This window comes from Notechis scutatus, chromosome 6 (assembly GCF_049901735.1).
Source record: "Notechis scutatus isolate UNSWTSFEM ecotype Mainland chromosome 6, rNotScu1.2, whole genome shotgun sequence".
Lineage (NCBI taxonomy): Eukaryota > Metazoa > Chordata > Lepidosauria > Squamata > Elapidae > Notechis > Notechis scutatus.
This window is the reverse complement of record NC_142014.1, coordinates 31,968,267-32,086,608: the sequence shown is the minus strand read 5'-3', so window position 1 is coordinate 32,086,608 and position 118,342 is coordinate 31,968,267. Positions and strand designations below refer to the sequence as shown.

Below are 118,342 nucleotides of genomic sequence, written 5' to 3'. Positions count from 1 at the left end.
TCAAAACTCCTAAAATCAGCAGGATTTGGGAAATTTCCACTTGTAGAAAGTGTCCTTGTATTGTCTCTGTGCCATACTGGAAATTATAAACTCTCTGAATGTTTCATTTAAACCTGCGATTTATTTCTAATAGTTGTCCATGCCAACGTTTGCCATTAAAGATTAAAATCACCATTAAATGCTAACACTTGTACGACATAAATTAAATGAACAAAATGAATGACATAAATGAACAAAATAAAGACAAAACTGTTGGATGGATGGATGGTAAAGGACAGCCCATTATTTCAGAAAACTGCCCTTTAGATGGATCAATAGATTTTATTGTCCAGAAAGTGAGTTTGGTCCTTTATTTTGTTCATTTAATTTATATTGTACAAGTGTTACCGATGAATGCACCGTCTGGTTGCAGAAATCCTTTTTAATGCTCACTTCTTATAACGTTACAGCTTCATATGCTTTCTTTTTAAAAAAATGATTAGACTATGCCTTTTTGCAAACTTTTTCTTGGTTTTGCTCTTGAATTTTCCTCTGCAAAGTGATGGACATAATCCTCTATTTTCTTCTTCTTCTTCTTCTTCTGTCGTTACAAATATCTCTTTCAGATTTGCCCTTTTGTTCAGGCACCTTGTATTTTGCAAGAAAATAGGGTCACCATAACTGTATCTTTGTTTTGTCGGAAAAGATTACTTTGTGGCCAAACTGTGGAATCACATCCAATAAACAACGGATAGGCAAAAAAATAATAAAACCAAGGACATGAACAGCCCTGCTAAAATCAAAACCTTCTCTAGCTTTCTAAACTTGAAAAAAAAAAACTGGTATTAATCGTGGGAGAGTTTTCACTCATTAAACACAGAGCTTTCTGAGATCATGTTTGGTTAGAAAAAAGTTGGGAGGACTTTGTCCTCAGGGGTAGGTCATTACACTCTCAATTGTTGTCCAAGAGAGCAGACTGTCCTCTGTAGACCTTTAGCTAGTTACCTTTAGCCTGCCTGGAGTCGAAATCTATTTTCTGCAGAGCTGAAATTACTGATTAACCCTGACTGACCAATCGCCAAACTCTCTTATTGAGTATAGGTCAGGTGTCGGCAACCTGTGGCTCTAGAGCCGCATGAGGCTCTTTGGGGCCCTCTGCTGTGGCTCCCTGTTGGGTGATCCTACCACTGGCTGGCCCCGGCCCTTGCCCTCCCCTCCCAGTCACTCCTCACCTGGCCTGAGAAACACAAAAACAGAAATGAGAGGGAGGGAGAGGGAGAGAGACCCATTTCCCCCAGAAAACACTGAGAGTCACAAAACCTGGGTAGGCGTGGTGCAGTGGTGGTATTCAGCCGGTTTGCACTGATTCAGGCAAACCGGTAGCAAGGATTTGGCATGGATCACTGAACCGGTAGTACTGCGTACCCCTCCCAGGCTCTGTTTTTGTCCTTCCTGGGCCCCAGGGAAGCCTTCTGGGAGCAAAAACGGCTCCCCCAGGAGGCTTGCCTGAGGCCCAGAAGGCCCAAAAAATGGGGGGAGGGGGGACTGCAAAAAAACCCCACGCCCACCCAGTCGCATGGCCACTCCCACCTAGCCATGCCCACGGAACCAGTAGTAAAAAAATTTGAATCCCACCACCGGCGTGGTAGGGTGGGTGGGTCATGTGACTGAGTGGGAGTGACGTTGAGTTGGTCACGCCCAGCCAGGTTTTGTGGCTCCCGGTGTTTTCTTTTTTGGCGGGAAAACGGGTCCCCAATGGCTCTTTTGAGTGTTTAAGGTTGCAGACTCCTGGAATAGGCCATCCTTAACTTACGACCTTAATTGAAGCAACCTTTCCGTGGCTGAGTGAGACATTTGTTCACTGGAGTTTTCTCCCGTTTCACAACCTCCTTTCTTGCCTCTGTTGTTAAGGGAATCACTGCAGTTGTTGATTACACGGTTTTGTTCAGTGAATCTGGCTCCCCCATTGACTTCGCTCGTCAGAAAGGCGCAAAAGGGGATTCGCGTGACCCTGGGCTATTGCAACCATCATAAATATGAGTCGGTTTCCAAGAACCTGAGTTTTTGCTCACGGGACAATGGAGGTGCTGCAATGTGTGAAAAACAGTCGTCAGTTTTTTCAGTGCCGTTGTAACTTGGAACGGTCGCTAAAGGACCCATTGTAAGTCAAGGACTAAGCTGTAGTAGGCTCTCCCTGATTGCTGAAAGGAGTTGGCACAGTTTCCTGCTGATTTGGAAGGAAAACATATCATACATAATGATAAGACATCACACATAATCTCTGTCTAAATCAGTGGTTGCCAACAAGTGGGCCAGGGACCACTGGTGGTCTGCGAGAAAATGTTGATGGTCCGCAGAGAAATGTCCCCCCCCAAAGCAATTAATGCAGGCTGCGCAGGAGCACAAGCTGCGCCACCCATATGACCCGCGGGAACATAAGGCTTGCGTTGCTTGCCTTGCGAACAACACGAGGTAGTCGAGAGGGGGGAATGGGTGGAGGGGGGAACTTGCCCCACATGCCTGGCCTGGCTACCGGGCTGCTTCTTTCCACTTCTTTCTTCTCCTGCTTTTGGTTGCACACAAGGAAAGCAGCAAAAGTCTTTCTTTCTCTCCCCCAAACTCTGCCAGAAATGAGTCTTTGGGACCCTGCAAGTCCTCCTGCTCCACAATCCTGCACCGGCAAAGACTCATTTCTGGCGGAGTTTGGGGGAAGAGAAAGAAAGACTTCTGCGGCTTCTGCTGCTTTCCTTGCATGAAGGCAAAAGTCTCTCTCTCTCCCCCTGAGAACGGAGCTGGAGACGGTATCCTGTGATCCCAAATAAAGAACGATCAATCGGTAGGAAAACAGGGTGGAGGATTTTCCTACAGAATTTTGTTGGGATTTTCCCAGGGTCCCTGGTCCGCGGGATTTAAAATTATGAGTTCAGTGGTCCCTGAGGTCCAAAAGGTTGGCAACCCCTGGACTAGATGACCTCCAAGGTCCCTTCCAGCTCTATTCCGATTCAGTGATTCAATGGATCGAAAGGGGTTGAAATTCATGAAGTCGCCAAATGGCAATCCCAACTTCTAATTTTGCATGTGAATTATGCATGTTGCCCTCTTGTTGCTCTGCTTTCTTTGAGCAACATATTTGCTCGTAATCAGTCGAGTTCTTTTTAGGATCACGACCGGATCAGGCCAAACTGTCTGACAATTCCCCCAAGCCCCCCCCCCCCGTCCATCCAACCGACATTCCTCACTTGAGTTCAGACCACGCTTTGTTCATCTTTGTTAATATTTGCTGAAGACCTGGTTTGTCAACTTGAACATGGAAAGGATGAATGGGGCAGACATTATGCGAATGGCAAATATTGACTTTGGTTTGTAGGAAAGTGAACTTTGTCCCGCGAAGGAGAAAGGAACATTCCCTGAAAATGGAAAAAGAAGCATCTCCGGAAGATCTAACATCTGCCCAAGAGACCATCATCAAAGAAGAGGTAATGTGGGGTTTAATGTGGGGTCATTTTACTGCCAGGGACCAATGTGAGGTTCAAGAAACACCAAAGTTGTTTTTAATTTCTTTGGAGAGTTTTGTTTTGCTTTTTTGAAAATGTGCTACAGGTAGTTCTTGACTTACAAGTCCAATTGAGCCCAACATTTCTGTGAAATATTTGTTAAGGGGGGTTTGGCTCATTTTACCACCTTTTTTGGCCAGTTGTTAAGTGAATCACTGCAGATATTAAGTTAGTCACCCTTAAGTGAATCTGGCTTCCCCTTGGAACTTTGCTGGTCAGAAGGTTGCAAAATGGGTCATTGCAACCGTCATAAATAGGAACAAGTTACCAAGCCTCTGAATTTAGATCATGGTTGTTAAGTGTGTGAAAAACAGTCCTAGGTTTTCTAGGGCCGTTGTAAGTTCGAACAGTCACTAAACGAACCATTGTAAGTTGAGGGCTACCTCTATTTTCCACTGTGAACGTAGCCCTTTCAGATGCTGCAGCAAAAATGTATCTCTACATTCAGTGGCCTTTAAATCCTACTTTTTGTTAGAAATATGAGTTTGGACCTTAGAAAATGACTTTGCAATGGACTGTCTAGAGGTTACGAGGTGGGTATACAGCCTAATGAACATCCAGTGGCCTTCCTAGAACATGTCTAAACATTGATGAAACCATCATTCTGCCCATGTTAAGAGAGTAACTCTCACTGAAAAAAATATGAGCTACTGCTTTGTAAGCAAGCTTGGAGATGCTTTTCAAGTCAGTGGCCTTGGTTTGCATTGAAGACGTTATAGCTGAGGTCTCCAAACTTTAAGATTTGTGGACTTCAACTCCCAGAATTCCCCAGCCAGCCATAGGAGTCGAAGTCCACAAGTCTTAAAAGCTGTCAAATTTGGAGACCCCTGATTTAATTGATGCTTTTTTTCTTTTCAGACCATCACTCAAAGAAAATGGGTGAAGCTGGACCAAACCACTTACGTTGATCCAACTGGTCAAACAAGGTAGCCATCCTGTCTTTTATTCAGTCTATGAACTAAGAACCACGGTCAGTCCTCGGCTATGACCACAATGGAGTCCAAACCTTCCATTGTTAAGTGAGACATGTGTTAAGTGAGTTTTGCCCCGTTTTACGCCCTTTTGTGCCACAGTCATTGAGGGAATCACTGCAGTTGTTAAGTTAGTGGCATGCTCATTAAGCAAATCGATAAAGGAAAGGAATTTTTTTTAAAAAACCTAGGTAAATAAATGGATGGATGGATGGATATAGATAGATAAAATAGATATATTAAATAGATAGATGAAATAGATAATAGATTAAATAGATAGATGAAATATATAGATAAAATAGATATAGATAGATTAAATAGATAGATTAGATAGATATAGATTAAATAGATAGATAAAATAGATATAGATTAAATAGATGAAATAGATAAAATATATAGATGAAATAGATAGAGATAGATTAAATAGATAGATTAGATAGACAGACAGACAGACACATACATACATAAATTAGAAAACTAGATAAAGTAAATGAAACTTTTCAAAGAAAAAAAAAAGCACAATCAATTTGGTCAAAATGATGTTATCCATTAACAACTTTTGAAAGTAATAATATCCTGGGTTCTGATTTTTATCTTCTTTTTGTAATTTTTAACAGAATATGGGAATCGGTAAAACGTACTACCAGGAAAGAAGGGGGTTCTGCCGATGGTAAGCCAACTTTCCTTACTATGCGGGTTAAACCACCCCCAAAAAAATTATTGCTGAATGAGCAAATTGGACAAGGTGACAAGGTAAAAAAGAACAAATCTGTCTTAGCGCTGATGATGTCACCTAGTTGGGTAGTGAGATGTCTGCAAGAAAACAACCAAGCTCAGAGAGCACCAAGGACCCCACAGTCCACCTCCTCCTCCAGGCCCACTCCCTTTTGACACTGATGGTGTTACCTAGTTAGGTAATGAGACGTCTGCAAGAAAACAACCAAGTTCAGAGAGCCACCCAGAACACAAATCAGTGCAAATGGGGAAATCGGCTCTGTGGACATTCCTGTTCAGTGCATGTTCCTGGCTAAACGTTGGGTTTGTGATAGACTCCGCTCTCAAATTCCTCTGGGAAGGTTCTGCAAAGTCTCCTCTGGCATTCGAGGAGGTGGAAATGGCTACTTGGGGGTACAGAAACTTGAAACCCCAGTGCTTCAAAGTTCAAACCAAGGTAGCAATGCAGAGCAATCTTGGAGGGTAATTCTGAGACTATGGGAGGTTGTGGTTCAGGTATACACTCATTTTAGAAGCTCCTTGGGCTCTTCACACACACACACACACACACACACACACACACACACACCTGGCGGCACCCACGCCCCAAGAGGTTGGGAAAAATGGGAGAGCCTCCTAAGTTATCTCGAAGTTCCTTCAACAAGGGATGCAATAAAATGCATTTTAATAAAATGTGGGTTTGTCTTGTAGACAAAAGCATATTAATTTTTGCCCTTGATTCACTGGGGTTGGGGGGACCTCCAGAAAGCTTTTTTTTTTTTTCCTGTGAAGTAGGTTAGATCTAAAGAGAGCAAGCGGTCACTCCCAAACCAAGACCTTTGCCAGCCAAGAGCAATAAGGCCACTGTTGCAATGCACGAGATGCTCCAGGTCGTCTCTGGATTCCCTGGGTATCGAGGTGTATTGAATATATCCAGCTGTTGGCGCGTCTGCAATCATGTGCCCCCCCCGCTTCTTTTCTTGGGCTGGTAGGTGTGGCTGTTATTCCGGTGCTGCAGCGAACTCTCCACTACGACTGCATGGTCTTGGTGAAGCAATTCAGGCCTCCCATTGGAGCCTTTTGCCTGGAATTCCCTGCAGGTAAGGATGAGCTCTTCCGGCTTCATAACTGGGATGAAAAATCCTTCCCTTCCCTTTCTCCTTTCTCCTTCCCTTCCTATTCCCCTTCCCATTCTCCTTTCCTTTCTCCTTCCCATTTTCCTTTCCTTTTTCCTTCCCTTCCCATTCTCCTTCTCTTTCCTTTCTCCTTTCCTTTCCTTTCTCCTTCCCTTCCCTCTTTCTCCTTTCCTTTCTCCTTCCCTCTTTCCTTTCCATTCTCTTTCCCTTCCCTTCCCATTCTCCTTTCCTTTTCTTTCTCCTTTCCTTCCCTTTCTGCTTTTCTTTCTCTTTTCCTTCCTTCTTCTTTCTCCTTCCTTTCCCATTCTCCTTTCCTTTCTCCTTTCTCTTTTCCTTCCCGTCCCTTTCTCCTTCACTTCCCCCTTTCTCCTTTCTCTTTTCTCCTTCCCTTCCCTTTCTGGTTTCTTTTCTGTTTTCCTTTCCTTCCCATTCTCCTTCCTTTCTCCTTCTCTTCCTATTTTCCTTTCCTTTCTCCTTCCCTTCCTTCTTTTTCTTTTCTCCTTTCCTTTCTCCTTCCCTTCCCTTTCTCCTTTCCTTTTCTGCCCTTCCCTCACCTCAACTCACCCATCTCTCTCTCTCTTTCTCTTTCTGGTTCTCTTGTTCTTTCTCCTGTCCCTTTCGTTCTTTTTGAGAGAACAGGCTGTAACTCGAGTTGTCTGTTTGCATCACAGGTCTAATTGATATCAATGAGACTCCCGAGGTGGCTGCCTTACGTGAACTGGAAGAAGAAACGGGTTATAAAGGGGACATCCTTGAATGTTCTCCAGGTAGTTGTTGAGTTTTGCCTTCGCTGTTGAAAAAGAAGAGGAAGAAAGGAGGATGGATGCGGTCCTTGGTACTCTCTGAGATTATTTGGGGGCGGGGGGTAGGGCTTATATTACAAGCATCCTGAAAAATCATGCTAGGGCTCATTTTCCAGTTGGGTCTTATTTTCAGGGAAACACTGTAGTAGCAGAACCGTTGTACGATAACTCAGAGTCCCCAACACTTGTACACCCTCCCAAGCAATACTATGCCACTATGAGTTTTGGGGTTTGGTTTTGTTTTTTTAATCAGGCAACCTGGTCTACCCAATCAGGGGATGGAGCATGCTGCTTCCACTTTCACTTTCCAGCCCCAATCCAGGGGCCTTTGAAACAAACTATTTTTGTGTTGAATTTGTGTTTTAATGACAAATAAAGGGAGGCTAATCTGGATCTATTTCAAGCCATTTAGCTCTCGTCAGCTAGCCACGCCCTTTCTGGGATTTGAACCCAGGCTCCTTGCATATACCATGTTTCCCCAAAAATAAGACCCAGTCTTATAAAAAAATTTTGCCAGCAAAAAAAGACAGCAGGTCTTATTTTGGGGGGAAGTCCTCCACTGACTAACCTCACTTGCGCGCATCGCCCCCGGCCTCCTTTTCGCTGTCCGAGGCCTTCAGGAACTTCTTCTACAGCCGGCAAGACTTTCCTGAAGGCCTCTGCAGCTGATAAGAGAGCTCAGGATCAATCCAGAGCTTTGTTATCAGCTCCAGAGGCCTTGAGGAAAGCCTGGCCAGCTGGGCGGGCCAGGCAGGTGTCGAGGTGTGTGAGGCCTGGCTACACCTGTCCACAGGTAAGTAGTAGGGCAGCTTCACATACACCCTATCCCCACCCTAGCTTAATTTTTACTCATCCACTCTAGAGTGGGCAGGATCTTAATTTGGGGGTAAGGTTTATATTGGGCGCACATGTAAAAATCAAGCTAGAACTTACTTTCAGGGTAGATACTATTTTCAGGAAAACAGGATATTAAATAGATGTATTAACCTCTAAGCCATGGGCTCTCCTGGCTTTGTTGTCTGTACCAGGGGAAAGATTAAGTGGTTTGTTTGTTTTTTAATTTTATTTTTTGCCACTGAGAGGTCCAGCAGGATTAGAAGCAGATCTCCTGGAAAGAGTCTATCCATTGAGTCACTTAAAGGTCTCCACCCACTTAACAACACTTAATTAGTCCAATTAAATCTGGGTGATTATGTTGCTAAATCGGGAAAGTGGTATTGTTGACAGGAGAAAGTTGGTGATAACATGCTAGACAGGTTGAAAAGGTAGACAAAACAGTTTTTGGAAGCAGAGTAGAGTTGGAAGGGACCTTGGAGGTCTTCTAGTCCAACCGCCTTCTCAAACAGGAGACCCTGTACCATTTCAGACAGGTGGCTGTCCAGTCTCTTCTTAAAAGCCTCCAGTGATGGAGAAGGAAGGAAGGAGAGAAGGAAGGAAGGAAAAAGAAAGAAGGAAGGAAGGAAAAAGAAGGAAGGAAGGAAGGAAGGAAGGAAGGAAGGAAGGAAGGAAGGAAGGAAGGAAGGAAGGAAGGAAGGAAGGAAGGAAGGAAGGAAGGAAGGGGCTGTTCAGTTTCTTCTTAAGAACCTCCAGTGATGGAGAAGGAAGGAAGGAAGAAAGGAAGGAGGAAGAAAGGAAGTCAGTCAGTCAGTCAGGCAGACAGGCATAACAAAATAACAGAGTTGGAAGGGACCTTAGAGGTCTTCTAGTCCAATACCCTTCTCAAGCAGGAGACCCTGTACCATTTCAGACAGGTGGCTTTCCAGTCTCTTCTTAAAAGCCTCCAGTGATGGAGAAGGAAGGAAGGAAGGAAAAGAAAGGAAAGAAGGAAGGTAGGAAGGAAGGAAGGAAAGCATAACAAATAACAGAGTTGGAAGGGACCTTAGAGGTCTTCTAGTCCAGCCCTTTGCTCGAGCAGGAGACCCTATACCATTTCAGACAAGGGGCTGTCCAGTCTCTTCTTAAAAATCTCCAGTGAACTTCTGGTGGCAGGCTGTTCCACTGGTTAATTGTCCTCCGTCAGGAAGTTCCAGGTTGCTTCTCTCCTTGATTAATTTCGATCACGGAGTTGCTGCAAAGGTTCTAACTGTGAAAAGAGGTCCCAAGTCTCTTTTTCCCCCAGTCCCATTGTGATTTTGAACGGTCACTAAATGAACGGTTGTAAGTCGAGGACTACCTATAGGCCGATCAAATAAGGAAATGGCTGTGCATACCTTCTCAAGATCCCGGGAAGGACATTGTGCAAAAAATTGTGCAAAAAAATGTGTAAATTTTTGTCATCCAGGAGGGTGTTCAGAGTATTGCAGCGTAAATTCAGCGCCAGAAAAGTAAACACAGATGGCTGAGGCTTCCGTTAACTTCTTTATAAACATGTAAAGTCAATTTTACAATACCAGTTGTAGATTTTCTCCAACGTGGAGCAAACTCAACCAGAAGTAGACATGTTACAGGTTCAGAGCAGAACTCTGGTTTTCTGCAAGCAAGTTAGTTTCTCTTTCACTTTAGAGCTGAGCACAGAACAGAAATAAACCACGCCTCTTTTAAGTTTCAGCCCTCAACTCAGCTCTCATTGGCTGACCTTGTTACTAAGTTCATGAATATACTCCATTAGAGGGCAGGTCCTTGCTTTTATTTTCTGTGTAACTGAGCGTTCGGTGTTTTTCCCATAGCTTTGTGCTTAGATCCTGGCCTGACAAACTGTGCGTCACACATTGCGACCGTCACTATCAACGGAGACCTCCCTGTTAATCTGAAGCCGAAACAAAAACCCGGTGAGTCTTTTGTTAACTTTCCTTTCCTTTTGGATTCTCCCAAATGAAAGGTTCCTTTGGAGAGAGAGGTTTCGGAAGCGGAGTAGAGCTGGAAGGGACCTTGGAGGTCTTCTAGTCCAACCCCCTGCTCAAGCAGGAGGCCCTATACCATTTGGGACAAGGGTCTGCCGTTGTGCAAATATACACAGAGTTTCAGATCCACTCGAGAACTTATTTTTTTTTGTGACATTTGTGTTCTATTTTCTCCCCTACAGAGGAAGGAGGTACGTTACCTGGTTTATGTTCCTTTTTGGCTGGGAACTGAGATGAATCTTCTCAACTTCCTTCAGAGTTCCAGTGTCTGGTTTGAAATTTGCTCGTCTTTTGCATTCATTGATATCTTTCACCATAAGAAATTGTGTATTTTTTGAGGTTGTCCTGTGCATTGGTCTTTCATTAGTAAGTGGATAATGCATGACATGAACAGGTAGTCGTTGACTTACGACGTTCATTTAGTGACTGTCTGAAGTCACAACAGCACTGAAAAAAGCAAGTTATGGCCCTTTTTCACACTTAGGACTGTTGCAGCATCCTCCCAGGGTCATGTGATCAAAATTCAGAGGCTTGGCAGCTGACTCATATTTATGATGGGCGCAGTGTCCCGGGTTCACGTGGTCCCCTTTTGCGACCTTCTGACAAGCAAAGTGCATGGGGAAGCCATTCGCTTAACAACCGTGTGATTCACTTAACAACTGCAGGGATTCACTTAAAAACGGGGACAAAAAAGGTCGCACAACAGGGCAAAGCTAACCGCTGCCTTGCTTAGCAACAGAAATGTTGGACTCAATTGTAGTCATAAGTTAAGGACTACCTGTATACAGGGATCAGGGGAATAGAATAAAATTGTTTCCGACTTAGAAACCTGGTTCTTTCTGGTTTGGGGGCGGGATCCAGATTCCTGCAGATCTCTTTGCCTTGGTAATGAAAGCTTTGCAGGAAAACCACCCAGCTCAGAGCGCAGGAAGGACGTCCCCCGTTCCACCCCAAGCTATAGATATTCTCATTTATTCATAAAGGGCGACCGGAAGTGAGGGCATTTGGCGTCCTTCTCGAGGCTAAAATGGGTGAAAGTGACATTTTATAATAATAAATAAGAATGAAAACTGATGGATGATGGTGCCAACTCTGTAACATCCGTGGTTTGTTTGTTTTTCCCTCTTTTCAGAGTTTGTGGAAGTTGTTACGCTGCCAAAGAACGATTTAATGCAGAGAATTGAAGGTAAGGAAGTATGGAAAGTTTGAGATGGAGAACTGGAGCTTCCTTGCGAGGGTCAGCCTGGAGAGATGTCTGAAATGCTATGGGGTCTCCTGCTGGAACAGTGGGTTGGACTAGACGACCTCCAAGATCCCTTCCAACTTTGTTATTGTCACGCTGTTATGCTGTTTTCTTCCTTCCTTCATTTCCCTTCCCTTCAATCTTTCCTTCCCTTCCTCATTTTCTGTTTCCTTCCTTCCCTCCCCTTTAATCCCTCCTTCCCTCATTTTCCATTTCCTTTCCTTCCCCTTCCCTTCAATCTTTCCTTCCCTCCCTCATTTCATGTATTCATAACTATGTATATACTTATACCTATTATCTTGTAAGCGATTGACAAATCAAATAAATAAATAAACAAAAATTTCCATTTCCTTCCTTCCTTCCCTCATTTCCCACTTCCTTCTTTCCTTCCCTCCCTCATTTTTCACTTCCTTCTTTCCTTCTCTCCCTCATTTTCCATTTCCTTCCTTCTTCTTCCCCTTGCCTTTATTCCTTCCCTCCCTCATTTTCCATTTCCTTCCTTCTTTCCTTCCCCTTGCCTTTAATCCTTCCTTCTCTCCCTCATTTTCCATTTCCTTCCTTCTTTCCTTGCCTTTAATCCTTTCTTCCCTCCCTTACGTTCCATTTCCTTCCTTCCATCCATCCTTACTCTCTTTCTCATTCTCCTTCCTGGTGGCACAGTGCTACAATGCAGTATTGCAGGCTAATTCAGCAGCTCGATCCTGACTGGCTCATGGTCAACTCGGCTGTCCGAGGTGGGTAAAATGAGGACCCCAGATTGTTGGGGAGCAACAGGCTGACTCTGTAAACTGCTCAGAGAGGGCTGGAAAAGCACCATGAAGCAATAGATAAGTCTAAGTGCTTTTGCTAGATTTGAGCAATAATTTGGATAGTAACTCGATGGAAAAGGCAATTTATCGGGGTTGGCTCCATTCTGCCCAATTTCTTTTCTAGCCCTAAAGCATGATTATAACATCATTTTTATTACTGCAATAATGCTTAAATTAAAGAGTGGGTTGCACAGATGGACTCCCCCCAAGAGCCTCCTTTTCAGCGGTGGTTACATTATCCAGTCAAGTCATTTCTAGATTAAACTCACGGTTTTGCCAGGATTATAGGGCCCACCTCTCCCTAAACGGGAACGAAACCAAATCTGAAGCACCGCCGTTTTGGTTTGAATGAAACTCTCTTTGTCCAACTTTTGGCAAATGGCTTTCAGACCAGTTTTCTAACTGCTTCTGGTACAGGTGGCTCTTCACTTACAACCCTTCCTTTAGGGACCGTTCCATTTTACAACGGCACTGAGTGAAACTATTGTAAAGTCAGGGACCACCTGTTATTATGGGAAACTGCCCTCCGTGGCCTTCGGAATGGAAGGCAGCTCTTGGATGTCTTTTGTCTCATGCGGGGGCTGGCAACACTCAAAAGAGCCATTTGGAGACGTCTCCCACAGAAAACACCAGGAGCCACAAAACCTGCTGGCAGTTACTCCCATTTAAATCATGAGTCTCTAGCCGAAATTCCAAAACTTAAAGAAGATTTATTAGGAGTAAACATGACGGTGCTGCCTGGGTGTAAGCCGACTCTGATACATGTCATTCCTGACTATTTCCTGAGCAGCCACAAAACTATGTAGTTGAATTAAACATTCTATTTTCTTCTGAAACTTTTCTTGGATTTACCCATGGTTGGCCTACTGGGAGTCAAAAAGCTCAATAAAACGCATGCTGGCGGGTGTCACACAGACTGGCAGTTGTGACGGAGCCGCAGCAGAGGGATGAAAGAGTCTAGTGTGTGTCCTTGTGTTTTTTTCTGTAGAGCTGGTGGCCGAGGAGCACCTGATCGTGGATGCCAAGCTGTACGCTTACGCACTGGCCCTGAGGCACGCTTCGGACCAGCCCTTCCAGGTGCCCTTCATGAAGTTCTAGAACTCCCTGTCCTAGAACTCCCAAGACCGAGAATTTGCCTTCGAATAATGCAGCTGAGCTGTTTCCTGCGCACACACACACACAAAATATTTTTAATTCAAGTTCACTGGAATCGTCGGTGGAACAATAAAAGAGTTGTATTGCTGTTTTCCAGTCTATATAGTTCTTGAACTGCTGGGTTGTTGCATTGAGTAGTTGGCAGCCAGTGGCTCACTGGCTAAGACGCTGAGCTTGTCGATCAGTTCGGGGGTTCGAATCCCTAGCACCGCATAATGGAGTGAGCTCCCATTACTTGTCCCAGCTTCTGCCAACCTAGCAGTTCAAAAGCATGTCAAAAATGCAAGTAGAAAAATAGGGACCACTTTGGTGGGAAGGGAACAGCGTTCCGTGCGCCTTTGGTGTTTAGTCCTGCCGGCCACATGACCACGAAGACAGCTTCGGACAATGCTGGCTCTTCGGCTTTGTAACAGAGATGAACACCACACCCTAGAGCCAGAAACAACTAGCACGGATGTGCGAGGGGAACCTGTACTTTTACCTAGTTAGCAGCCAAGACTGTGGGTTGGGTCTTGACTTGCCTTGGGCTTGGCCAACTCTTTTATCATCAAAAGGGAAGCTCTTGGGACTTCATCCGTGCTTGTCTCGGGAAGAGTTCCCATCTTCCTTGCCTTGCTTGTAAATGGTTGGTGGACCAACAGGCAGAACTTCTAGAGCTCGAGAGCCACCGGTCACCTGAGGCTGCCCGTAATCTTCTCCCTGCCCCTAGCAAGGAATTCTGGGAGTTGTAGTCCAACAAGTCTTCTAAGTTGCCAATTTGGAGAAACCCTGGTGTGGTGGGTGATGGGTTGGTTGGTCTCTAAGGCTGAGGAGACCGTGGTTCTTCTTCAGCTGTGGAAGATCTCTGGAGGCCTTGGAGAGTCCCTTTCCCAGCCCAGCCTACACCACAGGATTGCTGTGAGGAGGAAAACTGGGAGGACGGGCCCTGTGGACAGGTAATCTTCTACTTACAACCACAATGGAGCCCAACATTTCTGTTGCTAAGCGAGAAAGTTGATTTCAATCTCGTTTTATGACCTTTTTTGCCAGTTAAGTGAATCACTGCAGTTAATTACACGGTTGTTAAGCAAATCTGGTGCCCCCATTGATTTTGTCAGGTCGCAAAAGGAGAACATGTGAGCCCCTCTGGGACATTGTAACCATTGTAAATATGAGTCAGTTGTCAAGCCTCCACATTCTGATCCCGTTGACTGCAGATGTTAAGACAGCACGTAAAAACCAATTGTGAGTCACTTTCTTTTTCCAGTGCCATTGTAACTTTGGTCACTTAAAATGAGCCGTTAAGTCAAGGACTCTGTGTACACACCCCTTTTTTACTTCAAGGAGTTACAGAGAAGCCGTCTTATGAAGAAGAAGAAAAAACAGCAAGGATGAGCTTTTAATTAAATAACTTTTAATGTCTGATGTTTTTACACCGGCTACGATGCTGCTAAGAAGCACGACAAAGGCTCGGTGTCCGGTCAACACAAGCCCCTCAAAGACCAACAACTTTTCTCAGCTGTGGGTTGGTTTTTGTTTTAATTGACTTTGGAACAAAGAGACACCAGGGTGACGTTTCAAGCAACTTAGGGTCTCTCTTCCCTCCTTGACCCCCAGTCAGAAAGGCCCAGGCTCACAACGTCGACACAATCTCCCACCCTCGGCGTCAATTTCAGAATCAGGTTGGGTGGGTTGAGATGTCTGCTCCAAAGAGGGGCTTCAATTGCAAGGGAGGGGTGGGTGGGTTGTATTTTTCCTTTGTGTGTGTGTGTGTGTGTGTGTGTGTGTGTGTATAAAAGCAATTTGTGATAAAATATAGATTTCAAGGAAGGAAAAGGAATCTTTTTTTTTTTTTTTTTGAAACAAGCTCTAAGCCGTTTGGAACAAGCCGGAACTCTTTGCAATGGGCAACAAGACAGGTATAGATTGATTTGCACGCCCACTGAGTGTGCACATGTGCAATGCAATGGCCACCCACCATTCTTCCCTCGGGTTGTTTTCCAACATTACAGGCCACGAGAGAGAAAGGGAGAGAGGGAGGAGAGAGAGAGAGAGAGGGAGAGAGAGAGAGAGAGAGAGAGAAATATGTTTGGATTATTATTAGTATATATCTTTAAACCAAGACAATGTAAACGTTGATTCTTTTAAGGCAGCCAGCTCTGAAGCTGTGCACAAGCCCATTGATGAACAAATGGGGTGACTCATTTTGAAAAGAAGGGGGAACAAAAATAAATAAATTAAAATGGCATTATTGAATTCAGATGAGGTCAAAGGACGTTTCCCTCCTTTTGTCACAAGCCAGGAGAATGCTGGCCTGTTTAGAAAAACAAAGCCCCCACGCCTCCAACTTCGGCCTGTTCTTTGACAAAGATCTCAAAATATTGATAAATGATTGTGACTGCCAGCAGAATCCCAGTGCCGGAGCCGATGGCGCCCAGGAAATCAGCCAGGACCGAGAGCGCCCCGATACACAAGCCTCCGAAGGCAGCTGCTGTCGGGATGTACCTAAATGGAAAAGAGGAACGAAATGCCTTTTAATTCAAATCTGCTCCCTTTTCAGTCGTTGTGCCTGCAGTTCCTGACGTTTCGTTCGGCAGGGAGAGTGAAATCTAGGTTAGTCAAGCAAGTTGCATTGTCGCCACATGTGCCTGAAAGTTCCACATTTCCTAAAGTTGTTTTATTTATCTTTTTATAACCGCCTTTAAGGCTTGCCCTTGACTTACGACCACAATTGAGCCCCAAATTTCTGTGGCTAAGCGAGGAGGAGGGGCAGGGGAAGGATGGTGGGTTCCTTAGGGCCTCCCCCCGAGGTTACTGGTTTTCTTGCAGACATTTAATTATCAAACTAGGTAACATCATCAGTGCTAGAAGGGAGAGGAGGAGGAGGTGGAGGAAAAAGACTATGGGGTCCTTGATGCTCTCTGTGCTTGGTTGTTTTCTTGCAGACATTTAATTACTCAACTAGATAACATCATCAGTGCTAGAAGGGAGTGGGGTTTGCGAGGAGGAGGAGGAGGAGGAGGAGGAGGAGGAGGAGGAGGAGGAGGAGGAGGAGGAGGAGAAGAAGAAGAAGTCGTCGTCGTCTATGGGGTCCTTGGTATTCTCTCAGCTGGTTTGCTTTCTTGCAGACGTTTTATCACTAGCACTGATGTTGTTGCCTAGTTGGGTAATAAAACATCTGCAAGAAAACCACCTAGCTCAGAGGGCGGACCAAGGACCCCTCCTCTAGATGACCTATTTGGGGGTCTCCTTACCGGTTTAATTCGTGAACCATGGATGTGTCTCGGTGCCCTCTCATTACCATCTGCTGCTCTTTCAGCTGCTTGGCGACCTGCAGAAATACCCAGGTGTCAGAAGGGAGGATGCCAGGTGTGGCTTCCTCGAGGGAGAACCCGGGGAGCAGGTGCCGTGGAGTGGGGGTGGGGCGTAGGAGGAGGGAGAGAGAGAGAGAAATCCACCTACGTCTTTGGCAGAAGATCCAGACACTTCGATCCATGTCTTGGAGAAAAAGGCACAAGAGCCCAGCATAAATATAATGTACACGATCACGTGGACCGGATCCTCAAAGATGGCCCCCATGGATTCCGGGGGGGAGAGGTAATAGCAGAGACCCCCCACCGGATAGGAGCGTGCTGGGCCGCCTCCGCTAACGTCCTGGGAAGGAAGGAAGGAGAGTGTGGAAAACATCACAAACACACACTGTCATGCCTCTGTCGGAGTCTGAATCCAAGGAAGACGACGAACAGCTGACAGGAAGCGGGAGTGTGGCTCAGTTGGCTATGGAGGAAACTGGGGAAGGGTAAAGTCCGGCTGGACATTCAGAGGAAGACCCAGGCCCACCCCCTCTTCATCCTAGGACACGCAGGGAGAAACAGAGAAGAGAGCAATGTGGGTTGTGTGACTTATGGGGGAGGAAAGGGCCCTGAGTCCCTTCATTAGCTGCAGCTGGGAATACAGTGTTTAAAAAGGGAAGCTGCGTGCAGCAGGCTGCTGGTATTGTTGTGGCTTATCTGTCTTCCTGGCATCTTCCCAACCATGTGAGTTTCGCCTGTTTTCAAGTCTGAAATTCTTGCTCCTGCCCTGCCAAACTAATTACCTCAGTTTGCCTTGATTGGATTTTAAGTTACAGTTTGTGTTTACCATGTTTCGGACTTGATTCTCTGCAGCCAAAGGCTGTTCCTGGGAGAATTTTTTCTCCAGCCAGAAGGTAACCTGGGCATTGGGGGCAAAGTTGGAGATAATAAAAGGACTCTTATTGCTTATCTGACTTGTGTTGCCTTTGTGCCACTCCCTGAGTCATCACACACACACACACCCCTCTGCAGACCGCAAAGAGCATACAGTCCTTGACTTACGACCGCAATGGAGCCCTATGTTGACGTGTTGAGTTTTTGCCCCGTTTTGCAAGCCTTTTTGCCACCTGTGTTACCGGAATTGTGCAGTCATTAAGCCAATCTGTCTTCCCCCACCGTTGAGTTTGCTGGTCAGAAAGATCGCAAAAGGGGATCTGGGACCGTCGAGTCTGTTGTCCTAGGACGGAATTTGAGTACGACGACCATGAGGATACTTCAATGATCGTAGGTGTGAAAAACAGTCATGGAAGCCTCCTCTTTCAGTGTCATCATAACTTTGAACGGTCACTAAACGAACAGCTGTAAGTCGACTTACAATAGTTACAATAGTTCATTTAGTGGCTGTTCAAAGTTACAACAGCACTGAAAAAAGTGACTTATGACCGTTTTTCACACTTGCAGCATCCATGTGGTCACATGATCAAAAATCAAATGCTTGGCAACTGACTCATATTTATGATGATTGCTGTGTCGGGGGTCACACGATCCCCTTCAACCAACTCAAAGGGAGGCATCCTGATTTGTTTAACGACCATGAGAGTCACTGGATGACTGCAGTGATTCCCTTAACAACAATGGCAAGAAAAGCCACACAAAACTTACTGAACTGATGTCTCGCTAAGTGACAGAAGTGGGCGGGGAGCTTGATTGTGGTCGTTAGGCTGAGGGCTGAAGTCTGCCTTATAGGAAGAGCTGGCTACTCACCGCCCACTGGCCGAGTAAATTGACCAGGAAGTTGCCACTGAAGCGCACAGACAGCATCTGGGAAATGACATAGAGGTTGGACACTAAGGCGGACTGGAGGATAATGGGGATGTTGGAGGTATAAAAGAGCTTGATGGGGTAGCTGCTGTATTGACCCCGGTAACGTGCAGACTTGATCGGGAGATCAACTCGGAATCCCTGCGGGGAAGAAAGGGAGGAAAAAAGGATCACAACTGGCAAGCGGGATCTCTCCGTTTCGAAGCTGCAGAAATGGAGAAGGTCTTCAGGATTTTAGACCAGTGGATTTCTCCTCCTGGAGGACGGAGCCCGGAAGATCCCGCAATGAAGCTGCAAACTTTATATCAAATCCTTCCTCATGTTAAGGATTAGAAGCAGCCAGGATTAAAAATAAATAAATCTGAAATCTGGAGTGTTTTGTCTCTTTCCCCAGCCAGCTACCCCGTTTTCCCAAAAATGCAACCTATTCTGAAAGTAAGTCCTAGCTTGATTTTTACATGTGTGCCCAATATAAGCCCTACCCCCAAAATAAGTCCTAATTAAGATCCCGCCCACTCCAGAGTGGACAGGTAAAAATTAAGCTAGAGTGGGGATAGAGGGGGTGGAGCTGCCCTACTACTTAGCTTTGGACAGTTGTAGACAGGCCTCGCACACCCCAACACCTGCCTGGCCGGCCCATTTCTTCTGAAGCCAGCAAGGCTTTCCTGAAGGCCTCTGGAGCTGAGAACAAAGCTCTGGATCGATCCAGAGCTCTGTTATTGGCCTCAGAGGCCTTGAGGAAAGCCTTGCCAGCCACAGAAGTTCCTGAAGGCCTCGAACAGCAAAAAGGAGGCCAGGGGCGATGCGCGCAAGTGAGATTAGTCAGTGGATGGCATTCCCCCAAAATAAGACCTGGTGCCTTTTTTGGTGGGAAAAAATATATAAGACAGGGTCTTATTTTGGGGTAAACATGGTAAAATTCTATCTCCGTGATTCAGACAATGGCACCAGACAAAATTCTGTAGAGATTTCAGCTTCTTTTGACCTAGCCTCCCCACAGGTGTGCTTACCTGAAAGTATATGACTACGGCAAACACAAAGACGGTCGCGATGAGGTTCATGAGATTTGGCAAGTTCTGGCGGTAAAAGGCTTCCCGCAGAGCGCGGACTTTGTCAGTGCGCGTGGCCAAGAGGTGGAACAAGGCAATGACGGCGCCCTCGAATTCCGTACCTGGAGGGAATCCAACAAAAAATCCGTCCCAAATCAGGTCGCAGGCATGGTGACCAACTCTGGCGTACGAGCAACGCAAAAAAACAGCCAAAGGGAACTCATGCAGCATTCAAGAAAGAAATGGAACAACAACAAAAGGGGGAATTACAGGCCATCCTCGACTTACAACAGCTGGCTTAGTCACCGCCCGAAGTTACGACGGCTCCAGAAAAAGGGATTTAGGACCGTTTTTCACACTGATGATGGCCAGGTGATTGATATTCAGATGCTCGGCAACTGACTCGTAGTTATGATGGTCGCAGCGTCCCGCGATCCCTTTGGGCGATCTTTCGAATCGGCAAAATCATTGCAGAGGCCGGATTCGCTGAACCACCTTAACAGCTGCAGTGATTCACTTAACAGCGGTGCCCAGGTAGGTTCTAAAAACGGGGCTAAAGCTCACTTTAACCAAGGCCTCGCTCAGCGGCAATTTCGAGCTCCGTTGTGGTCGTAAGTCGAGGACTACCTGCCACGGGGTGTTGTAATTATTCAGTGAAACGGACGTGGTTAAATTTAAAACGAATTGTGCTAAAGTCTTAAAGGAACTCTTTTATTTGAGATTCACTAAGCAAAATTTCATGCAAACCCCAAGGCTCTTTTCCTAGTGAAGAAACGAGGCTCAACATGCATGCAAATTCTTCCAAATGACGAGAGAGCACTTAGAAGCCGAAGTGGGGTATCAAGGCAGGTGTTCCTTTGGGGATGCCCATTGTTGTGGCCCACCAGCAGCTAGTGGAGCTGGCGGCAGACTCGGACAGTGAAGAGGTTGGGTAGGGACATGGACCGGTCCCGGAGTCTGGGAAAGGCTCTGAAGAAGGCTCTATGTCAGAGGCAAAGATGGGGCCAGGGACGTCTGACAGTTATCAGCTGCCTTTGGAGTCGGAGATCAGTGGGGAAGAAGAACAGCTGGAGCCTGTTCCCAGGGTGCGCATGCGCAGAGCTGCCAGGAGAAGGGAACAGCTGAGGAACAAGGGTCGACTCTGGAGTAAAGGCCCAGGTGGACGATGAATGGTCCCTCCCTTAGGGAATAAAGAGGAGCAAAAGGGGAGTGGGGTTTGCAGGAGACAATTAGTTCGTTTAATTAGTATGAAGATTTGTTTATGACTCCTTGCCAAGTATTGTCTGCTACAGAGTGGCGTTTGGAAGCTATCAGCCTGGTAGCTCTCCAAGCCTGATAAAGGTCTGTGGTTGTAAATTCACCCTTGAAAGCCTATTTGCCAGGACTTTGTTGGATGTGAAGGATAGGAATTCACATTAGCCTAATAAAAAGGGGGTTTTATCGGGACAAGGAGTCTGCTTTGTGATTTCAGGAAGCCTAGGTGAGAACACCCACTTCCTCAGCATCATGAAAAGGCACCCCCTACTCTAACACCCCTCCCCCTACTCTAACGCCCCTGACGTATTACTTGTGCAATGGTCTTTGGTAATATCAGAGAGAGAGAGAGAGAGAGAGAGAGAGAGAGGAGGAAGAAATGCACGCAGGCCAGTGGGCAGATAAGGGACAGCTTGGCCCTCTGAAGGAACCGGGGTGTGGAAAGCACCACTGAAGGGATCTTCTCCTTGTTCCCTGGGAAGGAAAAGTGAAGGGGAAGGAGAAATGGGCTTTCAGATTACAAGGATCTCAGATCACAAAGAGAGTAGAGAAGAGCAACCAAGATGATTAAGAGGGTAAAAAACATACGATGAACGGTTACAGGAACTGGGTATGTCTAGTTTGATGAAAAGAAGGACTGGGGTGACATGACAGCAGTGAATTTGGCGGGGGGGTATTGACCTTAGCTTCTCAGGGAACCCTTATGTTCTGCTGGAAGTGTAGGGTTCTCTAGAACTCAGTTTATAGAGTCCCCTAGAACATAGCTTGTAGGGTCATGTAGAACAGATTGTAGGTTCTCTAAACAGTTTGTAGAGTCTCCTAGAACAGTTTGTAGGGTCATCTAGAACAGTTTGTGGAGTTGTCTAGAACACAGTTTGTAGGGTCATCTAGAACACAGTTTGTAGGGTTCTGTATGTGCAGTTTGTAGAGTCCTTTAGGACATAGTTTGTAGGGTCCTCTAGAATGTAAGTTTGTAGGATTCTCTAAATGCAGTTTTTAGGGTCTCCTCGAATGCAGTGTGTAGGGTCCTCTAGAATGCAGTTCGGAACACTCCCCCCCGATCTAGAGCCACCTCTCGTGTCCGGTTCTAGGCTGCTCCCCGTGAGAGGCCGACAAAGCATGCAACCGATCAAGCCGAGAGGAGAAAGTACTGTACCTCTGCCCGTGTTTATGGTGGTGGGGCTAAAGGCCTTCCAAACTATGGTCTCACAGATGTTGGTGGCAATGAAGAGGGAAATGCCGGATCCCAGGCCGTAGCCCTTCTGCAGAAGCTCATCAAGCAGCAGGACTATCAAGCCAGCAACAAACAACTGTGGAGGGGGAGGGGGGGAATTCCAAAAAGGTCCATAACTCTGTGCCCCCCCGAAAAAACCCCTCACTCTTTGCCCCAGAAGTAAAACACCTTCCTTCTCCCTCCAGGCTGCCACAGCCATGGCCTTTGCTTGCCCTGTCAACTTTGGGGCGGTTGGCTACTGAAGCCCTGAATTAGGCGAAGGACTGAGAACAGCCAAATCTTTGACTTGCACTGAACGCAGGTAGTCCTCGACTTACGACAGTTTCACTTAGTGACTGGTTGAAGTTTAAAAATGGCCCTGAAAAAAGGGGACTTAGGACCGTTTTTCACGCTTACGCTTTCTGTAGCATTCCGTGGTCACATGATCAAAATTCAGATGCCTAGGATCATTGCTACGACCGTTTCCCCAGAACTGGAGCTCAAACAAACACCAGGCACATGTTGGGCGAAGGATGCAACTTTGAGTTTTAGATCTGACAAAGGTGAAATAGTTACAGAAGGGAATATATTTGCAATTCAGGGTTGAATTGTGGGGTCCTTGGTGCTCTCTGAGCTGGGTTTCTTGCAGACATTTCAGGACCCAACTAGGTAACCTCATCAGTGCTATAAGGGAGGAGGGGGAGGAAGAAGAAGAGGAGGGGGGAAGAGGGCTCCTTGGTGCTCTCTGAGCTGGGTAGTTTTCTTGCAGACATTTCATGACCCAACAAGTTAACATCATCAGCATAGAGAGGAGGAGGAGGAGGGAGGAGGACTGTGTGGTCCTTAGTGTTCTCTGAGCTGGGTGCTTTTCTTTCAGACTTTTCATGACCCAACCAGGGAATGTCATCAGTGCTAGAAGAAAGGAGGAGAGGAGGAGGAAGAGTTTGAAGTCCTTGGTGCTCTCTGAGCTTGGTTGTTTTCTTGCGGACGTTTCAGGACCCAACTAGGTAACCTCATCAGTGCTAGAAGGGAGGGCTGTATGGAGGAGGAGGATGGCTGTGTCCCCAAGGCCACGTGATCCCCTTTTACGACCTTCTGACAAGCAATGGGGAAGCCAGATTCGCTTAACAACCGGGTTACTCACAAGAAAGGTCTAAAATGGGGCAAAGCACACTTGGCACATGTCTCAACAGAAATTGGGTGGCTCAATTGTGGCGCTAAGCCGAGGACTGCCTGCAATTCATGTGGCCAAGTTCAATTCGACCCATGAGGAGCCTCTCTCTTGGCTTATGGCCATAGGGCCCTCCTGTCGCTTTCATAATTGTATTTATTTTTCAATTTCCCGGCCTTTCCTGTATTTTCCATTCAAAGGTTCATCTGATTTGCTTGGCTTCTGAGACCAGAGCAGCAGGCCAGGTACCCAGCAGTCTAAACACTTGGAAACTTTGATTATGGAAACCAAGTTTTGTTAATTCCAGAAGTTCCTTGGGGAAATAGTTTTTCCTGGGGTTGAGAAAATAATTTTCCTCTAGGTTGGCAAAACAACTTCTTAACTACCTCTCCTTTCTTTTGTTCTTTTGTTTTTGGTGGAGATCTAATCCTTTGCTCTTCAGTAGCCCATTATAACTTGTAAAATGTAAAAAAGAACAATTTTACACTACTCTTAAGGATTCCTGTATCACAAAATTCTGGCGTATATTTCTAGGTTTTAACCCAAAGGTTAGGCTACTTTGAATTTATTTTTCTTTTTAATGCCACTGGTCTCTTGGCTGATTGATACCTTACAAAGGACGGATAGAATTAATTTATTTGGGTCTGGGGGAAGCAAACCCAATTCAATTAATTCAAAATATCGACGCTTTCCTTCTGCTATACTGAAGTTTACAAACTGGCTACTGTGTTTAAGGATTTCGGAGAAGACTCAGGCAAGATACCCAACTGTGGATTTCGTGCCACCTGTGTGATTGATGGACCTACCTGGATGATAATCAGAAGGCAGATCCCGGCCCCCATCTCAGAGGCATCCCCGTACATCCCCGTCATGACGTACACAATGGCCTGGCCAATCGTGATAATCATTCCGAACACTGGAAGAGGAAAACAAGAGAGTTTATGATCCTGGAGAAGAGAGTAAGAGTAGCGCAGGATGGGAGTGTTGGGGTCCTTGGTGCTCTCTAATGAGTTTGGTGGTTTTCTTGCAGACGTTTCATAACCTGACTGGTGTCAACTCACAAAATATTTCTCGGGTTGTGTTACGAGTTGCCAACAGAAAGGGAGGGGGGAGCAGTGTGGCAGCTTGGAAATTGAAACTTCATTCCATAAATGTTTTCAAAGATAGTAACTAGGTGACTGAAGTTTCTGCCGTGCAAAATTCTAACTGGAGAGCATGACTGATAATACTTAAGCTACAGATGTGTCCCATTGGAGAATATGAAGTATAATACATCCAGCGGGATGGGGGAAAACCAGGGTCAAGGGTGACAATGAATGATGTGCCTCAGAGTCGGCTACACCCAGGCAGCGCTGGCATGTTAACTCCCAATAAATCCTTTTTAAGTTTTGAAAGTTTGGCTCGAGGCTCAGGATTTAAATGGGGGGAACTGCCGGAATCCTGACAACTGGGTAGCATCATCAGTGCTAGAAGGGAGTGGGGTTTGTGGAGAGGAGGAGGAAGGAGGGAAAGGTCCTTAGTGATCTCTGAGCTTGAGTGTTTTGTGCAGATGTTTCATGGCCCAACTAGGTAACATCGTCACTGCTAGAAAGGAGTGGTGTGATAAACAGAGAGGAAACCCTTCTAGCACTGGAGATATTATCTAGTTGGGCCATGAAACATCTGCAAGAAAACCACCAAAATCAGAGAGCACCAAGGACCCCACAGTCATTCTTCTGCTCCTGCTCCTCTTCCGCTCTGCAAATCCCACTCCCTCCTAACACTGAAGATGTTACGTAGCTGGGGCATGAAACATCTGCAAGAAAATCCACCAAGATCAGGGAGCACCAAGCACCCCACAATGGCTCCCCCTTGCTACAACCACACAGGCTTAAGTAGTTCATTTGATGCATTTGCTAAGGGGAAGGTGGTTCCATCCAGGGCCCGGAATGAATGCTCACACTTCTGAGCGCCGTTGAAGAGAGCTCGGTCTTTTGGCGTGTCCCCCACTTCAATGATTTTGGCTCCAGCCAGGAGCTGCATAATGAGTCCGGAGGTCACGATGGGAGAGATGCCCAACTCCATTAAAGTGCCTATAGAAGAAGGGATGGAAGGGAGAGAAACAAGGAAATGGATCTTTAATACATCGTGTTTTGCACGGGGGGAAAAAAAATCTGAATTATGTCCTTAAACATCCCATCGAGGGGCCAATTCGCGGTGTCCCTTTCCAATGAGGCTATCCCTATATCCATGGTGACGTTAAGAGGGGTGGACTTCAACTCCCAGAATGCCCCCAGCCTGGGGAATTCTGGGAGTTGAAGCCCACTCCTCTTAATGTTGCCAAAGTTGAGATACACTGCTCTAGATTTTGATTCTCCTTGCTCCTATGAGAGTTCATGGTTTCAGGTAGTCGACTGACTATAGTCCATTTAGTGGCCGTTCAAAGTTACGACGGCACTGGGGGAAAAAAGGAGGGGACTTGGGGCTGTTTTTCACGTTTACCGACGGTTTGAGCATCCCTGGGATTAAAATATCAGACGCTTGGCAACTGGTTCGTACTTACGACCGTTGCGGTGTCCCAAGGTTGCGCGATCCCCATTTTTGAGACCTTCTGCCAAGCAAAATCCCTGGGGAAGCTGGACTCACTTAACAGCCGAGTTACCGATTTAAAAACCGTAGCGATTCGTGGTGAGGAAAGTCGCAAGACGGGGCGAAACCCCCTTAAACGGATTTCCCCAGCTGGCAACATAAATGTGTAAGGCGAGGACCGCCTACGTTGCACTCCCACGACTTAAAATCTAAAGACGAATGAGGGTTTACTCCCCCCGCCAAAATCTAAGCCATCAAATTTGGTAAGCAAAGGAGACGGTGGCAGATCAGAAAGGGAGCGTAGAATAAACAGAATCGGAAGGGACCTTGGAGGTCATCTAGTCCAACCCCCTGCTCAGGCAGGAAACCCTATACCATTTCAGACAAGTGGCTGTCCAGTTGCTTCTTAAAAACCTCCAGTGATAAGGAAGGAAGGAAGGAAGGAAGGAAGGAAGGAAGGAAGGAAGGAAGGAAGGAAGGAAGGAAGGAAGGAAGGAGGGAGGGAGGAAGGAAAGGAAGGAAAGAAGGAAGGGAAGGAAGGAGGGAGGGAGGGAGGGAGGAAAGAAGGAAAGGGAGGGATGGATGAAGAAAAAAGAGATAGATGAAGAAAAGAAGGAAGAAAAAAGAGATGGATGGAGGGATGGATGCAGGAAGGAAGGAAGGAAAACAGCATAATAGAATTGGAAGGGACCTTGGAGGTCTTCTAGTCCAACCCTTTGCTCAGGCAGGAGTCCCTACACCATTTCAGACAAGTGGTTGTCCCTAACCTCCAGTGATGGGGAAGGAAGGAAGGAAGGAAGGAAGGAAGGAAGGAAGGAAGGAAGGAAGGAAGGAAGGAAGGAAGGAAGGAAGGAAGGAAGGAAGGAAGGAAGGAAGGAAGGAAGGAAGGAAGGAAGACAGCATAACAGAATAACAGAGTCAGAAGGGACCAGAGGACTTCTAGTCCAACAATTTCAGACAAGTGGCTGTCCAGTCTCTTTTTAAAAACCTCCAGTGATGAAGCCCCCGCAACTTCTGGTGGCAAGCTGTTCCACAAATTAATTGTCCTGTCTCCTTAATTCCAGGTTGCTTCTCTCCTTGATGAATTTCCACCCATAGTTGCTTCTTGTCCTGCCCTCTGGTGCTTTGGAGAATAGCCTCTTCTTTGGGGCAGCCCCTGAGATATTGGAACACTGCTATCCTGTCCCCTCCCCAGTCCTTCTTTTCATCAAACTAGACGTAGACTAGACAGTAGAATGAAGCCCACCAACCCCTGTTTGATGCGAGGATGACTCTCATCCAGTAGAAGGGATCGGCGGAGTCCGAGGACATGATTCCAAATAATGGTATCTACAAGAGTCGGAACAATATTAAGCATGAATGAAAATAGAAGACAGAGGTGATTTTTGAGAATGGCGCATACAAACACGGAGTCGTTCTGGGCAAAAAAAAGTCCACACCATTTTTTGATGGGAGATTCTTCAAGGATGCACACCGTCAGTGCAGGTATTCCTCGACTTACACCCGAGAGGAGCCCAGAATTTGAGTCGTACGTCATTGTGGTTGTACACTGCAGCACCACGTGGGTGGACTCAATTTTACGACAGCTTTCACAGCAGTTGCTATGCAAACCACAAGGTGGTTAAGCAAATCTCATGAACGTTAAACAGATACATTCTTCTGCATGGGCAGGTTTTTTTTTTTGCTGGAAATTGTAATTTTGAACTGTCCTAAAGCAAACTGGTTGTAAGTTGAGGATTACCTGTATAAAGTTAAAATTAAAAAAGAAACAAACCACTTAATCTTTCCCCTGGTATAGACAACAAAATGAGGAGACCCCGTAGCTTAGAGGTTAATACATCTATTTAATATCCTGTTTCTCCAAAAATATGACCTACCCTGAAAGTAAGTCCTAGCTTAGATTTTTCCACGTGCACCCAATATAAGCCCTACACCCCAAAATAAGCCCTAATTAAGATCCCACTCACTCCAGAGTGGATGGGTAAAAATTAAGGTAGGCTGGGGATGGGGGGGTGGAGCTGCCCTACTACTTCACTTTGGACAGGTGTAGCCAGGCCTCACACACCCCGACACCTGCCCGGCTTTCCTCAAGACCGCTGGAGCTGATAACAAAGCTCTGGATCGATCCTGAGCTCTCTTATCAGCTGCAGAGGCCTTCAGGAAAGCCTTGCTGGCTGCAGAAGAAGAAGTTCCTGAAGGCCTCTGACAGAGAAAAGGAGGCCAGGGGTGACGCACATAAGTGAGATGTGTCAGTGGAGGACATCCCCCCAAAATAAGACCTGGTGCCTTTTTTGGTGGCAAATACGAAATATAAGACAGGTCCAAATGATTTCTCCTAATCCTCAATTCCCCTACTCCCGTGATGGCGAACCTATGGCACGCACAGCCATTTGTGCCAGCACACGAGCTGCAAGCAAACTTACCTCACTGTGCATGCGCGCGCTTCACACCTGATTTTTGGCTGGTTTGAGGCCTTTTTCAGCCTCCCAAAGACTTGAGGAAAACTTCTGCAGGTTTTGCAGGCCAAAAACTAGCCCTGTTTCGTCACTTGTTTTTCTGAAAATACCGGAAGTGACGAAATGGGCCTAGTTTTCGGCCTTCAAAGCCTGCAGAAGCCCTCCTCAAGCCTCTGGGAGGCCAGTGCAGGTAAGGGGGTGGGTGGGGATTGCTCGCGCATGCATAGGGGGCACGGGGAGCGCGCACTGCCTTCTGGGTGCTGGCACGAGAGTGCGAGTGTGCAACCACACATGAAGAATCAGTGGCCCAAATCTCCTGGACACATTTATGCCCTTTCTGGTTCTTTATCAGCAACCACACTTCTATGAATGTTGGTATATACGGATAGTATATACCAGCTTACAACAGTTTGTTTAGTTCATTCAAAGTTACAACGGCGCCGGAATAAATGACATGACCATTTTTCACACTTACGATCTTTGAGGCATCCCCATGATCACATGATCAAAATTCGGACTCTTGGCAACTGACTCACATTTATGACGGTTGCGGTGTGCCCGGTGGGGGGGAGGGGGGGAGTCAAGTGATCCCATTTTGGTACCTTCTGACCAGCAAAGTCAGATTCGCTTCACGACTGGGTGACTAACTTACCAATGGCAGGGATTCACTTAGCAACCAGGGTGAGAAAGGCAAAACTCACTTAACCACAAAAATATGGCGCTCAATTGTGGTCGTTAAGTCAAGGACTGCCTTTATGAATGTCAAAGGACTTCTGCAGCAGAACGTACAACCTCCAGCCCTATCGATTATCTTGGAACATCAGGCAGACTATACGTTAGTCTGATAGAAGGTGAGCATTTAAAGGATCTTGGCCTATCATTGAGGTCAATTCTTACCTGGCAGCATACTAAAAAAATGAAGAGGGTGATAGCTGTCCATAAAACTTTCTCTCTGAACTGAATCTGTAAAATAAAACCAAGTTAACCAATATAAATTGTTTAGGATAGCAAGATGAAAAAACAAAAGAACCACATCTCCATGTCCATGGAGATTCTCAGTCATTCATGCCAAGAGGCAACTGGACTTCCTTGTTCTTCTTTGAAGACATTTTGCTTCTCATCTGAGAAGCTTCTTCAGCTCTGACTGGATGGTGAGGAAGGGGAGGATTTATATTCCTTGCAGACAGCTGGTCATTTGCATCCTTTTAGAGGGTCATTGAGGCCACTTGGAGGTTTATTGTGTGTCATCAGATGAATGATCATGTCATCATTTCGGACTGAGAAGACAGCTGGTTTGAAAGAGGGGGTCCAAGAGGCCATCTAGGTCAAAATTGAACAGCCCTCTCAATAGACGGGGAGGGATACGACATCATCTACCTCCAGTCTACAACACAGTCCTTTCAGCAGTTCCAAGAAGGCTCCACACCCATTTGCACCATTCAGGTGACTCCAGGGATACAGGTAAACCTCCAAGTGGCCTCAACAACCCTCTTAAAGGATGCAAATGACCAACTGTCTGCAAGGAGTATAAATCCTTTCCCTTTCCCACCATCCAGTTTGTTCTGACCCAAGCCTTGTTCCAAGGAAACAAACACGAAACAGAGGTAACAGCAAAACCTTTTAATGATTCTTTACGAATTCTGTTCCTTCCTGGTTAAAAGGCTGTTTCAAACTTATTGTCTCTGATAAGAACGAGCCTTGCCAAGGTGGTGCAAGGCTGCCAAGAACACTAGATAAAGTTGCCAAGAAATAGTTCAAACACAAAGAGTCTCCAAACACCAACCAAGAGAATCCGAACATCCACAAGGCTTGAGTGCAAAAACTTCTTTGCTTCCTGCAAATAACTCCGGTTTCTCAGCTGGCTTTTATCTCTTCAGGGAGGGGCCATCAGCTTGCAGCCTTACTCCTGAGTCGCTCCTGCTACTGCATCTGCTCTTTCCTTCGAGCAGCCCTGCAGGCACCGGGCACAGGCTCCTCAGGGACCTCTTCCTCAATGCTGCCAGCCTCCACAACTCCGAAGGCAGCGCTCCACTCCCTGATGGTCCTGGCCCTATCCCTGCATCACACGGGGGCCCTTCATCCAAATCCTCACTCTCTGAGACCTCAGCCGTCCGCACCTGCTGCCGGCAAACCATAACACAGTCAGAGCTGAAGAAGCTTCTGGGATGAGAAGGGAAACGTCTTCAAAAGAAAAACCAGAAAGTCCAGTTGCCTCTTGAAAAGAAGGACCCTTGGGACAACCACATCACCATGTTATAATATTCACAAAATGAACTTGTACTTAATTATATGGAATTATCAGATACAGTAGAGACAGCTGAGGTTCAAAAAGTAAGGCCAATGATGGGTTAGGACTTGAGGGGACAAACGTGTTGTGCTAGTTGAATCGTTTTTTTTACTTTCACAAGTACACAGAGTCAAAAGGAAGTACTGATAGAAGAGAATTATTTATAGCTCAGGACTGAATTGTGGGTTCCTTAGTCCATTCTCTGAGCTTGGTTTTATTTTATTTTTATAGCAGAACTTTCACTACCCAACTAAGTAACATCACCAGTGCTAGGAGAGAATGGGCCTTGTTCTCACTGGGGCTTGCTCATTATCAATAGTGCAAACCCCACTCGCTTCGACACTGATGATCTTACCTACTTTGGTAATGAGATGTCTGTAAGAATACAAGGAAGCTCAGAAAACACCAAGGACTTCAAAAGCAAATATTAAGAGCTTCCCTATCTTACCGCTGGGATACTGTAAATTAAGTCCTTTTTTCCATGCATGACTAAAGGGAAATACTTCATCCAATGGTCTTAATGGATGTTTAGTGAAATCTGTTTGCACACAGACTCGGAAATAAGTCTCAGCCAAATAAGCGGAATTTACCTTCAGACATACTTAACATTATCTACCCAAATTTCCACAATCTCATTTATATTTGAAAATTACAGACAGCACTCAAATTTCCCACGTCTTCTCTTTAAGAACCTGATTTCCTAGAATTTTAAGACTTTAAAAATGCCTTCCGTGAATCTTGCAGAAGAAAAGTCACGGCACTTACTTTCCTTTCAGGCTTCTGGATTTCGGGTAAAACAGCACAGAAGGGCTTAATGAGTTCCAGAAATTTGACTGTTAAAAGATTAAAAAAAAAAGGCACAACATACATTACGGCGAGGTGAGAATAAAAGTACAGAACATGCAAAGTATTGTCAAGAGAACTTCCTTTAACTGCCTGCAAATATTTGTCTCACTTTAATGCCTATGACACACAAGGGGGCTGTGTCAATGTTGAGTATCATTTGGAAGAACTCATAGATAAATCCACAACGGAGCCCCTAAATTTTGAGTCAGTTTACAAACATCCGAAAATAAATCACACGACCGTGGGGAATGCTGCAATGGTCATAAGTGTGAGAAATGGTCATAAATAACTTTTTTTCCAGTGCCACTGTAACTTTGGTCTGTTGTTAAGTCAAGGATTACCTGTATAAGAAATGGTCTTTTATTTAAATATATATATGCATACAAGAAAGCCTGCATCACTAGCAGTTAAATGCTCTTTTATGATTAGTCACATCCAAAGCAATTTTCTCATTTTATTATTTCTCTTTTATTTACCCAAATAAATATTTCTGCACAAATTGTCCCTCTCACCAGAACAATGCACAAGATATTTGTGCATTTATGGACTGTGTTTAATGAAAACTTATGAGCCAAAGTATTGGCTAGCTTTAAGGAACAAATACCTAAGTGCAACATTATTGCTATGTTTAAGAAAAAGCAAACTTTTCCTAACCTTATTTCAGCTTTGAGGAAAAGATAAAACACAAGAGTGTTTTGTGTGCAAAATTGTGGAGCCCATCAAAGGCTAGACATTAAAACTCCTAGAATCCACAATTGTTGGTTGCAGTTTATTGTATTATAGTTTTTAAAATATCTAGAAAACCCTATTTTACCTCCCTGAATTGGCCTTCATAATAATTTGAAGTCGTGCATTTAACAAGCACCTATTATCTCTAGATAGATCCTGCAACATCCACAGATTTAAAAGCAGGTGTATTTTCCTAAGGCCAGTCGTGCAACTACAAATCCGTGCAACCATTTGATTTATAGTGAATTGTGACATGATCTCTACCAAACAGACACTTGACATACTTCCTACTGGCAAAGTTCGCTCAAGACGTGGCACCTCATACAACCATGTTTATCATCACCAGAACCTGAGCAAACGTCGTCGTATTTTGCATCTCCCTCGGAGCATGGACCAACCTCATGTGCAGGTAGGAGAGGAGAGAAGGACAAAAAAGAAAAAGAAAGAAAGAAAGAAAGAAAGAAAAAGGAAGGTCCATTGGCCTTTTGGGGGGATGGGTTTTGGAGGCAATGACTCCAATATCGGGCCTGGGCAGGTTTGTACCAGGGCTAATCCAGGGGTGACACTTTAAGTGGCAGCAGTGGCTGCCATATCAGGAGGGAACAGAAAAGGAAGAAGGTTGGGAGGAAAGAGAGAGGGAAGGAGGGAAGAGGAAGGGGAATAAGGAAGGGAGGAGAGGAAGGAGGAAGAAAAGGAGAGGAAGAAAGGAGAGGAGGGAGGGAGGGAAAAAAGGAAGGAGAGAAGGGGAAGAGAGGAAAGAGGGAAAGAGAGAAGGAAGAAGAGGAAGGGGGAATAAGGAAGGGAGGAGAGGAAGGAGGAAGGAAAGAAAAGGAAGGAGGGAGGGAGGAAGAAGGGAAAAAGAAGGAAGGAGGGAAAAATGAAGGAGAGGAAGGAGGGAGGGAGGAAGGGAGAAAAAGATAAGAAGGAGGGAAAAGGAGAGGAAGGGAGGGGAAATAAGGAAGGGAGGAAGGAAGGAAGGAGGAGAAAAGAAGGAGGAATAGGAAGGAAGGAAAAGTGGGAAGGAAATAAGGGAGGAAGGCAACTCTACTCCCAAGTATCTCTCAGCCCACCTCTCCATGCCAACAGCAGGTACATATGCAACTACAAAAACCATACGTGGGGTGGGGTGTCACCAAGCAACCCTCCCACAAGCCACAAGCCTTGCAGGGGGGGGATGAAATATCAGCAATGCACTGCATGATGGGGGCAGGGGGCAGGCTTCAACTTTGCAACCCCCCTAAGGAGCCCCTGATCCCAGCCCTGCAATGTCCTGGGTACCCTCCCCCCCCGTTTCTTCCATCCCTCCCCTTTTCCTCCTTCCTTCTCCCCTCTTTTCCATCTCTCCTTCCTTCCTCTTCTTCCTTCAATCCCGGTCCCTCCTTTTTCCCCTCCCTCCCTCCTCCTTCGCATTCCCTTCTTTTCCTCCCTCCCTCCCTTTTCCCCTTCGTTCCTCCCTCCCCTTCCCTCCTGTCCCCCTCCTTCTTCTTCCTTCCCCTTCCCTCCTTTCTTTCCCCCTTTCACCTTCCTTCCTTCCTCTTCCCTTTCTCCCTCCTTGCTTCTCTCTCCTTCCTTCCCATTCCCTTCTTTTCCTTTCCTTCCTTCCTTCCTTCCTTCCTCCCTCCCTCCTTTCCTCCTCCTTCTTTGCCTTCCCCGCTTCCTTCCTCCCTTTTTCCTCCTTCCCATTCCCTCCTTCCTTTCCCCCTTCCCTCCTTTTTTCTCCTCCCTCCTGCCTTCCTTTTCCTTCCTTTTCCCTTTCCCCCCTTCCTTCCTTCCTTCTCCTCCCTCCCTCTCTCCCCCGAGGGGACCCATAGCCCGGAATGAGCCCGGGGGCCACCGGGGGGGGGAGAGGAACGGTGAGGAGGGGGACCCCCGCCCGGCCCGGCCCCTCCACTCACTGCCCATGCTGGCGGAGGCGGGCTCCGGGCTCCGCGGGGCTGGCAGGCAGGCAGGCAGGCAGGCTGCAGCAACTCCCCTACCCCGCCTCCGGCCTCCTCGCCGCTCGGGAGGCTGCCGGCCTCCGCCCACGTGACCGGTGACGTCTTAAGCGGCGCGACGAGCGGGAGGAGGACGTCGCGCCTCCCCATTCCCGCTAGAGGGCGCCGGGACCGAACCAACGGCACCCAAGCGCGGAGAGGGGGAGGTGAGAGAAGACCGGGTAGCCCGTTTTCTCAGGTAACCCCCCCCTTCTCTCAGGATGGGCCCTTCCTCTCCCTTGGCAAGCTCCGCAGCTCAGTGCAGGCGGTGCTCGACTTGCACCGTTCGTTTAGTGAACGCCGCGAGCCCTTTGCAAGCAGGAAGCTCGTACTGGCGGTCCTCGACTTGCAACCGTTCGTTTAGTTTACAGTGGCACTGAAAAAAAATGACTTATGCCCGTTTTTCACACTTAACGACCGTTGCACCATTCCCACGGTCGGGATGCTTGACAACTGACTCGCATTTACGACAGTCACAGCATCCTCGGGGATTGTGGGATCCCTTTGGCGACCTTCCGACCAGCAAAGTAAATGGGGAAGTCAGATTTGCTTAACGACTGGCGTTGCTAACTGAACAACGGTGGTGATTTGCTTAATGCCTGCGGTCGGAAAGGTCGCAAAAATGGGACAAAGCTGACAACGCGTGTCTCGCTTGGCAGCATAAATCCTGGTCTCCATTGTGGTTGTTTTTAAGTCGAGGACTACCTGTGCTGGGCCTGGCTGGGGGTGTCCAGATCTTTTGGAGCCCACGGAGGAGCTGTGCATCATCATCTGTGTTAAGGAGGGGAGATGTAATGCGGAAGGAAGGAAGAAAGAAAGGGAAAGGGAGGGAGGGAAGGAAGGAAGGAAGGGAAGGGAAGGAAAGGGAAGAAGGAAGGAAAAAAAGGAAAGAAAAAAAGGGAGGAAGGAAAGGAAAGGGAAGGAAGGGGAAGGAAAGGAAGGAAAGGAAGGAAGGAAAGGGAAAGAAGGAATGGAAGGAAAGGGAAGGACTGAAAGAAAAGGGAAGGAAGGAAAGAAAGGGGAAGGGAAGAAGGAAGGAAAGGGAAGGGAAGGGAAGGACTGAAAGAAAAGGGAAGGAAGGAAAGAAAAGGGAAGGAAGGGAGGGGCCTGGCTGCATCAGAGGCAGATTGTGCAGCATCGGATGCATTTCTTAAAAATAAATGGATATTTGCAGAGAATCTTGGTTGGGTCTTCCTGCCCGTCTCTGAATTCTTCGTCCTACCACATCTGATTTTTATAATTATTTTATTTTCTCAGCATAGAGTTGTCAGCTATGTTTCATTCATTCATCCACACCCACCCACTCACCCATCCACACACACACACACACACACCACGTTTGGGGCTCAGTTGTGGTCGTAAGTAAAGTACAGATTGTAATATCTGTATTTTTATGCTCATGGGACAAAAATAAAGAGAGACACCATAGTTTGTAGGACAACTTTTCTGCTTATCAGTTAGACATAAAAACCAGCTTTTTATTATTAAAATAAGAGAAAGATTCAAGACTCCATGTAACTTTGATATTTCAGTTTTATTACAGTGGTGTATGTTGATATTCAAGACCATGTCTTTGCTTCCCTCTGAAAAAGAGTTACAGCAACAACAGTAAAAACCAGTTTTTCTTCAAACAGAAAACAAGAACGCATCTATCAAGGATGCTTGAATTTTTTATTAAGCAGGAGTTGGATTTAGTGGCAATTTTCAATTCAAGAACTCGGAATTCAAATAGCAGTTTGCTCTGCAGAGTGATTTCTTTGACCTGGTGGCCTTCTCTCTTATCCAAACTTAAAAATCATCCTTGAGAAATTCCTTTCAGCCCCAAATCGCTAAAGATACAAGGATTTTCTGGGATCAGATCTTTCAAGGCAATAAAGAAACAGAAAATGCATTTGGGGTAGTGCGATAAATGTTAGTTTGGAAACATGAAAAGATTTGAAAAGAAATCAATTGTCACAGTTCCTAAAACATTTTGGTTGCAGGTACAGAAAATACAATTAAGGCATTCACAGCAAACCAAATAAAAGGGAGAAAAAAATGATATTTTACACCCGCATTATTTCATCATACAGAATATCAATTTAATCCCATTTTATAGATGTGAGAACAGAACCTACTATAATTCATTACACAGTTGCAGTTTTCAATTTATATTTTCTCCATTTCAAATCTCCCCCCCCCAAAAAAATCTGTGTATGTGGTTGATAAGATGGCATTGATTAGATGGCAAAAAAACCCTTTCATAATCAATTTCAACTCTAAGGAACCAGTAAAGATGTTGGTGAAAATATTTGTACTTTGGACTATGGATGGAAAATGTATAGCTTCATATTTAAGTACTTCATAAAATAAATTTAAGGCTGGCACATGGCACCCATAACCATACTTTGTACATAAAAATTATTTTTTTTCTGACGAGAATTGTTGAGCAACATTATTCCACTGTCTGGAATCCAAAAGGACATAACCCAGATTAATGTTTTTATTTGCATAAAGTAGGCCTATGCAGCTTTTAGATGGTTAAAGTGCACCCATATAACAGGGCTTGTTTTTGCAATCAGAGCTGTATAATTCCTGCATTTAAAAATTCCCTGATTTTCTGTGGTTTACAGACACTTCACCTTTGTTGCCAAAGGCAGATCAACTGTCATAAATTATTCTACAGGTCTCAGAAAAACTACTTTTAAGAAATTCTTTCTGAGAAATTCACCCCTGGGTTATTTTTTGTTTTAATGGAAAACACTAAATCCTACAGTTTGGTTTGTAATGCCACAGGCAAGCCAGCTAAACAGGATGATCCCCTGCTGCATTGTAATATGATTTAAGAACTTCGATAAAAATCATTGTACTGGTTTAAAAAACGGTTGGTCTATTCTCCACGCTCACCCGTCGGTGCGAAGGCGGAGAAATGTAAACAGGTTTAAATCCAAGGGTGAGATTCTACCGGTTCGCTCTGATGATCAGAATCAGTTTGCTCCGATGGTCAGCTGTTGCCCCCCACCCCCCAAGCGGCTGGGGCTCTAGTCTGTGCTTTATATCCTGGTTTGCAAGTTCAGCTGATTTGGACATCAGCTGTTTAACACAGGGGTCCCCAACCACCGGTCCGCGGACCGGTACCGGTCCATGGAACAAGTCCTACCGGGCCATTGGTTTGCTGGGCGCCGCCATCTTTTTTGATGAAAAGTGCTTCCGGTGAGCTTTTCCGGGTAGAAAGCTCACCGGAAGCACTTTTCATCAAAAGATAGCGGCGCCACATGCCGGATCGTGCCCAGCTGATGCCAGTACCGGGCCGCGGCATAAAAAAGGTTGGGGAATCACTGGTTTAACACACAGAGATTGCTGGAGAAGGTCAGTAAAAATAAAAAAGCCAATGCAATCCTAAATTGCATTAACAGAGGGATACAATCCAGATCAAGGGAGGTACTAATACCACTCTATAAAGCCTTAGTAAGGCCACACCTAGAGTACTGCATCCAGTTTTGGTCACCAGACTATCAAAAAAGATGTTGAGACTCTAGAAAAAGTGCAGAGAAGAGCAACCAGGATGATGAGGGGACTGGAGGCTAAAACATATGAAGAACGGTTACAGGAACTGGGCCTGGCTAGTCTAGGGAAGAGAAGGACCAGGGGAGACAGGATAGCAGTCTTCCAATATTTGAGAGGCTGCCCCAGAGATGAGGAGGAGGTCAAGCTATTCTCTGAGGCACCCGAAGGCCAGATAAGGAATAATGGATGGAAACTGAACAAGGAGAGATTCAACCTGGAAATCAGGAGAAACTTTCTGACAGTGAGAACAGTCAACCCATGGAACAAAAGTTGCCTGAGAGCTTCATCCCTGGAAGCTTTCAAGAAGAGATTGGACTCCCATCTGCCAGAATTGGTGTAGGGTCTCCTGCTTGGGCAGGGGGTTGGACTAGATGACCTACAAGGTTCCTTCCAACTCTGATTATCTGTTATCAGTAGCAAATGTTCTGCATGTGCGGGCTCACTGAACTGGTTGTTACATTGGTTGAATTGCACCCCTGTTTAAATCCCAGGAATTTGCACTGGCAGAATTGGACATCTGCAAGGAAAAGGAAGAGAGAAAAACTCCCGTTTTATAACTCCGGTTTGGCCAAATTCATTTCGGTAGCATAGAACCTCAAGAGTAAAAAAAAAAAAGAAGAAGTTTTTTTGAGTTTTGGATTTTTTCTTTTTTCTTTTTTTGCTTTCCAGGCCTCGTTGTTAACAGCAAAAGTCCCACAGTGGGTTAAGCCTTCAAGCGAACGTTTCGGTGAGGAGATTTTGCTGTTGTTTCTGGTGCAGCACTCCAATGCCCACGGCAGGGGCTGGCAAGGCGGGTCGGCTGACAAGGCTGAGCTGGGAGGAAGTGCAAAAGAGGCAACATTAGACCCTGGTCCCTTTTTGTCAACTGGGGTTAAAAAGACGCTGGAGATTCGGGCTGCAATTCTGCAGCTCCTCAGATATTTCTTTCTTTCTTTCTTTTCGGATGCCCTTTTTTGCTTGTATCTTACGATTTGTGTTGCTTTCTTTACTATCCTAGTGTGGTTTGTGTTGATTGCTTGCTTAGTATTCCTATGACTATCACTAATGGTTGTATCTTATGATTTAGGTTAGGATGAATGTGTTTTATGAGGATTATTTATGATCATGATTTATCCCTTGGTTGCTTGTATGAGACCACATGCACCAGAGACAAATTCCTTCTGTGTACAATCGCACTTGGTCAATAAAGAATTCTACTTTTATTTCTATTCTATTCTATTTTCCTTTCCTCTATTCTATTCCATTCCATTCCATGTTCTGTGCTATTCTACTCTATTCTTTATTCTTTATTCTATTCTCTATTCTATTCTATTCTATTCTCTTTTCTATTCCATTCCATTCCATTCCATTCTCCTTTCCACGGTTCTGTTCTATTGTTCTGTTCTATCCTATCCTATCCTATCCTATTTTCCTTTCCTTTCCTTTCCTCTCCTCTATTCTATTCTTTTTTTCTTTCCTCTGTTCTATTCCATTATGATCTAGTCCTATTATTATTATAATTATTTTAATTTTTAAACTCTGTAATGTGATTGTGATGTGGTGTTTGGGGCACTGTGCTGGGGTAGCTTTCAAATTTCATTGTATTCGTAGAATGCAATGACAATAAAGGTTTTCTATTCTATTCTATTCTATTCTATTCTATTCTATTCTATTCTATTCTATTCTATTCTATTCTATTCTATTCTATTCTGCATTCTGTTCTGTTCTATTCTATTCCATTCCACTCCATTTTCCTTTCCACCATTCTGTTCTATCCTATCCTATCCTATCCTATCCTATCCTATTTTCCTTTCCTTTCCTTTCCTTTCCTTTCCTTTCCTTTCTTTCCTTTCCTTTCCTTTCCTTTCCTTTCTTCTATTTTATTCTATTCTATTCTGATCTGTTCTGTTCTATTCCTTTCCTCATTCTATTCTATTCTATTCTATTCTATTCTATTCTATTCTATTCTATTCTATTCTATTCTATTCTATTCTATTCTATTCTATTCTATTATTCTCTATTTTTCTCTCCTCTGTTTTACTCCATTCCATTCCATCGATTCTACTCTACTCTACTCTACTCGATTCTATTCTGCATTCCGTTCTGTTCTATTCTAATTCTAAATCTAAATCTATTCTAATTCTAATTCTGAACCTATTCTAAATCTAAATCTATACAGTTCTGTTCTATTTCTGTTCTGCTCTACTCTAATATTTCTATTGTAATGTTTTGATTGCTTTGTGTTTTGGGGCAGTGTTGGGTTGTTGTTGGTTTTTTTGAGTTTTGTATTTCGTATTTTAACCTTGTGTAGAACAAAATAAATAAATATATATATTTTAAAAAAAGAAATCTTGAATTTTTACCTTACAAGCCAGTTGCTTTTCAAACCTTGGGGAGACAAATGTCCAGGGCCCCATGTTCTGAGGTTCTTCCTGACTCCAGACAAAAGCTGCAAAACAAAAGTTCCCCCTTTAGCCCAAAATGTATATTGCCAAGTCAGAAATTTGTTGACTGAGTTTTGCCCCGTTTTACGACTTTTCTCGCCACATTTCACGTTAGGTGAATCACCGCAATCGTTCAGTTGGTAACACGGTTGTTAAGTGAATTGGGTTTTCCCATTGACTTTGCTTGCCAAAAGGTCGTAAAAGGGGACCGTGTCATCCCAGGACATGCTGACCGTCGTAAATATGAACCAGTTGTCAAGCATCCAAATGTACATCACACGACCATGGGGATGGCTGCAGAAGTCGTAAGTGCGAAAAACGGTCATAAGTCACTTTTTTCAGTGCCACTGTAACTGACATAGAGTCTGCTAACCTTTGGCATTAGTGAACTTGTTCATCTCTTGTCGCAGAGCTTCAAGAGGGAAAGGACACAATTCTTCTAATCTCACAATGGCAGTGGTGTGCTTCTTTTCTTCAAGCAGCTCTCGGTGTTTGGCCAAAGTGTAATAATGCTTGCCAGAACAGAGAATCACCTTGCTGACACTAAGGAGCAGGAAGAACGGAATTATTTCCAACACAAGAGAGCCCATAAAGTGAAGCCTGCTTGTTAATTCAGTCATTAAGCGAACACAGTTGTTAAATTTTTTTCTGGTTTATTGGGAGTTTTAAACTTATAAGTCGCCCAGAGATGTCAGGAATAAGTTGGGTGGGTGGTTATATAAATTTTCTAAGTAAAATGAACGAATGGACAGATGGATGGATGGACTGATCAACCGACCAAACAACCAATCAATCAACCAACCCAACCAACCAACCAACCAACCAAACAACCAACCAACCAACCAACCAACCCAACCAACCAACCAACCAACCCAACCAACCAACCATCCAACCAATCCAACCCAACCAAACAACCAACCAACCAACCCAACCAACTCAACCAAACCAACCCAACCAACAAACCAACCCACCCAACCCAACCCAACCAACAAACCCAACCAACCAGTGGTAGGATTCTTTTTTTATTTTACTACCAGTTTTGTGGGCGTGGCTTGGTGGGTGTGGCAGGGGAAGGATACTGTAAAATCTCCAGTCAGAGGTGGCATTTGCTGGTTCTCTGTACTATTCAAAATTTCCGCTACCGGTTCTCCAGAACTGGTAAGAACCTGCTGAATACCACCTCTGCAACTAACCAACCAACCAACCCAACCCAACCAACCAACCAACAACACTACATACATAAATAACCAAGTTACCTTTTAGGATCTACTGTTGAATCACCAATGACAGGTTTGAATGTGGTTCCTGGGGCCATTTCTAGTAAGCTTGACACAGCAGTCTAGGCAATGAATAAGATGGGAAAACATATAAATATTATATACAGGTAGTGTTCAGCTTACAATAGTTCATTTAGTGACCGTTCAAAGTTACAACAGCATTGAAAAATGTGACTTAGGACTGTTTTTCACACTTATGACCGCTACAGCACCCCCACGGTCACGTCATCAAAATTCAGATACTTGGCCACTAACTTGTACATACAACAGTCGCAGTGTCCCGGGGGGGTCACATGATCCCCTTTTGCGACCTTCTGATGAGCAAAGTCCAAAGATTCACTTAACAACCATGTTACTAACTTAACTGCAGTGATTCACTTAACAACCATGGCAAGAAAAATGGGGCAAAACTCACTTAATGAATGATTCACTTAACAACAATTTCGGGCTCCATTTCAGTCGTAAGTCGAGGACTCCCTATATTTGAGACAGGATGGGGAAAACAGGGACAGGCCAAGGTTTTGAAAGACTTTCTTCTGATGTTCTACTCATCATTTCTGGTCCCAAAAGAGCCTTCTCTGTTCCTTTGCTAATGTTCTGACCTAGACCTTCCCAATATCACGAAGCCGACTCCTCGTCCCAATAAAACCCCTTTTATTCAGGTTAAAGGGAATTCCTCTCCAGCAAAGTCCTGGCAAACAGTCTTTCAAGAGAGTTCACAACTACAGACCTTTATCAGGCTGGGAGAGTTGCCAGGCTGATAGCTTCCAAATGCCACACTGTAGCAGCAATGACTTAGCAAGAACTCAGGAACAGATCTTCACCCTAATGAATTGAACTAATTGTCTCCTTGAAACCCCACTCCCCTTTTATTCCCTATGGGAGGGGCCATTCACCATCTACCTGTGCCTTAACTCCCGAGTCAACCCTTGTTCCTTAGCTGTTTCCTTCTCCTGGCAGCTCTGTGCATGTGCACACTGGGAACAGGCTCCAGCTGTTGTTCTTCCCCACTGATCTCTGACTCCAGAGGCAGCTGATAACTGTCAGTTGGTCCTGGCCCCATCTCTGCCTCCGACGCAGAGCCCTCATCCAAGCCTCCCCCAGACTCCAGGACTGGCCCCTGTTCCTCCCCAACCTCCTCACTGTCTGAATCTGCTACCAGCTCCGCCACAACAGCTAATGGATCTTCTGTGTGTGTGTGTGTGTGTGTGTGTGTCAAGGCTACTCTCTACATGAGCTCAGTTTTGTTGTAAAGTGAACGTCACAGTCTTTAAGCGAGCCCATTGTCCTCAATGGATTTTTTGTTGTCGTTGTTGCTTGAAATTGGCCGTAAAATCCCATTTCTGGCCAAAGATGTTGTGAATTGTAGTCGTATGACCTCGGGACGATGCAAACAGCCGTAAACGCAGAGCTGGCTGCCAAGCACCCGACTTATGTGAAAATCGTGGCTGTCAGAACTTCGAATTTGGGGTGTCAATACTTTCTGGGGGCGTCTCTGTGACTTTAAATGATTGATAAAGCAACCCGGTCCTAAGTCAAGGACTGCCCATCCAGCAGAGGTCTCCAAACCTGGAAACTTTTTAAGACTTGTAGACTTCAACTCCCAGAATTCTGGGAATTGAAGTCCACAAGTCTTAAAAGACCCCCTGCTGTAAAGAAATGAAAAGATGAAGAGTGACAACCAGTGGTGGGCTGCAAGTTTTTTAACAGCTGGTTCTCTGGGCCATTTTCAGGATGTTTTGGGGGGTGTTTTCAGGATGTTTTGGGGCCATTTTCTAGCTGTTTTCAGACTGTTTTTCGAGCCATTTTCAGACTGTTTTTCGGGCCATTTTCAGGCCATTTCTTGAGTTATTTTCAGGATGTTTTGGGGCCATTTTCAGGCTGGTTTTTTTGCCCATTTTTGCCCAAAAAACAGGCCGAAAAATGAGTGGGGGCGGGACCAGCCGGTTATGAGATTTGCCGGTTCTCCGAACTGTGCCGAATCTTAACTATTGGTTCGCAAACCATCAGCAGCCCACCTCTGGTGACAACCACCCCAGGAAGTCTTTCTACTCACAGGTAAGCGAAGGAGAGTTTTGGGCGATACCACAATGAGGGGTTTCCGGAAGTTTCGGACCATCTGCCTCCGAAGTAAGTGGAAATACTGTGCCGGGGTAGTTGGATGGACCACGGACATATTGACGTGGTCACCGTCGATCCCTTCCTCGGAGCTATCACACATCTGTGGGGAGAAGAAAACCACTACATTGGATCAACTCTTTTAAAAATAAGGGTTTCCACTCGGTATAAGTAAAGAATACAAAAATTGGATTGGATATAAGTAACTTCAGTATTATTATTACAGTTGTCCCTATTCTGACTATTATTATTATTGTTATTGTTATAAACTTTTATTCATTAAATATGTATCTCAGTCAACTGAACATTTAAAAATGTATCACAAACATCCTCATCTTTATTTTTATTATTATATTATTATCTCTTTTATTCATTAAACATGATACTCAGACAAATGAACATTTAAAAATGTAACAAACATCCTCATCCTTATCTTTATTATTATAAACTTTTATTCATTAAACATGAAACTCAACTCAACTGAACATTTAAAAATTTATTACAAATATCATTCACTGACTCTGATGGTTATGATTATGATTATTGTTGTTACCAATAACATTATTATTATATTGTATAAATTAATTGATCCAGACAATATACACTGCTTATTAAACACATATATACCTTAGAGAAAAAGTGTATAAATAATTTTTAAAAAAAAATTAAAAAAAGGGTTTCCAGCCGTGGCCACTTTAAGACTTGTGGACTTCGACTCCCAAAATTCTCCTCGGAATTTTCCCAGAATTCTAGCTCCTCCCACACCAGCTGAGGAATTCTGGGAGTCGAAGTCCACAAGGTTGGAGACCCTGGCTTCAAAACGTGTCCTTCAAGGGATTCAGAATACAGGAAGTCCTCGATTTACAGCAATTCATGTAGTGACTGTTCAAAGTTACAACGACGCTGAAAAAAGTGACAGGCCCCCTTTTCACAGTTATGACCATTGTAGCAGCCCTATGATCACAATTCAGGCTTTTGGCAACTGACTTATATTTATGACGGTCGCCGTGTCCCGGGGTTCACGTGATCCCCTTTTATGACCTTCCAACGAGCAAAGTCAGAATGGGAAAGCCGGATTTGCTTAACGACCGTGGCAAGAAAAGTCGTAACATGGGGGCAAAACTCACTTAACACACATCCCACTTAACAACATATATTTTAGGCTCAATTTTGGTCGTATCTCAAGGACTACCTGTACAAAGAATGAACACACGGATGGGAGACATTTAAGGAGGTGTTTTTGGGGGGTTGTTGGTTTTGCAGGAACATGAATCTGAAGAAGAAAGAGGATCGTAAACTCTGGCTACCTGCAAGAATCGTTCAACCCGACAGGAAGAATGTTCCGGCCCAGCCCCATCGTAGCCGTGTGGAAGGAGAACCACCAGGCCACTCTGCAGGAGCCACTTGGCTTCCCCTGGAGACGAGAAGTTATTCTTTTTGGGTTTTTTTAAATAAAGGTTTTTTATTTTTATTTTTTACATATCGCTTCACGTGAGCAACGTGATTCCAGATTACAACATTTATACATAGTCATAATTACATTTCCATCTGTCTTCTTTAACATCACCTCAAGTCATTCCCTCATCTTTAGATAAATTTCCATTTCATATTTCAATTCATTAGTTCAATGTCAATGTCATTTCATCCACACGTATTTTCAATTCTTTATCCCCTATTATTTCCATTTTCAGCTTATCATCTATTTTATTTTACTTTATACATCATTATCACCCTAGACCGATATATAATAAACAATCAAAACAGAGTAAAAATAAAATGAAACTAATATATTTAAGATCTACATGGTAAATACTCTCATTATAAATACTTTATATTCCAATACAATCCCTAATCATATTTTTTTCCTTATTTCCACTTAACCAAAGTTTACCTATGTATTTTAATAAATTTCTATTCCCCTACTTTTAATCATCAAAGAGATGAGAAGTTATTCAATGTCAAGAATGGTACACTGTTAGCATCTGCCAAATAGCACGCAGGGAGTCCTTCGTTTACAACTATTTGCTTAGCTGTTATTTCCACGTATTAAAGCAAAACCTCAGACTCTCTTTTGGCCCTGATGATGTTCCCTAGTTAGGTCATGAAACATCTCCAAGAGAGCCACCAAGCTCAGAGAGCACCAAGGACCCTACAGTCTTTCTCCTCCTCCTCCTCCTCCTCCTTACCCCACACTCCCTTTTGGCACTGATGATGTTACCTAGTTGGGTTATGAAACGTCTCCAAGAAAGCCTCCAAGCTCAGGAAACACCGAGGACTCTTCATTTCTACCCTGAGCTACAGATATTTTTCTTCAACCAGAACTGTAAATATATTTTCTATCCCAACAGGCAGCTGAGTCTCACCTCCAGAGATAAATGTATCGAATATTATCTGAGCTCCGTTGAAGAAATCCCCAAACTGAGCCTCCCAAATGGGCAGCAGGTTGGGGCTGTCAATACTCATCCCATACTCAAAGCCGAGCACCGCTTCTTCGGACAGGGGGCTGTTGCTCACCTAGTGGAGAACGGGAGACAGCAGAATGGGAAACGGCTGGCATATTTGCCGGAAATAGGCCCCTCTGAACACACACACACACACACAAAATAATTGTAGAAGCTGATGGATGGGAGGGAGGGAGGCTGGACACAGAGGGATGGATGGACAGATGACACTGATGGAGGGATGGATGGAAGGAAGGGGTGAGGAGGAAGAGAAAAGGAAGGAAGGAAAGAAGGAAGGACATGGATGGGCGGATGACACTGATGGATGGATGGATGGATGGATGGATGGATGGATGGATGGATGGATGGAAGGAAGGAAGGAAGGAAGGAAGGAAGGAAGGAAGGAAGGAAGGAAGGAAGGAAGGAAGGAAGAAGGAAGGAAGAACAGACACCGGTTGATGGAGGGATGGACAGAATGACATGAATGGATGGATGAAGGGGTGAGGAGGAAGAGAGAAGAAATGAGAAAAGGAAGGAGAAAAGAAGGACAAACATGGATGGAGGGATGGATGGAAGGGTGGATAGAAGGAAGGACAAGGAAGGAAGGGAGGGAGGGAGGAAGGAAGGAAGCTTACAGCAGAAAGAAGATCTAATCAGATAAACATTTATCTGGAAGATTCATATTGTATGAGACCTAAAACCTCCATGCATAAAATTTCATTCTCAATTTTTTATGACATAGAAATTGTTATTTGTATCTCCAACTTGACACGTTCATAGATTTAAAATCTAAGTGTCTGGGTGCCTCTCTGCATGTGTACATATGTACATTTGTATCTGTGCATTATCTTTCTATGGATTTGCCTGTACACTTCTAAGAAAGTAAAACCCATTTTTTGTCAAAGGCAGTCCTCATGGGGCTATCTACTCAGCCAAGCACAATAAGGAGGGGAAAAAAGCTGAGAGCATTAGCACATTGCATTATCCCGAGCTCCATCATGTAAAACCATATCCTCCATCTCACAATGTTTGTTGTGTTAGCAAGTCCCCATTGTTGTAATTCACATGTTCTCCCTAGAAACAATGCTTCAATAACTCTGATTTTCATGTGGAATTTCAAGAATGTAACTCTTATCTATAGGACAAGGATGGGGTTTGGGTATGAATCTCTTTCTTCCTTTCTCCCCCCCCCCTTTTCTCTTTCTCCTCCTTTCTCTTTCTCCTTCTCTGTCTCCTTTTCTGTTTCTTTCTCTCTCTTCCTCTTTTTATCTCTTTGTGGTCTTCTATTTCTCTCTCCCTTTCTTTCTGTTCTCTCTCTCCCTTCCTCTTCTTTCTCTTCTCTTTATCCTCTCTTTCTCTCCCTCTCTCTTCTCTTTCTCCTCCTCTTCTTTCTCTTCTCTCTCTCTCCCTTTCTTTCTTTCTCTTCTCTCTCTCCCTTTCTCCTCCTCCTATATTCTTCTTCTTCTCTTTCTCCTCTCCTTCCCTTTTTCTTTCTCTTCTCTCTCCCTTTCTCTTTCTCTCTTTCTTTTCCTTCTTCTCTCTTTCTTTTTCTCTTCTCTCTCTCTCTCCCTCCCTCCCTCCCTCCCTCCCTTTCTTTTTCTTCTCTTTCTCTTCTGTCTCTCTCTCTCTGTGCATCATCTGAAACTCTGTGGAATGAGCTGGCATGAAAAGCAAATTACAACACAATATTCTCACATGCTCTCAGAGGGCAACCTAATGTGTGACGACCTGGAAATAAATCTTATGTGACCCAGGGAGTTTTGTCCCAGTGTGAAATCCAGGTGAAGCAGCATGAGGTGAAGTCCTCTCGTTCCAACCTCCCTTTCTCACCTCAAGGAAGCCCTTCTGATCGGCAGACATGTGGTTCAAAGGGATGTAGGTTTCCCCGGTCTCTTGGCAAACCAACATGGCATGTCTCTGGCTGAATGTCCCTCGGCCCACGTCTTGCCCACTCAAACGAATGTTAAAACCTTGGTAGAAAGCAAATCTAGGGTGAGAATTGATGATGATTTGAAAGGTTCAGAAGGAGGAAGAACTTGCTTCTTCCTAAGGACGCCCCTAAAAGAAAGCTTGACTTCTATACCTATCTTGAGGTCTGTTTTGTCTTCTCCTTCTTGCTAGAATAAGTGTTTTGTCTAGTTTTTTTTTAAACTCTAAATATCTCTTTTGGCCTATTTATAGGGGAGGTGTTGGTTTAATGGCAAGTCAACACAGTGGTGGGATTCAAAAATTTTTATTACCAGTTCTGTGAGCGTGGCTTGGTGAGTGTGGCTTGATGGGCATAGCTTGGTGGGCGTGGCAGGGAATGATACTGCAAAATCCCCTTCCCTCCCCACCCCACTAACCTGCTTTCCCCACTGCTTCCAACCACTCGTCAAAAGGAACATGCTTTCAAATCATTCATATTAAGTATATCTAGCTGGGTTAAACGGTGGGCCCAGCTATCCAAAAGTGGACAGGACCTTGGCAAAACCAGATCAGAACCGAATCCATTTAGTTTTATTTTTAAATTTGGGTCCCTGGTTCTGCGGAGGGCCTAAAACTGGGGCTCGTCCCACGGCCTAAATTTGGCAGGAAGCCAGAACGAGATTAGTACTTTCCGAAGGGCTAGAAAGATGTCTAAATTCTCCACAAATGGCATAAAGATCTCCCCTTCTAATTAATTTAATGATACAATCAGCGAACTGTGCCAAGCTGAGTTCCCTTTTTTGTATATGTTTTCCCCATTTATGTTTACTTTCCTGGCTTAATAGTGGACGCAACTTTTATATGTTTTAAAGACCTACCTTGACACAGTAGAGAACCAAAAGCTAATGCTTCAGCAGTGGCCCAGTCTAATTTCACTCCTTCCTCCATCTTCAACACTCGTGACTGCACGCCCAACGCAGAACACAACAGGACAGGAACAAAACAGGAATAGGAACAGAACAGGAACAAACAGGAGGGACAAAACAGGAAAAGGAACAGAACAGGAACAAAACAGGAGCAGGAGCAGAACAGAATAGGACAGAACCAGAACCGAAACAGAACCGATCAGAACAAAAGAGACAGAAAAAAACAGGAGCAGAACAGGACAGGAATGGGAACCAAACAGGAACAGAACAAAGCAGGAACAGGAACAGGAATAGAACAGGAATGGGAACAGAACAGGAATGGAACAGAACAAAACAGAACAGGAACAGAGCAGAACAAAACAAAACAATAACAAGACAGGAACAGAACCAGAACAGGAAAACAACAGAAACAGAACAGAAATAAATGCAAATCATTATTTTGTTACTTCAATTACCAAAAGGTCTAGGAGTTTCCTGCTTAAGTTTTGCAGAAAAACTAAATAATAGCATACGATTGCAAGGCGGGGAAACCAGTGGCAGCACACAGACCATAACTTCATTGTGTATTACACACACACCATATAACCTGTACATCATCTCTGCCATTTGCACAATGAACTAAGCCCCAATGACTTGAATCGGGCTTCCTTGCTTGAATGTGATCCTAACCACTTTCAAAGCAGGTCAATTCTAATAAGAAGCTATATTTTTGAGATTGGCCTTGAAAAACCCACCTATTTTTAAAATTTAGTCTGCTTTTAAGATGAGGTCAATTGAAATAGGATGCATTCAAGGGGACAGTTTGTTCCTCCCATTCCTACTGCTAGTTCAGAAAACTAAAATTATTTAACGATATTTTTAACATAAACACAATGCCTCACATAATGTCTTAAAAGCCATAAAATTTCAGACTCCAAAGTCAAGATACCAAAATGTCCTTTAGGGCACACATTACTAGTTCCTAAAACCAAACACCTATTTTTTTTTATTTCAAATATCATGGAACGGCAATCCCAAAGATGCTTTTTCAAAAGGCCAATAACTGGACTTCGTTTTTACTTGAAAAACCTTCCTTGAGAACTGAAGAAGCTTCCTGCGGATGAGAAGCGAAACCTCTTCAAGGAAAAAACCCAGAAAGCCCAGCTGCCTTCAAAGTCAGCTGAAGAACTGGACAAGCTTCTTGGATGAGAAGCGAAACATTTTCTAAAGAGAAAGAAAAATGAGAAAGTCCAGTTGCCTTTTGGGAAAAAAGTACCTTTGGGACAACCATATCCTGAATGATGGAGAATCTCCTCCGATACGGAAGAGCAAGTCTTACAAAATGCATTTTTACCTCACAATCCAATACTTGAGGTAAATTAATGACAACAAACACTTGGCAACTGACTCATATTTATGATGGATGCAGTGGGGGAAGCCTGATTCACTTAACAACTGGGTGACTAACTTAATGACAGCAGTGATTCGCTTATGAGAAAGGTCGTAAAATGCGGTAAAACTCTCTTGACCCATGTCTCGCTTAGCAACAGAACCTTTGGGCTCCATTGCAGTCGTAAGGACTGCCTGGACAATCTTCTGCACGACTATGGAGTTGTATTTGAGGATGTCAAACCTGAGCATGCGTCTTCAGGATGTGGTTGTGTAGTTGTAATTCTTCAGGCACTTCCACCGACTTGACCCCGACAAATTGGAGGAGCGGGACTGGAATACCGGTGTCCCATGTTGTGACTCTTGGCATGGGCTCCACCAGGCCGGTCCAGTGGTCCTGAAGGTTGGGGCACAGAGGCACATACATAGCCATGGTGGCGAGATGTTCGTTGAGCTTGGAGTAATAGGAAGTTTTGATCTCCGATATTTCCTGCTCGGTTGTAAGTCCCTCAGCTACCAGGCCCTCCGCGTAAGTATCCGGGATGCTTTTCCGGGATCTATCCGGCAAAACAAGACACAATAAGGCGAGAAATGAGCTTTTACTTCCCAAATCTCAGCCATTTTAAGATGTATGGATTTCAATTCCCAGAATTCCCACCCACTGTATCTCAATCTCAGCCGTTTTAAGATGTATGGATTTCAATTCCCAGAATTCTGACCCACTGTATCTCAATCTCAGCCATTTTAAGATGTATGGATTTCAATTCCCAGAATTCCCACCCATCGTTTCTCAATCTCAGCCATTTTAAGATGCATGGATTTCAATTCCCAGAATTCCCACTCATTGTATCTCAATCTTAGCCAGTTTTATGCTCTTGGATTTTAATTCCCAGAATTCCCGAACAGCAATTCTCAATCTTAGTTGGTTTTATGATGTGTGGACTTCTGGGAAGGCTGGCGAGTGAATTCTGAGAATTGAAGTCCACACATAGAAACAATTTTAAAAAATCCCTTTTTATGACCTTGTAATCACAGGAATACTGCAAGTGTGCAAAAGTATTTAAATTCAAGCATGCCCAACGGATGGGCCTCTGTCTTCTTCTCAAAGACACCTGGTAAGGATGAATCTCCCACCCTTCTGGGTGGTGCTTCCATGGTCAACAGCTCTTCCAGTTGGAATTAAACGGTACCTAATTATTTTATACATGGTGGGGTTGGTGAAAAAGGGCTCATCGAGTTCATTGTGACCCCACTGCCGATAGCAGAGAAGATCCACAATCACATCCTTCCGGAAAAGTCTCTGGTACTCCACGGCCAGTCGGGCAGCTCTGAGAACTTCTTCCGGGTCGTCTCCATTCACGTGGACAACAGCACAGCCAACTATCTTACCTAACATGGAGAAGAGAGAGAGAAGGAGGTGAAGATGTACCAAAGAGGACTCCACGAAACCCAAATCTCTGGGATCGTCTGGTCAGCTAGAACTCCTGTTTTGGGGGAGTTTCCTCCTTCCAATTCAGGAACAAAACTACAAGATCACCTGAAACCATAGTGATTCTACATGGGACAAAGATCACGTCAAGTGAAAACCAACATTGGCTGTGTTGGGGAGATCACCTCAGGTGAAAGTCACCTCAGGTGAGGGTCTTGTGAGGGTCAGATGAGAGTCACCTCAGGTGACAATGTTACAATCCCTAATCCTTAATTTCTACCCACACCGACACCAAACAGCACCAGTTTGACAGGAGCAACACAAAAATTGTCAACCACGCTACCTGCCGCCACGCTCGTGAGTTCATCGAAGCCGGGCACTCCACAAGCAATTCCACCAACAGATACATTGACCTACAACCAGCCTACGAAACCCCTCAGAATTGAAATCAACCGCAAAGCCAACCAGAGACAGCAGCGGCTCTGAACCAATCCACACAATTCCCCCTTCGCCTCCACCAGAAGTTCACCTCCCAATGACCATGAACCTGAGGTAATCTCCTTATCTCAAGACCCATAAAAAGACCTTCACTTTTGACCCATATCTCACCCATCACAAGACCCTCACTTGACATGACCCATACCTGACCCTCATGAGACCCTCACCTGAGGTGACCTCTCCATCACAAGACCCTCATTTGACACGACCCATACCTGAGGTGACCTCCTCATCACAACACCCTCACTGGTGACCTAGACCTGACTCATCACAAGACCCTCACTTGACACGACCCACACCTGACCCTCACAAGACCCTCCTCACCGGAGGTGACTCTCACCTGTGGTGACCTCCCCATCACAAGACCTTCAGTTGTGACCCACAACTGACCCATCACAAGACTCTCACTGGTGACCCCACCTGACCCATCACAAGGTGCAGGGATCAGCAGTGGGATCCTACCTCACCAACTATCGGTTCGGTGATCGCACGCGCACCTAATGCATGCACCCAACTTTCCACACACCAGCTGAGACTGCAGCGCCAATCAGCTGAGAGGAGAAAGAAGAGAAAAGCACAGGGGTCGGTGGGAGGGCCAATCCTGCTCTTTTCTCTTCTTTCTCCTCTCAGCTGAGTGTCGGGGGATTTTTTTTTACTACCAGTTCGGCCGAACCGGTAGGAATTTTGGCAATCAGTTGGGCCGAACCGGGCTGAACCGGTAACATATCACCACTGGCAGGGATCAATTGTCCTCTTTAGATTCTGCCTGTGTTGAACCACATGGATTTTTACTTGATCAGCGTCTAATTCCAGTTTTCTGCATTTTTAACCAATTCTTTCTGGAATCCCGCGAGACCTACCGATATCACTACAATACAAGGAGGACCGTCCTCGCTCTGCCGGGGTGGTGTAGCCCAGTTGGTTATTTACGATGAGGTGAACGCTTCCCCCGGTTCTAAAATGGGGCAGGTTGGAAAGAGTGAACGTTTCCGGAACAATCCCTTGGCCGGAGAATGAAGCGTCTCCGTGGACCTGCATCCCAAAGATAAAAATGGCATCGGTCACAAACATGGATCATTCCTGGCCTTCTTCCACTTCATTTGTGTGGAAAAAGAAAAATGTGGGCACTGCTGTATTTTTTAGTTTCTAGTTTACTTTATTGTCATTGCACCTCGTACAACGAAATCAAACACCATCTTCAGTGCACATCATGACCATGAAAATAAACACACACATCCTTCACACTCCACACATTGAAAACCTTGGACACCACACCAACACTGCACTATACAGTAGAGTTCAATAGAGTTACTGCCCTGGGATAGAAGCTGTTTTTCAGCTTATTTGTCCTTGTTTTTATTATTATCCTGTACTGGCTGCCAGATGGTAATAGTTAAAAAAAGGGATTCCCAGGATGAGATGGATCTTTGAGGATGTTTTGAACTTTCTTAAGGCTGCAGGAGCTATAAAGCTCTTCCAAAGAGGGGAGAGGGCAACCCATGATCCTCTGGGCAATGACCTTAACCCTCTGGAGTGCTTTCCTATCTGCCCCTGTGCAATTGGCAAACCACACACAGGTGCAGTAAGTTAAGATACTCTCTATGGTGCAGCGGTAGAAGGTCACCAGCAGTTTTTCATCCAATTGTTGTTTTCTGAGAAATCTCAGGTAGTATAATCTCTGCTGGGCCCTTTTGACCAGGGCTGCAATGTGGGCATCCCAGGTCAGGTCCTCTTTTAGGGTAACACCCAGAAACTTAAAATTGGCCACTTGCTCCACTCGGTCTCCCTTGATAAGCAAGGGCTGGATGTCTGATGTGTTCCTTCTATAGTCCACTATAAGGTCCTTGGTCTTATCGGTGTTGAGGACCAAGTTGTTGTTTCCACATCACGAAAGCAACCAATCCACCTCATCTCGGTAGGCAGACTCATCCCCCCCAGAGATGAGTCCCACCATTTTACTTAAGGAGCCCAAATTAAAAAGGAAAACCTCTCTGTATAATGGGCCCAATGGATACAGGTAGTCAACAGTTCTGTTTAGTGACTGCACTTATAACCATACAAAATGTGATATAACCATTTTTTCACACTGAGGACTGTTATATGATCAAAATTCAGATATCTTTACAACTGGTTCCTATTTATGACGGCCGCCGTGTCCCGGAGGTCATGTGATTCCCCTTTTCGATGAACAAAGCCAACGGGGAAGCCAGCTTCACTTAACAACCGTGTGACTAATTTAATAACTGTGGTGATTCACTCAACAACAGTGGCAAGGAAGCTCGTAAAAGGAGGGGGAGCACTTCGGTTGCTATGATAGAGCACTTTGGTTGCTATGACCAGAAGTGCATTCCACCCATACCTTTCTCCTGATTGTATCTCAGGTTATCAGACCCAGCCGGAGAGAGGCGTGTTTTTCTACAGCCTGCAAAAGTGCTCTGTTGGAGAATGTGATTTATGACACATCCTGGGAGGAGGGGAGAAATAGCGTCATAAGTGGGCAGTAAACTCCATGGGGCAGAGCCGACTCTACTTGGGAAAAGTAGTGCCGACATGTTGCTCCTAATAAATAGTTGGATTTATTTTGAATCTTGGTTCAAGGCTCATGAATTAATGAGGGCAGTGATGGCGAACCTTTTTGTTGTGGGGTGCCGAAAGCACGCGCATGTGCCAGCACCCACAATGCAATGCCCCCCGCGCATGCACACGCAACTGCAGCCTCAGGAGGCCAAAAAATGGGCCTTCCGGAAATACCTCAAGTGCCCGTTTTTAGCCTCTGGAGAGCCTCTGGAGCACAGGGGAGGTATTTTTCACCCTCCCAGAGGCTCGAGCAAAGCCTCTGCAGCCTCTGGAGGCTGAAAACAGGCCCGTTTCGGCACGTCCGGTATTTCTGGAAAGCCCGTTTTTTTGGCCTCCCAAGGCTGCAGAGGGTTTCCTTGAGCCCCTGGGAGGGCAAAAATGGCCTCAAATGGGCCGAAAAACAGCTGGGAGGCGCACGCATGCGCAGTGCAGGTAAGTTTGGCTGGGGCTCGCATGCCTGCACAAATGGCTCTGCGTGCCACCCGCGGCACGCGTGCCATAGGTTCGCCATCACAGAATTAGGGCATCCGTCAGAACCTTGACAATATAGTGATAACATGAAACATGATGAGCTTAATAGTCGCATCGATTACAATCGCTCTATTGTTTACATCTCTATCTTGGCACACTGTCTATCATTCATTTCTTGTTCCCATTTTTTTTTTGCTGAGTCTCCCAATTACCTGCAGGCAAATGACTTTGTCTCCGGGCCGAGCCGAACCGGCTAAGGAGTAATCCCCATCCAACAATGTTTGCTGTCTCCCTCTGGTTTTGCCGACCGCCACAGGGTTGATGGCTTCCAGGTGGGAAGGGTTCGGCAACAGGATGACGTGAATTGGGCGGTGAGACCCGAAGTCCAGCTCCACCGAGGCCGTGAGGTGAGAGAGGACGTCTCCGATGGCAGCCGAGTCCTCCGGGAATTCGCTCAAGCCTTGCATTTTACGGAACATCAGCTTTTGGCAGGGAAAGAAGAAGAGAACGGCAGTTTTGGATGATGAAAAATTTCTTGCAGGGCTAACCAGATTCTGTAATGGCTTTGGGATTCCCTAAGGCACCCATCCATCCATTTGGTGGTCTGTTTTTCTCTCCCTGTACATGGTCTGTTTTTCTCGCCCTGTACATGTATACATCCAGACTAGACCATGTTGTTTCCCTGTGTCGTATAATATATGTGGGTATATGCATAATTTTGTATTTGTTTGTTTGTTTTGTCACGTTTATATAGTGTATATTGGAGGTGGTGACCCATTGACAGCTGTATGCAATGAAATTTCGTTTTAATGTATGCCAATTGGTGTGCAAACTGACAATAAAGTTTTTCCGTACTGTTCTATTCCATTCTAATCTATTCTATTCCATATTCTTATTCTATTTCTATTCTAATTCTTATTCTATTCCATTCATTATATTCTCTATTATTCTCTATTCCATTCCATATATTATATTCTCTATTCTTTGTTCTCTATTGTCTCTTCCCTTCTTTTCCCTTCCATTTCATATACTGTATTATATTCTCTATTCTCTTCTGTTCCTTTCATTAGTCTCTATTATTCTCTATTCCGTTCTGCTCCATTCCATTCCATTCTATATATTATATATTATATTCTCTATTTTCTATTTTCTATTCCCTTCCCTTCCATTCATTATATTCTCTATTATTCTCTATTCCATTCTTCTCCGTTCTGTTCCATTTCATTCCATATATTATATTCTCTATTTTCTCTTCCCTTCCCTTTCATTCATTATATTCTCTATTCTATTCCATTCAATTCCATTCTATATTATTCTTTATTCTGTTCTGTTCTGTTCTATTCTATTCTTTCTATTCTCTTCCATTATATTCGTTATTATTCTCTATTCCGTTCTGTTCCATTCCATATGTTATATTCTCTATTATTTTTTTATTATTTTCTATTTCTATTCAACTCTACTCTATTCCATTCTATAAATTATATTCTCTATTATTCTCTGTTCTTCCCTATTCTATTTCCATTTCTATTCCTGTTTAAAACCCCATCCCTTTCCCTCACCTCGGGCGGGAATTGAAGGAGGCCTGTGAGGAGATTAAGTCTTCCCCGGTGGGGCATCCCGAGGATGATGTCCGTCACGCCGCTGTACGAGGCCATCTTCAGTAGCTCATGGAAGAAGCCCATCATGCTCTCCGCCCCTTCGCCCCCGTAGCGCTTCACCGTGGCAAACTTGGTGGCCAGGAAGCGGTCAAACTCCTGTGGGACACAAAACCTGGGAGTTAGGGATCCCACTCGCTTCACTTGCTCGCCCCAGCTTCTCATAACAGGGAGTCCTTGACTTTACAACTGTTCTTTTTAGTGACCGTTCAAAATTACGATGGCACTTTAAAAGAAGAGACCGTGTTTCAAACTTACGACTGTTGCAGCCTCCCATGAGGTCACACGATTCAAATTCAGACCTGTGGCCACTGACTCATAGTTATGAGGGTCACAGTGTCCCCCAGGGAGTCACGCGATCCTAACCCTTTGGCGACCGCCTGACAAGCTGTAAGTCAATGGGGGGGAGGACGGATTCATTTAACAACCAGGTTACTTGCTCAACAACTGTGGGGAATTCACTTAATAATGGTGGCAAGGAAGGTTGTAAAAATGGAGCAAACCTCACTTAACAACTGTCTCACTTTGGGGCTCAATTGAGGCCACAAGTCAAGGACCAACTGTGCTCACTGCTAAAGAGGAACATGTACAGTCTTATCAGCTGTCAACTGGAATATAAAATAAAAATAAATAAAAATAGGATAGGATACAGAATAAAGTCTAAGAGAATTTTAGAACCTTTCCTCCCCCCTTTTTTAAATTTAACCCTGTATATTTACATGATGTGTGACATTTATACTAGCCTGGTTACAGATAACAAATGATATTTGTTCCCTAGGCCATCCGTTTTGTAAACTCAAGATTCGTCTTTCTCACCATGTACACGTATACATCTGAACAAGACTGTGTTGTTTCTCTGTGTCATATATGTGGGCTCTAGCTCAATACCCGTGCTTCGCTACGAAACTATGTGGTCGGGCTTAGTTTTTGGGGACGAAAATAAGGAAGGGAAAATTCTGCCTCTGCCTACCAGCATCCATTGGTATTCATCTGGCTAGCGTCCTGTCGGTGTGTGGGAGAGAGTTGAGGGCTGTTTGGAAACTGAAAGAGTATTTGCTGTATGAGCAAGGAGACAGCAAGGAGCCTTGCTGGGCGAGGCTTAGCTCAACTGTTCTGTACTAAAGCTGCTTGGTGCTGCTGTGAAACTGAAACTGAAACTTCTCCTCCTCTGCTTGTGTTTTGCCTTTGGAAGAGATTTCTTATCAGGTGGGGAGGGGGAGTAGAACTCCTTAGCATCAGAGCGTAATAATAATAATAATAATAATAATAATAATAATAATAATAATAATAATAATAATAATAATAATTGAAATATTAATACCTCTGATGGTTATTTCGAAACATCCTTCCTTAGTGAGCACTTAGAAGCCAAGAGGAACATATGTGCCAAATTTCAAGTTTATGTGTGTGTGTGTGAATTATATATTTATATATTTATATATTTATATATTTATATATTTATATATTTATATATTATATGTATATGTATATGTATATGTGTGTGTGTGTGTATATATATATAGAGAGAGATAGATAGATAGATAGATAGATTATATATATATATATATATATATATATATATATATATATATATATATATATATATATCTATATCTATATATATCAGCTTTGTTCGGGTATTCTCCCACGTCATTATAGTTGTGCTTTTAAAGTTGTAGCAATGTTTCGGCAGAATCTCATCTGCCAAGAATCTCATCAGGCTTCTGTATCACATCAAGACTGCCTTCAAAACAGACAGAAAAATAGCAGCCATCCTTAGAAACCCCAAAGATAAAATTGACCTGGAAAACCAAGGCATATACGAAGTCCCCTGTGCATCATGCCCAGCCACATACATTGGACAGACCAATAGAAGAATAAGTACCCGCCTGGATGAACACAAAAATGCTGTAAAAAAGCTGGAACACACTTCCTCACTAGTCCAACACATGAAAGCCACAGGTCATAGCATCAACTTCAATGGCACCAAAACCCTAGCCACTATAGAAAACCCCAGCCACAGAATTATCAGAGAAGCCATAGAGATTGAAAAAAGACCTGAAAGCATGAATAGAAGAGACGATTCCACCAGACTGTCAATTATTTGGAAGCCTGCACTCACAAACAAAAAAATCTCCACACCACTAGCTAGGCAAACACCTGGGCACAAACAGATCCCCCCTGATACCTCCAGCTCAAACACACCCCAACCAGGCACCCAGATGAAACCTAGCTTCCTAACAAATGATAGCCGTCCATTTACTCGGAGCCAAGCTGCACTAAAAGCCTCCAATACAGGAACACAATGTTGCCAGCCAATCAGACACCAAAAAAGCCACAAAACAGACAGAAGATATTAGAAACACCAATCAAGCAGAACACAGCAAACTCCAAGACTAATAAACACAGACCAAGACTCCCAACCAATCAGGATGAAGAAAAAACCATTCTAGCACAGCAGTAGGCTGCCCCAAATTTAAAACTGAAACGGCTGTGAAAGTCTGACTCACAGACGAACACAATACAGAAGCCTGATGATGGCAGATGAGATTCTGCCGAAACGTTGCTACCACTTTAAAAGCACAAGTATAATGACGTGGGAAAATACCTGAACAAAGCTGAATACCATACATGTAAGTACCCGCAAAAACTTGTGTGTGTGTGTGTGTGTGTGTGTGTGTGTGTGTATGTATATATATATATGTATATATATGTATATGTATGTATATATATGTATATATATATGTATATGTATGTGTGTGTGTGTGTGTGTGTGTGTATGTATATATATATATATATATATATATATATATATATATATATATATATATATATATATATATATATATATATATATATATAAATGTTTTCTGAGGTTTTCTGGGTATTTGTATATGGATCTTTGGTTATTCAGGTTTTCTCCTGCGTAGAATTGGAAGTATCTAGGCGACGTTTTGATGAAGTCTAATTCATCATCTTTAGGCTTGTGTCTTCGGCTTTGTGCTTCTCGGAGTAATGTGAGCTTGCAGCTGCTTCTTCCTTTTAACTGCTAGTGGGGGTGTGACTTGATTGGGTGGGGGCTTGGCTGTGTTCTGATTGGCTGGGGGTGTGTTCTGTTCAGGTGGGGGCTTGGTTGTGCTCAGGTTAGTCTTAGTTGCTGGGGGATTTGAGCTGGTGAGCTGTGATCCTGTTGTTTGGCTTCGTGTTCGTGGTCATGCCACATCTTCATGGTGGGCATCAAATGGCAGGCGGGAGGTATCATTCAACTCTATGGCTTCTCTGATTATTCTGTTGTTGAACCAAACCAACACTTCAACAACAGAATAATCAGAGAAGCCATAGAGATAGAAAAACACCCACACAGCATGAATAAACGAGATGATACCTCCCGCCTACCAGCCATTTGGAAACCCGCCCTCATTAACAAACGAGTAGCTAACATGAAGAATGACACCAGACCCACACACGAGGGCCACACAAGATGCTACCACACTTCCACGTAGAAAGCAGACTCACACCCACACAGAAGATGAGACACGACCACGGACTAGAAGCCGTACCGCAGCTGCATCGCTACCCACTTCAAACCCCTCCGACCCATACATGAAGCGAACTGATGCCCACCATGAAGATGCGGCACGACCACGAATGCGAAGCCAAACAGCAGGTTCACAGCTCACCAGCTCAAATCCCCCAGCAACTAAGACTAACCTGAGCACAACCAAGCCCCCACCTGAACAGAACACACCCCCAGCCAATCAGAACACAGCCAACCCCCAACCAATCAGAACACAGCCAAACCCCCAACCAACGAGAACACCCCCCAGCCAATCAGAACACAGCCAAGCCCCCACCCAATCAAGTCACACCCCACTAGCAGTTAAAAGGAAGAAGCAGCTGCAAGCTCACATTACTCCGAGAAGCACAAAGCCGAAGACACAAGCCTGAAGATGATGAATTAGATTTCATTGAAACATCGCCTAGATACTTCCAATTTTACACGGGAGAAAACCCGAATAACCAAAGATCCATATATGTATGTATGTATGTATCTATGTATGTTCGGGTCTTTTCCCATGTAAGATTAAGAGTATCTCCACGACGTTTCAGCGAGGTCCACTGCCATCCTCAGGCTGGTGCTTTTGGCTTCGTGCCAGTGCAAGAAGCACAAAGCCGAAAGCACCAGCCTGAGGATGGCGAGTGGGACCTCACCGAAACATCGCCAAGATACTCGTAATCTTACATGGGAAAAGACCCGAACATACCTAGACCTACATACCTGTACCTGTGAAAATCTACGAAAACAAATTATATATATATATATATGATGTAGAATTTTATTTATTTATTTTGTCGTGTTCATATGGTATATATTGGAGGTGGAGAACCTTTGAGAGCTGTAGGCAGTGAAACTTCATCTTAATGTATGCCAATTGGTGTACATTCAAAGTGACAATAAAGTTATTCTAAGTGTGTCAGTAAAGACAGCCAACCGTCACCCGCTCTGTGGAAATCAGGTGTTTTGCAGACCAACGTCCTCAGTTCCTCCTGGTTGTGGAGATATTTATTTATTGGACTTCGTACACTGCTCACTCCCTCACCCATGGGCCAGTATAAATACACAGTGGGCTAATTTGAACCACAAACAAACTTTATGGGCTAGACTGAGATCAGCACGGACTGTATTGACTTTTGTTCTACAAACACCAGGAGATCTATCTCTCTGGGGTTGCCCCAAAGAAGAGAGGGAGTCAAGCTATTCTCCGAAGCACCAAAGGCAAGACGAGAAGCAATGGGTAGAAACTCATCAAGGAGAGAAGCAACCTGGAATTAAAGAGGAATTTTCTAACAGGGAGGACAATTAACCAGTGGAACAACTTATCTCCAGAGGTTGTGGGTCCTCCATCACTGGAGGCTTTTAAGAAAAGATTGGACCACCATTTGTCTGAAATGATGCAAGGTTTCCTATTTGAGCAGGGGGTTGGACTAGAAGACCTCCAAGGTCCCTTCCAACTCTGTTATTCTGTTCTGGTCTGGTTACCAAGGGCCCAGATTTGGATCGTGTGATAGTGGGGATGCTATAGTGGTCTTAAGTGTGAGGACCAGTCCTAACTCACTTTTTTTCCAGTGCCATTTTTGAATGGTCATTAAACAAACTGGCTGCAACTCCAGGATCTCCTGGATTTCAATCAAACACAACCCTCCCATTTCCCTCCATTCGCCTCGGTTTTGCTTCTTGCAAGTCTGTCGAGAACATGATTTCCTTGCACGCGCATGCACACATGACTACAATGCACCTGAGATTCTAGCATGATCTTGGACAAATACTTTTTCTCTTCGGTAGTAAAAGCTTCTTGCTTCAGTTCCTCAAACCGTTTGGCCATCCATTCCTTCTCTTGCATGCTGGACAGCTGGCCAGTCTCTATGGAGATAGGTCCACAAAAGATGTCTTCCAGATAAGACAGGACATCTTCAAGCGAGGCTTCGTCCTTCCCCATGTTCAAAAGCCCTGAAGTGGAAGGAAGGAAAGAAGGGAAGGAGGGAGGGAGGAAGGGAGGAAAGAAAGAAAAGGAAAGAAAGAAAAGGAAGGAAGGAAGGAAGAAAAGAAAGGAAGGAAAGGAAGGAAGGGAAGAAAGGAGAAAGGAAGGAAAGAAAGAAAAAAGGAAGGAAGGAAGGAAGAAAAGAGAAAGGAAGGGAGAAAGGAAGGGAGGAGGGAAAGAAAGAAAGGAAAGGAAGAAAAGAGAAAGGAAAGAGAAAGGAAGGAAAGGGAAGGAAAGGAAAAAGGAAGGAAGGAAAGGAAAGGGAAAAGGAAAGGAAAGGAGAGAAAGAAAAGCTCACCTCTGGACATCAACCATCCAAGATGCCAACAATAACACAAATGTTCTCCCTGCAAAACTGTCAGTGAGTTGGACCCTTGTGGAATTTATTGGTGTATTCACGGCAACCTAAGAGAGCCAATTTGGTCTAGTGGTTAAGACACCTAGAAACTAGGAGATGGTGAGTTCTAGTTCCACCTTAGCCATAGTTGGGTCACTTTGGGCCAACCACCAGGAGACGGTGAGTTCTAGTTCGGCCTTAGCCACGAAAGCTGGCTGGGTGTTCTTGGGCCAGTTATACTCTCTTAGCCCAACCCACCTTGCAAGGATGTGGTGAAAAATAGTAGGAAGATATTTTGGATATATTCACCATCTTAAGTTGTTTATTAAAAGAAAAAACAATAAAGGTGGGAGGTACATAAATAAAATAATATACAATACAGAATACAGTTTGCCATTACTCTGTTTTGGATTTTTTTTTTGTTTACATTTTCTGTCTAGTTTCCAGCTGTAGGGTCTGCTGGTGAACTTCATCCATGTACAGTGTGTCAGGATCCCAGCAATCACCCTAATTAAATCATGATCCTCGAGCCAAACTTCAAAAGGATTCATTAGAGACGACATGCTGGCATGACCTATATGAAGCCAACTCCGGTGTATGTGATTCTCAGGCCCTTGTGACCCTGTTTCCCCCCCTTCCCCCGGGTGTGTCATAAATCAGATTCTCCAATTGAGCCCGTTCACAGGCTGGATGTCATCAATCACATTCTCCAATCACAGGCTGGATGTCATCAATCACGTTCTCCAACTACGTTCTGGGTGTCATCAATCACATTCTCCAACTACATTCTGGGTGTCATCAATCACATTCTCCAATTACAGGCTGGATGTCATCAATCACATTCTCCAATTACAGGCTGGATGTCATCAATCACATTCTCCAATTACAGGCTGGATGTCATCAATCACATTCTCCAACTACGTTCTGGGTGTCATCAATCACATTCTCCAATTACGGGCCGGGTATCTTCAATCACGTTCTCCAACCACGTTCTGGGTGTCATCAATCATATTCTCCAACTACATTCTAGGTGTCATCAATCACATTCTCCAACTACATTCTGGGTGTCATCAATCACATTCTCCAATTACAGGCTGGATGTCATCAATCACATTCTCCAATTCAATATATTCACAGGCAAAAGCTCCGGTAGTTTAGTTACAATCCTTTAAAGATAAAGAGTTGGAATGTACTTTTGCTTTCCCACCCTTTTTTGTGGCAACTACTCAAACAGGCCTAAGAACGTTTTATGAGTTGACACAGTCAAGGTTTAAACTTCTCCATTCTACGATCTTCCACCACTGCAGGAAAAAGCTATTTCTGAATTGACACCGAGTTGGACGCAATCCTAAAGATACTTTACTTTACTAAAGTAATGATCATTTCACGTTACCTGCCGTGTGGAAAGGGCCTTGCAAGGTTTCCGCCAACACCTGGATCTCTGGCACCTCCTCCATCACCCCCTGGCCAGCAAGGAGAGGATTGATTTTGGCAGCCTTGTGTCCATGTTCATGATAGGCCGCCACTAAACGAGCCAGCCCATGGTCAACTGCAAATGAAAAGAGGGTAAGTGTAATTTCAGTACATTCCCAAAACTTAACACAAAGTGAGAAAGCGTAGGAAGAAATCCACATTTCTTTTATTAAGTCTGATGCAGGTAAAAATATAAAGGTACTCCTCGGCTTATGACCACAATTGAGCCCGACCTGCATTTCTGTTGCTAAGTGGGACAGTTGGGAGTTTGGACCCTTTTTACGACTGTTCTTGCCATTTAGTTGTTAAGTGATCACTGAAAAGTTAAGTTAGTCACACCGTTGTTAAGTGAATCTGGCTTCCTCACTGACTTTATTCTTCAGAGGGTTGCAAAAGGGAATCATGTGACCCCAGGGACACTGTGACTGTCGTAAGTATGAATCAATGGCCAAGTGGCCGGATTTTGATCATGTGACCACAGGAGATGTTGCAACAGTCGTTAAGTGTGAAAAATGGTCATAAATCACCCTTTTCAGGGCTTTCCATTCATCCCCTTCCTTCCTTCCTTCCTCATCTCCTCCCTCCCTCCCTCCTTTCCTTGTTTTCCTTCCTTCCAGTCATCCCCTTCCTTCCTTATCTCCTCCCTTCCTTCCTTCTTTCCTTCCTGTTTTCCTTTCTTCCTTTCACTCATCCCCTTCCTTCCTTCCTCATCTCCTCCCTCCCTCCATTTTCCTTCCTTCCTTCCTGTTTTCCTTCCTTCCACCCTGTTTTCCTTCCTTCACTCATCTCCTTCTAATTAAACGTAATTTTGAATGCTACCTACAGTAGCACATAGAATCAATGTTAGTTGGGTTGACAACAGTGATACTCCAATCGTAAAATCATGGCAGAAATTTTGGGATAAACTGTCAGGAGGTGTCCTTGCCAAAGGCACAACAACGATCTCAGGCAGGTTTATTGAAGGTTTAGGGAACCCATATTTTCTCTTTTATTTTTGTTTGAAGAGGGGTGGCAGAGAAGCGGCTTCTCCCCTTCTTGGCCATAGGCAAAAGCCTGATCCAGTAAAGAAGGAAGCCACAAGATCACTGACTGATCTGCTAGCAGAGTGGGGATCAAGTCACTTTCCTCAGCATGCCTTTGAAGTTAAACTTTATGGAGGCTGGGTAATTATAATAACCATAAAAAGCTAGCTTTCAGGTGAGGAGGGGCAAAAGGAGGATCATATCTGGTATTTCAAGCTATGTCACATAGAAAGGCAACTCGCAACTCAATCCATCCTCTTCCTCCCCTCCCCTCCCCTCCCTCTCTTCCTTTTTCCTTTCCTCCTTCCTTCCTCCTCATCCCCTTCCTTCCTCATCTCTTTCCTTCCTTCCTTCCCTTTCTCCTCCTTCTTCCTTCCACTTATCCCCTTCCTTCTTCCTCCACCTCCTCCCCTTCCTCCTCCTGCCTTCTACTCATCCCTTCTTCCTTCTTCCACCGCCCTCCCTCCATTTCCTCTTCCTGTCTTCCTTCCTTCTACTCATCCCCTCCCTTTCTTCATCTACTTCCTTTCTTCTTCCCTTTCTTCTACTCATTTCTTCCTTCCTTTCCTTTCTCCTCTTCCTTCTTCTTCTACTCATCCTTTCCTACTTTCTTTCCTTCCACTCATCCCCTTCCTTCCTTCACATCTCCTCCCTCCCTTCTTTCATTCCAGTTTTCCTTCCGTCCTTCCACTCATCCTCTTCCTATTTTCCTTCCTTCCACTCACCCCCTTTTTCCTTCCTGTTTTCCTTCTTTCCCCATCTCCTTCCTCCTTTCCTTCCTTCACTCATTCCCTTCCTTCATTTCCTCCCTCCCTCCTTTCCTGCTTTCCTTCCTTCCTTCCACTCATCTTCCTTCCTTCCCATCTCCTCCCTCCTTTCCTTCCTTCCTATTTTCCTTCCACTCACCCTCTTCCTTCCTTCCTGTTTTCCTTCCTTCCTTTGTTCCACTCATCTTCTTCCTTCCTTCCTTCCCATCTCCTCCCTCCCTTCTTTCTTTCCTCCTGTTTTTCTTCCCCCACTCATCGCCTTCCTTCCCTCCCGATCATCACGGTCGGAGCGATTGCAAGCCCCCTCTCCAGGGACCCCCAGCCCCCTCCTCCTGTTCACCCCCTCCCACCTGCTGGCCGCCAGGCCTCCGCTCGCTCCGCGGCCCCGCGGGGCTCCTGGGCCGGCCGGCCGGGCTTGTAGCCATAGACGCCGCGCTCGCTGTGGTAGGCGGCGCGCCCTGGGGGCCAGCGGGCCAGCAGCGGCCTCCAGCCGGCCAAGCAGCGCGCAGCCACCGCGGCCATCCCAGCTCGGCTGGTCCCGGGCCGAGAGCGGCAGAGACGTCCCGCCTCCCCCGACAACGCCCCCGGCCCTGATTGGGGCAGGCGGAGGGGAGGGGGCGGAGGACACGCCCACAGGGGAGAAGGTGGGGGCTCCGGTTGCAGCAGGTGATGGGGTGGGGGGGGGCAGCGCCTCCTCCGCTCTTGCGAATTGCAACCCGTGCAAAAAAAAAAAAAGGCAACCTGGGTTGCAAGTTTGCAAAAGGTTTTGCGTCAAACGTTGCATCCTTGGAGCCTTTAAGCATCAAATAACAGAATGACAAGAGATGGAAGGGACCTTGGAGGTCTTCTAGTCCAGCCCTCCGTGCTCAAGCGGGAGACCCTGTACCATTTCAGACAAGCGGCCGTCCAGTCTCTCCTTAAAAACCTCCGGTGATGGAGAAGGAAGGAAGGAAGGAAGGAAGGAAGGAAGGGAGGGAGGGAAACAGAATAAGAGAGATGGAAGGGACCTTGGAGGTCTTCTAGTCCAGCCCTCCCTGCTCAAGCAGGAGACCATAAACCATTTCAGACAGGTGGCTGTCCAGTCTCTTCTTAACAACCTCCAGTGATAGGGAAGGAAGGAAGTTAGGAAGGAAAAAAGGAAGGAAGGAAGGAAGGAAGGAGGGAGGGAGGGAAGATAGCATAGCAGAATAACAGAGTTAGAAGGTACCTTGGAGGTCTTCTAGTCCAGCCCTCCCTGCTCAAGCGGGAGACCCTGTACCATTTTAGACAAGGGGCCGTCCAGTCTCTCCTTAAAAACCTCCAGTGATGGGGAAGGAAGGAAGGAAGGAAAGAAGGAAGAAAGGAAGGAAGGAAGGAAGAAAGGAAGGAAGGAAGGGAGACAGAATAAGAGAGATGGAAGGGACCTTGGAGGTCTTCTAGTCCAGCCCTCCCTGCTCAAGCAGGGGACCATAAACCATTTCAGACAGGTGGCTGTCCAGTCTCTTCTTAACAACCTCCAGTGATGGAGAAGGAAGGAAGGAGGAAGGAAGGAAGGAAGGAAAGAAGGAAAGAAAAGGAAGGAAAAGCAAAAGAAGGAAGGAAAAGGAAGGAAGGAAGGACAATAGAATAGTAACACAATAGCATAATAGAATAACAAAGTTGGAAGGGGCCCTGGAGGTCTTCATCATTACAATGTTGCCATCTAATCTTTCTAACTGCTATTTCTGTATCATCTAATTTTCTTGGTGTAGGTAGTCCTGGACTTACGATCACCACAGAGGCCAACATCTCTGTTGCTAAGCGAGATGGGTTCTGGCTTCCTCATTGATTTTGCTTGTCAGAAAGTCATTTTAAACAGTGAACACATGATCCCAGGACACTGCAATCGTCGTAAGTATGAATCAGTTGCCAAGCCTCTGAATTTTGACCACGTGACCGTGGGGAAGGCTGCAATGGTCATAAGTGTGAAAAACTGTCATAAGTCCCTTTTTCAGTGCTGTTGTAACTTTGAACGGTCACTAAACAAAAGCAGGAATGAAGGCAAATGATTTTTAGTGCAATGATTTTGCATTAAACAAACTGTTGTAAATCAAGGATTATCTATATAGTCATCCAGATTTTGCAGGTAATTAATTTACATTCACATTAAAACTACCAATTACAATTATATTGTAAATTTAATTGTAAGTGCTTGCACCATTACAGTCAGTCTATCTGGGTTTTCATTTGGAAGGTGACAGAATTTTTCTATCCTCATTTCTATTTCATTTTTATATTAAAACAACATTCAACAATTGTTTTAAGCTCTACAACCTACACAGTCTTTGGTGAGAATTGAAGTCATCCATCCATCCTCTTTTCTTTTTTTTAAGAGAGTAAATTATGATTCTAATATACTTTGTTGATATCCTGGCTTGTCAATTTACAAGCCAGTTGCCCTCCGAGACAAGTAAATGTTTATGTGATAACTACAACTATATTATATTTTACCTTTAATAACATCAACACCTCTCATTTCTTTCTTCATTTTTTATATCATGGATGTACTAGCCACATGTTGTAAAGGCTTTCTTTTAGCAAGAAAAAAAAAACGTATGCACAACCACAATTTCAACTGGGTTTCATTAAAAACAAAACAGGGGGAAAAAAGACCTACAATACATATTGCCTGACCCTTATCCAGAAGTAAGTGATTCCTCTAAATCTACTGAAATTTGAAAATATAAACTTTGGGTTGCTTAAGAGCAGTCAGCCCATTAGAATAGAACTGAAAGGGACTTTGGAGGTCTTCTAGTCCAACCCCCTGCTCAATTAGGAAACCCTATCCCATTTCAGACATGGGATCTTTTCTTAAAAACTCCCAGTGTTGGAGAATTCACAACTTCTGGAGGCAAGTTGTTCCACTGGTTAATTGTTTTAACCACCAGGAAATTTCTCTTTAGTTTTAGGTTGCTTCTCTCCTTGCTTCATTCATTCACTGACATAAATGGTTTTTGGAGCAGCGCAAGGAACTAATCAGGGGAAAATAAAAATTGTTTAACAAACTTTTAAACCTTGGTTTAATGTTAGTAAAACACTAAACATGCCTGTTGTTTGATTCTCTAGGCTTGGGAGTCAATTTTGTTTTTAAAGACGTCTTTAAACAGGCCTAATTGAGCTTTTGGGGTGAATATCCTGCATTCATTCCCCCTCCCCTCTCTGAAAGAATTTAGAATGTTAGATTAGACTAGAGCTGGAAGGGATCTTGCAGGTCATCTAGTCCAGCCCCCTGGAGACCCTATGCTATTTCAGACAAGTGGCTGTTTCTACTTTCTTCTTAAAAACCTCCAGTGGTGAAGCTCCCATGGTTTATGAAAGCCCTGAACTGAGCAGGGATTTAATTCTAATAACTCCCCCTCCACCCAATATTCCTAATATTATTCCCAGACGGGCAGCCAATTGGAAAGAAACTCGGCTTTCAAAACCTGTAGCTTGGAAGCGTGGCCCCTCCCCCTCCCAGGAGAAGGCCACGCCCCCCTCGGGCACTTCCGCCTCCCCTGGTAACCAAAGCACGGGGTTGCTCAGCTCTCTCGCTCTCTCCGCCTTCAGGACCCGGCCGAGCGAAGGGGGGCTGTCTACTGCACTGCCTGACGGGCCCTCGACCTCGGATCCGCTCGCTCGCCGCTGGGAAAGACTCCGGTTCGCTCTAACCGAGCGCTTCACGTTCGTCTTCCTTTACTTTTTCCCTTCGAGGGTGGAGGGCTCGAGAAGCGGGTCGGGGCTGCCCCGAGGGGATCAGGCGGCCGGCGGGGCAGCCTAGGGGGCGGGGTCCTCGCCCTGGCAGAAAGTGAGGGGGGGGGGGGCGGGAGAGAGAGAGAGAGAGAGAGAAGAGCCTGACGGAGCTGCTGGAGCGGCAGAAGCGGAGACCGATGTTTACAGCGGGCCGAGGTAACCGCCCCCCTCGGCGGCCTCCTCCTCCGCGTCCTCGGGCCCCGCTCCGGAAGGCGGCCTGAGGGGTGGGGGAGAGAGAGAGAGAGACGCTAGGCCCCGGGAGGTGGGGGGAGGGTCCGTTCCTACTACAGCCCCCTTCCTCCGCCGGTGGCCTACCTCGCGGGGTTGTTGTGGCGGGGAGGTGCCCTCCAGGCGACGGAGAGGGGGCCCGGGAGGGGTCACTGGAGCCGCGGGGTCCCTTGTGTGTGGAGGGAGGAGGGGGAGGAGCATGGATGGGGAGGGGGCGAGGAAGAGTGGAGGGGGCGTCTTGGGGTCTGAGCTAATCTGGGGGAGGGGCTGCTGGTCTCTCTCTGCCTCACCTATGGTCTTTTGGTCTGTCATTTATAGTGCATCACCTGCCTGTCTGTGTCTGTCTATCTACTATCTATATCTGTCTGCTATTATCTATCTGTCATCATCTATCATCTACCACTTCTCTCTCTCTCTCTCTCTCTCTCTCTCTCTCTATCTATCTATCTATCTCTATTTCATCTGTCTGTCTCTATACAGTATCATAATCTATCTCATCTATCTATTGTCTTTTGGTCTATTTATAATGTATCTCTTATCACCTATCTCTACCATCTGTCTGTCTGTCTCTATCTGTCTATCTATCTCTACTCTCTCATCTGCTGTCTGTCTATCTCTATCTCATCTCTATATCTATCTATCTATCTATAATCTATCTATTTCATCTGTCTTTTTCAATCTATCTATACAGTATCTATCATAATCTATCTCATCTCGTCTTTTGCTCTATTTATAATGTATCACTTATTATCTATCATCTACCTATCTGTCTCATCTATGTATTTGTTGGTCTATCACCTATCTCATCTGTTGTCTGTCTCTCATCTATCTCTGTCTATATTTGTGTCTCTCTCATCTATGTCTCTGTCTATCTACATCTAGCTAGCTATCATCCATCCATCCATCTCTATTTACCTTATTATTTTTATACATCTATCTGTCTGTCTGTCTGCCTACCTACCATTTACCTAGCTATGTACGTCTATCATCTATCCATCTATTTATGTTCACCTTATCATCTGTCTGTCTACAACTTCTTTATACATCTATCTCGATACATCTGTCTTGTCTGTCTGTTTGTCTATTTATCATCTAACTATGTACATCTATATCATCCATCCATTTATCTTCACCTTATCATCTGTCTACATCTGTCTTTATACATCTGTCTTTATCTTTATACATATCTTGTCTGTCTGTCTGTCTGTCTATCTATCTATCTATCTACCTATCTATCTATTTCTATCATCTATCTGATATCTATCACCTGTCATCTATCTATTGTCTATCTATTATCTATCATTTACCATGTATCTATCTCATCTATCTAGCTCTATCATCTATCTAGTTCTGTCTGTCTATATCTGAATCTGTCAGTATCATGTATCCTTATCGTCTCTCTACACATTTCTATCATCCATCTGTATCATCGATCTCCCATCTATAACTCATCTATCTCTATTCTGTATCTGTACATCTATCTGTCGGTTTATCTCTCATCTATCTGCCCATCTTATCACCAACTCTTTAGTTTGTTCCTTTGTTTTGGTCTGGACTTCCTGTAGACTTTACTTGTTGGGGCCTTGGTGTCCCCCTCAGTTTGTGATTTTTCTGTGTTTAGACATTTTGGAGGCAGGTTTTGTAAGTCTTGACTAAAATATTAGGGGTTCAATGCACATTGTTCTCTCTCTGATGCACCTGAACATTCCCTGCCACTATTTGGGGATGTGTATGTATACTTATGTTTATGGAGATGGATATACTTAAAGCTCAAGTAGAAACTGCTGCCCTCTCCTTTTTATAGTTATAAATAAGAGAATTTTAGCTCCCAAACCAACTTCACACAGATTTTCCAATCCTAAATTCAGGAGAGTTGTAATTCCTATCTTTTTAATTCTTTCCCCATAGCTGTGTTGGAAGAGAGATATAAGGGAATTCCTTTTGAAACATGTTAGTGTTCCTGCCATAAGTGCAATTGCAGCCATGGCTCATATTCCTCATATTTCAGTTTTCAGCATATTTCTGCAATTTCTATTTAAGTTATTTATCAAAATTATCTCTTTAAAAGTAGCAACATGGTTTGACATTTTACATACATACATACATACATACATACATACATACATACATACATATGTATATATTCCACCCACAAATGGCCAATAACAATGACACAGTTGGGTGCCAATTTTACTTATTAACAAGTGTTAATCAGAGGGAGACAGAATAAAGAAATATGAAATATAAATAAACTTGCTGGTCTATGACTAATAAATATTTGTTATTTTTACAAACACTCGAAAACATTTGATTTGTTCAGTGTACTCTGAAGCACAGCCAATTCCTTTTTCTTTGACTGGTTTGGGGGCTGCATCAGCCTTTCCTTAATGCAATTTGTCATATTCTTTCAGTCTTGCAAGTGGCAATTATGTGCATTAGAGAGTAGGTGAGTCTCTAATTTCAGTATCTTTCTGAGATCACTCAGAAGTGTCACAAACTCCCATTCAGCCTCACAGGAACTACTCATAACTCTCATGTAAAGGAAGCATTTCAGGACCTGTGTAAGATTGCTATAGTTACCAGTTTAATAACCTCACAGGCTTGTTATAAATTCATGAGGGAATGGAAGAAGATTCAGCCCATGCATTTAAGCTAAGCGTTTCTTTTTTCTAATATATAGAAAGAGCCACTTTGGCTACATAAGCAGACTAGAAAGCAGGAAACCTTGAGTTCAAATCCTGTTTTAGCCTTGAAAACCAACTGGGTGACTTTGGGCCAGTCTCTTGTCAACACCTCACAGGGTTGTTGTTGTTGTGGAGAAAATAGAAGGAACGTGCATTGATACGCTTATTCGTAAAACCTTATTTGTAAAATAATAAAGACAGGATATAATAAATAAATCTAGTATAAGCCACAGTACTGCAGTCAGAAAATATTTGGCCAGTTGGTCAAATGACACAATTTGAGGATTTCTGCTTTAAAAACTAATAGAAAGGTTTGTGATTATGCATGCAGCAGAGTGAAATTACTTTTAACATTATATAGCTATATATTTGTCCATTCTTTTATAGTTGGACCACAGAAAGTAACTCGGGTTTTAAAAGTTGATAGAAGGCATATTCTCCTTGCTTGGTAAGCAGGCAAAATTTCACATTTCAGTGGGGCTCTTAGGGCAGGGTGTGTCTACTCCTAACTGAAGTAGCCTGTGCTCCTGCAGCTTTGAAGAACTACAAACATCTGTCATATGACATGATAATACAGCTTAAATTTAAAATACAGGGTGGCCTGTGCACTAACAGATGTGGCTTTGTACAATATGCACAACAATCAGTAAGGCAATAACTTGATACCATACTCATTGTATGTATTTTGCATCTTTGGAAGTGCAAAGACTTTGAAAGAAGGATGACAAATGTTCTTATAGGTAATAAATACAGTGCTCACATTTTTACATTGACTTGATACATTGTGAGATGAAGACGAAGTGCAAAGGTCATTCAAATCATTTCTGTAATGAACGAAACTTAAAAACCCATGTAGAATATAAGCTGAATTTAGGTTCCTATGTCTAGAAATGCTGAGAAAATGTCACTCGAAAAGTAGGAAATTCCTCTGAAGATGGAGAGAGAGAGAGAGAGTCTTGATGTGTTGGCTTTTTAACACACCTGCAGAGTGTCCGATTGAAAGAAGCCAAGATATCCCTTTATAAAATTATATATACAGATAGTCCTCGACTTACCACCACAATTGAGCGCAAAATTTATGTAGCCAAGCAAGGCAGTTAGTGAGATTTGCACCATTTTATGGCCTTTCTTTCCAGAGTTGTCAAGTGAACCACTACATTACAGTTGTTAAGTTACCATGTTTCTCACGAAATAAGGCCGGGCCTTTTTTTTTTTGACCCCCGAAAAAATGGCTAGGCCGTCTTTTCGGGGGTGACTTAATTCAACCCCCCTTGCATCCTCGGGCGGGCGGCGACAGCTTGGAGGTTGGCCTCTGCGTTGGTGGGGCACTTCGTATTGGGAGACCTTCTGCCACCATTGCTTTCCCTTCTTCCCGTGCTGCTGCGGTGTTTAGAGCAATGCTGCGGCGTTTGGTGCAGCCATGCGCAGCCAGCCAGGGCTCCTCCCTGCAACCGGAGCCTGGTGGAGACACTTGGCTTCAGGTGCTCCTGTCGCCGCCTTCCCTTCACCTTCGAAGGCAAAGCCAATTTTTAAAAAAATGATGCCCTACTACCGGTACGACAAAGTCTCCTCTGCCCGAGAGGGCAGCCCAACCCCACGTGGGGAGGTGAATCTCCTGGGGCCGCAGCGCAGGATCAGCCCACCCTGGGAGAAGTGCCCAGCCGCCATCCCTGCCTGGCACCGGGCAGAGCGTGAAGAGCTTCGCCTGGGGCGCCAAGCGCAGCTGACAGGCGGGCCCTCCTGCCCGGCGGCAGAGCTCTCGCCAAGGCAGCGAGTGCCTCCCCGCCGGGCCCTCCACTCATCCCACCAGAGCCGCACCAGAGCCGTGCTGGCTGGGTAGCGCCAGGAAAGCAAGCCGCGGGTGCACGCCCGCCTGCCAAGCGAAAGAGCCGGGTTGACCCGAGCTTGGCTTCCTTCCCAAGTCCCGCCAGCCCGAACCCGAAAGGGCCACCAGGAGAGGCCACCCGAGGCAGTGATAGCGCCCACCCATCCGTGGACAGGGAGGCAAGGCGACAGCCTGCGCCACGTCCTCCTCCCAGCTGAGCCCCGCCGAGTGAGCGCCTCTGCCCGATGCTCTTGCCGCTGCAGTGTTTGGAGCTGCCGGCGCATTTGGAGATGCGTGGGGATGGGTTGGTCGAGGGGTGGAAAGGAAGGGTGGCTTCGGGCTCTCTCCGCCAGACCCGCCGGCCAGGGAAGCAGCGTTGCCGGCGCCTCGCCTCCCTATCTGCACACGGGTGGGCGCTATAACTGCCTCGGGCAGCCTCTTCCGGTGGCCCCTTCGGGTTCAGGCTAGAGGGCCTTGGGAAGGAAGCCAAACTCGGGTCGGCCTGGCTCGTTCGCTTGGCAGGCAGGTGCACACCCGTGGCTCGCTTTCCCGGCTCTGCCCAGCCTGCATGGCTCTGGCGCAGCCCTGGCGGGATGAGCGGAGGGCCTGGTGGGGAGGCGCTTGCTGCCTTGGTGAGAGCTCCACCGCCAGGCAGGAGGGCCCGCCTGTCAGCTGTGCTGGGCGCCCCAGGCGAAGCTCTTCGCACTCTGCCCGGTGCCAGGCAGGGATGGCGGCTGGGCGCTTCTCCCGGGGTGGGATGATCTTGCGCTGCGGCCCTGGGAGATTTGCCTCCCCACGTGGGGTTGGGCTGCCCTCTCGGGCAGAGGAGGCTTTGTCGTACCGGTAGTAGGGCATCATTTTTAAAAGAATTGGCTTTGCCTTCGAAGGTGAAGGGAAGGCGGCGACAGGAGCGCCTGAAGCCGAGTGTCTCCGCCGGGCTCCGGTTCCAGGGAGGAGCCCTGGCTGGCTGCGCGTGGCTGCACCAAACGCCGCTGCGTTGCTCTAAACGCCACGGCAGCACGGGGAGAAGGGAAAGCAACAGTGGCGGAAGGTCTCCCGATACGAAGTGCCCCACCAACGCCAAAGTAAATGCAGGCAGCACCATATCTGTGTATGCAACAAAAGTACTTCCTAACGTCAAGCCCCTCCCGCCATTCCCCCCCATTTCGCATGTTTAATATAGGCCTTAATTTGGGGGGAGGGGCTTAATTTGATTTTATGCCTATAAAACATGCTATAAAACACAGGACTTCCTATTGGGGGAGGCCGTATTGTTGGAGAAACACGGTAGTAACATGATTGTTAAAGGAATCTGGCTTCCCCATTGACATTGCTTGCCAGAAGCATCCCAAAAGGGGATCCCATGACCCCGGGACACTGTCAACGGTATAAATAACGGTATAAAATAGATGCGAGTCAGTTGCCTGCTGTCTGGATTTTGATCACGTGACCACAGGGATGCTGCAACGGTCCAGACTGTCAACTCATAAAACATTCCTGATTTGAGCGATTGCTGGAATCTTGACACAGAGTGTGACAATGGTCACAAGTTACATTTTTTCGGTGCCATTGTAACTTCAAATTGTCCTTAAGCGAACTGTTGTAAGTCTAGGACTACCTGTATTCAGTGTATGGACACAGGAAAGCTATCTGATATCGTATCCCAAAGGTGCTTTTCCAAAAGGATTTTGAAAAACTGGATTTTGAAAAAACTGGATTTTCTTAGGTTTTTTTTCTTGAAAACGTTTCGTTTCTCATCCAAGAAAATTAAGGGGGAAAAAACCAAAGTCCAGTTGCCTTTTGACTAGCACCTTTGAGATAACCACGTCCTGGAAGTGGTGCTTTTTTTTCTCCAAGAGGCAACTGGAGTTTCTGGTTATTATTTGAAGACGTTTCTCTTCTCCTCCAAGAAGCTTTTTCAGCTCTGACTGGGTGGTGGGGAGGAATAGAATAGAATTAGAAATAGAAATAGAATTCTTTATTGGCCAAGTGTGATTGGACACACAAGGAATTTTTCTCCGGTACAGAAGCTCTCAGTGTACATAAAAGAAAAGATACATTTGTCAAGAGTCAAGAATCATCAGGTACAACACTTAATGATAGGGAAGGGAAGGATTTATACTCCTTGCAGACATATGGTCATTTGCATCCTTTTAGAGATCCAAATTGCAGACCCTCTAAAAAAGGATGCAAATGACCAGCTGTCTGCAAGGAATATAAATCCTTTCCCTTCCCCACCATCTAGTCAGAGCTGAAGAAGCTTCTCGGTTGAGAAGCAAAATGTCTTCAAAAGAAAAAACCAGAAATTCCACTTGCCTCCTGAAAAAAAAGCTCCTTTCGGACAACCAGGACCTGGATGAGTGGGAATCTCCATGGATTCTCTGACATCCTGTAGGGTGGGAATATATTGGTAGATGCTGTTTTGAAAAACAAAGGCTTTGAGTAATCCTTGGTGGACATAATGACACATACCCTCATTACTCTGCTAATCTTCTAGATCTTCCTGGATAACACAATGCCAGCTGAGCGGAAGAAGTCGGCCAGCATGGAAGAAAAAGAAACCTCCTTAAGCAACAAAGAGAAGGAGTTTGGCGAGAGGCGGCCTGTGAGCAGCCGGGACAGACCCAAAGAGGACATCAGGCTGGGCATGAAGAGAGAGATGCTCAAGCCACCCGAAGATAAAAAGAAGAAAATGGAGGAGGAGAAGCGGAAAAAGGACGAGAAGGAATGGAAGAAGAAAGAGGACGAGAAGATAAAATCTGAGGAGGACCAAAAGAGAAAGGAGGAGGAGGAGAAGCAAAAGCTTGAAGAGGAAGAGAAGAAGAAGCAAGAGGAAGAGATGAAGCTGCAGCAGGAAGAAGCGGCTGCCAAATTGAAGTAAGAACTTCTTTGTTTCTGGTGCCCGTGTTTTGGGAGGAATGTTTAGGATGTCCACCCCTGTTGTTCAAACATGCCATTTCCACGTTAGTGTTTTCCACCATTCAGTATGAAAAGGTAATGTGTACAGGTGTAAAAACATTTGGTAAAGAGACGGCTGAGTTTAAAACAATAGTATATATGTTGCCCTAGATATCACCTTAGGGCAGGGGTCCCCAAACTTGGCAACTTTAAGACTTGTGGACTTCAACTCCCAGAGTCTTAAAGTTGCCAAGTTTGGAGACCTCTGATTTAGGGGGAAAAACCTTCACGTACAAGGAAACAGAGGTTGATTTTTTCAAATAATGCCTACCATTTTTAGTTTTAGGGCACCAGCCTAGAAAGTAGGAGACCGTGAGTTCTTGTTCCGCCTTGGGCATGAAAGCTGGCTGGGTGTCTTTGGGCCAATCGCCAGGAGACTAGGAGTTCTAGCCCCACCTTAGCCATGAAAGCTGGCTCAGTAACCTTGGGACAATCACTAGGAGGTGGTGAGTTTTAGTTCTACCTTAGACATGAAAGGCAGCTACATTATGTGACTTTGGGCCGATCACCAGGAGACAGTTCCAGTCCCACCTTAGCCATGAAAGCCAGCTGGGTTAACAGTGTTGTTGTGGTGGGGAAAATGGGAGGAGGAAGGTGTGTTGAATATGTTTACTGCCTTATTTGTAAAAATAAGGCGGGATACAAATAAATAAACATAAAGCAGAGTCACTATTTTTTAACAAACTTATTGTCCAGTCCTAGTAATGAAGATGGGATACAAATGAATAAACATAAAGTAAAATTACAACTTCTTTTTAACAGATGCCTTGCCCAGTCCTCGTCTCCTTGTCGGTCTTTATGAAAGGGCTTGTTTTTTAAAAGGCTGAATACCAACTTAAAAGTATAACCTTGCCCCCCCATTGATGTGCTTTTTTTTTTTCCAGAGAGAAAGAAGAGGCCCACCAGTTGCACCAGGAAGCCTGGGAGCGCCACCAGGCCCGGAAGGAGCTGCGAAGCAAAAACCAGAATGCCTCGGAGAGCCGCCCAGAAGAGAATTTCTTCAGCAGGCTGGACTCCAGCCTGAAGAAGAACACGGCCTTCGTGAAGAAGCTGAAGACCATCACTGAGCAGCAGAGGGACTCCTTGTCCCACGACTTCCATGGCCTCAACCTGAGCAAGTACATCGCTGAGGCCGTGGCCTCCATCGTGGAGGCCAAGCTGAAGATCTCTGACGTGAACTGTGCCGTGCATCTCTGCTCCCTCTTCCACCAGCGCTACGCCGACTTCGCGCCCTCGCTGCTCCAGGTCTGGAAGAAGCACTTCGAGGCCAGGAAAGAAGAGAAGACACCCAACATCACCAAGCTGCGGACCGACCTGCGGTTCATCGCCGAGCTGACCATCGTGGGGATCTTCACCGACAAGGAGGGCCTCTCCCTCATCTACGAGCAACTGAAGAGCATCATCAACGCTGACCGCGAGACGCACACCCACGTCTCCGTGGTCATCAGCTTCTGCCGGCACTGCGGTGATGACATCGCGGGCCTGGTGCCCAGGAAGGTGAAGAGCGCGGCGGATAAGTTCAACCTGAGCTTCCCGCCCAGCGAGATCATCGGCGCTGAGAAGCAACAGCCTTTCCAAAACCTGCTGAAGGAATATTTCACCTCGCTGACCAAACACCTCAAAAGAGACCACAGGGAACTGCAAAACATCGAAAGGCAAAACAGGTGAAGTTTTGTATGTGATCTCGGTGTTAACTTTGCCAGAAGTGTTTTAAAAACAAACAAACCAGATTGGGTAAGAATCCTTTTTTTAATTCGTCAAAGAAAGTGTTTTTAACTCTCAGGTTCTGCATTTTCCAGTCACAAAAGGAATGAATTAATTAAAGTAGTTAAAAGGTTGCAGGAATTGGGTATGTGTAGTCTAATGAAAAGAAGGACTAGGGGAGACAGGATCGCAGTGTTCCAATCTCTCAGGGGCTGCCCCAAAGAAGAGGGAGTCAAGCTATTCTCCAAAGCCCCAGAAGGCAGGACAATTCAATGTGTGGAGTGCAAAGGATGCGTGTTTGTGTTTATTTTCATGGTCATGATGTGCACTGAAGATGGTATTTGATTTCGATGTATGAGGTGCAATGACAATGAAGTGAAGTAAAAAAGTAAAGTAAAAAATAAAGCAAAAAAGTAAAGTAAAGTAGCAATGGGTGGAAACTAATCAAGGAAAGAAGCAACCTAGAAATTTCCTGACAGTGAAAACAATCAGTGGAAGGACTAGCCTCCAGAAGTTGTTGAATTCTCCAACACTGGAAATTTTTTAAAAAGATTTAAATCAAACCCATTATCGGTTTTAGAATAATTCCACTGGCATGATAGAGCTTTTCAATATTTAAAAATTCCCCGAACAAAGAATTGTTAAAGAGTTGCCACGGGTTTATTTCAACGTGGGCATTGATTACCTGATGCAGATACGTCTCAGCCCAAAATTGTGATTTGTGATTGTCAACGTTGAATAGAAAGCACTGAACTTTGAGAAGGGAAGGCTTGTTTTTCCTCCTCTGCAATGTTTTCTTTTGATGAGAAGTTCTGCAGAAGGGGGAGAATATTTTCCACTGATGGGGTAGAAGGAAATAAAAGCGTAGAGTTTCCAGGAGGCAAACATTGAACCAGTGATTGACTTTCAGCTCAGCTGCCTGTCACTGGATCTGTTGTTGTATTAATCTGAAACACTAGAAGGCCTTTGATGCCTGCAGGCAACATGCAGTTTTGGGGCCTTGTCCTTCTGGCTCCTGAAACTTTGAATGCTGGTTTGCCGTGACTTAGAGGGCTAAGCCTACAATTAAAAGGAAGAAGTACAGGTACCCATGTTTCCCTGAAAATAAGACCGGGTATTATGTTAATTTTTGTTCCAAAAGTTACATTAGGGCAGGGGTCCCCAAACTTGGCAACTTTAAGACTTGTGAACTTCAGCTCCCAGGCCTTGTGTGAGTGTGTCAGATAACAGATAATCAGAACTGGAAGGGACCTTGTAGGTCATCTAGTCCAACCCCCCGCCCAAGCGGGAGACCCTACACCATTTCTGACAAATGGCATTCCAATCTCTTCTTGAAAGCCTCCAGTGTTGAAGCTACCACAACTTCTGAAGGCAACTTCTGTTCCATTGGTTGATTGTTCTCAATGTCAGAAAGTTTCTCCTTATTTCCAGGTTGAATCTCTCCTTGTTCAGTTTCCATCCATTGTTCCTTGTCTGGCCTTCAGGTGCTCTTAAACTTTTCCTCTCTGTGGCAGCCCCTCAGATATTGGAAGACTGCTATCATGTCTCTGCTGGTCCTTCTATTCACTAGACTAGCCAAGCCCAGTTCCTGCAACCATTCATCATATGTTTTAGCCTCCAGTCCCCTAATCATCCTGGTTGCTCTTCTCTGCACACTTTCCAGAGCCTTAACATCTTTTTTATAGTGTGATTTGCTATAAAATTCACGTAACAACTGTGGCAAGAAAGGTCGTAAAATGGGGCACAACTCAATTAACAACTGTCTCGCTTAGCCACAGAAATTTGGACTCCATTGTGGTTGCAAGTCGAGGACTACTTGTAGTTTGTTTGTTTAGGATGTAAGAAATGGAAAAGGGCCTATAGCCATATCGGTTCTATAAAGAGTGAATATATGTTTGGTACTTGTTCAGTATTTTATAATTAAACATACTTATTGGTCAATATTTTTATGCAATTCCCTCTAGGTTTTTTGTTCCTTGTTAAAGGTATTTTTATAAATGTGGACTTTTGATAGCTTGTTTACAGTTAACTTTGGGATTCAACGTTGTCAAAGTCTTTCCATTTTGCTTTTTTTTCCGGACTGCACATGATTTTTCTAGGCGTATTCTACATTCTAAAGGGGAATTGAGTGAAGACCGGCATAAACAATATGAAGAATTTGCTATGTCTTATCAGAAGCTGTTGGCAAATTCTCAATCTTTAGCAGATCTCCTGGATGAAAATATGCCAGATCTCCCTCAAGACAAACCAGTGCCGGAAGGTATGTAAATGATGCAGGTGTAAAATTTCTTTCTTGCTGATTCTTAATGTCCCCACTGATTTTGTTCCCAGTCTATATCTTTTAGTGTTGAAGTAAGAATATGGGAGTGGTGCGGTGGTTTAGAAGTGGAGCTCTCACCTCATAATCAGGAAGCTGTGAGTTCAATCCTAGGTAGAGGCAGATGTTTCTCTCTCTGAGCACACTGAGACTGTATCTGCTGAACAAAACTCCACACTGGTGACAGGAAGGGGATCCAGCCATCAAAACACATTGCTAGGTCCATTCAGTTGCCCAGACTCCACCCCACAGGGGATTATGGGGTCATTAAAGGAAGATGATGATTGAAGTAGGAATACAGGGGAGGTGAGCTCACAACTGAAATTCTGACTTCATTGAAATATATGATGCTTTTGTATGTTTAAATTGCAGAACACGGTCCAGGAATTGATATTTTTACCCCTGGCAAACCTGGGGAATATGATTTAGAGGGTGGAATCTGGGAAGACGAAGACGCCAGGAACTTCTACGAGAATCTTATTGATTTAAAAGCGTTTGTGCCAGCTATCCTGTTTAAAGACAATGAAAAATGTTCTCAGACCAAAGATTCCGGGAAAGACGACTCTAGAGGTATAGTAATCTGAGATTACGTCTTGGAGAAGTGGGGGGTAGGTTTATATTCTGAGCTGTGATTAGGTTTAGATTGGCTTTACTGGTTTAGGAGGTTGTGCATATTTGCTAACTTCATTAACCATTGCTGTATTATTCTACAGTGATGAATCGTAGAACGCGTTAACAGTGGCTCAATGCACAGTAAGAAGCCATAAATATCGAGAGTTTTGCAGCGATAATTCAACGTCAGAAAAATAAACACAGATGGCTGATGCTTCGTTTAACATTTTTATAAACATAAGTAGATTTTACAAACCAGTTGTAGATTTCTCCAACATGGAGCAAACTCAAACAGAAACACATTGCAAGTTCAGAGCAGAGCCCCAGTCTTCAACAAGCAAGCAAGTTAGTTTCATCTTCAATAGACAGACTCAGAGCTCAACATAGTTGCAGAGCTTAACGTAAAGCCACGCCTAGGCTACTTTTAGTTTCAGTTTCCAAACTATCCTCATTGGCTGATTTAGTTGCTATGCCTATTCATTGGCTGACCTTGTTACCAAACTCTATTCCAGTTCATGAATATACTCTGACGATAAATACATTAATTCTGGATTGCATTCAGCTAAGAAATCATGGTTTGTTTTCTGCTCCTTGCTAAATTGTAATCGCTCTTGCAAGTCATGGCACCCGCTTGCAACCATGGAAATTGTTGTAGAAATAAGTTTTGAAAAACGCTGCAGGAATTCTTTGCCAATCTGGGAATATTTTGAGCCAAAGTAAAAGAGGGTGAATTTCCTAGCCATTTTTCCTCCCACTTTGTTTCTTGGATGCCCAGTTGAATGACATGTGGAAACAAATCAAAGACAACTAAAAATATACAAGATAAAAAACACTGTAAACATACCAGATTCCATAAATAGGTTTGGGACATATACCTAAGTATGGATAATTTTGAATGGATTTGAACCAACTACAGTGTAGCTTAATGCTATGTGTAAATGCGATCATTGCCAGTATAGTATTATATTTTTAATGTTAAAATAGAGCTTTTTATTTTCTGGCAAGAATAGGAAAAGAGTGCTTCAAACTTCTTTTTTAAAAATGAAAATGTCTAAGCATTAGGGACCAGATAAATGGTTTTACTATTTCATCTATATCTTATTTGTACTCTATGGCTGTCATTCACTATGATTCTTTACAAAGGTATGTTTTCTTTTTATGTACACTGAGAGCATATGCACCAAGACAAATTCCTTGTGTGTCTAATCATGCTTGGCCAATAAAAAAATCATTCATTCATAGAATAGTATTCTTTTATTGGCTAAGTGTGATTGGACACACAAGGGATTTGTCTTGGTGCAAATGCTGTCTGTATACATAAAAGAAAATATATATTCGTCAAGAGTCAAGAATCATCAGGTACATCACTTAATGATAGTCAGAGGGTACAATAAGCAATCAAATCATACTAGGAAACAGTCCATATAAATTGTAAGGGTACAAGCGACAAAGTTACAGTCATACAGTCACAAGTGGGAGGGGATGGGCGATAAGGAGTGATAAGAAGGTTAATAGTGATCGTTTTGCAGACTTTGTAAATTGTTGGACAGTGTTGGACAATGTTCATTCATTCATCTGTCCGCTTTATACTTTCATCAGAAAAATAAAAGAGATCAGTATATGTTTATTTGAAGGGCAATGTAATATATGCCTCGCAATTCTTTTTGAAACAGAGCTAAAAGAAACTAAGGAAAATAAAGATATATCCGGCACAGAAGATCTAGAACTGGATCTAGAAAACTTGGATATTAATGATGAGACCCTTGATCTGGATTGTGGGGAGGAAGCAGAAGATCTCACAAAAAAGCTTCTTGACGAACAAGGTAAAAATAATGTGGAAAAAGTATGTTGTTCTTATTAATTTGTACAAATAGCATCTAAACAGTAGGCACGCTCTTTATATGGCTAGCCTTGTGGATGTGTTACCATCATGTAGCTCATTGGGGGGAATTTTTGTATCAATAGTAGTTTTGTCTGTAAGTTGCTATTCAGCATTCCTAAATATATATAGTCGGTAGTACAGCAACAACCTTGGAAGCAACCTAGAAGTAAGGAGAAAGTAAGGAGCAAGTGAGAACAATTGAGCAGTGAAACAGTTTGCCTTCAGGAGTTGTGGGTGCTCCAACACTGGAGGCTTTTAAAAGGAGACTGGACAGCCATCTGTCTGAAATGGTATAGGATCTCCTGCTTGAACAGGAGGTTGGACTCGAAGACCTCTAAGATCCCTTCCAGCTGTGTTATTCTGTTAAGAATTCTACTGTAGGTGGGAATAATTAAAAACCCTCTTAAGAAAAGTTAGATAATAACAAACATCTCTTCTGCTTTGTGTGGTAGTGGATACCTGTTTAATGCTTGCATCATAGAACAATAAACTATTTTTCCATTGAGAATGATGGCCAATCATTGTTTCCAACCAATTTCAAGCAACAGGGAAATAAATGATTATTTGTTTGCTTGAATTGAAACAATAAGAGGAAACAAACAACATCACGTTTTCCTGATAACTGCTTGCTCACACCCAATGGGTTTAGTATCAGATTTCCAAAGTCTGTACGCATCACAGTTAACACTTGCATGTTGGAGAAAGCAAATGTGGCATTTTAGGCACAGCTCCCTATTCCATCAAATCCCTTTTAACACTTTTAACCAAGACAAACGGCCTAGTGGGAGGATTTGTAAATGTGGACTCGCTCTCTAATCTGGCTTCAGTCCCATTCTTTTGAAAAAGGAACATGAGATGGATTGTCTCCTACCTCACAGGGTCGTTAGGATGAATGAGATGGCTTGTAGAGCACTTTGTGTGGTTAAAGGCGCCATAATGGGACAGGAGTCTGTGAGAAAGATGAGTCATATGTGTGAACAGGGGAAGTATTGTCTGTTTTTGCTTAGTGAATTTGCTTTGGTAGACAAGTTTTAAGTTGAACAATAAGTGTAGACATTCCCCTTGTCCATGATGAGATCAATTATTCTGATTTGACAGTGAGAACAATTAATCAGTGGAACTCTTTGCCTCGAGAGTGTGGGTGGTCCATCACTGGAGGTTTTCAAGAAGAGATTGGACAGCCATTTGTCTGAAATGGTATAGGGACTGCTGCCTAGGCAGGGGGTTGGACTAGAAGACCTCTAAGGTCCCTTCCAACTCTGTTATTCTGTTAATTACTTTCTCATTCACTTTATGAATATGCTTTTTCTTTTACCTAGTTTACAATGGCATCCAATATAAATACTGTAATGGCGTCCAATATAAACATTCTTCATGCCCCTCCAGATAGCATTCTAAATAGACACTGTACACTTTTGGAATAATAAGTAAGACAGTCTTGGAGAGTTAACATGTACCAAAAAGCAAAGAGGCAATTAAGTATTAAGTTGTTCATAATAAAGGTTTGCTTCAGTACAATGTGTAAAAAAATATTTTTCTATTTTTAACACAATTAGGCAAGAAACAGGGAGCAGATAGCACCGGAGCTGAAAATAGTGACGGAAAGCAAGCTGCAAGAAGTGAGTTTTGAGGTGGTACTAAGAGGAAGAAAGTATTTTGAAGTAGATAAGCTTATAAGGGACAGGGACTAGGTAGAAAATTCCAGGAAGAGATCAAATTATCTGTAACCCGAAAAGTTGCAGGCATATACCCAGTAGAGCTTTTCTAGGAACTCAAAGATAAATAATTTAAGATGGATGTTCTTTGCACTAATTTCCTTAATAGATGATAGGGAAAAATAATTCAGTTTCTTTGGTTTTGATGAATTTCAGTTCAGTGGTGAGCTTAACTTTTTAGGTTTCCTGGTCGAGAAGAACTTTTAGGTACATTTAGGAATGTATTTTTCTGAGCTAGCATCATAACTAAATTAGAACACACACTACTAGCACATTAGCCAAAATGTAGAAAAAAGTGTTCTTCAGTTTCAGGAACCGTTGCTCATCCAGTAAATTTCTCAGAGTAAATTCACTCAGAAGATAGTGAAAACAAGTGATACTAACTGTATTTAACTTGCCTTTTAATTACAGTTGTGTAATTTGAGTTCATCTCTTCAGTCACTTCAATCCAGTGGCTCTCTTTCTCGAGTTATGAAAATAGCTTCACCATAGTTTAGTCAATGTAGACTGTACAAATACAGGTAGCCTTCAACTTGCGCCCACAATTGAGCCCCAAATTTCTGTCGCTAAGTGAGATATTTATGAAATGACATTTGTGACCTTTCTTGCCTCGATTGTTTAACAAGTGCACTTGTTAAATTAGTCAAACTGTTAAATGAATTCAGCTTCCCCATTGACTTCGCTTCTCAGAAGGTCCCAAATGCAACTAGGTTTCTCCCCCGCCCCACTCCAAGTGGTACCCATTTATCTACTCGCAGTATTGCATGCTGGGTAGACGGGAGCTGTGGAGCGAGCGGCAGGAGCTCAACCTGTCTCACGGAGCCAGGCTCGAACTGCTGGAGTGCAGATCATTTCTGGCTGGCAGTTCCGGTGTCTATGTGGTTAGGAGTATGCCAACCCCATTTCAGATTCAGAGATTTAGTAGGAGAAATCATACGCAAAACAGTCAAAATACACGCAAGGAGAAAGGGAGAAAATCCAAGGGAAGTATCCACGGTGAATCCAGCTTTAAGGGAAAAATATTATTATTATTATTATTATTTATTGGATGTAGCCCTTCTAAAGTGCAAAGTGCTTTACACTTCTTAGTTTGAATTCCCTTGCAAAGGATCCTGGAGGTGACAGGCTCCATACAAGGAGTTTGATGAAATGTGAGAAAATATTCTCCTTGGAGGCAACATCAACTGATGAATGGAAAAAGACGTATAACTGGGGATTTAATAAGGAATCTGCAAGTCTGTTTTACTTTCTAGATGGAAGTGGATTCCTAAAATATTTATGCTCTCTCCTCTAGGAGAGAGAAAAAATCCCATCCAGGGTTTCATCTATCAGTTCCTTTCAAGTTGCATTTACATGTGTGTTTTTCCCTCTGTCTCTTCTTAGGAGTCATTGCATTCTCCATTCTCTTTTACTAATGTTATATCTGTTTATTTTGCTTTTGTCCGCTTGCTTCTAAGGCTGTATTAGGTATTAACTGGTATTCCCCTCCCCCAGCTGAATAAAAAACTATGATTCATTGCTTACAGGGATTACGTAGTTCTTGTAGAACATATTTTTAAAATGTCACATTTTACTTGTTTACCTGTTTTTGGCTTATCTCTCTCTTTTTTAAAAATGCTTGATTTAGAACAAGAAGATGAAGAAACGAGTACCGGATCACACCTAAAACTTATAGTAGATGCTTTTCTTCAGCAGCTCCCAAATTGTGTAAATAGAGACCTCATAGACAAGGTAAAATCCCCCATCTAATATGTGTAATGGCTATTTCTGTAGAATACAATTTTCTTGAGTCCTCGACGTACAACCACAATTGCGCCCAAGATACTGGTTGCTGAGACATTTGTGAAACAAGCTTTGCCCCATTTTCTTGCCCCAGTTGTTAAGTGAATCACTGCAGTTGTTAAACCAGTAACACGGTTGTTAAGTGAATCTGGCTTCGTTGGCTTTGCTGATCAGAAGGTCGCAAAAAGGGGACACACCGTGACTGTCATAAATACGAGTCAGTTGCCAAGCCTCTAAATTTTGATCACGTAACCAAGAGGCGGCTGGAAGGGTCGTAAGCGTGAAAAACAGGCCGTAAGTCACTTTTTTCAGTGCCATTGTGACCTTCAACAGTTGCTAAATGAACTGTTGTAAGTCGAGGACTTCCTGTATTGCATTCTCACCCCAAATGCAGGAAACTTGGCAGCTTGCTGGAAGCTGTTCTGACAATGAATTTAAATGGGTTTTCCGATCTATGAATAGAAAGAAAAGGTGTGTTGACCCAAAGGGGCATGGCACAAAGGCAACCCAGTCAGATAATCGGGAGGAGTCCCTTTATTAGCTCCAACTTTGCCCCCAATGCCCTGGTTACCTTCTGGGCTGGAGAAAAACTCTCCCAGGAACAGCCTTTGACTGCAGAGATTCAAGTCCAAAATGTGGTCAACAAAAACTGTAACTATTAAGTCCAATCAAGGCAAAATGAGGTAATTAGTCCGGCAGGGCAGGAGAAGGAATTCCAGACTTGAAAGCACAGCAATAACTCAACACGGTTGGGAAGACGCCAGGAACGCAGGTAAGCAAAGTCAACACAAGATAAACTCACGTTTGCTCCCAGCAGCTGCCATACTCAGCATGCATCTCTTTTAAAGTCTCATTCCCAGATGTGGCTAATGAAGGGAATCAGGGCCTGTTCCTCCCCCATAAGCCACGCAACCCACGTTGCTCCCTTCTACCTCTCCCCTGCTCTGCCCAGCCGGACATTGCCCTTCCCCAGTTTCCTTCACAGCCAACGGAGCCACACCTGTTCCCTGTCAGTTGTTCGTCTTCCTCCTTGGATTCAGACTGTGACGGGGCACGACAAAAGGCATTTAAAATTTGTTTGGATTATTAACAGTTGGAAAAAAAAATGATTCTGTAGGCTGGTCTCAGCCCAGAATCACTTTCTGATGGGAAGAACCTACTCTTCTCCAACATATAATTGGAATATGATAAGCACTCGCGTATCAGGAACTGGGTTTATGATTAGTTTGCTTTAAATTCAGATTTTCAAACCTTCTCTTTCTCCCACAGGCAGCCATGGATTTTTGCATGAATATGAACACCAAGGCTAACCGAAGGAAATTAGTCCGGGCCCTTTTCATCGTTCCTCGGCAGAGGTAAGCATTGAATTTAAATGTCACATTTAAAGTCGGGGTCTGAGATCTGAAGAGGCGCGGAAATTAATTTGGTCTAAGCAGCCCATTTTTCCCATAAGCTCTCTTTGGATTTTCAAAATCCATTAATACACAAAAATGGGAGGATTTGTTTATTTAGTTCCCACACCGCCCAACCCTCCAAGAAGTGACTCCGCGTGGTTTACAACCTCACCCTAAAACCATATAAATACACGATATAAAAAGCATAAATTAACCAAATTTTTTTTTTTGTTTTGGGATTGTTGTTTGGGACAGACTTCTCTAAAACTTTGTTACAGATAAATTTCAAACAGCCATTGGATTGTTTAGATCCTAGAATCTTGAAACTTAGTTTTTGATATTTTTTTAATCATTCTGCTACTACTCCATGGACTGTTACTTCGTTGTTTTTCACTTAAAATGTGGGTGATCAATAAAGTAAGCTAAATGCATATAAGCACCACATCTGGGATGTTCTAAGTGAGAAAACTACCATTAATTTTTAAGGGAAATCCTTTTCAGCCAGTTTTGCATTTTTACAATTGCTAGACCTGTCAAAGCTTTTTGTGTATCCACAGTTGTGGCCTTGTTTATACACACACACAAACACACACCTGCTGACTATGCTAATATTTATTCCTTAAAGTCTCATATAGCCATGGCATTAATGCCCATGATCATAAGCTCAGTGTCATGCCCTTATTAGAGTCGGACTCTGAGGGAGAGGAGGAACAGCCGACGGAGTGGAAGGTTGTGGTAGATTGGGGAAGGGCAGAGGCTGGCTGAGCAGTCAGAGGAGGATCCAGGCCCATCCCCTATCCATGCTAGAACACGCAGGGAGTAACGGAGAAGGAAACAACTTGGCTTACGAGAGAGGAAGTGGCCATGATCCCCCTCATTGGTTGCAGCTGGGGAGAATAGTATATAAGAGAGACGGTTAAAACACAGCGTTGCCAGAAGCAAAGCGTGTTTTATTTTGGGCTGAAGTTATCTTGATTGGCATCCAACAGACTTGTTATCTCCTTGAAGTTGGTAATTACTTATCCTGGTCCATTGTGGAAATTCCTTCATTGTAGTTTGTTTTGGTTTTTTATTTCACCTCTATCTGCTCATTAAGTTTGAACTGTATTGCTTTCTTTTGAAGACTATTTTTGAATACCGGTAAGTTTTATCTCCAACTGAGAATTATTGAACAGTGGGGCCAAGTTGGAGGCATTAAAGGACATTTATGTCCGTTTTGGATTTTCTTATGGTTGTGGTACACTCTGGGTCATCACACTCAGGATTGCCACAGATAACAAGGACTTCCTCATACAGGTAGTCCTCGACTTAACAACAGTTCATTTAGTGCCCATTCAAATTTACAGTAGCACTGAAAAAGTGACTTAGGGCCGTTTTTCACACTTACGACCCCCGTGGTCAGGTGGTTTACATTCGGATGCTTGCAACCTGACTCACCTTTATGACGGTTGTTACCTGATCCCGTTTTGCAACCTTCTGACAACCAAAGTCAAAGGGGAAGCCAGATTCATTAAGTATCCATATTACTAATTTAAGACCTGCAGCGATTCACTTAACAAATGTGGCAAGTAGAGTCGTAAAATGGGGCAAAACTCACTTAACAAATCTCTTACTTAGAAACATACATTTTGGGCTCAATTGTGGCCATAAGCAGAGGACTACCTATACAGTTGTTAGCCTCAAGAGTATCTGCCTGATTTTTCTTAGAATTGGAAACTAAATCAGATCAAACTTTATTAGCACTCATTTGGGAGACGACTGTAAAATTCCAGGAGTGAAAATAAATTACAAATTAGGAACCTTCCCAGAAAATTGGCAAACCACTTCCATATAGTTTCCAAGCAAAATAACTGGTTATGTTTCTGAAATTATCTAAAGGAAAAGGAGCCTTTGTTTTTTTTAAATATATCTAGTTACACTTTCCATATGAGCAATAGGTTTTTTAAGTATTTTCAAATTCTTGGTGAAATGTTTGGAGTAATTCATTGGAAGATTTGGGCAGTCTGTAACATAGCCCCAGTAATGAGTAAACATTAATCTTTACTCATTTTTGTGGTGGTTTTGATTGTATTTTTTTATATTAGTCCTTGGAGTTAGGCCATAAGAACAAAAATAAGGTTAACTCATTCTTAATACAAGATTACTTCAGACTTTTACCAAGATGGCAAGAGCCAGTGTAATGTCTAACTTTTTTGTCAGGAAAAACTCAGATTTCAATCTTTTCTCAGCCATGGAAATACACTAAGTGACTTTGAATCAAATTTGTTTCTCAGCCTTAAATTACTCCAAATGGTGGGGATAAAGTTGGAGGTATGTTATGCAATTTGTCTTGAATTTTTTGGGAGAAAAGGTGAGATAACCAAGTAATGATTATTTCATGAAAGAAGTGGAAACCTTTAATGTTAAACAAAGCCATGGTGGGAGCAGTGGTTAAAATGCAACACTTGCAGGCTAACTCACTGCTTGCTGCCAGCAGTTCGATCCTGACCAGCTCGAGGTTAACTCAGCCTTCCATCCTGCTGAAGTGGGTAAAATGAGGACCCAGATTGTTGGGGGCAAGAGGCTGACTCTGTAAACCGCTTAGAGGGGGCTGAGAAGCAGTATATAAGTCTAAGTGCTATTGCATAATACTACAAAATGCAGTGGTTGCATTTTTCTGATAACTTCCCAGTAATATTTATAATTATATAATAGGTTCCTTAAAAGTACTGTTATAATTAATATATAATATATGTACCAACAGTGTGGTACTTATATTGAAAATATCTAAAAATTAGGAATCCTTAAATGTTCTTCGAAATAGAACATTTACCCATGCATTGTCCTTTATTTGCAGGCTGGATTTGCTGCCTTTCTATGCACGGCTGGTTGGAACGTTGCATCCCTGTATGTCCGATGTAGCAGAAGACCTGTGTTCCATGCTGAAGGGGGACTTCAGATTTCATGTATGTTTCCATTTGTTTCCCATAGATTGAGTTAAAATAAAGCCCTAGTAAGACCACACCTAGAGTACTGCATCCAGTTTTGGTCACCACACTATAAAAAAGATGTTAAGACTCTAGAAAAAGTACAGAGAAGAGCAACCAGGAAGATTAGGGGACTGGAGGCTAAAACATATGATGAACAGTTGCACGAACTGGGCTTGGCTAGTCTAGGGAAGAGAAGGACCAGGGGAGACATCATAGTGGTCTTCCAATATTTGAGGGGCTGCCACAGAGAGGAGGAAGGGCTCAAGTTATTTTCTAAAGCACCTGTAGGCCAGACAAGGAATAATGAATGGAAAATGAACAAGAAGAGATTCAACCTTGAAATAAGGAGAAACTTTCTGACAGGGAGAACAATCAACCCGTGGAACAGAAGTTGCCTTCAGAAGTTGTGGGAGCTTCATCACTTGAGACTTTCAATAAGAGACTGGACTGCCATCTGTTAGAAATGGTGTAGGGTCTCCTGCTTGGGGGGGGGGGGGTGTTGGACTAGATGACCTACAAGGTCCCTTCCATCTCTGATTATCTGTTATCTGATTTTCCCACATTTCAAAATGCCTGGCATAATAACAGGGAAACTCACAGTAAAAAGCCAGTGCTGTAACATAATTATTTTTTATTTTACATTTCATTTATTAGAATGCAAAATATTATTACATAATTTTAATGTTTGACAATGCACGTATTCTTGAACAGTCTTATTTCTGAATCTTTTGCCTGAAAGAACTTTGAAAATACTGATTTTCAGAGCATTCCAAACTTTGCTGGCCACTGCAGAGACTGCCACATAGCACCGTTTCTTAAATTACAGACTTTGAATAAATAAAACAGCAATTGAAAAAAAACTGCCAAGATTAATTTGGGGTTTGTCTTAAGCAGAATTGCGAGCTGATTTAAATTTTTAGGTACTTGCTTTTTCAGCATGTTCGTTGGGTTCGGAGGTAAAAGACTCAAATAGCAACTGCTTTTTAAATTTGGAATCTTCTTAAGTATTTTCTTGTATGGTACCCTGAAGTAGAAGCAGGAAATATCCAACTACTATTCCAAAATACAATCAGTTGAATTGTGAATTCCTTTCCTTTGTCGTAAGTCAGAAACAGAACTGTATTATAAACAACTTTGATAAACTGTTAATTAAAACCAGAGTGCTTTAAAATAAGTCATCATGCCTGCCATATATTATATACTTCAAAAACATGTGTTGATTAACTACTAATTTATATAACAATTATATAAATTATTCTAGTTGTCTAGGAAATGTCCTGGAAACAGAAACATATAAAAGCACTTTTAATGTCAGGTTTTCACTTATGAAGGAGTAATGAATTTAGTCATTAAACTTCTGAAGTCTTTTTTTCTAAAGACAAGGGTGTTAGCTTTCTTTGTGGGTACAACCTATTTTCTTTGAATCCAAGGGCTATTTTATACCCATCTGGTTTTAACCTGCAGCTCAATACGGTTTAAATTATTTATTGTTTCTGCATTAATTTTAATGTGTATAATTCTCTGGAACAATGTGGTTAATCAATAAATAATTTTTTAAATCACAAGGTGCATTTAAGGATAAATCTCTCTGAAACAGCTGGTTTTGGATTCTTTAAATATTATTTAGGGGGAGTACCAGGGAACTAACTTTATATGAACCTAAATGGAGAGGCAGAAATATTTTGCTGCTTTAGTTCTGGTCCTCCATGGTGAAACTTCAAAGTTTGTTCTTGCCACCAGAAGTTGTGAATTCTCCAACACTGGAAGTTTTAAAGAAAAGACTAGATAACCATTTGTCTGAAATGGTATAGGGTTTCCTGCCTAAGCAGGGGATTGGACTAGAAGACCTCCAAGGTCCCTTCTACCTCTATTATTCTATTCTATTCTAAACCACTGTGCTCACATTTAGTGCATTCCAAATCAGCAGATTGAACTTGTGGCTGTTTAATATGAAACTAAATGTACATTGTCACATCTCGATAAAATAAACCATTATCCTGCCTTCAGGTGAGAAAGAAGGACCAGATCAACATCGAGACGAAGAACAAAACCGTGAGGTTCATTGGAGAGCTAACTAAGTTTAAGATGTTCTCCAAAAGTGACACGCTGCATTGCTTGAAGGTTAGTGTCCCATTGACTGGATCCTTTGCCTTCTTCATGATTAACTAGAGGGGATTATGCTTCAAAATGGGCTTATAAAAAGGTATATGGGTAATTAGAATTGTCCGTAATGAGGCTTTTATCATTTAAACATTTCTATATTTAAAAAATATATATTAAAGTTTAGTGTTGCAAATTGGAGTAGAATATGCAAACACATTGCAGCTTTACTGATGTCCCAGAATGAGCTTTCCTGAGAAATAACAGTGTGTGAAATAGGCTGACACATGAATGTTTCATCACAAAATCCCTTTAAACGGTGATGCAAATTCTTTGCAGATGCTCCTGTCTGACTTCTCCCATCACCACATCGAGATGGCATGCACTTTGCTAGAGACCTGTGGAAGATTCCTCTTCAGGTCTCCAGACTCCCATTTGAGGACCAGCGTTCTTTTGGTAAGAATTATATTATATGTAACTTTGTTCTAATGGTAAATATTCTTGAGGTACATATTCTTCCTCACAGGAGAAGAATATTTTTCACAAAAAGGCACAGGGGTTACTTAGGGAATTTGCGGGGTGTGTGTGTGTGTGTGTCAGACCCACAAATAAGATTTCTTCAGGTTCCTTCCTTCCTTCCTTCCTTCCTTCCTTCCTTCCTTCCTTCCTTCCTTCCTTCCTTCCTTCCTTCCTTCCTTCCTTCCTTCCTTTCTTTCTTTCTTTCTTTCTTTCTTTCTTTCTTTCTTTCTTTCTTTCTTTCTTTCTTTCTTCTTTTCTTTTCTTCCTTTCTCCCTCCCTCTCTTTTTCTTTCTCTCCCTCCGTCCTTCCCTCCCTCTTTTCTTCCTCCCTCCCTTTCTCTCCCTCCCTCCCTCCTTTCTTCTCTTTTGTTCCTCCCTCCCTCTCTTTTTCTTTCTCTCCCTCCCACCTTCCCTTCCTCTTTTCTTCTTCCTTCCCACTCTTTCTTTTTCTCCCTCCCTCTTTTCTTCCTCCCTCCCTCCCTCTCTTTCATTCTTTCTTTCTTTCTCTTCATATTATGGATCATTCTGGTAACTACAGAAACTAATTCTAGGGCTAGAGTGAAATATGAGTGAGTGAGGGGGTGTGATGGCTCAGCAGCTAAAGACGCTGAGCCTGCCGGCTGGAAAGCTGACCTTCTGTGTTTGAGACCCAAGCGTCGCGCAAAGAGGTGAGTTCCCCTTCCCTGCCTCAGCTCCTGCCCACCTAGCAGTTCAAAAGCTTGCAAATGCAAATAGATAAACAGGTACCACTTTGGTGGGAAGGTAACAGCATTCTGTGCACCTTTGGCATGTAGCCACATGACCACGGAAATGGTCGTCAGCACTGGCTCCTTTGAGCAAGGAATGGCAATGAGCTTCGTGCCCTAGAGCCAGACCCAACCAGACAGGGAAGCCTTAGTATCTTTACCTTAGTAATTTGTTACTCTGTATTCCAAAGCTTCTGACTTGGTTAGAGAGAGATGGGCACGAGGCTTATCAAAACCGGGGTCCGATTAGAATTCTGTTTCTTTATGTATCAAATTTGGAAACCTGCCTATCTCGCGCACAGAGCGGCACAAAACTGTGTCTTTCCTGCCCTGAGTGGTTTTGCGCCTCTTGTTTTCAGGAGCAAATGATGCGGAAGAAACAGGCAATGCACCTGGACGCACGCTATGTCACGATGGTGGAAAACGCCTACTACTATTGTAACCCTCCCCCAGCGGAGAAAACGGTGAAAAAGAAGCGCCCCCCCCTCCAGGAATACATTCGGAAACTGCTCTATAAGGATCTCTCCAAAGTCACCACGGAGAAGGTGGTTCCTTGATTTTCTTCCTCTCTAGCCGGGATCAATTCCGAGAGCAATGAGCGTGAATGAATGAATGAATGAATGAATGAGTGAGTGAGTGAGTGAGTGAATAAATGAGTGAGTGAGTGAGTGAAGGATGAATGAATGAGTGAGTGAGTGAGTGAGTGAATGGATGAATGATTGAATGAATGAATGAATGCTTTATTGGCCAAGTGTGATTGGACACCCAAGGAATTTGCCTTTGGTACATTTGCTCTCAGTTACCTAAAAAGAAAAGATACATTTGTCAAGAATCATCAGGTACAACACTTAATGATAGTCAGAGGGTACTATAAGCAATCAAATCATACTAGGAAACAGTCAATAAAAATAATTAGGATACAAATGACAAAGTTACAATCCTACAGTCACAAGTGGGAGGGAATGGGTGATAAGGAGTGATGAGAAGATTAATAGTAATAGTAGTGTACACTTTGTAAATAGTTGAACAGTGTTGAGGGAATTATTTGTTTAGCAGAGTGATGGTGTTTGGAAAAAAATTCTCCTTGTGTCTAGTTGTTCTGGTGTGTTGTTTTGAGGGAAGGAGTTGAAACAGTTTATGTCTGGGATGTGAGGTGTCTGTAGATATTTTCACAGCCCTCTTTTTGACTCATGCAGGATACAGGTTTTCGATTGGGGGCAGGTTGGTAGTAACTGTGTTTTCTGCAGTCCTAATTCTCCTCTGAAGTCTGTGTCTGTCTTGCTGAGTTGCAGAACCAAACCAGACAGTTGTAGAGGTGCAGATGATAGATTCAATAATTCCTCTGTAGAACTGATTCTTTAACTTATTCGGAGGAATGGAATTGGCATGGCTGATATCAGGCAATTACACAGATTCACATTTTTATTTCTCACTGTTTTGCAATCCTTAAGGGATGTTGGCCCGTTCTGTAAACAAAGAACCAAGGTGGAAACGAGATACTTTAAAATTCAACAATGGCGGGCCTAAACGTTAAGCTTAAAATGACAATATTGAATCCATATTTGATTCAAAGATCAAATAATGTTTCTCAGGTTTCTTATAGGTAATTAAGTTCTCCTGCATAGTTTTTCTGCGTTAAGTTTAACAGGTATAGTCTCCAGAACAATGTGGTTAGTCAATGAATAGTTTAAATCAACCTTTCTTAAGCTGGTTCTGCAGTTAAGCTTGCAATTATCACTTAAAGTGCAACCATTTGGTAAGTGGGCTTGTTTGTTACATTTGTTTGTGGCAATTGTAGCACAGTTTCTCTTGTGGAAAATTCTTACCTGCCAAGCTGGTAGCAACCACTGTTTCATCACTTTTTTTTTTAAAGTGCTTTTCTGGAAAGGTTTTTGAATTTTTAGAATTATATTGGTTTGCTAGCAGGGTTTGCCTAGGGTACCTACAGATCTGGAATTTATACTGGTAACAGGTGACGAAGAGACTACGAGTATCAAAAACAGTGGTTGTTTGGGAATATTACTGAAAATTCTCAAACCTTAAACCTCCATTCAGCAGATGTTGGATGCACAAGACAAAATTTCACTTCAGACTTTACCCCGGAGAGATCAGGACCACTGATACAATTTACTTCATTTCTGACAATTTATAAATAATAAATATAACTTTACAAATACAAATAAATACAACATAAATAATTTCAGTTTATTTCGTCATGCAAGTCACAGCTTACTTTAGCTTGGGTTTAATGGATGCCTCTTTCTTTCAGAAATTCAATGAAATTAAAGTTTTATTCTTAACAATCAACTAACCGTATGTAGCCAACTTTTTAGAGAGAAAAAATGCTCTTGAATAATTTAAGGTTCTTTGAAATTTTGCTCAGGTCCTGAGACAAATGCGCAAACTGCCTTGGCATGACCATGAAGTGAAAGATTACGTGATATGCTGTATGATCAACATTTGGAATGTGAAATATAATAGCATTCACTGTGTAGCCAATCTTCTGGCAGGACTGGTCCTTTATCAAGAGGATGTTGGAATTCATGTCGTGGATGGAGTTCTAGAGGACATTCGATTAGGGATGGAGGTAAGCTTCTTTAAAAAATTGCTCCGACTATAAAAATAAAGCTGAAGTATCTTTACATTAAAAATCTTCTCCCTGGTGGCTCTCGTAGGTTAGGGGGAAAAATTGTTTTATTTTCACCAATTGTGATTTTACTTAGTGGGGTCCTTATTTGGAAGTTTACAATGAGACCCATTGCTTATAAACATATTCCAAACAGTCCAATTACATATAAACATAGGGGTATATAAACAGACAGCAAACTCCATTCCCTTCTAGTACTGATGATGTTCCCTAGTTGGGTTATGAAATGTCTGCAAGAAAATATCCAATATCCAAGCTCCGAGAGCCTCAAGGACCCTCTTCTTCTTCTTCTTCTTCTTCTTCTTCTTCTTCTTCTTCTTCTTCTTCTTCTTCTTCTTCTTCCTTCTTCTTCTTCTTCTTCTTCTTCTTCTCCTCCTCCTCTTCCTCCTCCTCCTCCTCCTCCTCCTCCTCCTCCTCCTCCTCCTCCTCCTCCTCCTCCTCCTCCTCCTTCCTCCTTCCTTCCCTCTTCCTCCTTCTTCCTCCTTCTTCCTCTTCCTCTTCCTCTTCCTCCTCCTCCCTTTCTACAAACCCCACTCCTTTCTAGAACTGATGATGTTCCCTAGTTGGGCCATGAAATGTCTGCAAGAAAATATCCAAGCTCAGAAAGCCTCAAGGATCCCATAGTATTCCTCCTCCTCCCTCCCTCCAGAAGGAGGATAGGTTAACTTTGTTTTTTTCCTCCTTCTTCCCACCTTTCCTTTGAAGGTTAATCAGCCTAAATTTAATCAGCGGAGGATCAGCAGTGCTAAGTTTCTGGGCGAGCTGTACAATTACAGAATGGTCGAATCGGCGGTCATCTTTCGGACTCTGTACTCATTCACGTTGTTCGGGGTGAACTCCGACGGCACGCCGAGTCTCCTGGACCCCCCCGAACACCTTTTCCGCATCCGGCTGGTCTGCACCATCCTGGACACCTGCGGGCAGTACTTCGACCGGGGATCCAGCAAGCGGAAACTCGACTGCTTCTTGGTCTACTTTCAGGTAGGGTAACCCCTCCAGCCTCACGATCTGCTTTACACGCCACACATTAGGCTGTCTCCCATGCTAAATACCGCATTTCCCCGAAAATAAGACCCTGACACGTGTGTGTGTGTGTGTGTGTGTGTGTGTGTAGCTATATATATGTTTTTGTAGATTTTCACAAGTACAGGTATGTAGGTCTAGGTATGTTTGGGTCTTTTCCCGTGTAAGATTACGGGAAATCTTACATGGGAAAAGACCCGAACAACCTAGAGCTATATATATCTATATACACTACATATCTATATATATATAGCTATATATATCTATAGCTATATATATACTGTAGGTAGGTAGGTAGGTAGGTAGGTAGGTAAATAGATAGATAGATAGATAGATAGATAGATAGATAGATAGATAGATAGATAGATAGATAGATATATATACCACCCAAAAAGGCACCAGGTCTTATTTTCGGGGGATGCTATCCACTGACTAACGTCACTTGTGCGCATATTCCCCGGCCTCCTTTTTGTTGTCTGAGGCCTTCAGCAACTTCTTCTTCTGCAGCCGGCGAGGCTTTCCTGAAGGCCTCTGCAGCTGATAATAGAACTTTGGATCGATCCAGAGCTTTGTTCTCAGCTCCAGAGGCCTTCAGGAAAACCTTGCCAGCCTTGCCAGCTGCAGAAGAAATGGGCCAGCCAGGTAGGTCTTGGGGTGTGTGAGGCCTGGCTACACCTGTCCACAGGTAAGTAGTAGGGCAGCTCCACATACACCCCATCCCCACCCTAGCTTAATATTTACCCCTCCACTCTGAAGTGGGCGGGATCTTAAGTAGGGTTTATTTTAGGGGTAGGACTTATATTGGGCACAGGTATTAAAAATCAAGCTAGGGCTTACTTAATAGTTCATTATTCTCACCATCAGAATCAGAGAAAGGGAAAGGGAAAATATTTTGCCCAGTTCTCACTCTTAACAAACAGCCACAGATAAGTTTGAGGTAGCCCATTGTTTTCTACAAGGTTTTTTGGAGCACTAGCTCGATACCCATGCTTCGCTATGAAACTATGTGGTCGGGCTTAGATTTTGGAGAGGAAAATGGGGGGGGGGGGGAACTCTGCTTCTGCCTACCAGCATCCATCAGTATTCATCTGGCTAGCATCTTGTCAATGTATGAGTGAGTTGAGGGCTGTTTGGAAACTGAAACAGTATTTGCTATGTGAGCAAGAAGGAGACAGCAAGGAGCCTGGGCATGGCTTAACTCAACTGTTCTGTACTAAAGCTGCTTGCTGCTGTGAAACTGAAACGGAAACTCCTCTCCTCTGCTTGTGTTTTGCATTTGGAAGAGATTTCTTTTCAGGTGGGAAGTAGAACTCCTTAGCATCAGAGCATGTTAATAATAATAATAATATAGGAAATATTCTAAATGCTCTGATGGTCATTTGGAAAAATCCTTTCTTAGTGAGCACCTAGAAGCCAAGAGGGCCCGATTTCACAACTGGAGAAGTTGGGTATTTACTTTGCGGTGAATTTTAATTTTTTCTCCCCCCATCCAGAGGTATGTTTGGTGGAAGAAAAGCCTGGATGTATGGACAAAGGACCACCTCTTCCCTATAGACATTGACTATATGATCAGCGATACGTTAGAACTTCTGAGACCGAAAATAAAACTCTGCAATTCTCTGGAAGAATCCATGAGGCAGGTACAAGAACTGGAAAGGGAATTCTTAATCAAACTAGGTAAGACTGCCACATCAAGGCCAGAGGGAGCCAAAATTCCCACTTTGGTCTATATTTGGTATCTTGTTAGCACTGTTTATAATTTTGAGATGTAAGTGGGTATGAATTTCCCCCCACTCTCTATTAAAAGGAGGGAGGAAATGCTTAATTGAAGCTAAAAAATAAGCTGCGGTGAAATTATCTGAATCTGGCAACGTACCCATTTAATAAATAATGGCCCTCAATCCAATTTCCTCTTCTTCATCATCAAGAAGATGTATATTCCACCACAGGTAGTCCTCGCCTTACAACAGTTCAATGAATGACCATTCAAAGTTACGATGAAAAAAAGGGACTTATGATTGTTTTTCACTCTTAATGACCATTGCTGCATTCCCACGATCATGTGATCAAAATTCAAGAGGCTTGGCAACTGTCTCATATTTATGACCGTTGCAGTTTCCTGGGGCAAAACTCACTGAACAGGTGTTTCACTTAGCAACAGAAAGTTTGAGCGCAATTGTGGTCGGTACATTGAGGAATTGTGGAAAAGGAACAGGATTAGGAAATGAGACTATAATAAATATTTTAGGGGACTCTCTCTCTTTACTTCGAATAAGCTTGAATCTCCAGAAACCAGCCAAGCCTTTAGGAATTTCCTTTGAGAAATCTTGAACTACCGAAGGAAAATTGTTCTACTTTTCCCCAAAAGAGCTGCTGGAGACCATTCATCTTGGCTTAATCCTCTGGAAGATTCTAGACTCCTTTAGAAAGCAGAGTTCATTCATTAGCATCGTGAAAACAACATGACGGTCCCCAGAAATCAGATTAAATCCATCTAGAATTCACCTTGGTATTTTGATTTTACTTTTATTTTATTATTTACAATGAGGAACTCCCTTCATAGAGGCTGGGAATACCGTTAGTCTAACAGGAAGGTAGAGAAGATTAGGATAATAACAAGGGTATGGTGTATAATAGATGATATTTCTATCGATTCTTCCACAATGCAGGAGGCAAAAGGATGGATTTAGAATAGAATAGCAGAATTGGAAGGGACCTTGGAGGTCTTCTAGTCCAACTCTTTGCTCAGGGAGGAAACCTTCTACCATTCCAGGCAAATGGTTATCCAATCTCTTCTTAAAAGCCTCCAGTTATGGAGCAGTCACAACTTTTGGAGACAACTCATTCCACTGGTTCATTGTTCTCGCTGTTAGAAAGTTTCTCCTTCATTCCAGGTTGCTTCTCTCCTTGATTAGTTTCCCTCCACTGCTTCTTGTCCTGCCCTCAGGTGCGTAATTTGAGTAACCAGAAGGCAAGTTGTGGCTGTAGATAAAAAAACAAATTCCCAATGATAACATTTTCTTTTTTGTTACCTATTCATTTGCCCTCTTCAAAAGCACACACCATATACTCAGTATGGCAGTGATTTCAACTTATGCAGCTTGGTGTAGCTCAGGGTATGTCCCATTGATGTCAACGCTGTAATTAAGCCAGATCATAATTTTTGGAATTTTTTAAAAAATGCCTGTCTTCATCACTGTTTTTACAACTGAAACCAGAGAATTTTCTTAGTCTCCACAGACTAAGGACAAGCAACTAGGAAAAAAAGTCACGGACAACTGCCGTGAGGCTGTTGATACGCTCCAAAGTGGCAAGGTACGACACAACGAACAGTGGAGGAATAATGGAATTTACAGAGAGGGTTAAATTAATTTCTTTTTTTTCCAGGGAAAAATAAAAAAAAACACCCTACATTTATATGGTTGTCTGAAAATCCATTATAGACTTTTTGTGTGAATTGGAAAAAGTGCACTTAGGATTTGTGATTTTGATTCTGGGGTAAAAACCGCTGGGTAACTAGGAAAAAAAGTGAGCTTTTTTTATAATCATCGAGTAAGAAATTATTTTGTAATTGTACTTAATATTTACCTCAAAGTAAATCAGAATTTTTCTTTCTTTCCTTCCTGCCTGTCTGCCTGCCTCTCTCCTTCCTCTTTTTTTCCTTCCTGTCCTCTCTCCCTTCCTCCCTCCCTCACTTCCTTTTTTCCCGTCCTCCCTTGTTCATTTGCTTCCTTCGTTCTTCTGTTTTGCTTGCTTGCTTGCTTTCTCTTTATTGGTCCATGTTTCATTTTTCTGCTTTTTGTAAAACTTTCAATTTAAACCCCTCCCCCATATTTGTTCCTTCTTCCATTCCCCCTGTTAGGTCTTATGAACGACAAAGACTCTAAGGATTCCATGACTGAAGGAGAGAACTTGGAGGAGGATGAGGACGAAGAGGAAGCTGGAGTAGAGATCGAAGAACAATCTGGAAATGAAAGCGAAATAAACGAGCCAGAAGAGGAGGTGATTTTCTCTGTTCTTAACTTTCTCAAATACAGCTTGGAAGAGTGGCTGATAGAGCTGTTGGTCAACTGCTCCCAATTCACAAACAAATACCTGTTATGCTTAAAGCCTACAACTCAACACAACTGAGGAGTCGTATTATAGATTTGGGCAAGCAAGGAAGAGCAGGCCATACTCATCCCCACCCAGGATTGGACAGGGGTTGGACTAGAAGACCTCATCCCCACCCAGGGTGTTCACACAGGATATAGCTTTAACCATATCCGATGATCGACTCTGCTCCCAGCTGTGATAATTTACTAAATAGAGTATTGTTGAAAGGTAGTTTCTGAAATACAATTAAGAATATCAATAATTTTGTGATTCTGTGATCCATTATACACAGATTTTATTAGAATCCCATACCTTCTGATTTTTCTGTCAGGAACAACTAGACTAGATAATTAAGTTTGGAATGAATTTTGAAATAGGTCTGGCACAATTGCCAAAATATTGTGAATGGAATAGAATAGAATATGAATTAGGAATAGAATAGAGAATAGAATAGAGAATGGAATGGAATGGAATGGAATAGAATAGAGAATAGAACAGAATAGAATACATACAATATAATACAAAATACAATACAATAACAGAGTTGGAAGGGACCTTGGAGGTCTTCTAGTCCAACCCCCTGCTTAGGCAGGAAACCCTATACCACTTCAGACAAATGGTTATCCAATCTCTTCTTAAAAACTTCCAGTGTTGGAGCATTTACAACTTCTAGAGGCAAGTCATTCCACTGGTTGATTGTTCTCACCGTCAGGAAATTTCTTCTTAGTTGTAATAGTTCTTAGATTAAGTTCAGCAAAGCTTGTGCACAAAAGCTTTGAGGATGATAATTGGCATAACTCACCCTAAGATGAGACTTTGGGCTGTACATTCAATCTCTTGATCTTTTCAGGAGGGGTCGGAGAATGATGATGATGAAGGAGAAGAGGAAGAGGAAGAAAATACCGATTATCTTACTGACTCTAATAAGGAGAACGAAACGGATGAAGAGAACACGGTATATTTTTTTCTTTAAAAGAAGACAATGCTTAGTGCTCAAATAGACTGCATACAAAATTAGTTTTGGGAGGAAAAACCAATTTCCTTTAGTCTCTTATAAACATGAAAAAAAAAACACCTGCAAACACATAATATCTTATCAATAGTTTTAGAGTGAGAACATCTATATAGGTAAATAGAGTGCCATAATAGAATATAACTCTTTATTGGCCAAGTGTGATCAGACACACAAGGAATTTGTTTTTAGTGCATATGCTCTCAGTGTACATAAGAAAAAAAGTGCATTAATCAAGAATCATAATAGAACACTTCGTGATAGTCATAGGTTACTAATAAGAAATCAAATCATGCTAGGAAACAAAACAATATAAATTGTAAAGATACAAGCAACACAATTATAGTCATAAGTGGGAGGCAATAGGTAATAGGAAGGATGAGAAGAAGAATAGTAATACAGTCTTAGTAAATAGTTTAACAATGTTATGGGAATGAGTTTATTTAGCAGAGTAATGGCATGGGGAAAAAATCATTAATAGTCATTAATCTCCAGGCAAACTGAGCTCAGGAAGCAGAGGAAGAAAAATCTGGGAGAGAGAAAGGTCGAATAAACTCTTTTATCTTGACCTGATTTGTTGCCCCCATCTTAGAATGGCTGGTGCTGTTTTCCCCTTGAAAGTTACCTGCGAGAGATTGCTCGGAAGAATAAAAAGAAAGGAGCAGGGCTTTAAGCAGAATTAGTCACGTTGCTTTAAAAGGACCCGGCTGTAGAAGATGCGACGTTTGTGTGTCACTTATGCTACAGATCAAAAGGAAGGGCTGTCTCGAAACAGCCAGTGGAATGGTGGATGTGTTTCTAATGCTTTCTGGTACAAACTGTTCTTCAAAGCAGGAAGGGGCAGCTTGTCCCAAGTCTCAGAGGAGACAGCTGGATCTAAAGAATTAAATTGCATTGGGATATAAAAGAGTTCTGCAGATTTAACTCAGATGTTATCCAGGGCTGCTGGGTGCTCTTGCTTGACAATTATAGAATAATTAAGTTGGAAGGGACCTTGGAGGTCTTCTAGTCCAACCCCTGCTCAAGCAGGAGACCCTATTCCATTTCAGACAAATAGTTGTCCAGTCTTTTCTTCAAAACCTCCAGTGAAGGGAGGAAGGAAGGAAGGAAGAATACTAGCATAACAGAATAACAGAGTTGGAAGAGACCTTGGAGGTCTTCTAGTCCAAACCCCCTGCTCAAGCAGGAGACTTGATACCATTCCAGACAGGTGGCTGTCCATTCTCTTCTTAAAAGCCTCCAGTGGTGGGGAGGGAGGGAAGGAAGAAAGGAAAGGAAGGCAGGAAGGAAGGAAGACAGCATAACAGAACAACAGAGTTGGAAGGGACCTTGGAGGTCTGCTAGTCCAACCCTCTGCTCAAGCAGGAGATTCTATACCATTCCAGACAAGAGATTGTCCAGTCTCTTCTTAAAAACCTCCAGTGATGGAGCAGCCACAACTTCTGGAGGGAAGCGGTTAATTGTTCTCACTGTCACGAAATTTAGTTCCAGGTTGCTTCTCTCCTTGATGAGTTTCCATCCTTCTTGTTCTGCCTTCAGGTGCTTTGGGGAAAAGGTGGAACACCCCCCCCCCCAGGTAAAAACAAGTGGAGCATCAGCACAATGACTTCTGAGTCACCGTCATGTAGCTAACAATTGGGGATTTCAGCAGAACAAAATGTATTCAGGGTGTGCATTCTTACAGAAGGCAGAGTATTATGCTTCCCTGAATTGGATTTTTTTAAAAAAATTATAGTCTAACACTGGAAATGAAATCCATGATCTGGATGGCCGAGAATCTCCATAAGACAGCCAGGTTCTTTATGGGAGAAATCCAATCTGTTGGCCTTTTCCACTTGGCAGAAAATATACAGCAACCAAAAAAAAACCCATCATGGTGCTAATTTCTTTTTTCATCTTTTTATATATATTTATCAGGAAGTAATGATTAAAGGAGGTGGTCTGAAACGGGTCCCCTGCGCCGAAGATGAAGATTTTATTCAGGCGTTGGATAAAATGATGCTGGAAAATTTACAGGTACGGATTGATTTTTAATACAATCGTGCAAAAGTGTTGCGTGTCAGGATTCCGGCCATTACCCCCAATTAAATCATGAGTCTCGAGCCAAACTTCCAAAACTTCAAAAGGATTTATTGGGAGTTAACATGTCCAGGACTGCCTGGGTGCAGCCGACTGAGGCACATCATTCCTTGTCACCCTTGACCCTGGTTTTCCCCCCCACCCCTTGGGTGTGTCATAAATCATATTTTCCAATGAGACACATCCATAGCCCAGAGTCATCAATCATGTTCTCCAGTTAAGAGATTTGTTCAGCAGAAACTTCCGCCACCTAGTTACTATCTTTGAATAACTATTGATGGAATGCACTTTCGGTTTGCAAGCTGTCACACTGCTCTTTCAACCCCTTTCCCCCACTCCCTTTCAGTTGGCAACTCTAAAAAGACCAGAGAAATTTTTTGTGAGTTGACACTACGAGTTTCACAAAACTCCCTTTTTCTTGAAACGACGGTGGAATGGTTCCAATCTTTTGAAACTTGGCTGTGGTCATTAAGTTGGAGGAATACAGATGCAGATAATTCTCGGCATATTACCACAAGTTTCTGATGCTAATTCATGTAGCGAGTTTTGCCTCATTTTACGACCTCCCTTGACACAGTCGTTAAGTGAATCCCTGTAGTTTTTTTTAAGCGAGTCTCCCAGTCGTTAAGTGAATCTGGCTTCCTCGTCGACTTTGCTCATCGGAAGGTCGCAAAAGGGGATCATGGGACACAGCGACCATCGTAAATACGAGTCAGTGACCAAGCGTCCGGATTTTGTTCACGGGAATTGTCATAAGTGTGAAATGCCATCCTAAGTCTCTTTTTCCAGTGCCGTTGTAACTTCGAACGGTCACTAAATGAATTGTAAGGCGATTTACAATTGGCAAGGAGGAGTGGAAGCCCACCCCTCTTAGAAGTGGCCAGGTTTGAAAAAACCCTAAACAGAATGGAGGACAAAAGAGCTTTGAGCCGAATGCTGTGTCCTCTTCCATCCTGATTAGTTTACTTTACTTTATTGTCATTGCACCTCGTATAATGAAATTAAATGCCATCTTCTGTGTACATTATGACTATGAAAATAAACACAAACACACCTCCTTCACTTTCTATGCAATTGAATTGAAAACCCCTGATATTGCATTAACATTGCACACTATATGGTAGAGTTCAAAAGAGCTACTGCCCTGGGATATAGAAGCTGTTTTTCAGCCCATTTGTCCTATTGTTTTTTATTGTCCTGTAATGTCTGCCAGATGGCAATAGTTCAAAAAAAGGATTCCCAGGATGAGATGGATCTTTGAGGATGTTTTGGACTTTCTTAAGGCAGCGGGAGCTATAAAGCTCTTCCAAAGAGGGGAGAGGGCAACCCATGATCCTCTTGGCCAGGGGTAGGGAAACTTGGCTCTTTTATCACTTATGGACTTCAACTCCCACAATTCCTGAGTGAACCATAAAAGGTACCCCATCCCTGGCCTACTGGTTTTTCAGTTGTGGGGGAAATCAATGTTTGACTTGAATGGGACTGTTTAATATGCAAATGTAGGACATTTTATGGCTCACTCAGGAATTCTGGGAGTTGAAGTCCATAAGTGATAAAAGAGCCAAGTTTCCCTACCCCTGGTATAGCACATTGCATCTGACCCTCAGTGTATGGTGCCAAGGCTGGCTGTGTAGCCATCGATGCTTGGAAGAAAGTGTTGCTTTGTGTGGGTCTACTGTATAGAGAGGGCAGGAGAGTTTCCCTGCCCCTGCTCTGGGCAATGACCTTAACCCTCTGGAGTGCTTTCCCATCTGCCCCAGTGCAATTGGCAAAACATACAGAGGTGCAGGAAGTTAAGATACCCTCTCTGGTGCAGCGGTAGAAGGTCACCAGCAGTTTTCCGTTCAGTTGTTGTTTTCTGAGAAGTCTCAGGTAGTAAAATCTCTGCTGGGCCCTTTTGACCAGGGCTGCAATGTGGGCATCCCAGGTCAGGTCCTCTTTTAGGGTAACACCCAGAAACTTAAAACTGGCCACTTGCTCCACTTGGTCTCCCTTGGTAAGCAAGGGCTGGATGTCTGATGTGTTCCTTCTATAGTCCACTATCAGCTCCTTGGTCTTGTTGGTGTTGAGGACCAAGTTGTTGTTCTCCACACCTCTTCTCTTGCCTTCCAGGCGTTTTCATTGGGTCTCTTTGTCTTTTCTCCCCCCCCCCTCCCCTTGCAGCAGAGAAGTGGCGAGTCGGTGAAAGTACACCAGTTGGACGTGGCCATCCCTCTGCACCTTAAGAGCCAGCTGAAGAAGGGGCCTCCCCTTGGGGGTGGGGAGGGGGAGTCTGAATCCGGAGACACCATGCCGTTCGTCATGCTGACCCGGAAAGGCAACAAACAGCAGGTAAGGATACGCCTGGTGGCACAGGCGGCCCCTTTTCTTCCCTGAAATTTCAGGGATAATAATTGCATGGTTTTGAGGAGCAGTCCTTGGTGCTCTCTGAGCTGAGTGGTTTCCTTGCAGACATTTCATTCCCCAAACTAGGTGACATCATCAGGGCTAGAAGGGAGGGAGGGTAGCAGGAAGAGGAAGAAGAGGAGGAGGAGATCTGCGGGGTCCTCTCTGAGCTTGGTGGTTTTCTTGCAGAACTTTCTTGCAGAAGTTACCTACTATCATTCTGGCTGTCCAGGCTCTTCTTGGAAATCTCTCCTAGCTTGGCTGTTTTCTTGCAGACATTTCATTACCTAAACTAGGTAACAACATTGGTACTGATGATGTTATGTAGTTGGGTAATGACAATAAAACAACCAAGAGAGCACCAAGAACCATTCACCCCTCCTCTTCCTCTTCTTCCTCCTCCTCCTCCTCCTCCTCCCTCCTCCTCCTCCTCCTCCTCCTCCTCCTCCTCCTCCTCCTCCTCCTCCTCCTCCTCCTCCTCCTCCTCCTAGTCCCACTCCCTTGCTAGCACTGATGATGTTACCTAGTTGGGTCACGAAACGTCTGCAAGGAAACAACCAAGCTCAGAGAGCTCCCAGAACCCTTCAGTCCTCCTCCTCTTGCTCCTCCTCCTCCTTCTCCCCCTCTTTTCTAGCACTGATAGTGTTATGTAGTTGCGTTATAAAATGTCTACAAGAAAACCACCAAGCTCAGAGAGCACCAAGGACTCCCCATTTCAATCCCGAGCTACAAATATTCTTCTTTATCAATACTTAATATTGTAGTTTTTTGGACAACAAGAAAACGGTGGCCTATTTGTCTCCCCGCCATTCACAGTTTTCCAGTGGAGTGGTGGTAATTTTATTTACATCTGACATTTATTGGGGTTAACTTCCAAAAGAATTATTTTGGGGAATGGGGGAGGACAGCAGATATCGATTGCTTTTCCCAGATGAGACTCCTTTTCATGTAATTAGGTGGAATTAAAGAGGCTGAGTTTTTGTACTCTTTTGTACTCACACATTCCAATTTCCCCCCCTTCTTTTTATGACCCTTAATTCGAAGTAAAGTCAGGGCGACGGAATGGAGCCGAGCATTTACTGGCCGGATGCCCTTCCTGATGCCTAGGTGGAGTTCACAGCAGATATTTTCTCTCTCCACCCTGATCTGCCGCTGGCTAGGATTGAACTACACCCCTAGACCACCACTCCACTGTTCACACATCCCAAATACGGTTCTCAAAATGCCCTGGACCTGTAACAGGCCAAGCCATGGTGCCAGTGACAGGATAATTCCCTTCCCTGGCCCTGCAAGGCGACGTTTAGTCAGGAACGCCTTCCTTTCTTGGGATTCTTAAACCGGCTTCTGCTCTTTCAGTTTAAAATCCTAAACGTGCCGATGTCTTCTCAACTGGCCGCCAATCACTGGAACCAGCAGCAGGCCGAACAGGAAGAGCGCATGCGGATGAAAAAGTTAACCTTGGACATCAACGAGCGGCAGGAACAGGAGGACTATCAAGGTAGGGCTAAGGGGGGGCTACTCTTCAAAGCTTTATACCTGTGATGGCAAACCTATGGCACACCTGCCACAGGTGCCGCGCAGAGCCCTCTCTGCGGGCACGCCAGCTGGACCCCTAGCCCGGCTCCACCGCGCATGCGTGCGGCCCTCCAACCGGCCAGCTGTTTTTCGGGTTTCTGCCAGGCATGCGTGGAGGGTGGGGTGCATGCGAGGGAGGCATATGTGTGTGTGGGTCCATGTGTGTGTGTGCGGGGTCCCTCCGGGCTCCGTTGGGCCTGGAAAGCCGCCTGCACCAACCTGGAAGCCAAGATGGGGTATGCTCCCCCCTGCGCCCCATTTTGGGCCCGGAAAGCTTCTTGTACCAACCTGGAAGCCAAAACGGACATGGGGGGGGGCAGGGGGCATGCATGGGGGAGGGGCACTCGCATTGTATTTTTGGTTGCGCGCCCGCATGTTTGAGCCCTCGGCACCAAAAAGGTTAGCCATCACTGCTTTATACCGTTAGTCCTCGGCTTGCAACCCTTCATTTAGTGACAGTTCAAAATTACAACGGAGAAAGCAACAGCCTGTCCTTGCGCTGGAAACAGATTCTTGGTCATGATTGTTTCACCCGACGCCGAGATCTTTTTTGTCCTCTCCCCACCCTGAATATTGCAAATTTCTGCCCGAGAAGTCTTTCATTCGTTCATTCGTTTTCATCAAATTCGTTCATTCATTGAGGGACTTGCAGGGTTTTTGATGCTTTCCAGAAATGTCTCTTTTTAATTTAGACTGGACGGTGCTCTCCGTCACCCTTCAATTTATTTATTTTTTTTAAAAATAACCCAAGTTGTCATCTGCAGAAATGATGCAATCCTTGGCTCAGCGGCCAGCTCCAGCAAATACGAACCGAGAACGGCGACCTCGGTACCAGCATCCTAAGGGAGCCCCTAATGCCGATCTCATCTTTAAAACTGGTGGAAGGTAAGGATCCAGGACGGGGGGGTCAAACTCAAGGCCCACGGGGATGATCCAGCCCACAGGGTGCTTAGATCCAGCCTATGGGGCAGCCCTGGAAACAGCGAAGGACCGGCCCACGGGGTCTCTGCCAGCAAAAAAATGGAGCTTGGGAGGGACGCACGCCGCAGAGGGTTGCAGGAGGCCGTTGTGGCCAAAAACGGAGTTTGAGAGCCAGTTTTCACTGGCAGAGCGCTTGAGCCCCCACAAGCGCCCCTGACACGAGTGTTGTTGAGCTGGCCATACCCACCCCAGGCCCCCAAGGTCCCAACACAACCCTGATGCGGCCCTCAATGAAATTGAGTTTGACACCCGTCATCCAGGGAATAACGTATTATTCCGTGGTTTTCAATTTTTTGCACCGCTCCTGATTTCAGAATGGAGACGTAGTTTTTAAAGGGATATAGTATCCTTGAGCAAGACTTTGCACACCAGAACTCACAAAGAGTTTTGATTTATTAGGAATGGTCATATTGGCATAGCTGGGGAAAACTGAAGGCCCCAAAGGTTTTCTCCACCAAAATCAAAACCCAAAGTTCTTGTCCCCCGTCCCCCCCCCTCACATGCCCATCACATGGTCCAATCAGGTCCCAGTCCCATCTCCAGGCTTTTGGTCCACACCTTTTCAACACCTGGTGGAGCATCCTTGGCTCCCACGTGAAAGAACGTTATTTTGGCTGCATATCCCCCAGCTATCTCTGCCTCCCCCTCCTGTTCCCCCAGCTCCCCCCGGCCTCATGTGGCAGCCCTGAAGTTGTCCCCCAAATGGGTTTGTTCTGACCCAGTGTGATGACACAAAAATAACCAAGTCACAAAAATAAAGTTCCTTTAATGCTTCCAACTTGGTCCCAATGTCCAATTATCCTCAGCTGGAAATCAAATTCTTAAAGAAAATAGTTTACGAAGGGAGTAAATGTAGTCTGCACCCAAAATAAAGTTAATTCAAAATAAAAAACCAAACACAAACTACACTGAAGGAATTACTGTGGCAGACATGGATGATTAATTGCAGACTTCTAGCAGATAACGCAGCCACTACAGTTGGGAGGAAGCCAAAACACAGATAAGCTCCGACTAGAATAAAACACGCTTTGCTTTCAGCACTGGGCCATGTGCAGTTTGTCCTTTTAAACAGTCCTCACAGCTGCAGCCCATGAAGGGGATCAGGGCCCCTTCCTTCCCCGTAGACCATGCCATTTATGTTTCTCACTTATCCGTTCTTCCCTGCGTGCCCTAGGATGAAGAGGGGATGGGCCTGGGTCTTCCTCTGACTGCCCAACTGGCCTCTGCCCTTCCCCAGCCTCCTCCACAACCTCCGAAGCCATGCTTCCACTCCCTGTTGGCTGTTCCTCCTCTCCCTCAGAGTCAGACTCCAACAGGGGCATGATACCCAGCCTTAGCAGAAACAAGAAATAGACTCCTTTTCCCGAAAACCCCTCTTTATTTATCTCCTGTGAATTAATGGCATTCCCCGCCATAGTCCTTCAAAGATGTTAACTGCCATAACAGACTTTATCAGTTCCTTGCGATAATTGCCAGGCCGTGAGCTCCCAGTGGTAAAGTTGCAAATTAAGTTCTAGAAAGCAGTCTCTGTGGCATGAAACAGGATGAGCAAATCTTCAGAACTCCGAACTGTGGTCTCCTACAACCACCAGTCCCCTTTCCTTCTATTTATTCCCCAGCCAGGGAAGGGCCATTCAGCATCCATGTGTGCTTTGCTTCCCGAGTCGACTCCTTGACCTCCGTTGTTCCCCTCTCCTAACAGCTCTGTGCATATGTGCATCTGGAACAGGCCCCAGCTGTTCTTCCTCCCCACTTATCTCATCCTCCAAAGGCAGCTGCTTCTCCGGTGGCTGGGAAATGGCTCTTTCTCTGCGTCCGACACAGAGCATCCATCAGAGCCTTCCCCCAGACTCCAGCACTGGCCCAACGTCCTCCCCAACCTCCTCATTGTGTGAGTCTGCTGCCGGCAGAGCTGGCAGGCCACAACAGGGTTCAGGGCTGACACCAGGAGTTGTACCACCTCGTACGCTCAATGAAATACATATCTGCCCGCTGTCCTTCTGACCTTTTTTTCCTCCTTGTCCCTCCCAGGAGACGTTGATCCAGCCGCAAGAGTCATCTCACATCAGGTCCCGTATCTCCAAGGTTGTGGATTAGTGGAGTTCTCCAGCAATTAAACCGAGAGCAGCGGACACATCTGAGCATGTCAAGTCTTAAAAAGAGAGTTGAGCGATGGGCAGGCTGGGGGCCGTAGAGCAGGATGCACCAGCCTCTTATTAAAACAAAACAAAAACAAAACAAAAACAGAAAATAGTGGAAGCTTCCAGTCATGGCCTGTCAAAACCAAACCAACCAACAACAGCAAAAGCATCTTGAAACCGTGTGCTGCAAGGGTTAACCTTTTCATGAGAACAGAATAAATGAGATGGTTAACTTGACCGGTGGAGCAGTTCAGTTACAACTTAAAATAAGAGCAACTTTTTTAAAAAAAGAAATAAGACGGATTAACGCTGGAACAGAGAGACACAGTTTTGGTGGCTAAGTCTGGGGCAGGGGGGGAGAATTAAGAATAAGAATAGTCAGTAAGAAACTTAGAAGCGGCGTTTTCACGGAACGACGCGTGGCGGAGTGTCAGGAGATAGTGCTTTCTTTGGGAGGGATGCAGGCCTGCTCTAGAGGAGTCCTAAAACAAGGACTGGTAAAGCCCCCACACACCACCCAGGAGAAGCAAAGCAGCAACAGTTTTACCAAAATGTGGGATATTTTCCTTAGAAGGCGGTGATCTGAGCGGAAAGCACGGTCTGTTCCAGGTGGCGTGGGAGGGTGAGCAAGAGAGTTGAAGGAACCAGGAAACAAGGAAGTGGGATGTTCTCCAGAAGGTTGCAGGTAGATGGGAAGAGGGGAGTGGGGGAGAGAGAGAAAGAGGGGAGAGAGCATTGACCAAAAGTTGCTTCAAAACAGCCTGACACCAGCGAAGGGTCTTGAAAAGAGGAGCTCATTTAAAGCATCATTGAAAAACCAAAATGTGCCAGTCAGCACGACAGACAGATGCCAGGAAGTGGAGCTGAATGTTCTGTTGACTTTCATGGGTTGATACGCCTCTGTGTCTACATATTTAAAAAAAAAATGAAGAAAAAAAAAAGGAAAAAAAATAATAGTTGGCAGAAAAGTAGAGTTTTTATTTTTCTAAATTGAGATAAAATGTTTTTCTCCAGTCAGTTTTTTCTTTTGACAATCTTCGTTTGTTAGTTATAGTTGTTTGGGGGTGAGGGTGGGGGCGATATTTTTTTCTTTCTTTCCATTGGCTTTCATGTAGCGCGTAGGACATTCGGTTGAAGGACACATCCGTAGGCTCTTCGGATTTTTCGTTCGTTTCCGTTTTCCTCGCCTCTTTGGAATTCTTTTGACCGCTGTTGAGTTCTTTGCATGTAAACTTTTTTTTTTTTAAAAAAAAGAGATTGTACAACTTGTAACATTTCACATGCGCCGTCAGCAACAACGCCACACACCCGATCTTCACCAGCTTCTGAAATCTGATCTTTGCCGATGCTGCAATAAAGTGTTATATAATTTAGAACGGCCTTTTTGTCTTTCTGGGTCCCCTTTGGGGGTGGGGCGAGTGCCTTGGATTGCGTCGAACGACGGCGATTTCTTTGGAAGCAAAATTCCTGCACTCGGATATATTTCAAGCCAAGTCTCCTATCTTCCCATTCGCCTCTTGCAAAATTCATGGGGTGGGGGGGAACTGTTGCCTGGGATAAGTCAACACGAAGGGCCCAGCTACATATTTTACCGCATTTTATGCACCACCCTGAGGTAACTTTGTACGAGTTGGGTATGTTTATGTACGTATTATCCCGATCGAAAAAGTCTGGGGAGCGTATGAGCACTACTGGGTGGTGCCTCTGAAAACATCTGCCATTATTCTGTAGAGATTCTCCGTCCTCCAGGTCCTGGTTGTCCCAAAGGTGCTTTTTTTCAGAAGGCAATTGGACTTTCTTGTTTTTGCTTTTGAAGATGTTTCGCTTCTCATCCAAGAAGCTTCTGACTGGATGGTGGGGAATGGAAGGATTGATACTCCTTGCAGCCAGCTGGTCATTTGCATCCTTTTAGAGGGTTGTTGAGGCCACTTGGAGGTTTATCTGTGTCCTCAGTTGTCCCAGATGACAATTGCTGTTTCAAGAGGCAACTGGACTTTCTGGTTTTTCTTTGAAGACTTTCATTTCTCATCCCAGAAGCTACTTCAGTTCTGGCTGGATGGTGGGGAATTGAAGGATTTATACTCCTTGCAGACAGCTGGTCATTTGCATCCTTTTTAGAGGGACGTTGAGGCCACTTGGAGGTTTGTCTGTGTCCTCAGGGTCACCTGAGTGGCGCTTCTGGTTCCTATAGTCTGCAATTTTTTTCCCTCTGGAAATCCATTCTTTACTCCCACACCATTCGAAGGGGGAACATCCCAAATTGTATAGCTAAAAGTCTGTAGGGATTCTCAGCCATCTAGGTCAAGATTGTCCCAGAGGTGCTTTTTCAGGAGGCAACTGGACTTTTTGTCTTTGAAGGCGTTTCTCATCCCAGAAGCTTCTGACTGGATGGTGGGGAATGGAAGGATTGATACTCCTTGCAGCCAGCTGGTCATTTGCATCCTTTTAGAGGGTCATTGAGTCCACTTGGAGGTTTATCTGTGTCCTCAGAATCACCTGAGTGGTACAAATGGTTCCTGCCATTATTCTGCCATTATTTGCTGCTGCTTTTCCAGGTCTTGGCACCCGCAAACCCTTCTGCTCATTGTACATGGGCTGTGTTTGGAACTTGCTTTGGAGAAAACCCTACATGCAACCCTTCATTTGGAGGTGACCCTGAGCAAAGAGGCCAGTTACGAGCCAGCCAAGCGCCATGGGTTGCCAAGGCCAAGTTCATGGAGACAGCTTGGAATAACATCTTGCATGTTATGATGCATTAGCTGGCTTAAAGGAAAGGGAAATATATCAGCCAAGCTCAGTTCTGGGCAGTACTACAGCCTGCTTTTAATACAGGTTGCTTGGGATTTGCAGAAGCTGGAAAAGCCGGGTGTTCCTGAAGGGAAGGGACTTGGCAGTCCTGCAGTGGTGGTATGCTACCGGTTCAGCGTGGTTTGATCAAACCGGTAGTGAAAATCACTATCAGTTCAGACGAATCAGTAATAAAATAACCTGTTCTGACCGAGGCTTCGTAAATCATAATTAATCACAAACTTGTTTTAAAAGCAAAACTTATTTTATTGCAACACTGGGAATTGTTTTCATTCCTAGCTGGAATTAAGCTCAAACAGTCCCCCAAGATAAGCACACATCTTGCAGTTCTGTGAACTGCTGCCAAAAACAGAAGTATCAAATGAACTAGAAAAGAAACCAACTGAAATACAAGAAAAAAAACAACCAAAGCACACAGAGCTTCAAGGGGGACTTGGAACCGATCAAATGACTTTGCTTCCTGCAAACTTCCTGACCTTTATCCCTTATGGGAGGGGCCATCATCTCCCAGCCTCACTCCCCAGTTGCCCCTTCTGTTTCAGCTGCTCTCGCCTTCTAGCAACTCTGCGCATACGCGCACTGGCAACAGGCTCCCCTTGTTCCTCTTCCTCACTGCTGCCAGATTCCAAAGACTCCAGAGGCAGCACCCCACTCCCAGATTGTCTTGGCCCCATCTCTGCATCGGACACAGGTCCCTCATCCGAGTCCTCTCCAAACTCCCAGACTGATCCCCGTTCTTCCCCACTGTCCGATTCCTCTGCCATCTGCATCGGCTGCCAGCGAACCACAACATAACCTACCGGTTCCTCCGACGATCAACTGAGAGGATAAAAGAAGCGACAAGCCGTATGGGTCGGTGGAAGGGTAACTCCTAACTTTTCATTTCTTCATCCTCTCGGCTGATAGGCGCATTGGGACACACACACATGTGCGTTAGGGGCATGCACTTGCACACACACACACACACACACACGATCACCCACCGAACCAGTAGCGAACAAGGTAGGAACCCACTACTGAAATCCTGGCCTTTGTCATCTGGCAAGGAGAATCCCAGGATCAATTTGTCTCATGGCCATGCTGGATTAAATTCAATAAGCTACGCCCGAAGGCCAGATAAATCTGATCAGACTACTCTAATTCAGGCAAGAAGGACGGTCCTGAACAGTTCTTTCCATTCGCTGAAAACGACATTTGTTCATTTTTTTAAATTTAATAAAGCCACTTTTCCAATTCTCAAATGACAGCACCAAAGTTCCCCCGCATTTGTTTTAACAGGAAAAGGCTTATAAAATCCAGCTCACGTCACTCTCTCTCTTGGCCTCCACTGTCAATTCTGGAAATAAAAGCCTTGATGCTGCCTCTCTGCCTCCCTTTGTTAAAAATTTCTCTCGTACCTTTGTACCTCATTGCTTCAGAGAGACAATTCCACCAATTCAGTGAGAATAGCTTTGCAAATGTCGCAGGAACCCTGCAGCATAAAGTTGATCAGGGAATTGGTAGCTGCCAAGTAATCCTACAGCTTGGAAAGCCTCCCTAAAACAGAGGGAAACTTAAGTTCAGCTACAGCATGGCATGGTTACTAGAAGCAGTTCTGATTGGAATGCCTAATAGGAATGATTTACTAAAAGGAAAGATTATGTAAAAAAAAAAGTTGTTGAGACTCTGGAAAGAGTGCAGAGAAGAGCAACAAAGATGATTAGAGGGCTGGAGGTTAAAACATCTGAAGAACAGTTGCAGGAATTGCGTATATCTGGTTTAATGAAAAGGACAAGGCGGGGGGGGCATGATAGCATCTTTCAATATTTGAGGGGCTGCCACAAAGGAGGGATCAACCTATTCTCCAAAGAATCAGGGGAAAGACAAGAAAAAATAGATGGAAACTAATCAAGAAGAGAAGTAACCTAGAACTAAGAAATTTCCTGACAGTGAGACAATTAATCAGTGAAACAATTTGCATCCAGAAGTTGTGGTGGCTCCAACACTGGAGGCTTTTAAGAAGAGATTGGACAACCATTTGTCTGGAATGGTATAGGGCAGTGGTGGCTAACCTTTTTGGGCTCCTGTGCCAAAAATTGTGCGCGTGCTTGGATGCTCGCGCTCATGCGCCAGCACCCAGAAGGCAATGCGCGCCTCCCCTACGCTCCTGACGCATGTGCACGCAATCCCCCCACCCACCCACCCACACCTGTCTCCCGATTACCTGCACTGTGTTTCACAGCTGATTTTGGGCTGGTTTGAGGCCTTTTTTTCGGCCTCGCAGAGGCTTGAGGAAGGGTTCTGCAGGCTTCTGCAGGCTTTGGAGGCTGAAAACTAGGCCTGTTTCATCACTTCTGGTATTTCCGGTAAAACAGGAAATGAGGGAACGGGCCTAGTTTTTGGCCTGCAAAAGCCTTCCTCAAGCCTCTGGGAGGCTGAAAAAGGCCTCAAACAGGCTAAAAATCAACTGTGAGATATGCACATGCGCAGTGAGGTAAGTTTGCCTGCAGCTCACGTGCCGGCATAAATGGTTCTGCATGGCACCTTGGCACGTGTGTCATAGGTTCGCCATCACGGGTGTAGAGTTTCCTGCCCGAGCAGGGGCTGGACTAGAAGACCTCCAAGGTCCTTTCCAACTCTATTGTTCTGTATTCTAGACCCATTTAAGTAGTGTAAGATTTCAGGATGAATCTGATGTACTGCAGCTGCTGAAAGTTTATTACTTTTAATTATATTTACTGGTCCAAAAAAGAAAGAAAGAAAAAGAAAATTATTTAACATATTGCCAGACTCTTGAATTTTGTGTGTGGACAG

The 118,342-nt window shown here is 44.1% G+C and overlaps 4 protein-coding genes across 6 annotated transcripts; 2 read left to right on the top strand and 2 right to left on the bottom strand.

Moving 5' to 3' along the window:
- Positions 1–3,381: 3,381 nt before the first annotated feature.
- Positions 3,382–13,295, top strand: NUDT5 (nudix hydrolase 5). The gene is made up of 8 exons (XM_087967913.1): positions 3,382–3,455; positions 4,392–4,459; positions 5,122–5,174; positions 6,211–6,318; positions 7,026–7,121; positions 9,824–9,936; positions 11,132–11,183; positions 13,038–13,295. Exons 1-8 carry the CDS (start codon positions 3,393–3,395, stop codon positions 13,145–13,147), a joined length of 663 nt encoding a protein of 220 aa, XP_087824039.1. The 5' UTR covers positions 3,382–3,392; the 3' UTR covers positions 13,148–13,295.
- A 1,283-nt stretch (positions 13,296–14,578) lies between these two features.
- Positions 14,579–33,928, bottom strand: SEC61A2 (SEC61 translocon subunit alpha 2). 2 transcript variants are annotated; one of them, XM_026667850.2, is made up of 12 exons: positions 33,766–33,928; positions 31,061–31,128; positions 28,906–28,971; positions 26,803–26,881; positions 24,925–25,056; positions 23,791–23,900; positions 21,757–21,910; positions 19,308–19,468; positions 18,241–18,438; positions 16,646–16,837; positions 16,438–16,514; positions 14,579–15,688 (listed from the first exon to the last, which is right to left on the bottom strand). In XM_026667850.2, exons 1-12 carry the CDS (start codon positions 33,770–33,772, stop codon positions 15,502–15,504), a joined length of 1,431 nt encoding a protein of 476 aa, XP_026523635.1. In that variant the 5' UTR covers positions 33,773–33,928; the 3' UTR covers positions 14,579–15,501. The 2 variants fall into 2 exon arrangements, with proteins under 2 accessions (XP_026523635.1, XP_087824021.1); XM_087967895.1 differs by lacking the exons at positions 21,757–21,910; positions 23,791–23,900.
- A 1,430-nt stretch (positions 33,929–35,358) lies between these two features.
- On the bottom strand, positions 35,359–66,210 carry DHTKD1 (dehydrogenase E1 and transketolase domain containing 1). The gene is made up of 18 exons (XM_087967880.1): positions 65,970–66,210; positions 63,751–63,906; positions 61,778–61,989; positions 56,385–56,579; positions 55,038–55,307; positions 52,638–52,809; positions 51,041–51,239; positions 50,095–50,407; positions 48,435–48,519; positions 47,479–47,618; positions 45,571–45,721; positions 44,515–44,621; positions 43,146–43,310; positions 41,069–41,151; positions 40,186–40,355; positions 39,732–39,817; positions 37,162–38,202; positions 35,359–36,915 (listed from the first exon to the last, which is right to left on the bottom strand). The coding sequence occupies exons 1-17, from the start codon at positions 66,139–66,141 to the stop codon at positions 38,101–38,103; spliced, it is 2,778 nt and encodes a 925-aa protein (XP_087824006.1). The 5' UTR covers positions 66,142–66,210; the 3' UTR covers positions 35,359–36,915; positions 37,162–38,100.
- A 3,201-nt stretch (positions 66,211–69,411) lies between these two features.
- On the top strand, positions 69,412–114,117 carry UPF2 (UPF2 regulator of nonsense mediated mRNA decay). 2 transcript variants are annotated; one of them, XM_026667853.2, is made up of 23 exons: positions 69,431–69,525; positions 76,604–76,983; positions 77,949–78,728; positions 80,868–81,028; positions 81,458–81,655; positions 83,371–83,520; positions 85,136–85,198; positions 86,922–87,025; positions 88,346–88,431; positions 91,307–91,415; positions 93,447–93,560; positions 93,879–93,995; positions 95,163–95,348; positions 97,187–97,390; positions 98,156–98,431; positions 99,967–100,150; positions 102,336–102,475; positions 103,419–103,523; positions 105,498–105,596; positions 107,823–107,990; positions 109,401–109,542; positions 110,384–110,504; positions 112,632–114,117. In XM_026667853.2, the coding sequence occupies exons 2-23, from the start codon at positions 76,622–76,624 to the stop codon at positions 112,639–112,641; spliced, it is 3,879 nt and encodes a 1,292-aa protein (XP_026523638.1). In that variant the 5' UTR covers positions 69,431–69,525; positions 76,604–76,621; the 3' UTR covers positions 112,642–114,117. The 2 variants fall into 2 exon arrangements, with proteins under 2 accessions (XP_087824004.1, XP_026523638.1); XM_087967878.1 differs by lacking the exon at positions 85,136–85,198 and having other exon boundaries at positions 69,412–69,525.
- Positions 114,118–118,342: the final 4,225 nt, after the last annotated feature.

What these genes read in the sequence shown, in the direction of transcription:
- NUDT5 (XM_087967913.1), top strand. Translation starts at nt 3,393, where the DNA reads ATGGAAAAAGAAGCATCTCCGGAAGATCTAACATCTGCCCAAGAGACC. An exon ending in AGAAGGGGGTTCTGCCGATG is followed by an intron (nt 5,175 to 6,210) that starts GTAAGCCAACTT and finishes TTGGGCTGGTAG; the next exon opens with GTGTGGCTGTTATTCCGGTG. An exon ending in AAAAACCCGGTGAGTCTTTT is followed by an intron (nt 9,937 to 11,131) that starts GTTAACTTTCCT and finishes CTCTTTTCAGAG; the next exon opens with TTTGTGGAAGTTGTTACGCT.
- SEC61A2 (XM_026667850.2), bottom strand. An exon ending in TTTTTTTAGTATGCTGCCAG is followed by an intron (nt 26,882 to 28,905) that starts GTAAGAATTGAC and finishes CGACTCTTGTAG; the next exon opens with ATACCATTATTTGGAATCAT. An exon ending in CATCCTCGCATCAAACAGGG is followed by an intron (nt 25,057 to 26,802) that starts GTTGGTGGGCTT and finishes CTTCTTCTATAG; the next exon opens with GCACTTTAATGGAGTTGGGC.
- DHTKD1 (XM_087967880.1), bottom strand. Translation starts at nt 66,141, where the DNA reads ATGGCCGCGGTGGCTGCGCGCTGCTTGGCCGGCTGGAGGCCGCTGCTG. An exon ending in ACCATGTATAAAATAATTAG is followed by an intron (nt 50,408 to 51,040) that starts GTACCGTTTAAT and finishes TTTGCCGGATAG; the next exon opens with ATCCCGGAAAAGCATCCCGG. An exon ending in TGGTTCTCTACTGTGTCAAG is followed by an intron (nt 47,619 to 48,434) that starts GTAGGTCTTTAA and finishes CTTTCTACCAAG; the next exon opens with GTTTTAACATTCGTTTGAGT.
- UPF2 (XM_026667853.2), top strand. Translation starts at nt 76,622, where the DNA reads ATGCCAGCTGAGCGGAAGAAGTCGGCCAGCATGGAAGAAAAAGAAACC. An exon ending in TGAGGACCAGCGTTCTTTTG is followed by an intron (nt 93,996 to 95,162) that starts GTAAGAATTATA and finishes TCTTGTTTTCAG; the next exon opens with GAGCAAATGATGCGGAAGAA. An exon ending in TGATGCTGGAAAATTTACAG is followed by an intron (nt 105,597 to 107,822) that starts GTACGGATTGAT and finishes CTCCCCTTGCAG; the next exon opens with CAGAGAAGTGGCGAGTCGGT.